This window comes from Emydura macquarii, unplaced genomic scaffold (genome assembly GCF_026122565.2).
Source record: "Emydura macquarii macquarii isolate MOO-44397 ecotype Brisbane River unplaced genomic scaffold, CSIRO-AGI_Emac_v2 contig_2448, whole genome shotgun sequence".
In the NCBI taxonomy this organism is placed as follows: domain Eukaryota; kingdom Metazoa; phylum Chordata; order Testudines; family Chelidae; genus Emydura; species Emydura macquarii.
The window spans coordinates 3,515,063-3,659,241 of record NW_027132585.1 but is presented as its reverse complement, the minus strand read 5'-3'; the positions used below and the strand labels follow the sequence as shown (position 1 = coordinate 3,659,241).

The window sequence follows — 144,179 nt, the reverse complement described above, 5'->3', positions numbered from 1 at the left end:
CATTAGACACTTGCTACAACCTCACTTGCATGTTTCTTTATTTCTAATGTAAAAACTTTTCAACAATAAAAGTGAGAGGGCACCAAATTTGTGTGGCATATAGGCAACTTTTGGAATAAAACAAGTGGCATCTCTTGAAATATAGTTGAGAGATACGGCCACAGTGGGAGAGTCCACGTATGATTCCATACTCTAAAGCTATCTTGTTTTCTTACACAGCTGTACAAGAAAGGAAGCTACTTTCCATGGCCATATGTGAAACATCTCTCCCTGCCATTTGTGGGGCTACATTTTTACTTTTAACAATGTCCAAAGGACAGACGACTACTAAGTACCTATTAAACTGCAGAGAAGAGCTGAAAGGCAAAGAAAAGTATATATGCACGTGCTTGAAACCAAAAAGTAAATAAAGCCCTGATCATAACAGTCTTAGTTTGGGGATAGCTGCAGCTCTGACCTCCTGTAGCCTCAAGGGCCACTCCTGGATGCTGTGACTCAAAACACTCCTGTATTTCACACCCTACACACTATTGTAATAATCTTTGTTCCAAATATGTCTCATAAGGTATCTTTTGAAAACTAATGACCAATAATGGTCAATAATATCATGGTGATATTTGTAGCAACATTATATGTAAAGTTATTAATTCCCCCTGTATGATGTTATTAGCACATGTTCAAAACCAGACAGCCCTGCTTAGGCAAAAGTTGTTAAACAGGTCTATCCAAAACCAAGGAATGTGTGTTTACCTCAATTTACTTATAAGTAATAAACAGGGTTCTCAAGACAGCAGGGGGAGGAGATGACAGGGAACAGAACAATTTGCATTTCAGTAAACACACGTGTAGGGAGGAAGAGCTTGGAGCCTCCTTCACCAGACTCCCTGTCCTCTTCCTTGCTGATTGAATAAACTTTACTTTGAAAGCTAACCTTCAGAAGAATCCATTTCAAAGGTTCATTAGACTATAAAAGAACAGGAAAGAAAACCCCAAGTTCTTTCACCTCAGAAGAAAAGGCACCGGCACCTTTGGGCCTCTGGAAGAGATCCTGACCCAGGAGAGTGTCAGTCACCATCTTGCTGGAAAAGTGTGGGTGAGAAAGGCCATCTTGAACAAAGATTAAGTTTTAAACTTTTAGCTGCATGTTTTCACTTTTATTTGCTTGTAACTCTTTCTAACTTTCTCTCTTATACTTGAAATCACTTAAAATCTTATCTTCTTTGGTTAATAAACTTATTTTACCATTAATTTAAATCAACTGTGCTGCATTTGTACTAAAGTGAAAGTCAGCTCTAGTTCATGGGGCAAACTGGTGTGTTTTGTTTCCTTAAAGGAGCAAACAAACCACACTTTTTCTCTGAACTGTCCAGGAGAGGGCTGGACATTGCAGAGCAAATGGTTTGGGGAAAATTCAGGAGTGAGTGTGCATTGGGGGTCATCCTGCAAGTGGTAACCATGGCGGGTGGAAGACAGAATGGGACTGTAGACAGGCTGCTGAGGTCAGAGCTGCTGAACCAGGGCTCTCCTGCACACAGACACTCAGGGTTCAACCTGCATGCTGGTACACTGGTTGTGAGTGGCCCAGATTGGAAGACACAACAGAAAAGCATTGTAACGCACCCAAGGTTACAGGGCAGGCAGTGACACAACCCCACATTGATCACTAGGATGTGACAGATGCCCCTTTAAGTCTCAGGCCTCTAGCAGAGATTTATCTCTGGACAGGGAGCTGCATCCCTCTCCAACCTGACCAGGAATTTAGACTGCAGCCCTCATCTATCCACTGTATTATTCCACCAGGTCTGAAAAGAGTCCAGCACCTGCTTTTTGCTTTCTCCCCAGTGGCTGTGAACAGTGTAAGCTAGTGGTTACAATAACCAAACAGCAGTTACAAAGCAGAGTACGTTTATTTTAGGATAAATGCAATATAGAGAAAACATATAAAACAATAAAAGGGCTAAATGCATGTTACACTTACAAAAAGGGTTCCGTCTTCCATATGGAAGTCTCTGATCGGTTCCAAAGTCTTGCAAACCCTTCTCTAAGGGTTTGCCTTCTTGTTTAACAAGTCATCAGTTTTCAGCCCAAGACCAGCTTCTCTGATCAGTTTAAATCTCCCTTTTATATTCCAAATCTTTTTCCTCTTGCTTCTGGGACCTGATCTGAATCCTTTTATGCAGTTTTCCCTAGAGGTGATACTTCTCTGGACTGGTTTACCTGTCCCAGAAGTAATTACTCCCTCCCCTGCCCCACCCCCAATTTTAGTTCCTGGAGTGGATTCAGTTACTGTCCCCCCTGGGGTAGAATATAGGCCCAGAAAGATACATCTGTTCAGAAAGTTAAGACAATAGTCCTCAGAGATACTGCATGTGGTTGCAGTATTTGTCACCAAAGAACTCATAGCCCTTGGAATGAATTTAGACTTAATCCACCAGGTAAACAGTTTATTCAAGTATTTCTTTGAACCTACTCTTTAAAAGTAATGTATATTATGGACCTGACTTTCAAAGCAAGTCTCTATTTTTGCAGGCACAATCTTCCCAGAACAAGAAGTGGCAACAGCTCTCATAGTAAATTAACTGGCAAGTGAAGCAAGGTCTTACACCCAACTGGATGGTATTTTCTCTGTCTGATGTGATAACTTTTGAACAAGGCATCTGATCAATACCAAAAATTCAGGAAGTGCTCTAGGCATCGAAAGGTAGAATACTATTGATTTTGAAACCTAGAAACAGGAGGAGGGTGATATGGCAAACACAGGAATCTCATAATATCTGGTTAACAGAGCCAGCAGCTTCACTCAACTCTGTAATTGTGTCTATAGATCAAAGACCCAGTTCGTTTTAGCCATCAGCACATAACCCTGATCTCAGCTCTGTCTGTCCTCCCAACCCAGTCTGAAACGGTTGACACACTGAATGACTTATCTCCCAGATGGAAATAAAACAACAATGGGGGAAGGAATAGGGAGCAGGGAAACACACACAGGGCTCCTGGCATGGAGGGAGGAGAATAGGGGACAATAGTATGGGCGAGAAGAATGTGGGGAGCACACGGAGTTCCTGGCATGTGGCAGAGGGGAGAAAGGGAGACAAAGAGACCTTTGAATTACTAGGAAGGTGGAATTGGGGGAGACACACATGGTAGGAACTGGGGAGGGGTGGCACACCAGGCCCTTTGCAAGGAGGAGAGAGTGGAGGAAAGGCAGGCACACAGAACCCGTGGTGGAGTAGAGACTAGGAGGCACCTATAGAACCTCTGGCATAGGAGGGGAATGGGGGACAATGGTATAGGGAGAGGGGGGCATGTCATGTCTCAGTGGGAGGGACACAGAGTCCCTGGCATGAGGGAAGTGGAGGTAGGGTGGGGCAGGGAATCCCTGAAATAGAGAGGTATGAAAAGATGGCATAAAAGGAATTCGTGGGAGAGAACAGATGGGTACATGGAGCCTGTGCTAATGAGCTTGGCTTACAGACGCTACGAAGCACACAACCCTCTCGTCACAGAAAAATGGTCAGTTCTTGGATGGGAGGCTTCCCATCCCAGCCTGCCTTCTGCAGCAACTGGAGTTAGGTGACTCAGTATGTGGCATTCTGCCCCCGGGGTCTGTGTTTAACCAGCTTCAGGTTGGTATCAGGAGGCACCGTGCTACGGCAAATGCAATCTTTCCGATGAGATACAAAGCTGAGGTCCTGGCCGCTAGAATTAATTAGCAATGAATCATGTGAGACTAAGTCAGTTCCATGCTCCATTTAGTATATGGCAGCACTCCAAAATCACTAAGCACCTCCCAGTACTCATAAGACGACATCTCCTTGCCCTGAAAAGCTCCCAGTCTAATTTCACTTAACAAAACAAAGGGGTAACCAAACAGTAGAGTGGATCTAGGGAAGGAAGAGCAGAGAGCCCAGCAATAGACTTATCTGGTTACTCGGCAAAGGCTAGTACAGAGCAATGTGGATTGATTTAGCCACATCAGCAGCTTCAGACAAGTAGTAGTTTTGTCCTAGTGTCTAGCAGGGACTGTGAGGCCTTATAATGCCTAGAAACAAACAGGAATAGGACTTTTTAGAGCTGTGGCCTATCATCTCCCAGGCAGGCTCAGCACCACAGCAGAGTTCCAAGCTCACAAACAGTGCTAAAGGGAAGGAGGAGGAGGAGGAGTGGACAGACCATGGTATTTTGTTGGAAATCTTCTCACGAAATTAGAATTTCCCTGAGATCCTTGGACGCAACAGCAGCAGTGACACACCTTAGCCTGAACGCTGGATGCCGGAGGTGAAAGCATCAAACAGCCTGCAAAATGAACAAAACGAGCAAAAACATAACTTCCACGCCAGTAAGAACCACAGTGCAAAATAAAACCAGATAAAAAAAAAAAAACCCCGACTGCCTGGAAAGGTAGGCAGACTTATTCAAGAACAGGCTCACTCCAGAGTAACCTAGGTCATAAAGAATCCTCACACCTTGCTGCCCAGCCGAACTCATGATCACAGCAACTACCACCTAACATTTATCTTGACATTTAAGAGCAATCTTTTATGTACAGAAAAAAGTTACTATAGACCCATAGCATTTAGCAAGCTGCAATGACCACTTATGTCATTCACTGATGTACTCTATGGGGAAGATTATTTTCCTCTCTCTTGCTCACCTATAACACTTAAGGACTGAAGAGAAGTACAGCAGAAATTAACAGAGGCAATAAGCCAATCCCACTATTAAATTGTGTGCCATTTTAAACAATTTTTATGTTGTTTTCTGGGGCCAGGAAACTGCAGCCAGCTGGAAGTGAGTGGTGTGAGTGGAATGAACAGTTAATGAGGAAAGTTAGTAGATGTGTTTGTGCAAGAGATATTACCGATCTTCTAAAATTCCCTGTTGTTTCAACTGAATACCATTGCAGTGACCTTTACACCCGAGATATTGGGCTCTAGGGGCTAAGCTGCAGTCTCAGGGTTCTATTTTGAATTAGCACCTGGTGCTGCCACCTGGAAATAAATGGACACCTAAGTCAATTGAAACAAAGGCAATTTTGGTACCACTCTGGGTAGACTGGGATTCTCAGATAAGCAAGTGGTGACCCACGAGATGGCACATTTGGAATTGGAGGCTAAACCTTACATACAGTAAGTGACAAACCAACTTCAGCAGCACCCTCCCCACAATACAACATCAGAGCCCACAGCACAACCCAGTGAGGCCTAACAGCAAAGGAGTTTGCCTTTTACTTGTCTCTGGTTTGGCTACAGCCCATGCAAGATCTTACTCCAGGCAACTGTTTTTGTGCCGCATTGTCAGCAGCCAAGTCAGGATTGAATAAGGTGTGGGGCACTGGAGACGGCAAGGCACAGCTTGTCTTTCTAGCAGCCTCTCTGTCTCCACCAAGCCTGAGTCTCCAAGATGGACACTAGGTCCACCATAGAAACTAGGTAATGACATCATCCCTTTTCCTGCCCCACCATTTCCTGCCAGGGTTGCTCTACCAACAAGCAGCAGGTCATACAAGGGAAGATCCCTAGAAGTCTTTGCTTCCTGAAACACACAGGAGCTGCCAAGGTGCTAAGAGGCAGTGACATTCAGAGGAAACCTAGTTTAAAATCAACAAAAGGACCTTTTTGTTACAGATATTTTATCCAAAGCTAATTATCAATAGGGTAGTAATAAATGTGTTACTTTTGTACAATGCATCCACGTCTTGTTGAAATCTGAATGCCACATTTATGAAAATAAAATAATTTGTGGATGGAAATATTTCATTGCATATTAAATATGGTTTGTTCTGTTCAAAGTAAAAAATGGAATAAAATATTAAGAATCATTAGTGTTACATGATAATTAAAGTCTGTGCATAAATGAGGATTTCTTATCTGCAAGTTTACTGTAGAGAGCTTGCTGGATATCTAAAACAAATTATCAGAGACTGGACAAATAATACTTACACTCCTTTAATTATCCAGCAAGATTAGCATTTGTGGGTTGCCTAAGTAGGTCACAAACATAGCAATGAAAATTAATTGTGCTACAGAACAGCACTGATTCATGTTTTCTAGACATAATTTAGACAGTATTTTAAAGATGTCTCTTTAAAGCTATGCATTGTTTTCTGAAGATCCATTAACAATATAAAAAGATTTTATATTTTAATAAAGTGTTTTTTGTTTTGTTTTGTTTTTTTAAAAACCACACACATTGGAAGTCACTTCATTTTGCCTTTATCAGCTGTTACTTTACTGCACAATTACTCCCACTGTGGAAGATATGCACAGTCAGCATTCCATCACAGTCATCTGTCTGTCAAAAACATCACTTCAATCTGTTTCTGAAAAGTATATTGAAGGGGGGGGGGAGGGGAGGAAGGAGAGGAGAACAGATTCCCTGTAAAGCATTGTTAATTATATAAATCACATCTTCTGTTAATTTCAATATAATATTTTGTGTATAGCTATATCTAGTCATACACACATCTTTATACGCACACACATATGTAATCCTTTTTTCACAGTGCTCCAGAGTTCATTACTTTGCAATGTTCTCTCTCAGACACTTACAACAATGCTGGCACAACATAATACTCTGCAAATGTCAGCAAAGACTTTTCCACCACATGCTGTAGATTCCTACATCTTTCTTTTTCTCCCCATACACAGTAGGCTCAAAAACACACTGTTTAAAGAAACACAAACCTCAGTATTTTTTTTGGCTGTATTCATTTATTTTAGATATTATATCAGTGGCATTTCCACAGCCATAGTTAGGCTATTGTGTCAGCATTTTCTGTTTCAACTCCTTTTTTCAGGGGATTAAAACTTGACTGTCAACATTTGTTCCATGATCAAATTTGGCATAGCATGCTTAACAAGTCAAGCACACATATTTTCTTTCACAGATTAAAAGCAAAATCTGTTTGATCACATTCAAGTTGTTACACAAGTCAAAAAACATTTAAGATGATAAGATTTAACATTTTGAAGACATTGGGCCAAATTCTGTTCTCAGTCATACCAGAACTAATTCAGAGTAATGCCACTGAAGTCAACAGAATTAGTCTGGATTTATACCTGTATAACAGAGGGAAGAATTTGGCCCTTTTTAATTAAGATAGAAAAAGCTTTGTTTAGAAAGGGGTACTTTTATGTGTTGAATTTAAAATGTATTTGAATTATTACTGGACAGTGAGGGGAAATTGGTTTCTCAAGGGTAAGAGCTGGCCTTCCAGAAGAGGCTTTCACCTCTTCCAGCTCTTTGGGTAGGGAAACATTTATTAACATACAAAAAAGTTTCTGGACTGAATCCAAATACAAACTATGTTGCTTATCAGAAAAATCTTTAAGAAGGTTATAAATTGCAGAAAGTGGGGATGTAGAGTCAAATCTTGTGAAATACTGAGCATCCTGAACTACTGTTATCTTCAGTGGGAGTTGAACGCACTCAACATCTTGCAAGATTAAGACTTGTCATGGAAGTATTAGCAGAGCTCTCTCTCTGATGGTGACAACACTATACTATATAGTGTATAATTTTTAGAAAGGCCTAATTATAATTTGTGCATCCTGAAATCTAAGGCTTCTAAGTGGTTGAGATCAAGTTTGTCTCCCAACTTGGCTCATCCCTTAGAGTAGCTGTTCAGAAAGTTTTTAACGTTGCACATATTGAAAAGCACTTCCCAGGGAGGTCCCAGTCAATTCCACATTATTCAAAGTATCTGTAGGATTCCATAGCTATATAAATTCTTTAATTAAAATCACTTCCATCACTACTTCCATGCACATTTCACGTGGACCTAATGTACAAGAGCCTCATTGACCTGGGGGTGTTGATTAGTTGGCTGTTAAGCAAAGGCAGCCCCGCCCTTCATGCTCAGGGCAGCTGGTGGTGAGGTGTCTCACAACCCTGGGTACCCCTGGGGAGCATCACACTTACACATGTCCAGACAGGTAGTGACTTTGTTGACATCTGTTAGATTACAAGTCTCAGTAAAATGCTCTAGATTTTATGTTGATTGTCATGGGTGGCAGGAGCCTGTGAGACAAACCTAATTTTCATTAAATGAAAAAGATTGCACCTGGCCTCATCCTAATACAGGAGTATGACCTCAAGAGATGACAGGTCTTATTATCCAATGCTCCATCTTCATCTAAGTGGTCACCATGGAATTCTAAAATACAGCCTGCACTTGGATAAAGATAGCACCTCAGATGCTAGGGTCAGCAGTCCCTCTGTGGGCAGCCTTAATAATAAAGAAGAGTCTATTTCCAGGATGCTTTAAAGTACACACACATCTCATGTACGTATTTACCAATTTTGCTTTTAAGCAGCAAATCAATTGCACCTAACTAAGCCCTAGTCATTCTACAGGGCCAGCTCTTCTTTATAGTTAACTCAGTTAGCTGGTATAGAGCATACTGATTAATACATTTAGATTTCAACTCCTGGATTTCCAGGTTTTCTGTTGACAAATTGTGGTGACATTAGGATATTAGTGATCTTCTGAGAGAAGTCTTTAAAGGCCTCACGTATTATGCTATGCAAAATGCCACACCCTATATCTCATTTAAAAAAACTATTAACACTGCAGTAAGTACCCACAGCTATGATTACTGTCACAGCGCACACCACTCACTGCCAGATTAGCAACTCCTGCTGGCCGTCTTGGGGATTAGCACATCCTCTGTCTGTGGCTCGCACACTATCACTGCATCTCCACTGTCTGCCTGCAACTCGCCTCTCAACCTCAGGAACTGCAGCATCCTCTTTACGGCTTGGCCATGTCACTGTTTGTGTCCCCACCCTTGCAGGGGAGTTGAGCTCCTAGTCCAGCCACTTCCCCAGTGGTGACTGTAGTCAATTGTCCTGCTACTTCCCCAGTGGTGACTGGGAGGGGACTTAGGCCCATCCCCTACTTTGTGTGCCAGCCCAGGACCCTGTGGATTGCAGCCTCCTACAGCACTCCTCTACCTCTACTATCACTGCATCTTACCTGGGCCACTTCGCCACAGCCACAGCACCCTCCTCAGTCTCAGCAGCCAGTCCAGAGCACCTCCTCTTTTCCCCAGGTTCCTGCAAGCAGTGCTCTCTACAAAGGTGCTATAGGATTTCAGCCTACTCCAGGCACAGTTCTTCCTCCTCAAGCTCCAGGCAGCTATTGATGTTGCTCTGCCCTGTGGCTCTTATATGGACCTGCCGGCCCTGACTGGCAGCTCCTCACAGCCCCTCGCCTATTGGCTGCTTTCTGCACAGCTGCCCTAGGGCTCTATTAACCCCCTTTCTGCCAGTGTGGGGTGGATGCCCTATCACAATCACCCAGCAGGGCGAACAGAATCTGCACAGATGATTGTGCCTGTATCAGAATTACAGGGCATGAGCAGAGTTGAATGACCTAATAAGCCTTGAGCCAGGAACTCTAGTGTATTCTATTTGGATTCTAATACCATAGCTAGCAGCATGGAATAGAACACTTAAGACTAAACAAGGAGATTAGTGTCTGTTGTGTGAGGGTCCCTCTCCCTTCCTCCCACACAGGAAAATGCTACATGCCTGTTTTTTCTTGCTTTCTTTCTTTTCTTTACATAAGCTAACACAGTATCTGCTGCTTAGTGGAAAAGCAAGGCTGAAGAAGAGAATTTTACATTTGGCCCAGACAGTGAGGAGGGTTGTTGTTGTTCTATCTTCCTGTCTCTTGCTCAGTTACATTTCACCCTGGTATCAACAGCACTGTTGCTCCTGACAGGAGGAAGGTGGTTAAAGGAGGTTGAGATGGTCACGTCAGTATCTGGGGCCCAGACAATGTAGACTCTTGGAAATGCAGATTAAAGCCTTTTCTGCTAGCATTTATAGCCAGCTGGTGTAGCTACATCAATGTAGCTACATGAATGCAAGCCCTAGACCTGATCTACAAAAGTTAGGACCATCAGGGGTGTGAAAAAATACACTCCTTAACACCATAGCTATGCTGACCTAACCCCCAGCATAACTGCAACTGTCACCAGAAGAATGTTTCCATCAACATAGCTGTCATCTCTCAGGGAGGTGGTGTTCCTACAGCAATGGAAAAACTCCTTCTGTCAGTGTAGACTCTATGTACAATATGGGGTTATCCTGGCATAGCTACAGCGATCTTGCTATGCTGATGTAGTCTCCATAATGAAGACACATTCAGTGTAGACTATGCTGCACCAGGTGTAAGCTGCAGCAATGCAATTCACTTTTTACAGCAATGCAGCACATCTTTACCAAGGCGTTTTCATTGTGCAGCTAAGTTCAGTGTAGCTACACAGTATAGAAATCCTAGTATAGACATGGGCTAAGACTTTAAGCCTATTCTACAGGGAGCCAGTGAATGCTTCTGGTGTATTATGCAGCAGAATGGAAAGTGCCTTTTTTTAAACCTGTGAAGTCTGCCGCCTCCAAATATCTACAATGCTGAACTCTTCGAGCTTGTTTGCCAAAGATTTGGTATCCCTGCCTGGTTAAAGGATGGTAAAAAAGCAGCATGACCCTGTGGTTCATAGAATCAGAGTTAGGAGGGGCCACAAGGGTCATCTAGTCTAACCCTCAAGAATTCCGTTTCATTCCCAGCTCTTTTAAAATTTTTAGATCAAGATTGGGTGTTTTTCTAAAAGATATTCTCTAGTTCAAACAGAAATTACTTGGGGAAGTCCCCTGGCCTGCGTTATACAGGATTTCAGAGCCAATGATCACAGTGGTCCCTTCTAGCCTTAGACCAGAGGCCCTCAAACTGTAGGGTGTGACCCTTCAGGAAACATTCGGGAGGGGTGGAGGGGCAGGGTCCCGGTCAGCCTCCAGGTGGGGGCAGGGATGGAGTACCACCACGCCCCACTCCGCCCCAAGCTCTGCTCTGGCCTGGCCCCCTTAACTGTGGTTCCTGCGACGGCTTCTGGCCCTACCCTCCTGGCCTTGGCTGCCAGCCATGGTTCCTGGCTTGACCACCAGGCCCGCTCCCAGCTTTGGCTGCTGGGGCCCACTCCAGGCCTCAGCCTTGTCCACTTGCATCCGATCCCCAGCAGCTGTTCCCCACTCAGCCCCAATCACTGTGGCACTGCTCCCAGTCCCAGCCACTGCAGCCTGGCTGGAGCCACGACCTCAGCCCCCAGCCCCTGTTCCCAACCCAGCTCTCAGCCTCCGCAGCCCCGACCCCAGCCCCAGCCGGGGAGGGGGCAGTGGACATGCAAAGGAGTAAGAGGAGGTGCAACTTAAAAAGTCTGAAGACCACTGCCTGAGAATCTATGAAGCTGTATTGCAGATTTGATCTGTGACTTCACGCAAATCATGTAAACTTTTTGGTTCCTCATGGTACAGCCAGGATAACAATCACTCCTACTTCAAAGGAACGTTATGAGATTTAGGCCTGGTCAACACTTAAAGATTAGGTATGTCACTCAGAGCTGTGAAAAATTTCATGCTCTGAGTGGTAAGGTCAATTAACTGCAGAGATGAAAAAACCCCTTCTGTCCATGCAGGGAGCATTTACACTATTGCGTTACGGTGGCGTAAGTTGCAGCTGTGCCCCTGTAGTGGTTGTAGTGTAGACATAGCCGTAAGTAATTCTTGCAGATTAATTTTTGCAATGCTTGGATGAAAGGTCACAGGAATAAAGTGTTCTTGTCAATATTATTATTTAAAGAGGTCAATCGATAACATGCCATAGCCTTTATTATTCTTATGCTCAGATGTTTTAATTATTAATAATTTATTATGCCTGTGCCCAGGGACCACCAAGAATGGGTCTCCATTGTACTAGGCGTTGATCAAATGCAGGGTAAAGATGCATTCAATCATCCATTTAGCAAAGAAACAAAGTTGGTTACAAAAAGACCACACTATATATTCAATTTTAAGGAAGCAAACAACTGTTTGGAATAAGACCTTAAATTAGTTTGGTTTGAAGCAGTTAAGGCAAAAGTAACTTATTTCTATTCTTTGTCTGATATGGAAAAGTTTGGGGCAGGAGAGTGATACACAGGAGAGCACTATGATAAATTATCTTTAGGTTTGTGCTCTCTCTTTGCACGCTGCACAGCCCTCAGGAGCATAAGTTAATGTTCTAGTAAGATGAAAAAGAGATAGAGTTTGGGAGCTGGTGCAACCTATCTACACACTGGATATCAATGTCATTTATTTCACCTGACATGCGTACACAAATATGTTAAATTTGAGGAAAATTAGCTTTTCATCTTGCTCCAGAAAGCTGAATTCCAGCTTTGGAAAGAAATCACAGAGCAATTCTTCATTTGTTAAAAAGCAGTTAGCAAAATAAAGTGCTTCTGAGAACAGATCCATCGATCAAAGCTGTTTTGATTCTGAGGCTGAGGTTTTATTTGTTTTGGTTTGTTTCTTGCTTGCTTCCCCCCGCCCCCCTACACCCTCTCCCTCTTTTTTTTTTTTTTTAAAAAGGGCTGATGAAATGTCCCAGCTGGCTAATCCTGCAGAGCCCTGATGTCCTCTCTTTATCCACCAAATAGAGACAAAGCAATTCTCCTAATACTGACCCAGAATTGGAAAAACCACCAGGAGCTGAGTTTTTAAAGTCTGTTCAGTCCTTGGCTTGTTTGCTGAGACAACCAAGTTGCCAATTCCAGTGATGGACTTCGTGACGTGGTTACATTAGCTCTGATATTTAATTATTCACTGCAATGGGAGGAGGATCAGACCCTTATTTTTTTGGGGGACTGTGTGATCATTCATTTTGTGTTACATATCCCACAAACCTGTCCAAAGATAAAAAATTCACATCATTAGCAACTTAACTGGTGACCTATAGGGAAGTGCAGTAGCCCCACCATCAGCCCCCTGGGGCAGTAGTTCTCATCCAGAGAATCACTCAATTCATCTAAATATTTGCCTGGTTTTACAACAGGCTACATAAAAAGTGCTAGGGAAGTCAGTACAAACTAAAATTTAATACAATGACTTGTTTATACTGCTCTATATACTATACACTGAAATGTAAGTACAATATTTATATTCCAATTGATTTATTTTATAATTATATGATAAAATTGAGAAAGCAAGCAATTTTTCAGGGATAGTGTGCTGTGACACTTTTGTATTTTTATGTCTGATGTTGTAAGCAAGTAATTTTTAAGTTAGGTGAAACTGGGGGGTACACAAGACAAATCAGCCTCCCAAAAGGAATACTATGGTCTGGAAAGGTTGAGAGCCACTGTCCCCTTCTGGTTGTTGTTTTTAAACTTAAGCAATTCTGATCTCAGAAGCAGATGAGATACAAGATTAAATAATTATTTTATAACCACCTTACAAATAACTGCCAGAGATTCCTTCAATTAACTTAATCCTCCTCTCCCCGTCATGCACAAATACTTTGTATGAAAGTAAATTCCATAATTAGTTGCCTAAACCCTCTAATCCCACCTGTCGTGCTTTGATTCCTGGCTGATGTGCGATACGTACTGTATGTGGCCATATCTCCATCATCTCATGTCCTTCCAATTGATGCTGGTTCTGGATAGAATTCTGAAACAGGCCTTCTGGACTTTAGGAACCAGGTTGAATCCCATTGCTTGGCTGCTGCTACAGTACAGTTCACAGCGAGGGTAGATTTCTATAAAGGCACAGAATGTACTGAATGGCTGCCAGCTGGCTTTGCAAATACTGGTAAGGTTCTTTCCCACCGCCAGCTTCCACACAGAAGTTGTGCTTTTGAGAAAAATGAAGTTTGTTCCCTAGATTTAAATTCTGTCCAAAGAGGACTTCTTTGGTGACAGAAATAGAATGAAATGGCATCACTTGCAAAAGTTATTCATTTGAGACAGTTGGGCACGGTCCACGCGTCAGCTGGGACATGAAATGTCATGCAGAAAATCAAAATGGGCTTGCCATGGACATGCCGCAAGCATGTTGGCTGGATGTCTCTATTCAGCCACGAAGCAGTTAACACATAAGTGTTCATAATTAGACTTGATATGAACTCCCAATTAAGGTGAATGGGGAATGTTCACACCTCATCCAGACAGCAATGCATCCTTGTCATAGGTGCCAGCTGTCCCTGTTTAGGTGGAACAGTCCCTTTTTTGTCATTCTGTCCCATTAAAATAATCCATCAAATCCCACACACTTTAGTAGAGGCTAATGGTGTGACCCTGTTTTCCCTTCAGATGTCCCTATTAATTTCTTCTATATGTTGTCATCTGTGTTACATTGTGAAGTATTTGTGCAACTTTATTGATTTTTTTTTCTTTTCTTTTTAAGCCTTACAAATGGCCTTAGAATTACTCAGCTGAAAAAATAAACATCCCTGGATTCCAGAAGATAAGAACTTGCTACAAGTCAAAGAGCAGGAGAATATTGTCATGGCCTAAAAACCAACCCAGAGTTCCTTTAAAATGACTTCTCTTCTGTAAATTGCTGTAACAAATTGTTCTGCCCTCTACTGGATAGAATCTGAGCTGTTCAGCTCAGTATCTACTAACTACACAAAGTAGTTAGTATACTAACTAGTTATATATCACAGGGCCCTGAAGTAGCAGGCCCCTATGTTTTGGAGCAGGAATAGCCAAGTTCTGCATCCTTTTTTTTTTTTTTTCCTTCTGTACTATGTGATGTCAGAAACAACTGTGAATATTTAGGTGACCACAGATTTGTGAAATGTTTTCATTGGAATCAAAAAGCCTTATAAACATTTTTAAAATATCCCAATCCACTGCTGAAGATACTAAAATGATCTGAGAAAGGCTATATTACTACAATAATCCACATCATATGAAAGATGTTCATGAGTTGCAGGTCACTCATCTGACATTTATAAAGCCTTTAAGAGGACAGTAGCAAACTAAAAAATCATGGGATTCTTCACTCTGTCCAAGGGCATATCCACACAGCAAGTGAAGGTGTGATTGTACAGCAGGTAGGCCAACTGGTGGAAGTTTTAATTTAGCAAGCACAGATAATAATAGTGAAGATGCCACCCCAACGCTGGGTATGTGCCCTGGTTGCTAGCTTGTGCTGAAATGGGTGTAGCAGGTATGCCTGGAGTGCTACAATCACACCTTCATTTATTGTGAAGACATACATGAGAGGTTCCCTGCACAGTGGGTGTTCTTGTCTGGCTGTCTTACAGGGTTCAGCCCTGCCCCTTCTTTAAGGTACAAAACAAAAATTCTCTCTCTAGTGGAGAAGATGTAGAAGAAAATGGACAAGGCGGAGTTTCCAGCTGACTTCTTTTCATTTTGTGTGTTTCTCTGTTGGAGGGAATAATTGGGCCCCTTATTTGAAAACTGAATGATGCCCAGATTCAGTTAGGCCCCAGGTTGCTTCTTGTACCAAGGTGGCTCAACTCTGGCACGATTCTTCCGCTGGGCACCGTCACATACATGTTAAAGGATTATTTTCTCTCTTTTTGTTATTTTAAAGCAACTTCAGTCTAATAGCAACAAGAGAATAGACTTACAACTGCAAGAGGATTCAAAAGTTTACATTTCACACAACCTGTTGTGCCACAGTATTGCAGGGTCTTGGATCAGTGTCTCAAGCTAAATAATCTTGGTGCTATAATATCGATGCAACATAGGCAGTGATAGCCTTGCTCTGAACTGAAGAGTAGTTTCTGCTTGTTAAATTAAGTACACTTGGGTTTTAAATCAAAATGAAGATTGTAATGGGAATCTCACTCTTATTGCTGAAATCTCTTACATGACACTGAATTGATTGTCAGAGTCACACTACAGAAATTAAACTTAGGTAAGTAGGTGTTTAGTCCTTTTTGTTAAACAAATCAAACCTCTTTATACTGTACATTCTTCCCTTCATATTAAAAACATATTTTCCATTTGTCTCTGAACTCCTCTGTTTTCAGCACTTGTTGCAAATACATATAGATTTGTTAGAGATGTTCTGCTCCCCCATGTTGTCTTTGTCATTTCTGAAAAGAACTGAATAAAACTTTTTTGCATGCGCACCCACACGTGAAATAGTGACCGAGCCCTGCATGAAAAAGTAAGTTTACAACCCTGATTTTCAAATTGCTGAGCACTCACTCAACTACAGATGAAATCAATGGGAACTGCTGGTGTTTCTCGGAAAATAAGGATCCACCTAGTTTATGCAGTGCAACCAGTCTACATAACTGGTGTGCACAGCATGCAGATCGCATGCAGATCAATACTGAGTGCCTAATTGTATGCAATCTGATTGTGCAATCCTCACTTACAAAAGTAGTCAATGGGACTACTTGCACATATGAAGGTTGTACAAATGGGCTTTTACCCTGTAAAACCAAGAGTCAGTTTACATTGCATAAAATTTAACCATCTGAATGTAAATTAATATGAGAAATCCTAGTTTACACCACACTTTTCTGATAAAGTGATTTTTCTCTGCTTTGAAAAATGTTTGTAAAAAAACCGGAATATCTGTATGTAAACCAGAGTACTGCATGATATCCCCATTAATTTACATACATTTAAATTCCATTTTTCAATCAATGATGAGCCCTCATAACATAAAGCAACGTCTACATATAGTATAGTTTGACAGGAAACCGAGAATTGAATGGAACTACATTGTACACTGTACCTATTACATTCCTGGGATCCCAAAGCACTTTCCAAGCTAGAAACTTGTACTATAAGGCCCTATCACATTCCCACTGAAGTCAGCAGGCGTTTTGCCATTGATTTCAATGGTAGCTGGACTAGGCCCATCATCCTTTTGTATAGGCCTAGCAGGTATTTAGCACTTACCAAATGGTATTTAGTCCAGGCACAGCTTTGAGCATTCCAGTCTGTTTTATCAAGAAAGGAAACACTGCCAGGACAGTGGAGTTTTTCCATACTCTGTAAAATACCATGGACTCATTAACTTCTACTTGGACAGCCACCAGAGACAAACAGAAAGGACCTTGGCTTCAATGTCTCAGCTGAAGGATATTATAATGTGCTGGTCTCATTATTCACAGCAGAAAAGGCCTTTGTCATGGTCAGATGCCTTTAATGTGTTTTGTATGCTACATAAATTCAAACTTGATGGCTCATTTATTTGTTGGATTGCAGCTTTATTCAATCTAAATGAAGCCTTAGTATTTACTAATAACTTATACTGTACCTTGTTTAAGAAAGCCACAAGTCAGGGATGCCCACCATGTCCTCTGTTGTCTGTATTAACACTGGGCTCTGATATTTCAAGGACTGTTATCAAGGGGACAAGAAGAGAGCAATGTTTAGTTTATGGATTTTTATTTATTTTTATTCCAAGCTATGAAAGTTCAATCTTGCAATATCACAAATATTCTCTGCATTCAACAACTTCCATCTCCAGGTCACAAAGAACTTCACAAACATTAAATAAGCATCATAACATTCCTAAGAAGAAGTTTGATGTTATCACCATCCTACAGGAGGAGGAAACTGGAGGTACAGGGAGTTTGTATGACTTGCTCAAGGTCACACAGAGATTGACTAAGCTGTGATCAAAACGCAGATCTCCAGTCTTGTATTTAACCACAAGATCATCCTTCCTCCTATTATATGCTAATATTCTTTACTGAAATCTCAAAAGGCAGTTACTAACTACAGCAACAGCATACCAAACAATGAACATTCAAAACAGACATGTTTTGATTGTCTGAAAAATAATATACTCCTATAAAAAGTGTAATAACTTGTCTAAAGTATAGAATAACTGTCTAAAGTATATTACATATGGTTAGTTATTCCAACTGGCACATTTTCTATAATGATTTCTTTTAAAAAATATGCCCATATTTCACACCAATTCCAGATACACTCCCCACAAGAGAAAGAAAATCGTGGAACAAATAACAGACCTGAAAGCTCCTGTCAAATTGCCCCCAAAGCACTTTGAAAATTGCTTAAGATAGAGCAATCCTCCAATCCAAAAATTATCTGCTGAGTCAAAACAAAGCTAAGAAGCATACTGCCTCAGTTGCTATCAAACTGGAAGCATGAATAACCAGCCATAACCAAAGCAGACTGTGATGGGGTATCCACCCCATAGACAGAGAGGGGCAGCTGCTGGGAAAGGGCAGTCACTCTCTGGGAAGAGAGAGGAGTGTTTGGAGGCTGCAGAGACATGTAGGTGGCAGTCACTCCCTAGAAAGAGAGAAAAGGGGTTGGAGCTGGTACACCCAGAGAAAGAAGGGGAACCAGAAATTGTAGGAAGCAGTCCAGGGAAGAAGTAGTGAAAGGAAAATCCAGAACTACTGAGTTGAGGGTCCCTGGACCGGAACCCAGAGCACAGTGTGGGCCCAGGTTCCCCTACCAACCATTGAAGGAGTGGTACCTGAGGCAGTGAAGGGGAAGACTGCCTAGGAATGCTGAAGGAAAGATTTTGATATATCCTGGAAAGGGGGAATGAGAGTGACATAGCCAGAGGACTAAGTTACAAGGAGAACACTAGGATTCTTGGGACGAGAAAGGAGCTGCAGACATGAGAGAGAGAGAGAGAGCGTGACGGTGTGCAAATCGCAGAAGGGGGCATTGTCCTTGAGAGCTAATCCCCAGACCAACCAGGAGGCGCCAGACAAGTGGTGAGTGGAGCACTCCATGACACAGACCTACCTATAGTTCAGGTAGAATCACACAGCCCACTTTAAATACACACAAAAGAACTATCCCTGTCACATAATGCAAGAACTAGGAGTCACTCAATGAAATTAATAGGCAGCAGATTTAAAACAAACATAAGGAAGTACGTCTTCACACAACACACAGTCATCACATGGAACTCAATGCCAGAGGATGTTGTGAAAGCCAAAAGTGTAGCTGGGTTAAAAAAAGAATTAGATAAGTTCATGGAGGATAGGTCCATCAATGGCTATTAGCCAAGATGATCAGGGACGCAAACCCATGTTCTTGCCATCCCTAAATCTCTGGCTGCCAGAAGCTTGAACTGGATGACAGGGCATGGATCACTCAATAATTGCCTTGTTCTGTTCATTTCCTCTGAAGCATCTGGCCACTGGCAGAGGACAGGACACTGGGCTAGATGGACCATTGATCTGACCCAGCATGGCCGTTCTTATGTTCTGAATAAGATGGCTAGCCCTGCGAGTTAAAAGTTGCTCTAGTTGATTGAAATTGGCTCTCGCTGACTGCTTCATAGCTAAGAAATGGTCTTGCTCAACATAAGTATTAGCTTGTAGGGTAAATGAACGTGTTCATTGCTTGAGAGTATGTATATGGTTTTCCTATTCTTGATAAAAATAGTGAGAAGAGCTGAAAAGTAGAAAATCATGATCCTGACACTGAGAATTGGAATCACACAGTCAGTGCTCCCAATCTACTAATGTAGTTTCTTTTATGAAACATGGTAGGGATTCTGAAGTGAACAGGAAGAATACGAAGGATCTTCAGTCTGTTTGTGGTGGGTGACCATTTCTTCCTGCCATGACCAATGAGCTTTTAAAGCAAAGGAAACTACAGGGTATGGCAGAGATCCAAATTTACACATCACGAATATGTCCTTTCAATAGCGCAGTGAGAGAACTGTACCTTTGTAAGACACAGTTTTATATCCTCAAGATCAAACATTTCATAACTTCTACAGTAAAGCTTCCAGTGGAATTAATTCAGACTCGCTTCTGTTGACAAAAATTTGGTAATCCTCTAATAAAACATCCAATCTATATCTGGTTTTTACAAAGCACTTTATAACCTTATAATCCTCAGTTTTAATAAAATCTGCAGGCTTTGGGAATAAGTCTTGCAAGTGACAAATAGATGACAACTCATGGGAGGGAATCCTAGAAGTTGAAGATGGAATGCCAATTTGTAACAAAGTAAAGGAAGGATAATTTCAAAGATGACAGATTTTTCATTATTTTTTTCCCATAACTATTTTACTAGTTTGGCACATTCTAATGCGAAGCTTTCCTTTCTGCAAAACCACTGTTACATTCTTGTCGTAGAGCAGTTTTTCAACTAAGGGCTGGGGGAAAACCGACAAGTGTGAAGGGGCATGTGGTTCACAGACAGAGACATCCCTTAGGAAAGGCTCTATTAATGGAGATTCTCTACTTCCTAGTAAGGAGAGAATGGAAGATGATAAAATACAGGTAGGCTCTGATGACAAACAGTCAAATGAAAGAGTCCCATTCAATTACATCACATAATGGCAGACAGCTAAAAAGTGACAATTTTCAAGTGCTTCTTTACATATGCTAGAAGTATAAATACTAAGATGGATAAACTTGAGCGCCTCAAATTTAATGAGGATATTGATATAATAGGCATCACGGAAACTTAGTGGAAAGAGGATAATCAATGGGTACAAAGTATATTGCAAGGACCCAATAGGTCATATAGTGGGGGAGTGGCACTATATATGAAAGAAAGCATAAAATCAAATGAAGTAAAAATCTTAAATGAACCAGACTGTACCGTAGAATCTCTATGGATAGTAATTCCATGCTTGAATAACAAGAATATACCGGTAGGGTTATACTACCCTGTGTACTACTACTACTACAAGATATACACCTGACCAGGATGGTGATGGTGACTGTGAAATGCTCAGGGAGATTAGAGAGGCTATAAAAATAAAAAACTGAATAATAATGGGGGATTTCAACTATTCCCATATTGACTGGATACGTCACCTCAGGACGAGATGCAGAGATAAAGTTTCTTGACACCTTAAATGACTGCTTCTTGGAGCAGCTAATCCTGGAACACACAAGAGGAGAGGCAATTCTTGATTTAGTCCTAAGTGGAACACAGGATCTGGTTCAAGAGGTGAATACAGCTGAATCACCTGGTAATAGTGACCATAATATAATAGCAAGAGTTCTGTGGCACCTTAAAGACTATATATACCTACCAAACTGAAGTTTCCACTTCATGCATCCGACGAAGTGGGTTTCTGCCCACAAAGGCTTATGCCCAAATAAATTTGTTAGTCTTTAAGATGCCACAAAACTCTCGCTATTTTGCTAAAAACAGACTAACATGGCTACCCCTCTGGAACTCATAATATAATACAATTTAACATCCCTGTTGGGAGGGATGGGTCACCACGGTAACATTTAATTTCAGGAAGTGGAATTGCACAAAAATGAGTAAGTTAGTTAAACAGAAATTAAAAGGTGCTTTGCCAAAAGTGAAATCCCTGCAAGCTGTATGGAAACTTTTTTAAGACACCATAATAGAGGCTCAATTTAAATGTATATCCCAAATTAAAAAACACAGTAAGAGGACAAAAAAAAAAAAAAAAGCCACCACGGCTAAACAACAAAGTAAATGCAGTTAAAGGCAAAAAGGCATCCTTTAAAAAGGGGAAGTTAAATCATATTGAAGAAAATAGAAAGGAGAATATACTCTGGCAAGTGAAGTGCAAAAATATAATTAGGAGGACCAAAAAAAAAAAGAATTAAAGAACAACTAGCCAAAGATTCAAATAATAACAGCAAAAACATTTGTAAGTACATCAGAAGCAGGAGCCTGCTAAACAACTAGTGGGGCTACTGGACAATCGAGATGCTAAAAGATCATTCAAGGAACATAAGGCTATTGCGGTGAAACTAAATGAATTCTTTGCATAGGTCTTCACGGCTGAGGATGTGAGGGAGATTCCCAAACCTGAGCCATTCTTTTTAGGTGACAAATCTGAGGAATTGTCTCAGATTGATATGTCATTAGAGGAAGTTTTGGAAATTAAACAGCAATATGTCACCAGGACCACATGACATTCACCCAAGACTTCTGAAGGAACTCAAATGTGAAATTGCTCAACTACTAACTGTGGTATGTAACCTATCATTTAAATCAGCTTTGGTACCAGATGATGTGACGCCAATTTTTTAAAAATGGCTCCAGAGGCAACTATAATAAAGAACAGAATTATCAGACAAATAGATGAACATGATTTGTTGGGGAAGAGTCAACATGGCTTTTTAAAGGGAAATCATCCTTCACCATTCTACTAGAATTCTTTATGGGGATCAACAAGCATGTGGACAAGGGTGATCCAGTGGATACAGTGTACTTAGATTTTCAGAAAGTCTTTGACAAGGTCTCTCACCAAAGGCTCTTAAACAAAGTAAGCTGTCATGGAATAAGAGGGAAGGCCCTCTCCTGGATCAGTAACTGGTTAAAAGATAGGAAACAAAGGGTAGAAATAAATAGTCAATTTTCAGAACGGAAAGAGGTAAATAGTGCGGTCCCCCAGGGGCCTGTACTGGGACCAGTACTGTTCAACATATTCATAAATGATCTGGAAAATGGGGTAAATAGTGAGGTGGCAAAATTTGCAGATGATACAAAACTACTCAAGATAGTTAAATCCAAAGCAGACTGTGAAGAGTTACAAAGGGATCTCACAAAGCTGGGTGACTGGGCAAGAAAATGGCAGATGAAATTAAATGTTGATAAATGCAAAATAATGCACATTGGAAAACATAATCCCAACTATATATATAAAATGATGGGGTCTAAATTAGTTGTTACCATCTTGTAGACATTGTGGATAGTTCTCTGAAAACATTCACTCAATGTGCAGTGGTGGTCAAAAAAGCTAACAGAATGTTGGGAATCACTTGGAAAGGAATAGATAATAACATAGAAAACATCATATTGATTAGGGTATGGAACAGCTGCCATATGAGGAGAGATTAATAAAACTGGGATTTTTCAGTTTGGGAAAGACACAACTAAGGGAAGGAGGATGTGATAGAAGTCTATAAAATCATAACTGGTGTGGAGAAAGTAAATAAGGAGGTGTTATTTACTCCTTCTCATAACATAAGAACTAAGAGTCACCACAGGGAATTAATAGACAGAAGGTTTAAAACAAACAAAAGGAAATATTTCTTCACACAACACACAGTCAACCTGTGGAACTCTTTGCCAGAGTATGTTGTGAAAGCCAAGACTATAGAAGGCTTCAAAAAAGAACTAGATAAGTTCATGGAGGATAGGTCCGTCAATGGCTATTGGCAACCATGCTCTGAAGTGTCCCTAGGCTCTGTTTGTCAGAAGCTGGGAATGGCTGACAGGGGATGGATCACTTGAAGATCATCTGTTTTGTTCATTCCCTCTGAAGCACTTGGTTTTGGCCACTGTTGGAAGATAGAATATTGGATTAGATGGACTATTGGTTTGACCCAGTATGGCCATTTTTATGTTCTTATGTTTGTGTTTTTACTCCTCCATCCTCCCCCGGCCATTAGAGACATTCACATTGCAGGTATCCAAATACCAAGGTTTGAGCACCAGGTGGTCAAGGCTTTCCCCACTTCCCTGTAAGAACAGCTGCTTTTATCGTATTTAATTGGAATGCAAAATCTGGACTTCATAGAACACCCAATAGGAACCTAATTCACCTTCACAGAGAAATTTTGATCCTGGAAATTTCACTATATTTAATGGGATACTAATCAAATCTTTATGTACTGAGAGTTTAAAACTTTTCTGTAAGCAGGTGGCATTCCCACTCCTGCTCTTAATTGTATAAACTGATCAGATCCAAATTAACCCCCTTTTTGGAGTTGCCTTTTGTTGTTAACAAACAAAACAAACCTCAGAGGAAGTTTTCTCAGCTTGATGGTTCCTAACAGCCTTTCTTTCCCAGCAAGAGCTCTTCTCTTTCTGTCCCTAATTCCTCCTTCCTCAGACACACACTCAAATCCTTGATACTCCAAGATTAGAGCCGATGGGACTCACCTGATCAAACATCAGAGTGAGAGTCAGCAAAAAGGCTCTGTATCTCTACAATGTCCTAAAACCAGACATTCTATTAGGCACCTTCAGACATCCAAAATGAACCTTTTTCAGAAAAAAATCAAAATATATGCAATGCAGAAAAATTCTTCAGATCGCAGTTTGCCTATTCCATTTATGGTGATCTAATTGTAATGTTTCCACCTAAGGAAATAATATCCATGAAATGGTTTTATAGGAAATTACATCCCTCTAGGAGATTATTGTTGTTCACAGGGGCTTAAGAGTTTGCATATAACATTTAAAAGTTAAAATCCTTTAAGGATTCACTTAGAGATGGAGACCTTTTTATTTATGGATTTCTACAGTGCCGTATGGAATCCTTGTCTCCTTTGACAATATAAGGGAAAAAAGGTCTTATCTTCAATGTCAAAACTAGTTAAAGTGGGGTGAGAAAATTCTCCTATTTATAACCCCTGTTCATCTGATCTTACAAAAACATTGTCCATAGGGAAATTTAAATAAGTGTGTATGCTTATGAAAGCTGCATGTAACCATGTTCAGGTCAAATGAGAAGCCTGGAACCTCTGGAATTTCAGATAATAAATAGGATCTTGTATTTTAACTGAGACAACAACGATGATAACTAACACACACTGTTAAAGTTCATTAGTCTCACAGGGTTTAAATTATGCTTACAAAATCAACACATTAGACTGAATACTGTTAAAAGCCACTTTGCAATGAAAACTGTTTTTCTTCCACTGAGAAATACATCTTTTTTTGCATATTTCTGCAGAATACAGTGGGTAAGTAACATACCATTTCTTAAGCTCTGCAAAGCTTCTACAGACAAAATGAGATGTAAACTGAGGGCCTGCTCCACTATGCCACCTGTGTGCATGTGTGCGGCTATTTACTACTCTACGCAAGAAAAGGGATCAGAATCTGGCCCCGGGAAATAGGCTTAATTTACTTGACATTAATTATTCTGGCCTTTGTTTCCATAACTGTCCAAATAGTAAAATAGCAACAACCCCAAAAACCAAAAAATAAAAAAATAAAACCTGTGGGTCAGATCATCAGCTGTAGCAGAGGAGTGTTCAGAGTATCTGGGGGAACGTGTGTTCGTAACACTGTTTTAAGCCTTTTTTACATTCCCCTGATGTGTGCACAGGGTCTGGCTCTCCAGTGCAAGTTAGAGTAGCCTCTTCTCTAGCGCTGGATGCCTATGGTACCAGGGTCCATTACAGCAGCTGTGGATCACCAGGAGAACGGTGGTGTTCTATCAGGGCTCTATATACTCGAGGCTCTCTTAACATGGGGAGAGTCTGTCAGTGCCTGGGTAAGCTGAGTAGTAACAGTATAAAGCTATCATAACACAACCCAGGACCTAGCCCGTCATGCTGATCGATGGTTTCATTGTTCTCTTGTACTCCCCCATCAGTCCATCTGTTGTCTCTTGCCTTATACTTGATTTGTCACTCTCTGTTCTGTTTGTACAGCACCTAGTACAATGGGGGTGCTAGGGTACAAAAAGTAAGAAAGCTGTGGTTACTAGATGTACCTGTACCCTGAGAGATTCTACATGATTGAAACTGATCCACAGAGCATCCTCAGTTGAATTGCCACGTGGCAGTGGTACTTATGCCACAGCCTTCATGAGCAGAGAGAATCCTGCTGAGAATCATCCCAGCTGAACAGAAGTTTACAGGAGAGTTTTGCAACCCACTGGCATCCAAGTACAAGTGTTGGGTTTGGGTCAGGTCAGGTCTGAAAACAACCTGACCCCTACAGGCTCAGGTCATCTCTCATCACCTCCTCCTGCCTGTCCATCTCGCTGCACTGGGCACACTGCGGAGTCAATGTGCCAACGAGTCACGGCGCCACTCACTACACCGCGCAGCGAGGCAGTGGTGGCTGGCAGGAGTGGGGCACGCAGCCAACCGACAGGTGGGAGGTGGCATGTGGGGAGTGGGAAGCCCCACCCCCAACTGAGCCCCAAGGACAAGGCAGTGGGGCGGAGGGGGCGGCAGTGCTGGCGCAGGCTCTTGAGAACGTCTCAGGTCTGAAGACAACTCAGCACTCTCAGACTGGGCTTTAAAATTAGGGCTGAGCAGGCCTCTAGTCTACTACAGCTTTGGGATTTGAAATCCAAAGTGAATTAACTAAATAAACTCAGGCTTCACCCAAGAGAAAACAATGCACATGAGAGGAAAAGGGCTAACTAGACTTCAGTTCTGTCCTAAACAGTCAGCTCTTCTCTGAAGAAAGCTGGCAATATTTGACATTAAGTGTGGGGGAACAAATCTCTTACAAGAATAGGAAAGATCCAACAGGTCATCTGTGCTCCACACTTCCTTTCCGAGCCCTATCACAAGCACAGAACAAGCTGCCATAGGTGGATAGACAATAAAATTAGTGTCTTTCCTTGAGACAATGTGCACTTCTCTGGGACAGGTGGTTCTTTGCTAGTATTCTACTGAACCGAAGAACAGTGGCAGTCCTTAACCTTTATAAATAAGCTTTTAAAAAAATGGTCAGGTTAGAGAATGTTTTGTTAAACACAAACGTATCTACCTTAAAAAGAGAGGCATTTTGGTCTCTGGAGCTCTCCCTTGTAATCCATCTTTGAAGCAACAACAAGCAACTGAAAGACTGACGACAGGGAAGGGAGCCTGGCTGAAGGAGTCAACCAGCCTGTGGTAAGAGAACATCAAAGACAGTAAGGCTACTGAAGTGTTAAGTTTAGTTTAAAATCCAATTTACCTTTCTATTTCTTTCTGATCAAATCTGACTTATGTTATCCTGGCTTATAATCATTTAAAATCTTTCTGTACTTAATAAACTTGTTTGTTTGTTTTATCTAAACCAGTGCATGTGGTTTGGGTGTGTGTAGAGACTTCATTTAGAGTGACAGAGCTGGTGCATATCAATTTCTTTGATAAATTGACTAACCAATGAGCTTGCAGAGTCCAGTGGGCAGCACTGAACTCTGTAAGACGGCAGTTTCTAGTGTTGCATCTGGGACTGGGGATAGTGGCTGGGGGTCATTCTACTGCAGAATCCCATAAGTGGCTGGCCAAAAGCACTCTCTCTTAGGTAAGAGCCGCTTGCTTGCAGGAGGCCGAGTGAACTGACCCAGGAGTGGGTGGTTCACAAAGCATTGTAAATGCAAGACAGTCTCCAGGAGTGAGGGATTGGGATGATACAGTGATATACCAGTCCAGATTGCATAGGGTAACGTCCCAGCCTGTATAAAATACTTAAACTAAAATGGAAAGAATTCCAAAATCTTCACTATGAATACTCTTTACTATGGACATTTCATTCAGTTTGGACAAGAAAACAGCCCCCAAATGAAAATGGCTACTCTTTCATATTATAATGTTCTACCTCTTGTCATTAGGATTACCATGGATACCACTAGTATACCAATGCTATTCACTATAGAGTGATCATAAATCTCAGTTTGAAGGCAGTAGAACGTACAACCCACTTCACATTACCAAATATTTAAAAAGCAAAATGATAAATCTTAGCTGATGGAGTGCAAGGGGAAAGAAGGGTGGAGAGAAAAGAAAACCTAAGTATATTTCTGTATACAAAAGTTTGTATGATCTTAAATTTTGTAGGAAGGATTCAGAGAAGAGCCACGAGAACGAGTAAAGGATTAGAAAACATGTCAGGTAGTAATAGACTCAAGGAGCTCAGTCTGTTTAGTCTGTCAGACTTCAACCTTCTCTTTGATTATCAGTCTATAATTTTCTACATGGGGAACAGAAATTTGCAATAGGGGCTTTTCAAACTAGCAAACAAAGGTATAATGTGATCGAAGGGCTGCAAGCTGGAGCTAGACACATTAACATTAGAAATAAGGCACAACTTTTTGTGAGGTTAATTAATCATTTGAACAGATTTCTAAGGATTATAGTGAATTCTCCATCGTTGGCCATTTTTAAATCAGAACTGGATGCTTTTCTAAAAGATGCTCTTGTTTGACCACACCTATTGGCCTTGAAGTAGAAATGAATACAGGGAAGTTCTATGGCCTGAGTTACAGAGCAGATGAGATGATCACAATGGTCCCTTCTGTCATGCTGGGTAGGTGCGGGGGGGGGAGAGCATTTGTTATATTGTTTGACATCAATACGTCAAAATCATAATAATTCATTGAGATATACCATGTCAGGTACTGTTAGAAAGGTTATAATATACTAAGTCATGATGATATGATGATACTTATGTTCATGTGTAAAATGTGAAATGGAAGTTATAGATATATTTGAGATATCTGTATTTCAAATTGTGCTGCCTGGGCAACACCCCAGATAGGATGGCGACAGAACAATAGCCTGCTTAATGGCCCATTAAGACACTCACGGATGCAAGGAGCCCAGGAAGAAATTAAAGGCATACCTGAAGAGTTACCAGGCTTGGCCCATGTGACTCTAGACTCCATTTTAGTTCTTGTAATATTCCACAAGACTGCATGGCCAGGGCCAGAGGGTATATAAGGCCAAGCCACGGAAACCATTTTGTCTTTGTTCCTGTTCAGCTACAGACACCGACCTCTGGATCAATTCATTTTGCAACTGAACCAAAGGACTTAGACCCATCCAGGTACTGGATGTGTACCAGTGGAACTGTACAAGCCTGCAACTCCACAGTTCTTCTAGAAACCTGATGTGTATGGACTTTCGATCATTTGTATGTATCTGATTGCTCTAATATTTTAATATTTCTCTTATGGTTTGTTTCTTTCTTTTTACAATAAACCTTTAGTTTTAGTTACTAGAGGATTGGCTGGCAGCATGGTATTTTGGGTAAGATCCAAACATATTGTACTGGTACTGTGGCTGATCCTTTGGGGTCAGAGAGAACCTTTTTAGTAAAGAGCAGAGAGTTTAAATAACTGGTTTCTTTACTGGACCTAGAGGCTGACTGGGAGCCAGAGGCTGAAATGCAGTAAATGGGGTGTGTGCATTTGTGTACTGGCTTCTGTGGGGATTCAGAAATGCAGTTTGTGTCTGGTTGGGAAGTCTGGCTTCAGTGCCACCCACCAGTGCTGGGAGAATCTGCTCTCCGTTTGCAGCCTGCCCTGACCTTGGCGTTTTCAGGGGGCTACCCTGGGCATGGATGGGTCACACCTTCTGGGGAAAAAAAATCTATGAATATTAAGCTTAAATCAAGAGGACTATATACACATGCTATAAATTTGCATAAATCTTTCTAGACAAAGACATGATCAAGACTTAAATGATCATGAACACTTTTAAGATGAGCTCTTTGGGGTGGGATTGTTGTTGTTTTATGTCAGATCTGATTGGGACCTTTGAGCACTATTGATACACTGGTGTAAATGGTAATAAAACCCCAACTATCTGACTAGGGAGAGAAACAAGGGAAAAGGGAAGATGAGGCGAACAGCAATAAGATCATGCTTTTGAATTGCTACTGCATGCCTCAGGGAGTTGGTTTCTGTATTAATTTTTGTGCATAGAATCGGAGAGCCTTTAATCAACACACTGGGTATTGAGGAACTGTAGCAAACTTCAAAAGAAGCAGAATGACTAGGAATGTGATGAGGGTAACATAACAGTGTGAATTAGAGAGACACTCAGGAGCTTCACAATCTGTCTGCAGGCACCAATGAATCAACATGCTTCTGTAGTGATTGTGTGTAAAGTTAGACCCACACACAAGTGCTGGGGCTGCTCCTAGAAGAAAGTAGGTATGCCCAAGACCATAGGTGCTGGAACTAGGGGGTGGGGGATGGGGGTGCTGCTGCACCCCCTAGCTTGAAGTGGTTTCCATTATATCCAGAGTTTATAGTTTGGCTCTCAACATCCCCACTATAAAAATTGTTCCAGCACTTCTGCCGGAGACCTGGCTGTTCCATAGCCTGGCAATTCCTTCGGAATACACCTGGTTCCAACACCATCAACAACCAGACTTGAAGCCAAAACCGCAGCTGACAAGAAAGATGGAAGGATCCCACAGCCCAGCTGGATTCCTCAGTGACTGGTAACCACAACCACCAAGTGACCAGATCTTGAGACAGTGCATATCCGTACCCACACTCAACCCATTTCAGCAGGGTAAAGAGATGGGTAAATAAACTTAATCCCATATAAGAACAGAAAGGATCATGCAATTCGCTGATAGAAGCTGACACTAAGATCCTATCTACTCTCTAAACTATTACAGGGTGAGAGAAATAACTAGATCAAACATGAAGTACATACCAGATTGTTTAGGTGAAAGTGATGTTGAAGTCCAAGTATCTTTGTCTAACTGTGCCTGTTTGAATGGCTAAAAACCTGTAACAGAGGTCAAAATTGCTGTTCTCTTAGCTGTCTGACATAACCCATGGTAAAAGGTTTTTGCAATGCACTGAATGTTCATTGAGATATTGAATCAATTCTGACTGATTTATCTTTTAGTTATTTTTTGCCTGGTTACCACTCATATTACTGAACTACTGGCTTAAACTTCCAGTGGCTCTTCCATTTGAACCCATGGACAATTATGCTGAGGTCCTTCCACTACCACTACAGCTGTCTGCTACTAGACGAACTTCAAGGCTGATATATTTTTTTGCTTTCCCTCCCCATTAGAAAAAAATCAATATCTACCATCCTCCAGTTTAATTCCATGCATACATGATTTACCAGAGACCATAAATACATCATCTAATAGTGAATTGATTCAAACAGTAATAATTATATATACATTTTCCTAGTAATTGAATTCCTTCCCTATTTTACACACACACACACACACACACACACACACACACACACACACACACGGTTCTAATTTTTAGATGGATTGTTTTTTGCAGGCAAGCTTACTGAAGGCCTGTTTCTTTCTCTTCCCACTCACAAAGTGATTTTAAAATGGAGGAATTTCAAGAATTTTTTTGAAGTGGCTGGCTGGCCGGCCAGCCAAGTCAGATGCTGATCAGTAAGACCAGCTTGCAAGTCACGTGATCCTCTCCCCCATTTTAGTAGAAATCAGTTTCCTTGCAGAGCAGCATTTTTTCCTGTAGTTATTTAATTTCAGTTCTCACTGTGCAGCATTCCTTGGGGAGCTGGAAATGTTCACAGCTTTTTCCCAGTTGTATATATTTATTATTTTTTTAAAAGTTTAAGAAGATGGCTATCCCAGGCTCTCAGTGTTCTTGATATTTCTTTTATAAGTACAAATTGTAACAAAGACAAAACCAACAGCAAACTCCACCATACACCAGCAACAGACAACTAACTTCCTTGTTGCAAAAAGATAGCAGAATACCCCACTGTGACTCTGGGGATGACCCAGACCAGGAAGGGATTCTATCACTGCCTGCCTTGGAACTTTTGAGTACCTTAATGCTACACTGTTACTGCTCAGAGTTCTGACACTGGTACTCCACCCAGAAGCATAAAAGTCTCACCCTGGCTTTCACCCACCTACTTACTCCTTGCAGTGTGACCCCAACAACCTTTCTGGTCCCAAGTCTCCCCAAATCCATACATCAAGTTCTTAACTACGAGACACTTGGACTTTTCCCTTCTGGTTCATCACTCCTGAAGGAGTGAAACCTGCCCCAGTTATCAGTCCCTTAGGGGCCACATACCATCCAGATTGCACAAGAGAAGCCTGCTTAGGTTAAGAATAAACAAAGTTAATTTAATAGAAAAATTACAGATTCAAAGATGAAATAGTAAAAAAAACAAAAAACAAAAAAAAAACCCATACACGTTACACAGAAAATAACCATAAAGAGACAACCCCAGACTTACACTTCTATATTAGCTGACTTCCCTCCTCCAGTACATTACCTATTGCCTCTGAACAGGTTTCCAGCATGCCCTGTCTTCGAGGGGATCCAGTGTTTCATGCACACCACACCACTTAGATGCTGGTCTCTATGCCTAGAAAGCCTTCATCACTTCAAACCTGTCCCCTTCCCTTCTAACCAGGTGTGTGGTTTGTTTCTCTCTTTTAGCCTGTGTAAATTCATGGTTACACAGAGCAGAGGAAACTCCCTTCTTCCTTAGTTTTCCAAAACTGAAGTTTCCTTTTCGGTTTAAATGTCTTTCCATTAACTTTAATGAGCTGCCATATTTTCCCTGAGTTGTACAATACAAGCAACTTAACTCCAAGCACCAAGCTAACAGCTAGCCTGGGAGGTCCTGCTCCCTGATTGCTTCCCTGAACTGCTGTGAGGTGATGCTGTAGTTGCACACTAGTTACAGTGACAATGTCCTATACATAGATGCATGCTTCCATTCATAACCATAGCCGGATACAGATCTCCTAAGGACCATCAGGTTTAGAACATGGTATGCTTTCATAAAAGACCTTACTTGTTATTACAGTGGAACCTCAAAGATCCGAACACCTCAGGAATGGAGGTTGTTCGTAACTCTGAACAAAACATTACGGGACAGTACTCTGCAGTCAGTGTCTTCCAGCTGCGGCTGAGAGAGATCGCTGCAAAGGGTAGCACCTGGCAGCACTGCCTGGTTTGAAAGCAGCTCCCTGCCCTATTTCTGTTTCTTGCCTTTGGACTGAACTGGGGGGGCCTGTCCCGCACCCTTAGTACTACAAGCCCCAGCCCTCAGCTGCCTCTCCCCAGGGCTTGCCCTGCTCAGTGCACTGCTTGCCGAGCTCCAGAGGCAGCATGTGGCAGGGGGTTGGTGCCAGCCGGCTGCCAGCGCCCCTCCCTTCCCTGCCCCTTGCACTCCCAGAGGTGCTGGCAGGATCTAGGAGTGCAGCCACAGGCAAAGCTTGAGCCGCATCGGTGCATAGGCTGGAGCCCTTTAGAACTCCTCCAGAGCACAGCTGACTCCCACTCCAGCTCCAGGCCAGGCTTAGGCTGCAACCTTCAGTTCCTTGTAGCTCGCAGCAACATCAAGAAGGAACTTTCTTTCCCAGGCTCCAGAAGGGGTGGGGATGCGTGCACATGTGTGTGTGCGCACGCAAACAGCTTCCCCCTCCCAGTGGGGTGGGATGGGAGGGGGTGAAACAGTGGCCTTGGCTTACAGAAACAGTGCAGACGCCAGGCTGTTTCTGCTCTGCGTGCCGACCTTGCAATACAGGCACCATGTTTGCTTTCTTTCCCCCTTCCCTGCTGCTGCCTGATTGCTTACTTCCAATTTCACAGGGTGTTCGGTTGACTGGTCAGTTCGTAATTCTGGTATTCATATCTTTGAGGTTCTACTCTATACAGAAATACGTGTCATTGTACACAACCAGTTGATTCAATGTTACTATCCAACAGTAACTTTGAATCTAAGCAGATGCCCAAATTGGGAACATAACAACCAAAGTCAGGTACATGCCCTCAGAGGGAAGGTCCGGATTAAGGCCTTGGCTATACCACAGAGTTTTGTTGACAAAAGTTAGCTTTTGTTGCCAAAACAAAAGAGGTGTATATACCACAATGCTCCTTCTACTGAGAAAATTCTGATTTGCTGACAAAATAACACCACCTCAATGAGAGGCAGAGCTTTTTGTGGAAAGTTATATTGACGAAGTGTCAATATAGACACTGCGCATGGTTATGTTGCCGTAAATGGCCTACAGGAGATGTCAAATAATGCCCATCCTGACCACTCTGGTCAGCAGTTCGAACCCCGCTGCCCTGCACCCAGGTACACAGGCACCCACCCCTCCCCTTTAAAGGCCTGGGAGTTTTTGAAATCCCACTTCCTGTTTGCTCAACGTGGAGAGCTAACATCATATCTTCCCATCTGAACATGGCAGCTCCACGCAGCAAATGATCTCCCATTTGGAACACACTGGAGCTATTGGATCTGCTGAGTATATGGAGAGAGAAGGTTGTACAGTCCCAGCTCCACTCCAGCCATAGGAACTTTGATACCTCTGGTCAGATTTCTCATGGCATGTTGGAGAAGGGCTACAGATGGAACACACATCAGTGCCGTACACAGATAAAGGAGCCGAGGCAGGTGTACCAGAAGGCTAGGTAGTCAGACAGTCACTGTGGTGCTGTGCTGAAGACCTGCCACTTCATAATGAGCTGGATGCCACCCTTGGCAGCAGCGCCACCTCCACTGCCAAGAGCCCCGTGGATACTTTGCGGGGAAGGGCTGGAGACAGCGGACTCAATCCAGAGAATGAAGTCATGGACTAGGAGGCTGAGTTGGAGGATGAGATGGGACAGGCAACAGGGTCATCCGATACGGTCGCAAGTCAGGACCTCTTCTTGACCCAGGAGGATTCGAGCCAGTCACAACACTCCATCTCTGGCACGCATGATGAAGGAGGGGGAGCTCTGGTAAGTGATCTTTTTGAGTTGATGCTGTTCATTTACATGAGGAAGAACTGTCCTTTGCTTTGTTATATTCTAGAAATGGGGGAAGGGATAGAAATGTGCAAGACTAGCTGTGTTTCTGTGCGCTTCACATTCCCCTGTGGAGCTAGGCAGTGCAGTGGAAAAGTGTGTTAATGCCGTTAACACTGAGATTTCACAGGAATCCTTCAGGCAGAGATCTCTAGGAAGCTCTCCCAGAGGTACTCGCCAATCCTCTGCAGAAGATTCCTTGGCAGAGATCCTTCCCGCATTGTAGGAAACTTTCCCACACCAATTGACAATCATTTGTGCGGGGACCAAAGTGGCACACAGGCGAGTGGCATAGGGACGCAATCTGAAGCTGCACGCCTGCAGGAGCTGCATCCTTGCTTACTTTCAAGAGTGAGATATCGGCTTCAATGATCCCTGCCTGTGGAAAACGGTGGCAGAATTTACATTTTGGTGCCTTCTCACCTGCAGTAATCCCCTTAAAAAACAGCCAAGACCCTGTGCCCCATCTTGAGCATTTCCCTCCCCTGGACCACACTTACTATATTCAGGGCATTCACTGAGCTGTGTGCTTGCCAAGGGACAGTGAGAAACTGATTCATATTTTAAAAGTGCATTTTACTGTAATTATTCGATGCAGTGAGTGCACTAATGATCATTCTTCTGTATATTGTTTTTTGTGCTTCTGCAGATATGGCCTTCAGGGAACCCCTTACGCACTGGCGTAAAGCTATATGGCAAATGAAGCAGCTGCAAAATTGGAGATCACTTAGCTACAAGCCCAAGAGAAAGAGAGAGAACGTGAGTTCCAAAAGTGGCAAGCAGAAATTAAGCTTAAAGAAGCAGCTGAGGCCAGGGAAACTGAGGAAGCGGCACACTGGCGCCTCCAGGAAACTGAGGAAGTTGCCCACCAGCATGCCTTGGAGTTAAAGCAGCAAGAATTGTCTTTTGCTGCAGCGGAGAAAGCCAAAGAAGCTGAAGAAAGAGCCCACCAGAGAATCATGGAGAACAAAGAAAAAGAGAGAGAAAATACCAGCTGGAGATGTTGGAGAAACATGGGAACATCCCAGGTATTCCTACATCCCCCGCGTCTCCTTCCACGCCTAAAGCGCCCAGCTTTAATAAACTGTGTCCTGCTTATAGAGAGAGACTGCATCAAGAACTTCACTACTTTTGAAAAGCTCTGTGCAGTGCACAAGATTCCTGAGGAGCAGAAAGTTCCCACTCTCATAGCAAAGCTGTTGGGCAAAGCTGTGTCTGTGTTTAATGAGATGCGAATTGAGGAGGCTTTAAGGTATGATGCATTTAAGAGAGCTGTCTTGCAAAGGTTTCAGATTACACCTGAAGTGTATAGAATGAAATTTAGGAGTCTTGAGCGGGATACAGGCATGACTCCGAGCAAATGTGCTTGTAAATTATGTGATTTATTGAAGAAGTGGATCAAGGGAAAGGGTGTCAACAAGTATGACCAGATCTTTGACCTCATAGCACGAGAGCGATTTCTGAGCATATGTATGGCTGATGTGAGGAATGGCCTGTGGGATAAGAATCTGAAATCTGTGAGAGACATGGCTGCAATGGCAAACGCCTTTGAGCAAGCACAGATGTCTATGGGCCATAAGCCTCAGAAGGAGGGACAGAAACCCAGTTCCAAAGGGGGATCCCATTTTACCCCTGTGAAAAAGGTGGGGGGCTGGGAAGGAAGATGTCCCAGAAGCCCTGTCTCATCTAGAAAGATCCAATATAACTCATATATGAAAGATGAGTGTCCGGGGAAGTGTTACAATTGCAACTCCATGGAGCATTTGAAAAATCAGTGCCTGGGGCTGAAAGGGGTTAATTCCTCCCCCAGCCCACCTGAATGCAGTGATCCTAGCACCTGAAACTCCAGAAGTACCCACTGTTTACATGACAGGCTTTGTGGGGGCTGGTGATGAAGGGGGGGACAAGGAGTTTATCAAAGATATCAAGATAAATGGCAAGGAGGCTGTAGGCTGGTTGGGGGCACAACTCTCTCTGGTCAGGCCAGGCTGGGTCCTAGAGAGCAACACGCTACCTGGCCAGGAAGCATGGATCCAAGTAGTGGGAGGGGGTAGGTTTTGTGTACCCGTGGCTAGGGTGAAAATACAGTGTGAAGGCTTAGAGGGCAGTTTACAGGTGGGGGCACTGGATGAGATCCCCACTGAAATGCTGATTGGGAACGACTTCCCTCAGATGGCTAAGGCTGTCAGTATGGTGACCTGCAGCGACTGGGAATACCATGCTGGGGGCCCAGGGGAGGGAGGTGAGGCCCCCAGCATGGTATTCCACGGAACTACCGTTGAGGAGGCTGGCACATCTCCTGCTGGGGGAAGGGCTGGTGCTGGCCCCTGCCCGCCAGAGGGGAGGGAAGTGACCCCTGTCACTGAGGGAGCAGACCCTGACGCCAGCTGCTGACGCTTTGCAGATGAGCAGAGAGCAAATGCCACTTTGGAGAACATTAGGAAATGTGTCTCAGGGGTAACCCTGGAGAGGGAGAACAGGGAAAGGTTCTTTGAAGAGGATGGGCGATTGTATAGGGAAGCCCCTGTGGGAAAGAACAGAAGCCCCAGGCAACCCTATAAACAATTAATTGTGCCCACCCAGCACCGTAGTGAATTAATGCTATTGGCACATGATTGCCCTTTTGCTGGACACTTGGGGGCCCAAAGATCCTATGACAGATTGAAGAAAAACTTATACTGGCCAGGGATACAGAATGATGTGAGGAGCTATTGCAGGTCTTGTGAGCTCTGCCAAAAAAGGAAAAGGCCTGTAAGGCCTTAGAAAATCGCCCTGTGTCCTTTGACCATAACACAGGAGGCGTTTGCAAGGGTAGCAATGGACATTGTGGGCCCTATGCCATGTCCCACACGTAGGGGGTATATTTTGGTGGTGGTGGATTTTGTCACCAGGTACCCTAAGGCGGTGGCTGTCTGGGTTTCCCCAAAGAGATTCTGCCTGACCATGGGTCAAACTTTGTGTCGCGGCTGTTCACCAAGCTGTGGAGGGTGCGTGGGGGTAAAGCAATTGAAGACTGACCCATATCACCCAGAAACCAACAGATTGGTAGAGAGATTTAATGGGACCCTAAAATCCATGCTAGGGATGTATGCAGGCAAGAGGGGACAAAACTGGGGTGAATTATTGCCATTCCTGTTGTTTGCATACAAAGAGGTGCCTCAGGAGTCAACAGGATTTTCCCCATTTGATCTTCTATATGGGAGGAAGGTGAGGGGCCCCCTAGACCTCATTAGAGACTCCTGGGAGGGAGGCACAGAGTTAAGGGAAGGGCTGGTGACTGAATAGGTGCAGAAGTTCAGGAGGGAGTTGAAAGATATGATGGATATGGTCCAGGTGAACCTTGAAAACAGTCAGGCAAAACAAAAGGCGTAGTATGATAAAAATACTTGTAAATGCTCTTTTGTAATGGGGGTCCTGGCGCTGAACCCTATGAGGACATGTAAGATGCAAAATATATGGGAAGGGCCTTATGAGGCAACAGGGGTGATGTCTGAGGACACATACTCCATTAAGGAACCCCAGGACAACGCTGTTCCCCAGTTGGTACATGTTAATAGGCTTAAGGCTTATCACAGCAGGGAGGCCATGGTAAACATGATCTGCTGTGCAGAAGAGAAAGCTGAAGCATCAGGCTTCATTAATCTGTCGGCAGAATGCCACAGTGACTCAACCCTTCAGGATATTGGCATCTGCAGTGATTTGACCCCAAGCGAGAGGGAGGAAGTGATGTTGGCGCTGCAGGAACACAAAGAAGTCTTTTCCAATAAGCCAGGGAAAACACCCCTGCTGAGCCATAAGATCATCACATACAGGCCACCACCCCCTCCCAGAAGACCCTACCGGGCCACTGGCCAGGTACAGGAGCAAATTAAGGCAGAGGTACAAAATATGCTAGAACTGGGGGTAATCAGAGAGTCTGACAGCTCTTGGGCATCACCTGTGGTCCTGGTCCCAAAAAAGGACAACACTAAGGTTTTGTGTTGATTACAGGAAACTTAATGCTGTTACAGTGCCTGATGAGTTCCCCATGCCCTTCGATTTAATCAGTGCGGGCACTAGTTTTCAAAGGATAGTTAATCGGGTACTGAACGGGTTGCAAAGCTTTGTAGGGGCATATGTGGATAACTTTGCTGTACTCAGCAATACTTGGGCTGACCACAAGGAACACCTGGGGAACCATGCTGTCAAAGCTCAAGGAGACAGGCCTGACCATAAAAGCCTCTCAGTGTAAAGTTGGGGCAGAACAAAGTGCCCTATTTTGGATACTGGGTCGGGGGAGGCCAAATCTCCTCTGACCCTTTAAAGGTAAATGGCCTGTACCCCAAACTAAAAAGCAGGTTCAGTCTTTCAAATTATTGCAGAAGGTTTGTGTGTGGGTTCAGTGATATTGTGTCCCAGATCACAAATTTGCGTAGAAAGAATAAGCCAAACAGGGTTGACTGGACTGAGACCTGCCGGGGGCATTTGATAAGGGGAAGAAAATCTGATCAGTGGGGCCTATCCTAGCTAGCCCAGACTTTGACAAGATGTTTGAGCTGTGCACGGACGCCTCCGATACTGGATTAGATGCTGTGTTGATGCAGTCAGGGGGAAAATGGCAAGAAACATTCAATTGCTTTTCTAAGCAAGAAGCTGACTCCAACTGAGCAGAACTATTGGGTTGTAGAAAAGGACTATTATGCCATAGTATGGACAGTTAAGCAATTAAGGCCATATCTGTTCAATAGGAAATTTAGGCTCCTGCCGGATCATTCCCCCTAATCTGGCTAAGTAAAACCAAGGACTCCAACTCCAAACTCCTGCGCTACAGCATGATATTGCAGGAATTTGACATGGAAATGGTGCATGTTAAGTGGAAGAAGAATGTTGTAGCCGATGCCCTATCCAGGAGAAAGGAGCCCCATTTACTGCCTCCGGATTAGCCACCGGCTAACCCTCCTGCAGTTCTGTAAATGAGTTTAGGATGCGAGTTATCTTTTAGTTAATTGTGACCAACTCCCTGATGCATTATTAATCTCTTGATTTATATTAATCTGATTTATATTCACTTAAAATCTTGCTGTAGTCAAACTTATTCGTTTGTTTTATCTAAAACAGTGTATATGGAGTGAGTGTGTTCAGAGACCTCATTCAGAGTGACAGAGCTGGTACATATCAATCTCTTTGATAAATTGATGGACAAAGGTAAACGAGCTTGCAGGGTGCAGTGTACAGCACCAACAGTTCCCGGGGTTGCAGCTAGGAAAGGGGTTGTTTGCTGGGGGTCTATCCCATGAGTGGCTGGCCAGAAGCTCTCCTTCACTAGGCCAGGACCGATTACTCACAGGAGGCTGGGCGTGGGCTGACCCAGGAGTGGCCTAAGCTTCAAAAGATCTTCTGTTTGCTTTCCTCACACAACTATCATCATCTACTGTAGCTGGATCAAACCTCAACCAGCTTGCTCTCAGAATTGCTCCATTCTCAGCCAGAAACAGAGTAAAGCAGGCAGCCGCACCATCTGGGCCCAAAAAGACAGAAGCAGACCTAAGTCCCACCTTCATGCAAGAGTTAATTCTAGCGCAAGAGCACCATGGCCACATCTGATCCCTGTTCTTCTTCTTCCACTTAACACGCACCATTTCCATATCAAATTCCTGCAATATCATGCTGTAGCGCAGGAGTTTGGAGTTGGAGTCCTTGGTTTTACTTACATTTTAAAAAAAGCAAAAATCAATCAATTATCCAACCCGTTTACATATTGTATCACAACCAGGGGATTTTACTTTCAGGGCACCACTCAGCCTCTCGTACTCAGGCTAAATCCTCCACTGACTTCAGTGGTCTCTTCACTGAAACAGACTTTGCCCAAGTAAGGATTCGGGCCCTGTTTAAACAAAAAAAAAAAAAGGCAAGCACCATGGGAACTGCTACACCAGAAGAGTGCAGTGTTAAGTCTGTCTGCTCTCCCCTCCCATGCCTTGTTGACTAACCTAAAGAGAGGTCATTAGCAAATTACACTACCTCAGCCCCCCTATTTAATAAAGAAAAGCATACCATGGGCCACCAGGAAAGCAGCAGTCTTTAATGATACATATTGTTAGTACTTAGCTATTTAGATTTTTCAGAATGCCAGCTCATCTTAGTAACTTATGGCAATTTAATTTCTTGAGTTCTTCAGTCCTTTTAAAACAAAAAGACTGATAGTAGCCCAGGGTTAGGTATTTCCACTCGATTCTCTGAAGTGAAGAACATTGGGAAAACATCATTTAGAGTGCAGCGAAACAAAGTCTCTTTGATTGCCCTCTTTATGCCCTGCTGGCCTCCAGCATTCTTCCCATTTGTAAGGTACATCAAGAAAACTTTTCTCCTCGTGCTATTAGCTCTTTCAGTTTCCTTTTAGGGGCAGCTCCTTAGCTGGTATAAGCCCATGTACAGCAGTGAAATCAATGGAGCCATGCTGATTTACAGCAACTGAGAATCTGACCCTAATTTCTTTACTTGGGATGAGTTAGTTATAAACCATTTTAAGGTGAAAGTTAAGTGTCAGAGCACTAAGTCTTGGGATATGAATCCCTCTGCAAGGATGTCCAACTTAATTACCACCGCCATTACTTAGCAGCTCAGCTAACTCATGTGCATTCCTGCATACGCATGCCAAAGAACCTCAACCTCCTGTGTATTCTAGAACAAGCTGTACCCAAAGTAAATTCCTTCTGCTGCTGAGAAATAGTTTCTTCAAACCATATCTTGATGGGATGCCTACCCCACACAGGACTAGAAAGGGTTAAGGTGGTCAGGTAGCCCTATTAACTCCACAGGCTGCAGCTTGAGGAAGAGCCAGGGAGCAAGGAATTGACTGCAAGCAAGTTCAGCTGTGCAGGAAAAGGGGAAACTTATAAAGCCAGGAAGCTGTCAACAGACAGGGGCAGCAGCTGCTAGGATAGGGCAGTCACACCCTGGGAAGAGCCTTTAGGCTGGCACACCCTGATAGAGGAGGGGAACCAGGAGAGGTAGGAAGCAGCCTAAGGAAGGAGCAGTGAGGAAAGCTCACAACTGCTGGGTGTAGGGTCCCTGAACTGGAACCTGGAGTAGTGGGTGGGCCTGGGATCCCTTACCAGCTACTGAGGGTGTGGCTTAAACCGGTGGAGCAGTAAATGGGAAGACTGCCTGGGTCACAGTAGGAATGACAGAGGATTTGGACCCCAGAAGAAGGGAACGCTGAGGGACCTGGCCAAAGGGCTGAGTCACAAAAATACTGCAGTTCCTGGGACAAGAGAGGAGCTGCAGACCTGAGAGAGAATGATGGCAGGACGGCATACAACCATGGGAAGGGGGTGTTGACCTCGAGAGCTAATCCCCAGAGTGACCAGGAGGAGACGCCAGACAAGCGGTGAGGTGGTGCACTCTGTCACAATGAGATGTTCAGTAACTATATCTTTACGTTGAAATTGCCCATTTTTACAACTTCAGTAGCTGTGAAATGCATTCCTGACCTCCCTCAACCTTTTGACTTTTCTGGTCTTAAACAACTTGACTTTGCAACAGAGCACTTCACCTCTTCAAAATGTCTTAGAAACTACCTTCAATTAGTTTCACTCCACCACTGTGTTGTAATTACATATTAATTCCATGTTACAGATAGGAAACTGTTGATTAATTGACTTGGACAAGGCTACTGAAGGAGGCAGTGTCAGAACTAGGATCACAACCCAGATGTTCCTGTCTCACAATCCTGTGCTCAGACTGTACCCACCTAAGACTATAAATCTATCATCGCTTCTACCTAAGGCCATTGGGTAGCTCCCATTCCCATAGTACCCAAATACCTCATAACCCAGGTCTCTCAAATCCTAGGCTAGTGTCCTAATTGCTAGAGTCTAGACCATCCTTCCTCTGAGCTTCTTCCCCAGATAAAAATCAGCTCTCCAGTAAGGTGGGTCTGACTGTAAGCTGCATCTAGAGCAGTGGTTCCCAACCTTTTTAAGTGAAAGCCCCACTAGTTAACACTAGGCAAAACACGTGCACCCAGTACCTCACCCCCAGCCCACCCCTTCACCGGCTATAAATACATATAACCCCTATAAACACATATAACAACACTAAATTACATAAATAATAAATTACTCTTACCTGAGTAAGAAGCTAAGCCTTTCCCGGCGCAGCCGCCACCGCACGCTCCGTGTGGCCTTGCCTTTTCCCATCCTTCATGGACTGAAGGTAGTGGAGGTGGCAGGTGCTGACAAGCTGGCCAGGGCTGCTCCAGACCCTCACCGGTGTGGGGCTGCTCCACTCTGGCCAGGTACCTGGCAGGGGCAGCTCAGAGGGCTAAATGACCTCAATCTTACTGACACTCCATGGACCCCTGTAATCTTTGGTGCTCTCCCAAGGGAGTTGCACACCCAAGGTTTGGAACCATTAATCTAGAGTATGTTCCATAAGAATTATCTAAGCGTTAATTCCAGAAGATGCCAATATCTTCCACCCCCAACCCCCTCACCCACTCTTCATTACCACTACTGGTGCAACTGAACTGGTAGGAACTTTTTTCCTCAACAATTTTATAGTATAGAGAAGGCTGAAAAGTTTTCCTTGTGTAATGAGAGCCACTCCATCTCTGCAGCAATTCCAGCTCTGTTAGGCTCAAAGATTAGGATTCCTAATCGAAGTCAGCTCTCCTGCATGGCACTGAAAAAAATGCTACCATTAATGCAACAGTCCTGCCAAGAGCAGGCATTTCTTAATTCAAAGGCCCACAGTAAACGTGTGCATTATAGATTGATCTATGCTCTTCAGTCAGCTTCTGGACAACAATCTCATTACGTGCCTAAGTCTGACACTACATTGCTGTAGAAATACTCACCCAAAACACACACTGTGAAAAGAATTAATCACTTCCACAATAACCCACTGCAACAAAGCGAACAGCCTGGCAAGAATGGGATTGCAGGGAGGCAACCCTCTCGCAATTTTTATAGGGGCATAAAGTTGTTCTTTAAAGTTCTTTGCAAAGCTTTTTGTGCCTTTCAGATTTTGTAATCACAGCAGCTCGGTATGTGTCCATGTAAATCATAACAGAATATCAAGGCAGTTGCTAAAATTATTTCTAATGAAATAAAATGCAACATCTAGCAAAATCTCCATGATAACTGAGATTTAAGTGGGAGAACTGTCTAAACAAAGATGACTGTACCCTGATAAAATTCTCTTCCTCCCCTTTCCCCCCACCTCACTGCAAGATGGTCATTTGCTTTAGACAAACACATGAAGGGAAGATTAATTTAAAAGCTTGCTAACAATGTGGGTTTTTTCGGAAAGTGAGTGAGGACTCAGAGCCAGTTTGCTGTACCGACTCAGGAAAAGGGGACAAAATGTTATCCTTTCTAAAAAGTTACCAGTTAAACACTTTTTCCTCCTCTCTCCCCAGAGTTCTATTGGCCACTCCCACAAGCTGGTTACCCAACTTTTACATAAACAAGCAGCTCTCATAAGCCTCAACTGCAGAGAGGTCTGGAATTTGGGCTGATCATTACGCATTGCTTGCAAGCAGAGACTGGAAAATCTTTGAAAAGGTAGGCAACATCTGGATTGTTTTTAATAATCAGCTGGCTGTAAAAGTATAGCCCAAAATAAAGTCTTCTGGCAGATTTTCCAAGGGGGGTTTTATTTAGGAAAAAAATTCTCAATACTAATTCAAAGCTTGATTGAATAAAGTTTCAGATGATTTGATTTCTGCAAGGAGCAGGAAGATATTATAGACCTGATTGCTGATATTTTTACAGTGATAGTTGGTGTATGTTTAAAAATCGCATAGAACGAGAGCATTCTAGGTTAGTCAGATCACTGTACAGAGATTAAGAAATCAGCCGAGTGCGTGTTGTGACCACACCACACTGTTCAGCTGTTTTGCTTGGTAATATTAAAAGCTAATGGTGTGTCCCTCCCTTTTGCCATATTGGGTTACTCCTTCCTTCCAGCTAAAATAAAAAAAAATGGCACTTTTTTCCCTCTCCTCTTTGCAGCCCTTTGTATTTTGCAGGTTGGGAATTGCAAACATGTTTCTGTTCCTTTACCTGGCCATCAGCCTGGGCCTCTCTGCATCTGGTGGTGTGAGGGGAGTAGAGGAGGCTGATTCCAGAGAAGACAGTTCACTGAAAGACATACAGAAAAAAGTGAATGATCTGTGGCAGAATTTACTCTACCCGCAGTTCAGTGAGAAGACCAACTGGACAGGTTATGCTACTTGTGAAGTGAAGCCCTCCTCCAAACTAGATGCTGACAAGCCCCAGGTGACAGGTCAAGTCTTGTTCAGACAGTCCTACCCAAATGGAAAACTAGAGGCTACTTTTGAGTTGGATGGGTTTCCATCAGGTAGCAATCCGTCTGGCAGAGCTATTCACATCCATAAGCTTGGAGACCTTAGCAACGGCTGCGACTCTGCTGGAGGGCACTATAACCCTTTTAATGTGAACCATCCTCGTCATCCTGGGGATTTTGGCAACTTCTACTCTAAGGAAGGCAAAATTAGGAAACACAAGCCAAATCTGCTCGCCACTCTGTTTGGTCCATACTCCATCATAGGGAGATCCGTTGTGATTCATGAGCAAGAAGATGACATGGGCAAGGGCAACAATACAGCCAGTTTGGAGAATGGGAATGCTGGCAGACGTCTAGCTTGCTGTGTCATTGGGGTATGCGACAAGAACTTGTGGGAGAAAAAACTTCCTGCTGTTACGGAAAGGATGAAGAAGAGACTCACAAACGAGCACAAATCAACCAGACCTAACTAAAGATCAACACGCCATCTATTGCCTCGGTAGAACAGAATAGATATAGTCCATGCAGTTGGTCACTGAGAAACACAGAAAAGTTTTCCTGTTTCCATTAGATCTGTGTCTTGTTGCTCTCTAAGAAATGCATATTGCTTTATAGAGATTTTGCCTTCTGTAAGCAGATTAATAAAAACAGCATCAACTCAACATTGCAATGTACTTTTTAAAAAAATGTAAGACTCCCATTTATTCAGCTCAAAAGTTTAGTGCAACATAGTAAGACTAGCAAAACATTTAGTTAATGAAATCTGGAAAAAGCTGGTCCACTCTAATGGATCTCTTGAGCCATCACAAGCTGAGGTACAAAGAAGAAAAGACAAGTTAATGAGAAACTGCTTTTTGGCTAAGATGCTATGGAGTGTTTTTCTACATATCTGAAAGGTGTAAAGATTTCTATACCTTCAACTGCTTTGTGTGGTAGCCTGGTAGACCTAGATAATAGCCTTCCCCTGAGATTCAAGGAGAATATAGAAATTATTTCTATTTTTAACTTCAGATCCATTATACTACTCTACTTATAGTTGCAGGTTTTATTCTCCAACATGTATAAGCCTCTTAACTGGTTTGAGTTATCCATATGCCTGTAGATGAGTCACATTGTTTACATTTGAAAGTAGACTTACAAAACTGTTCTGGCTTTTTCTTTTAAAATAGTAAATAGCCTAGAAATGTTTGGAGAACTTACTACTAGATCCCACATCTGGTAAAACTGTGTAATGCTGTTCACACAATGTCAATACATTAATTTGAAAATGTACATGTATTTTCAAGACAAAAGAGTATTTAGTGTGATCTTCCATACATATAGCAAGTTAGTCTGCTCAGAATGCAAGGAATAAGTGACAGTAGAAAAGACTTTCAATTTTGATTGTTTTATACAAACTGAAAAAAGTTATTGAATAAAATCTTTATACAACTTGTTTTATAAAAAGAAAGTATGACCAGAATTTAATACATGATCCACTGATGCAACACTAAGGCATAATTAACATTCTTCGCATATTAATAAGGGAGAAAAGAAAGCAAAATAAATATCAGGAAATTTGTCTTTATTTCAGGTGACAATATATATTTATATATAGTTGAGTCATATTGCATGGTGACTGTAGATTGCAACAAAGGAAAGGCTTGCAAATAAATAAAAGCTATATCTTTCTTTAAATAAAACTATGAAACAGTGGGTGGCAAAAGAATCCTAATCTTTTTAAAATTAATCTCATTTAAGATTCTAAAATACATTTCTGAGCTCATATGGATTAAAGAAATTCTCATTTCTTTATCATACAGACTGCCCCCTGCATAAAATTAGTCGTACTTAGAAAGGAAGCAGTGCTCTAAAAGATTATTCTTAATCTGTCATTTTCACACACTCATGTTTTAAAGATTTAGTGAACACCTTTTTGAAATAGATTTAATTTTAAGGGTCCTGTGTTGTGGCTTTTTTCATTTCTCCATGTTAAGACATTGATTTGCTACTGGTCTCCCATACAAGGGTATAGAATAAGTGAAGTCATCAGGTCTAATAATGAAACAGCATTCTTAAAAATCAGTTTTTGAAACCTTTGGATTTAAAAAGTATACTCTTTCTCCGGCCCCCTTGCCCCCATCCCCTCTAGTGATAAGGTTTATGGTTGTGTGTGCCTGACGGAGCATGGTTTAAAGTCCTACAGAGAGAGCACGTAGGTCTCAACGTGGAAGGCCTGATGCTTCTCAAGCCTTGTGTAAATCAGGAGTAATTCCAGTAAAGACAACAGTTATACCAGTGTAACAGCAGCACCAGTAAAAGGAAAATAAAACCCCCAACAGTCAGAGTCAATTGTGTTTTATTGCAACAAACAAATCTTACTGTAAGAGTGGTCTGGAACTGTACTGAAGCCTCATGTCTCAGTCTGTAAAGGCTCAAGGCCCAAGGATGATGGCTGAAAGCACAGCTGGGAGGATACACAGTCCCGTGTGGAAAAGGGCACAAACTGCATTGCATTGGAGTCCCTGTAGAGAGGCCAATGATGTGGTACTGAAATGAGGTCTGCAGGGAGCCTCCTAGCCAGAGACTGTATCAGCAAGTGGTTGCCAGGGTACAGAAGAGGAATTTAGGTGGGGAGGGATGGGGAGATTAATCAAAAGAAGGATCTAATTTATAGGAGGCTTTCCAAAGAGCAACCTGCCAGCCATCTCAGAACAGAAACAAGACAGTTTTATGTGCTAAAGATAACTGTCAGCCTGAGTCTTATCCGACTTGCCCCAGTTTTACACCATTACCATAATGATTTCAGTGGTGTTACTCCTGATTTAATGACTGATCCAAAGCCTACTGTAGTCAAGGGAAAGACTCCCATCGACTTCAGGGAGTTTTGCCTCAGGCCCTTACACCAATATACAGGAGAGGCGACTCAAGCACATACATACCTCCAACACTTCAGAGTTCAGATGTACATACAAACACTGACATTTAGGGATTTTTTTAAAAATCCAAGTAAACCTCAATTTTGGCTGCATTTTTATTCAGAATTTCTCTAGTGTTTAGCTTTGATGAAAGATGGAAAGAAATACACACGTTGGAACAAACATATGGAGGGTAACATTTTAAATATTAAAAATCCCTGTAATATCTCCAATTATTTCAGTGCATGTTTCTTTTTCTTCATGCTGGCCAATGCGGTCATATAAATAACCGAGTCAATGTAATCAGTTATTTTACCATAAACAGCAACAGCTCCTCTTGGTCTTTGGGTTTTGAGGAACATAAATATGACTGGGGCAAGGGAAGAAAGCTTAAACTTTGCAGTGTAGCATGCCACCAAAGCATCTGAATGCAGAACTGGTTTTAAAGGGGCTGCTGTTGATAGGTGTGTGCCACCAACCCTTTAAATAGAAAAGAGGCATTTTAGAGAAGTGATTCAAGTATTGCTTTATTGCCTGCACACAGCAAGGGACAGAGCAGACAGACAATAGAGAAAGGGTAACATGCTTCCTTGTGTTAGGGGGAATGCATGAAAACAAGAGGCAAGGTCACATTTTTCAGCCTCCCATCATTCATCACATTCAGATGTAACCATTACATATATTCTTTCTCCTGCCAAGCACGAACTGTTCATGGAATCAAACACCTTTAATTATGGCAGCACCTGCTAGTTCAGCTTCCATATAGAGACGAGTTTGTCAGTGCTGCTCATACAAACCCTGTTTCTCAGTTGCTGACAAGTGGGCTGTAAAAATCTGCAGCTGGCAGATATTTGACAAACAAAGGCTCAATCTGGGAGGGATTTTCCTTTTTATTAGTAGTAGTTTATTAAATCTGGTTTAGTTCTCTCTGATTGGTTTCAAGTTCTAGGAGTGAGAAATGAACGTTTACAGACAATTAGGTCCCACGCCAGCAGAAAAATTGCCTCCACGGCTGCTGGCCCATAGAAGCTCCGCAGCTGCAGAGACTGTTCCCTGTTCTAAAAAGAGGAGAGGAAGTGCCTCCCCAACTCTAACAGCTGTGAACTCCAGCATTTAGTATTCCCTTGCCACTGCCTTCACAGGAGCAAAGTGGCACAGCTCCATCACTGGAGAGCTGGGGGTTTGCTCTGCAAGCCCCCCCACTGTAACACCAGAAGGATTTTTTGCTGACTACATATCCGCTTGGGAAGAATTGTAAAGGGGTGACTGTGGCCCAGAGAATACCACCACCTCTATCCAAAAGACGGGTGAATTGGGGGAGGAAAAGAAGAGTTCTCCCTACTCCAGATCCACATTTTTGTTTTATATCTAATCAAAACAGATGAGCCTAGATCCACTATGTCTCCCACACAGATTACTCCAGCCTAAGATGTAGAAACAGTCCAATGAATTGGCACTAGCGGAGCATGATAGGAAGGGAGTAATATACACGTTCTCCTCCCCCTGGGTAGCTTTGCTATGCCCCCTACTATGATTTCTGGGTTCCATGGGAGCTTTCCCTCTAATAGAGCAGCTTCAAGAGCTTCAGCTGAAACGGGCCCTTAGTACTTTGTGACATATGTCACCTTTGTTTTCTTGGGCGAATTTGGGGTAGGAAAACTTCAGAGGAATGTAGAAAAGATATGGAGGTTCAAGATGTGGAAACTGTGCATGTGCAAAGGCTGCTTTTCAAAACCATTTTGCTTCTTGTAGGGATCAAATGCTGCTTTTCTAAATATGCACTTACAGCAAGTATGTACAGAGGGAATGCAAGTTTAGAAAAATAAACAAAAGAATAAATACACCTTTAGATCCTTTTCAGTTTATCATCATTTCAAATTTTCATCTGCTGAAAAAAAACTATTTGAAACCCTTAAAATACATTCCAGTAGGCACTGTGCACCGGACAAGAACATACATGATTTGGAGACCCAGCCAGGACTTGACATGATAAAGCATAATGGTGGGTCTCCAGGCCCCGTTTTTCTCAATTATATCAGTCTATCTAGAAACTTCCATCACTGTAAATACCAGAGACATCATTAAAACCCACATCGTTTTCAAGTTCTTCCTATTTTATATATTTACATTTTTTTTGGTAGACTACATTCTATGTTAATAGAAAAACATCTTTTTAATAGACAAATGCTGACAGACTGATGTAAGAAACAATTCTATGGCAGATTAATTCAGTGACTACCCATATTCACAGCAGCACAACTTCCACTGTAAGATGACAGGGAGAAGCTTGAGATCTTGGATTTCATACCACAAGCCATGCTGTTATCCAAACACTCAGAGTTTTCAGCAGGATCAGACTGTTTGACACACTCCGGTTCAGGGGGGTTTATAGAGATATTGCTTATGTCTGAGGTTGAAACCATTAGTTCTCCACATCCTTCAGTGTCCAGTGTGTTTCCATTTTTACCCTCTCTCTCATTTACATTTTCACAGCCATTCTTTGAGATTTCATCACTGTCTTTCAGGAGCCAATTTTCAGATGCATGCTCATTCTTGGGGTCTGATGGCTCTGTAGGGTCAAATGGGTCAGGGCTGGATAAGGGGGACTCTCCCTTAGATGAACTGCTAAATTCTGATTGGTCCATTGTACTCTGGCCCTCCGGTAGACTTTCTGTTCTTCTCCCTTCCAGTTCTGCAGCTGCCTGTTCTTCTGTCAATTTAATTATTTCACTTCTAAGCTTGTTTATTTCTTCCTCCTCAGAAGGAAACTGGGGTAATGAAGAATGAAAAGGCTTATTTTGGTTAGTGTTATTTATGTTTGCTTGGGAATTGTCGTAGACTGTAGCAGCTTCCTCTGGAACTGTCAACTTTGTTGTAACAGCATAAGTTTCATCTTGTTTTCCCTTCTGTTTTGCTAAGAGAGAAATGGGACAGTGTCATACTAGTACAAGTTATATGAATTTATATGCATGGGGCATGACCAAGAAGGCCATGCAGAAGATGATCTAGTTAGCAAAATACCACCATCATGGTAAAAAAAATTGATCAGAGCACAATTTAACTGTTGAATTCTACCCAGGCTCTTTTAACCCATTCTGGACCCACTTCAAAGAACAGAACCAATCAGAACATTGGAAGTTCTCACTGGATAGGGCCTAGTTATAATAGCTGATTGAACCTAGGACAAAACTTTCAGGGGAAGATATTTCTCCATGTAAGGCCTTGGGTTATGAAATTTCCTGCCACAAGAGATCAGTAATGACCCAAGAAAATGACACTTTTAGGCATTAAATTAAGATTAATTTCTCTTTCCATAAGCCTTTCTCCAATAATGAAGTTATATAATTAACCCTGCGACATTTCTCCTGGATGACATCAAGGAAAATCATACTTTTGACATCAGCATGGAAGGGGCAGAGAAAACTATTTCCTTCTCTAAAATTTTTTAAAAGCATGTTCAGTGTACCATTACAACAAAATCCACATATTGAATAACTATACAAAAACAATTCAGAAGGAACTGATTATGCAATTAAAGAGAGCATCAGAGAGTCCATGCACAAGGGGGCCAAACTCGGTTGTACCACACAGACCTCTGCCACTTGAGCTAACAGAGTAGCTGACAGCAATACTAGATTGTCATCTTCTGTGTGGACTATTAGAGGGGGATGAGTTTTGCAGGGGTTTGCTCACAGCAGAGGAGGGGTGGAGCCTTGTGCTCAGAAACATCCAAACTGTTGTGGCTGAAATTAAAAAAAAACCCAAAACCACACACAATTCAGGCTGAGGCAGACACCCAGCGTGAAAAATTTCAACCCAAATGGCTGGAGTTCAGCAAATTACAAGCAAGCAAATAGAAGGTTTTATAATGGAAAGTGTCAGGCAACCTTAGTACAGTGCTACCAGCCCTGCAAACAATGATAAATAACAAGGGGAAGACAACATAATGGTATCAACTAAATACTTTCAGTGACTGAGGATTTAATTGAATCCAATGATTAAGTGCTCAAAATAAAAATTAATATTTGTGATTTACATATTCGGTGAAGGAATGGTTAAACATGGTTTAATTTCCTATTTTTAGCACAGAAAAAAAATCAGCTGATCAAGACTAAAAGTGATCAATCATGCTATCAATCATCTGATAACATGGATAATGAAGCCATGATCTATTTAATTTGAGGAATTAATATAATAAAGCATTTACAATGCTTCATGGCTGGCTGAATAAGATCTGGGCATGCCAAAAATCTTAGAGCCATTACATAGCTTATCCAAATGTTGATAGCCAAATCTCAAAATCTATTTCCTGTCCACCACAAAAAAATAAGAAAAGTAGTGTTTTCACTGAAATATTAGCCTGCTGCTTAGCATCCAAACAGCTGAGCTGGACTTTTAAGAGACTATCTTAGAGTTTGTGATTGGGAAAGGATTTTAACAAAATGCATACATGAATATAAAAGAAAAATCAACTGCTCTACTGCAGGGGTTTATTTCAATTTGCCAGGCACAATCAGGAGCCTTTCATGTGTAGATCAGGTCTAAATGTAGGAGAGCGCTAAGACTAGTTCCATAGTCAGCTTTCATACCATGCACTGTAAAGGAGAGGGGGAACAGCAGGAGGGAGCCAGCTTTCACACGGGTACCATGTGTTGCTTTCCTATGGCATCCAACTATGTTGCATCAAAATTCCTTTGAGCTGCTAAAACCGGACCTCTAGCACTGTGCAAGCCACTGTACAGTCATTTATCAGTCCCTCCAAGCCGGTTTGAACTGGGATGATCCACCACCTTTTGTTGTGATTGATTTACTTAATTTTATGATCACTGAATCTTTACCATCTGCTATACTAGGATGAAATCTTGGCTTTTACTGTATTTGATAAGAGGTGTAGTGTCAACCTACACTATTGTTCCTCTGTATCCTAAATGCTCACCTTCATGCCTCTGTCCTTGATTTTGTTGTGGCTTGTCAGCAAATGTTAGCAATGGCGATCTTGACCTCTGTAGAACAGGTAGGGTTGGGTCACTGAATGTTATGGTATCTTTTGCACCTGAAACGAAGAAAGCATTGGAAAGATTAATTCACTGATGGTAATGAGGGATCACCAGAGTGTTTGGTTTTGTTTAAAAATATCTTGCAGTTTACCTAAGTTTTTTCTGCCATTACAAAAAAAATGTAGAGTTATATGAAAAGTAGCTCTTATATACCGATACTGTCCGCAGAACAGAAAGTGAAACCACCAATATACTGCCGCTCAAGTGCACCAGCCAAATATAAAAAGCACATATTTCCATTAGCACTATCAGTTAAAGAGCAGTTTTCCAATTTGCTGAAAGACGACCAGCTGCTGTATTCAGCTGTAATCAGATCATATTAGAAGTGATGCAGAAAGTATTATTTTTAGATTAAAGCGTTACACTTATACGGAGGAGATCATTTACATCTAGACTCTAGGAGTATACCATACCAACAAGTATTTCACTGTCCTTTTACCCTCTACATTCTGCTTTCATTTCTGTACCCTCCCAATATTGCAAATGCAATTTTATACCCTTTTTTAATATAAATTGTATCCCCAAAGGCTTAAAATATTAGTAGAAATTATTAGATAGGCCAGTAGAGGAGCAGCAAACACAAACAGTAATAGTGCAAGAAAAAGGAGGGCTTGGGGATTTTAACCCATAGACCCATTTTAAGGAGTCTGGTTCCATTTCAGATCGGAAGGGGGTAGTTTCCCAGTTCCACTGTGGATATAATCTTGCAAGTTCTGTGAGGCCTACAGAATACTGCCAGCTGATAAATAATGTCTGAACAGGTGTTGTGCTCAGACCATTGCTACTGCTCTGCGCGTCTTCACTGAACAAACAAGGCAACATATTTGTATTACCATTGCTGCGTCCCTCCAAATTTGTTTGTGTATACTCAGCATTTTGCCTTACATCAGCGTCATCAACTATGATTTTCAAGAGGGATTAGTGATTTTGGCGTCCTCAATTTTTTGGTGTCCAGTCTGAAAACATTGCTGTTCAGGAAGTTCTGAGCACCCTCCCTTTAAGGCCAAGCCCCTTACTTGAGACAGCAAGTTGGGCTCCCAAAATTTCTAGTCACTTTTGAAAAACTTGGCTGTAAGCGTGCTTCCCTGTGTCTGTTCAGTATGTAACAAAGGGGCTCTGACCTGGGGGGGGGGGGGGGGGGGGGGGGAAGGAGTGGGGGGAGGAAGGGTGTCCTGTGTGTTTCAGCAATAAAATAACAACGCTTGAGGAGTTTGGCCAGGTCAAGATCAGAATCCCATCTTACACATCATTTGCATTTGAACTCTAACTCTTCTATAACAAATAAAATTATGGAGTTAATTAAAAGATAGCAGAGTGAGAGAAACTATAATGCAAGGGAAAATGGAGAAGTTTTCAGCTGAAAATTGGACGTGGGCAGCTGATGAGGCAGAACAAACCTGAGGGCTGTTTCAAATGGCACAAGCTGAAGGGGAAAAGGTTTTTCTCCATAACAGTGATAAAATTGTATGGAGAGATGGGCAGGGCTAGATGAACTGAGATGGCTGGAAGGGGAGTGGTGACACGAAAGATCCATGAGACAGGATGGAGCAAGGCCATGGAGATTTTTAAAAACAGAACTGGCTCCTCCTGAACAGAATGGGAACCAGTGGAGTTGTTTATTTATACACAGCATGTCAGATTCAGGAAAGTAAAACCTGAGTTGGGATGCTTGTGGCTTTCAGTACAAACACTGAAACAGAAATTATTTGACTCCCAACCAGCTATTATGTAGTAAACACGATCACTTTCATAGCCTCTCCTTTTGCCACCTGGGTCCACAAAACAGTAGTCAGAACATCATCCGGCTACATAAGCAATACTGTCTGATTAGCCCAAAAAGCCTTATTCATACATCATAACAGTGATTCATGTCCTTGTACACTGGAGGTTTGACCACTGCTGTACCATATTCTGTGAAGCCTGGTGCGAGTGGGGCTACCAAATGTAATTTTGATTGAGTGTTTGAGCTAGCTCACTTCTGTAAGTTATACGTCTCCACATATAGCTGCTGGAAGGCACATACTCCATATTATGAAGCTTTCAGGGGGGATTTCTGATTAACAATTTACAGGGCTGAAAATAAGCAGATAAACAAGAGAGTTATATGATGGCAAGGCAAGTTTGTTTCCTCCTTTCTCCAAAGGAATATGATGTTCCCAAATGGAGTCTCATAATCCCCTCAAGTTTTCACTTCTATTTACATATCCCATCCTAGGAGGTCAAATGTAACCACCTGGAAATATATACAACACTCCCCTGCAGATAAAACATACAGATCCTCAATTGGCCTAAAGTGGATGGCGGCTGAGTAACAAAAGGCACCTACAGCATTTCCTGTGATTATAAGAAGACTGAGTCCAAGTGACCCCACTGAGTGTCTCTAAGCTAGATCACACTTGGAAACAAAAGTGCATTTTTTATTTACTGCTTCTCTGGTTAAACAAAGAAATAAATGTCACTGTTTGATATAACTCGCAATTTAGTGTAAAATTCAGTTACAACTATTTAGTATCATCCTGCATTATCATTTCCCCCAATTTAAAAGAATTGTTTTGTGCAGCAGTCTCTATTTCCCTTGTGGCTATCTAACTCAAATGAACATCTTAATCTGACAGATACAAAAAAAGTTCAGATAACATTTCCATTTATTTACATGCTGTGACAATATTTAACATACTGCTAAAATTAGTTACTAAAAATATACATGTCAAGCAGAACCTACTCCCAAATCCCACTGAGACATTGTAGCTCAGGCCTTCAGGCAGCAAAAGAAAGGAAGAAAAGAGACAGTTATTGTATTAATATTAATTTGATGTCTTACCTAAATAGAATACAACGGAGCAAGAAGCTCTCAGCATTCCATTTATTCTATTTTATTTGTATGTGTTTTTGCAAAGACCAAACATTGCATTTATGAGACTATGAATTTCACTGAACATTTCTTAAACAAAGTAGAATGCCAATATGTTAAATACCCAGACAACTTTACATTAAATTTCTATTAGAATGTAAACCTATATTAGTGACTCAAGAGGATTATTATATCTGTATCTCCCATCATGAGGATTTGAGGAAAACCTAACATCAGGAGTGGAACTGGAGAGGTGTATCACTAGGACTCTTCAAATACATTTCTGAATATTTGTGGTTTTTGAGAAGTTTAGACCTAAATGAGATATGTTAGAACACATGGAACCCTATCTACAATAGTGTAGATACTACTAAACATAGCAGCAGTGGGAAATTGATAGCAAAAAACAACCTAGTGGGATGAACGCCAAGGAAGGTGGTTAAAGCAGAAACAATTAGGTGTAACGTGAGGAAAATAACCAAAAATGAATAATGCACATTTAATTAAAAGTGAGGTCTGTTAGGAAATGGATTAATCTCCTGTTACATGAGTAACTTAAAACAAAATAAAGCACTAAAGAATATGTTATAGGAAACTATCCTGTTCTGGCAGAAAGATGGATTTGATAATAGATCTTTACATTTCTAATTTCTCAGATTTTATAATTCTATGGACATTATAATAAATACAGCATATAGTACAAACCTACTATAGTTACTAAAAAAACAAGCACAAAATTAATAAATAAAATTTGTTGAAAAAACTGGCTCTAGTATCTTAAGTGTATGATTTTATACTAATGTTTAAATCAGATAGTTGAATATTTTTCAGCTACAACCCATGGTGATATTTGACTGTTTCTTGCATTCTCCAAAGTGTATTGTTTCTGCTATATATTATATCCCGATTTAAAATGTGCGTAAAGCCAGCACTTTCACAAGGGACTAGTAATTTCCAACTTGACACATCTTAAGCCTGATTTTCAAAAAGTGTTGAACACCCATCCTTTCAAAACCACTTGTCACTGAAACTTAGCTGTATTTTTAACCAGTTTCTCGCAAGGTGTACAATCAAATCCTCAAGTGCAAACAGACACCCAAAAACTAAACGCAAGGGATCTCATGAAACAGGGCGACAAAACGACAGATAAAATTCAGTGCTGATAAATACAAAGTAATGCACATTGGAAAACATAATCCCCATTAGACTAACAAAATGATAGGGTCTAAAGGAAAAGTTACCTACTGTAACTGATGGTTCTTCAAGAGGTGTAGTCCTTATCTGGATTCCACAGTGGGTATGCATGCGCGGCATGTACCAGAGCTGGAACCATTGAAAGCAGTGTCCGTAGACCTCGCATTGTGTATGCCTCGCATTGCCCACATGGTGCGTCCAAGGTCTCATATGTCTGTGCGGGTCGATGCCCCCTCAGTTTCCTCTTACTCCTAGGCATTGAGCCTTAAGCATAGGGGACAGGGGGCGGGACTGGAATCCAGAAAGGGACCACACATCTCAAAGAACCATCAGTTACAGTAAGTAACTTCCCCTTCTTCTTCGAGTGATGGTCCCTCTGTGGATTCCATCATGGGAGCGTAGCTAGCAGTAACCAGTATGGAGATGGGGTTAGGGATCCATAGATGCCCGAGTTTATAGAACTGTAGTGCCCACTGGCGCATCAGCAGAGGTGGCATTAGTCAAAGCATAGCGAGCCGTGCATCTGTGTATAGACGTTCAAGTTGCTGCCTTGCAAATGTCTTGCCATGGGACATCGGTGAGGACCATCGTGGTCACCTGTGCTCTTGTGGAATGTGCTCTGATCCGAGGTGGAAGCTGAACTCGAGAGAACAAGTAGCTTTCCTCTATGCAACGAACAATCCAATGGCAGATACACTGGGATGAGAGTGCACACCTCTTGCAGTGGTCCGCTATCGCCACAAAGAGTTTTGGGGAGGTTCTGAAGGGGCGAGTGCGTTGTAAATAAAAGGCTAGCACCCGTCTGATGTTAAGGAAATATAGGGTTCTCTCCCTGGTAGAGGAATGCAGCTTATGGTAAAAAACAGGGAGGTGAATTGTGACCCATCCATGCCTAGGGTAGCCACCTGAAAATGCCAAGATCAGGGCAGGCTGTAAAAGGAGAGCAGGTTCTCCCAACACTGGTGGGTGACACTGAAGTCAGACTTCCCAACCAGCCACAAACCGTGCTTCTGATTCCCCACACTGGTTATCAAGCAGCCAAAATAAAACATACACAGCCCCCTTTACTGCATTTCAGTCTCTGGCTCCCAGTTGGCCACTAGGTCCAGTAAAGAGATCAGTTATTTAAAGCTCTATGCTCTTTACCAAAAAGGTTTCTTCTGACCCCAAAGGGTCAGTCACAGTACCAGATCAATATAAGTTTGGATCTTACCCAAAATACCACACAGCCAGCCAATCCTTTAGTAAATAAAACTAAAGGTTTATTATAAAAAGAAAGGAATAAACTATAAGAGGAATGTTAAAGGACTAAAGCAATCAAATACATACAAATGATTTGAAAGTCCATATATAGATATATAAATAAAGTAGAATTGTGGAGTTTGCAGGCTTGTATAGTCCCTCTGGTATACATCCAGTACTTGGATGGGTCTCAGTCCTTTGTTTCACAGCTTCAGTTCAGTTCAGTTGTAGATGAGTTGATCCAGAGGTAGGCTGGAGACCAAAGATAGGCTAAAGACAAAATGGATGTCGTGCAGCTGCCTTTTATGTCCTTTGGCCTAGGCCATGCTGCTTGTGGAATTTTACAGGAATAAAATGGAGTTCATAGTCACATGAGTAAGTCCTGCTGACTCATCAGGTATATCACTGGCTTCTCCTCCTAGGACCCTTGTACCTGTGAATTTCTTAACGGGCCATTAAACAGGCTATTGCTACAGCCATCCTGTCTGGGGTGTCGCCCAGACACAGCACAATTTGAAATACAGATATATCAACCATATCCATATCTTCCATTACATATACAACACATGAACATAAACATTATCATCTTACTTAGCACATTATAGCCTTTCTAACAGTACCTGACATGGCATATCTCACATGAATTATTATGATTTTGACACACTGATGTTAAATAATATAATAAATGCCCCCCTCTCTCCCAATCCAGCCAGCGTGACATGAATAACTTGGCTGAGGTGAAAGTGGGAGGCTACTTTAGGGAGAAATTTGGGGTGAAGTCTCAGTGATACTTTGTCTTTATGAAAGATGGTAAAAGAAGGGTCTGCCATCATGGCTGCTAGTTCACTAACACGTTGAGCTGAGGTAATAGCTACAAGAACGATTGTCTTCATAGAGAGAAACAGAAGGGCACAGGAGGATAAGGGTTCAAAGGGCAACTTAGTAAGAGTGGAAAGGACAAGGTTCACTCCAAGCTGGAGTGGGGTTCCTGACTGTTGGGAACACATTAAGTAAACCCTTTATAAACCTAACAACAGATTGATGACTAAAAACAGTTGAACCCTCCACAGGTGGGAGGAAAGCGCTAATGGCCACTAGGTGAACTCTTACAGAGGAATGCGAGAGCCCTAGCTGCTGTAGGGAGAGGAGGTAGTCTAGGACGGTTGGAATACTCATAGTTGACAAGAGGTGATGGTTGTTTGAAGCCCACTGAGTAAAACATCTCCAATTGGCCTGATAAGATCTGGTCGTGGGATGGCAGCTGCATGTGAGTACCCATTGTACTGGGGAGAAGCAGGCATTGTCTGCCTGCAAGCCCCATCCAAATACCACACTGTGAGGTGGAGTGGTGCTGGGTTGAGGTGCTGAACGCGGCCGCTCTGTTGGGTAAGTAGGTTCGGTCTGAGGGGGAGAGGTATTGGAGGGTGGGTCGACAGGTGCAGTAGGTCTGAGTACCAATGCTATCTGGGGCAAGACGGGGCTATGAGTACAATCTGCGCCTGATCATGTTTCAGTTTGTTCAGTACTCGAGGAATAGTGGAAAGGGAGGAAAGGTGTACCAGAGATCCAGCGCACATGCAATGAGAAAGGCATCACTCTGTGACCCCTGTCCCAACGCGCCCCTGGAACAGACGAGAGGAAGCTGGTTCTTGCTGAGGCAAAAAAGGTCCCATGTGGGGGTTCCCCACCATCAAAAAAATGTTCCGGAGAGTGGGGTTGTGAAGTTCCCATTTGTCAGCGCGATGGAATGAATGACTGAGCTCATCCACAAGGACATTGTCTGTTCTTTGTAAATGTGTCGCTTGCAATGTTATATTGTGCTTCATGCACCAGTTCCATAGGTGGATTGCTTCCTGGCACAGGCAAAGGGATTTGTTGCCCTGCAGCACAGTGTATGCACAGTGAACTGCTCTCATTTCTAGGATGTTGATGTGCATCCTCGCCTCTCTGGGGGACCAGAGTCCCTGAGCTGTGTTGCCCTGTACGTGAGCTCCTCATCCCACTAGAGACGCATTTGTCATTAGGATCGTGTCTGGTTTGGGTTGGCAGAAGTATATGCCCACAAAACTTTGGAGGAGTCCCGCCACCGTGTCAGGGAGGCTAGCACTTTTGGTGGGAGGGAGACCCATTCGTTCTGGTGGTCCTTGTCCAGGTTGTAAACCAACTGTAACCAATGATGTAGACAGATGGAGTCAGGCATACGGTGTGACTGAAATAGATGCTGCCATGTGTCCCAGAAGGGATATACATCATTGAATGCGTGTGCGTGGGTGACATTGCACCCATGCAATAATGTTTGTGAGAGCGGTCTTTGGGAAGGAATATCCGCACTACCCATGAGTCCAGTGAGTCTCCAATGAATGTGAGGCTTCTGGTAGGGACAAGTGTGGACTTGTCCCAGTTGATACAAAAGCTGAGGTCTGTGAACAGATTTTGTAGGGTTTGGATAGTTACTAGTAGGTGTTCGCATGATGATGCCATGAGTAACCAGTCATCCATGTAGGGAAACAGTGAATGACCTCATTTTCTCATGTAAGCTGCCACGAAGGCGAAGACTTCTGTCAACACTTGCGGTGCTGTAGCTATCCCAAAGGAGAGAATGCAGAACAGATAATGAGATAGCCCAACTTGGAAGCGGAGGAATTTATGGTGGGCTGGGTGGATGTCTATATGGAAATGTGTCTTTCATATCGAGAGCCGCGAACCAGGATCCTTAATCAAGGGAAGGGGTAATTTGTGGTATCGTTATTATCCGAAATCAGAATTTGCAGATGAATTTGTTGAGCACCAGTAGGTCCAGAATGGATCTGAGATCTTCCCCTTTCTTTGGAATGAGGAAGTAGGGGGAGTAGAATCAACAGTTTCTGTATCAGGAGGGAACTCGTTCTATTGCTTCCTTTTTCAGTAGTGTTAGAGTCACCTGGTGAAGGAGGTAGATTTGTTTGGCATCCACCTTGGTTGCTCATGGTAGGCAGTGGGGCAGGAAGGAGTGGAATTCTATGGAGAAGCCTTGATGTACCACGTCTAACACTCGTTGTTCAGTGGTGATTTTGCTTCATTCATCATAAAAACGAGCAAAATGGCCTCTGAACTGAATGGGTAGCGATGAGTTTGGTTCAGAAAGTGGTTCACGGTTCTCTTCTTGAAAGTCAAAAGTGTTGTCTCAGGTGTTGGTGTGGAGTAGAGGTCACGGGCATGGTAGTTGAGGAGTAGTGAGGGCACTGTGGTCCTTGCCATGGGTGTTTTGGCTCCCAGGGTTGTGGAGGGTATGGCTGATAGGTCTGGTAATTGGGCCTTGGTTGAAATCAAGACCAATAAGCTTGTCAGTGTTGGAATCTGGTGGGACCAGTGGTATACAGGCCCAGTGATCGAAGTGTGGCTCTGGAGTCCTTGAGGGAATGGAGACTCATTTGTCTTGTCACTAAACAATTTCTGATTATCAAATTGTAAATCTTCCAGTGTCGTTTCAACTTTCTTTGGACTCCCCGAGATTTATAGCCAAGAGTTATGCCACTGAATAAGTCCTGATGCAAAGGATTGTGCTGCTGTATGGAGGGCAACTTTGGCGACCAATTTTCCTTCCTCTACTAAGGCCTTAAATTCTCCACATTTTTCTGCTGGTAGCGAGGTCTGGAACTCCGCCAGTCTAGAGTAAGACTGGAAGTCATATTTTGCTAGTATGGCTTGGTAGCTGGCCATAGGAAATTGAAGGCCCGTTGAAGAGCATACCTTGTGACCAATAAGATCTAACTTTTTTGCAGCTCGGTCTGGAGGGGTGGCTCTAGGGTGCTGTTGCTTGGCTCACTGTACCAAGGCTTGAACCACCAGTGAGTTAGGCGGTGGGTGCATAAAGAAGTAGTCTGCATTCTTGGCAGGTACCAGATACCTACATTTGGCCCATTGGTGTTGGTGTACAGGAGGCTGGGATGTGACAGATCACCCGCGCTGGCTGTAAGATAGCCTTATAGATTGTTAGTGCTATCCTAGCTGGACCTGCTGGCTGAAGGATGTCGATGAACTCATCCTGCAACTCTGTGACATCCTCCGCTGTTAATTTTAGTGTTGTTGCCATGCACCTTAGCAGTTCCTGATATTGGCCCAGATCATCGGGTGGTGATGCAGATGGCAAAATGATAGGGTCGGGTGGTGACAACGAGGCTCCCATAGGGGATGGTGGATCCATTGATCCTGACAGAGCAAATGGTACTGGTGGTGCCAAGGCTTCTGTGTATTCCCCCGATGTGGTATATACTGATGGGGGAGAAGAGGCTGTTGCCCAGTCATAATAAGGGTCCACCCTTACAAGTGGGGTCTATCCGAGCTTGCATAAAAGTCCTGAAGATATTTAAACCATTGCTGTTGTGGTGGCATTTGGGAGGACACATAATGCCATCTTGGGCTGCGTTGTGGGGGAGAAATGGTGCTTTGGTTCAGACGATCCATCAGATTCCGACGGTTCTGGTAGTGGCGGTGCCGTTGGTACATGCGGAAACGGTGGAGATTATGGAGCTTGTAATGGCTGTATTGTCGGCTGAGATTGCGGGCCTGGCGGTACCGGTGGAACCATAGAGCATGTTCACACCGGACGGTGGTGCAACAGAAGCAGTTCATCGTCCGGAGATGGTGGCCATATGTTATCTTGGGGGTCCTTGCGAGCTGAGTCCTTCACAGGTTTACAGAGTTCCGCTTTGGGGGTTCAAAGGAGATAGCTGTCCCGGAGTTTGCGGTACCAGGTCCGGTGGACTCATGGATGGTCCATATTCCATAAGGGCTTCAGATATAGACGGGCTGACAACATGTTCTGTTTTCTTGTCAGCTTTAGCTCTTTTGGGCGCCGGAGCCACCAAATCCATCCATGACGTCTCTCCGGGCTGGTCATTGCTTGGGGAGGGAACACGGCATTTAGAGGTGGTCCCTCTTGAGGATCCACTCGTGCCCATGACTATATTTCTTTTTATGTGGTTTTGACGGTGTTGAAAGCTCCACCGGTACCAATATGTTTGGAGACGTTGGTGCCATTGGTGTGGGTGGATGCTCCATGGGTCCATTGGTGCCACCTCTTGGTGCACACATGGATGCATAGCTTCCTCCGTAAGGAATTTTCTAAGTCTGAATTGCCTCGCGTCTCGTGTTCTGAATGGGAAAGATCAGATTCCCCCAAACAATATATGCATCGCGAATGTTTGTCGCTTACTGAGAAAGATCAAGGGCATGAGGTGCAGCTCTTGAAGCCCTCCTGTTTTTGGCATAGTCCCCCAAACGAACAGGGAGAAAAACTAACCTAAATCTTTAACTAATTTTTAACTTTTTTTTAATGACTTACTAACAATCCGCTAATTATTAACTAACAATTTACTAACTATTCTACTGCTAACAATGAAAAACATTTACTTGCTATTCAGGTCTGAAGAGAAGAAGGTGTTTCTTCTTACTAGCCATGCGGTGGTAAGAAGAAACTGAGGGGGCGTTGACCCGCACTTACATATAAGACCTCGGACGCACCATGTGGGCAACACGAGGTGTGCATGGGTCGACAGACACTGCTCTCAACAGTTCCAGCTCCGGCGCATGGCACGCATGTGTACTCATGGTGGAATCCACATGGGGACCATCATTCAAAGAAAAATTAGCTATTGCCAGTCAAGAAAGATCTTGGAATCATCGTGCACAATTCTCTGAAAACATCTGCTCAATGCATGTCGGTAGTCAAAAAAAGCTAGCCAAATGTTAGGAACCATTAGGAAAGGGATAAATGATAAAACAGAAAAGATCTATGCCACTATATAAATCCTTAGTATGCCCACACCTTGAATACTGCATGCATTTCTGGTTGCCCCATCTCAAAGTATATAGCAGAACCTGAAAAAGTATAGACAAGGACTACAAATATGATTGGGGGAAGGAACAGCTTCCATATGAAAGATTGAAAAGACTGGGACTATTTAGCTTAGGAAAGAGACTACTATGGGGGTATGACAGTCTATAAAATGACAAATGGAGTGGAGATAGAGAATAAGGGGTTATGTACCTCCCCCCCCTTCAGAGAACACAAAAACCAAAGGTAACACGATGAAATTAACAGGCAAAAGGTTTAAAATAAGCAAAAGAAAATACTTGTTCACACAGTCAACTTGTGGAACTTGTTGCCAGGGGATGTTCTGAAGGCCAAAAGCATAAACGGGTTAAAAAAAGCAATAGATAAGTTCATGGAGGACAGGTCCATCAAGGCTATTAGCCAAGATGGTCAGGGATGCAAGCCCTTGCTCTGGTTGACCCTATGCCTCTGACCGCCAGATACTGGAACTGAGTGACAGGGAATGGATCATTCAATTGCCCTGTTCTGTTCATTCCCTCTGAAGGATCTGGCATTGGCCACTATTGAAAGACAGGACACTGGGCTAGATGAACATTCTGGACATTGTCACGGACAAAGACACTGGCCATTCTTATGTTATGTTTTCCTGAATTTTTACTAACCTGGAAGACTCCACAAACCAGAAATTTCCAAAGTTCTCAACTTCTTCTCCAATTCTGCTACCCGATTACCTAGAATTCTGAAGGAAGAAAAAAAAAAAAAAAACCATGATATATCAGCTGAGAAAGAAAGGACTTATTTTCACAAGGATTTATTCCACACATAGATATGTGCATATGTGTGCATAAATTCTCCACAGTCAAAGCACATACATATTAACTTGTTAACTGTTATCTTTTGTTTCACTAACAATGATGGGCAACTCCCCCCAAAAGTTCAGATAAAATAATGTTTGGATGCTTACCTAAGCCACTCCGAAGACAGAAGTCCCAAATACATTTCCTGTATATTTTAGATTTACTATGAAAGAAATACTGTGAGACTAGCCCCTACGCTATTTCTACTCCTTTTCTGGAATGAAACAAGAAAACAGAGCAGTATGCAAATAATATCTTTGACCCTCAGAACAAGATTTGAATTGTTGCAAGGTATTAGCCTTAGCTTTGGGCCAGTTATTTTATCCAATCTGGTTTGCCCATCACACTCTCTTTAATATTCCTTTGCAACACTGCAACTGTTTGGTTCCACTGAGCAGGGTTTCACGTTAGTACTGAGCTCTTTGGTTTTCTTCCCTTGATAAACAGTCTCAAATTTTTTTTATAGCCCTTATCAGCTGCTCTCAGTTTTGACTGCGTTTCCTGGGTCTCCAAGACTTTTGTTTCTGATCCCTATGTAAATACTATCCACAGTTCTCCATCAAGATTTACCTTTTAGTCTTAAATTTTTATTTTTTTTCCAAAATCAGATATTTTGTATCTAACAAGAAAAGTTCCATTTTGTTATAAGTTTTGGAAGTGTTTCACCTCTAGAACAAGTCTCTAAAAATCAGAAGTCCTTAAATAAATCCAAAACAATATTCAATGGAAGGGAGAAATCTAGGGAATATCTACCCTCCTAGTTAGGGGGAGGAATTCCCAGCTCAAGGAGACACTCTTACAGAGCTCTAATCAAGCTAGCAGGCTCAAGATAGAGTTGACTATGGCGGTGGGGGGCCAGCTGCCCCGAATACATGCCTATCAGATACCGTATGCATGTTGTTGGGGAGGCTAGCCCCTCCCACAGCTCACACCACACTGTACTTTTAGCATGCTAGTTTAATTAGAGCTAGCACATGTATAACTCCTCACACTGGAAATCATACCCCTAGCTCCCAGTTAGACACACCCCAGAAGACACATCAATGCTAAAAGTGACCTGGTAGTGGTAGTGCACAGCAAATTATATGCAACTTTACATGAAGATATAGCAACAGGAAAAGACAATGAAGTTTTGGGCTGAATGTTCAGAGGCAGCACATCACAAACCCCGGAAGCAATAATCCCTCAACACTGCTCTGGTGGGGATGGAATACTGCACTCAATTCCACCTAGCCAGGTTTTTATGCTACTCCTATCTGAGTGCACTAGGCACCTGGGTACCAGAAAGAAACTGAAAACTGGAAAAAATTTGAAGTGCAGCAAAAAAATTAAGGGGCTATAGACATGATAAAAGATTAAAAAGAAAAGATTGAAAGGGGCTAAATATCTGTAGCCTACAAAGCATCTACTATGAGGGGCCTGCAAGGCACAGGATAAGGGTTTACAAGTATTTCGGTGGCATAAATACTCAGGTGGGAGAGGAAAAATGTAGGTAATCAAATAGAAAGGGGATGAAATGAAAAAAAAGGGAAAGTTTATGATAAATATCAGGGAAAGGAGTGAAGTGTATAGGGACATGAAAAGGTTTGTGGGTGGTAACAGAAGCCCATCAGCTGGGATACTTGGAACCAAAGGGTATGTGTACACTAGAATAAAACTCCTGCGGCTGGCCTAGTCTGCTGACTTGGGCTGTGAGGCTATAGAGCTGCACTGTAAACATCTGGGCTTGGACACCAGCACGAGCCCTGGGACTCTGTCTAGACTGCAACTGTATAGCCCTGCAGCCAGAGTTGGCTGACCCGGGCCAGCCACAGGTATTTTATTGTGGTATAGACATACCAACAACGGACAAAACATTGCTTCCAATGGCACATGACCAAATCATGCTCTGGCACAGGCACAGACTCTGACCAAACAGCTGTTTTCTTGTCTCTAATTTCAGTGAAATCTGACCCAATCTGCATTTTTATTTTATACATTTCCTTCCTAGTTAACTTTGAGACTCACTCTTAAACGATCTTGGCCTTACTTCTCTGTGGGTGCCTAGTGATGACATCTGCAAGGTAGACAGCAGCTTCCAATAAACTCTCAGCTTCCACACACAAAGACTACTATAGAAGGATTCCTGCCTCACTGCTCAAAGAACCCAATGGGAAAAGGTGGGAAGGACTGTTCAGGAGGGAGGGAAAAGAGCCTTCATTTACAGTGTGTGCATGTTCTGCAAAGGAGCAAGTGCTGTAGAGGTGGTATGCTACATGGGGCTTATTGCTAAAGACAATTGGTCATAGTTTGATATCTCTGTGCCACTGTTAATAGCAAAAGAGACTCCTTGGCATGAACGTCAACTCCCCTCCTCTCCTGGCAGTTTTGGCAGGAAAAGGGAGGAAGCTGCTGCTAGAGATACCACCAACATATCAAAAAAGCCACATGACCAAGGTTTACTGTCACTGTCCTTGTTGGTGTAGCAGTAGCTAAACAGCTTCCTCTAACCCCCTCTTGAATTTTGTAGCTCACGTACTGCACTCTCACAAGCTATTGGGACATGGTGTCTACCCCATTCCTATCAGTTGATCCTGTAATCAGGGGCTGGGGAATTCTCTGTCCTCTATGACAGGTTCCCAAGCTCTCAGAGGATCATTCTGTGCCTGCTCCCAGGAGACAAAGGATAACGCTTAACTGTGCTCCTTACCCCATGTGGCAGAGCCAAATGTCCAGCGGATGGGCTGAATGCTATTTTAGTTTGTTCTCAACAATACTCGTTTTTCCATACCCGTCTTCAAACTAAGTTAAGAAAACTGAATAATATATAAAGCCAGTGAATACTTGTCAGAATAATTTACTTGACTAATTATGGAGTCAGTTCTGAACACCTAGTTTGATTTTTGTTTTTTAAATAAAATGTGTTGTCTCGGCAGGTGCTGTAGAAGTGCAGAGCTACACTTTTATCAGTCCAATGTCCCTGCCCCCAGAACAATGAGTATTTTTAAAGAGTCTGTGGAGATGGGAGCATCAAATTCCCCTTTGTATGCACAGCTATCATCTCTTAACTGAGGATCTGGCCTGTCTCGATCTAGATGACGTAAACTGGCATACCTCCATTGACAAAAGTGCTCCTAGCAGCAGGGAGAAGTGCAATCTCCACTCCCTGTTACGGATGTGGCTGGCACGTCAAGAGCTAACCTGATCCTCTTGTCTAGGATCAGGTTTTACTGCCCATCTACTGCCCTTGTTGTTCATACACTGTGACAATTCCAGCTCCCACCTCACCCCCCCTCCTGAATTTAGTAGCTCACATGCTGGCTGGCCCACGCTCCCCAGTGATGCATGGACATAACCTCAGAGTTACACCAATTTACAGCAGCTGAGGATCTGTCCTATTCATTACATTTAGGAGTTTTGTTTTGTTCTCCTATTAGGGAAGGTACATAGCCTTTTCTCCACTGATAAACTCTCCCTGCTGTCTGGACAAGACTTATTTATACTGTCACCTCCCCAGTTCTGTGTATGACCTAGAAATGTCTGTTCATTCTCAGACTGACATTTCCTCTCATAGTCCTTCCTATACTGGAGTTAAAAGCCTGGACCTGAACTGGCTTTTAAGTGTTTATTTTAAAAACCAGCGCAAGCTAATGACATGGGCTACAGCAGTTCCTAACTTCTGTTGGGCCCAATCCAGAATGGTCATCTAATTCATGAGTAAATGAGTTAACATGAACCAGATACAAGCTATTTATAGCTGTTCAAGCCAAGATTTTAAGATCCTCTCTAGACAGGGCCTTAGATTCTCTAATTTGCATAATAATTCCATCTCACGGTGGATTTCAAAATCACACACAGAAGTTTACAGTCAGCTTTATAAATGTTAAGATGACATGCTTGGGAGAAGTATAGGTAAACTGCCTACAAAACCCACTAAATTACCATTCTCTAAATGTAGGCCAAAACACACACACCTCCACCTCTCCAAATTCCCTCGCAAAACTCCATTTAGCCGCTCCTGTTCACTAGCTCCTCTGGTCTCTTTGGAGCTGGCTTTTTAAAACCATTACCCCTGAGTAGCCCTGCCTCCTGGTTAAGGATTAATGGATGCTAAAGGGATTAGGGATCAATGCCTCATTAAGAAGGTCTCAGCCTTGCATTCCAACAGCAAGTGGCAAAGGAACCTAGGCCATTGTACAACAGTACTAGAGCAGAAAACTAACCTAGACATCTGTCTAATGTCTTATCTAACTGAAAGCTGTTACCACATTTTTGCTGCTGCTGTTAAACAAAAGCACTAGGTCTCTGGTAAATTAAAAAATAATTGTGTCCCAGCCTTCAAGCAGCGAAGGTGGGTTTAGACTTTGGGAATGGGTTAATTCGTTGGTGGGAGACAAATGAATTAACACTGATTCCGGATAGTCTTTCCTAGTCTTTTTTTATTTATAATATGCACATAGGAGTTCATCTTATTGCCTTTGGCAAAAAATGGATTAACAGCAAAAAAAAGCAGCAAAACTCACAGGCCTATTCCAAGTGCAATAAAAGACAACTCTGTGTTCTAAATCTCCAGCCAAAGTGCTTTTGTCTGCTGCTTCCAACTGTTGTGTGTATATCCCACTGCAAACACATGAAATCCCTACTGTACCAATGTGTGTTTGGCCAGTCACTCAAAGAACACTGACTCCACCTGGCCTGAGTGTGGGGAAGTGGGTCTGTTATCACTTTCACTAATCTGTGCTAATCCATCTCATTTTATCCTTCCTAACAAAGACGAGCCATTTTAACTTAGAATATTTGAAAAGAACTTCTTCCAGTGAGACAGGTTAGCAACTGATGTCTACAAGTCCTCACTCATGAGCACCAAGCACAGAAGACAAGACTGAATAGGGAGGGAAACATTAAATAGCCCATTTTCATTTTTTCCCCACTAGGTAATAATTATAAGATCCACCATTTTTACAGGTTCAAATTGTTCTCCCTGTGTTGCAGCAGACCAGCAGAGGGAGCACAAGTTAACTAAACACATTCTGGGAGCCATGCTCCAGGAACGTTGTTCATGCAGATGGAGCACAAAGTAGTAAATAAATTCAGTGGTTACAGGTGCCATCTGTCAAAAAGTTTGGGGAAGAAGAAAGGAAGAAATTGATAGAAGTTCAGAGATGTAATTTATTTTCCTAACGGCTCTGAAAACAACTGGCCGCTAAAAACACCTAATGCAACTTCACAGATTCCTCTGTGCAGCAAGGTCTCTGCTTAGGGGAGGCCAGGGGAAGAAAGAAAGGAACAGAAGGATGAAGAAAGACGATCCTTCTATCTTTTTGAGTTAGGTCATCTTTCCTCCCATTCCATTCCCTTCGCTTTCCAGCTTCCCCTCCCAGCCTGATCTCTAATTCACCCTTCCTGCATCTCCAACCTTGAGCAGGGAGGAATGCCTTTTTTCATGAGACCCGTCAGCTTCACCTCTGCTATGCTCCTGTCCCAGGTTTAAATTCTTTCCTCCCCTGTGCATCCTTTATCATCCTAAAAACACCCCATGCTGAGTCCACCTCTCGTCACCAGTTTGGTTTGCCTTCCTTTTTTCAGATATCGTCTGCGTTTACTGCTATTAGTTCACTCCTCCAACACTTTATATGGGTTTTTCAAGTTTTGTTTTAGACATCTGAAGCAACAAGGCTTCCTTCCCTTCCCTTGGGAGACTAGTCCATAGCCTAATACATCTCACTGTCAAGATGATTTTCTGCTAAACCGTCCTTTTCAGTTTCATCCTGTTGCTTCATGCTGTATCCAAAATAATCCCTGCCCCTCCTTGCCATTTGCAGCTTCCAAATATCCGTAGATTGCTTTGACTAATCATGGTTACCCGTAGCTATGTTAAATATTTAAATCTTAATGTTTGCTTGTAAAAGTTACTTCCCCCCTTCCAACTATCTTTACTGCTCTGAACTCACTCCAGTTTATCATTCTCTCTTTCATAGAAGCATCTAGAACTGAATGCAGTATTCTAATTCAGGTGTAGTCACAACAGAGCTGAAGGGAGGGATATGCCTTAGTGTGCATATATGTAGCCCAAAGGTGCAATGGACTTTTTCGTGCCACACTGCAGAGTAACATGTAATCAATCCACTGTCCAATACCATCATTAAATCTCTTGCAACTTTACTGCTTTTCAGGTTTGTGTCTCCTTCAATATCTGTGCACTCAGATTATTTTCCACCAAAAGCGTTCTTACGTTTCCACATGTTATTTTTCAGGCCAAGCTTCTAATTTCTATTGGTCCCTTCTCAGGCCCTATTAATATTTGCAACACTTTCCATTTACCAAAATGGGAGGATTATTTAAACTATGATTTGGGGAAAACAGACCAGTAGCAAGGGGCAATCAGGTCAAACTAAGAGTTAAACAAAGGCAACTATCTGGTGCTGCAACATCCATGCTGCTATTTTTAGTGCATTAGTTTGAGCAGATAGCAGGAGTATGTCTACCCAGGCTGAGAGGCATGCTCCGAGCTGTAGTGTAGACACACTCTTAACACCTACATAGCAATTTGTAAAGTTTACAGACAAGAACAGGTCAACTACAATGCAGGGCAATAGCAAAGAACCATGAAATAATAGGCCTAGACTGAAACATGGTGGAATGACAGAAGTCAATGAGACAGCCAGGTTGGAAGGTCCCTGGATTTCTCCTCAGATCCCCTGGTACTAATGTGACATTAGCCTTCCTTCAGCTCAACAGATCCTTGCTCTATCCAAAGCATGTAAGTATGCCTACGAACAGTTCCTCTGTTTTCGTTGCCACTTCTAAGAATTATGCTATGGATTCTACCTAGTATTAGAGTTATCAATTTTCAAAATGGATCACCTTTTCTAGTGCAATACAGTGTCCTTTAGTATTTCATCTTCCGTCCATGAAAGATATCTGCCAGTTTGTGGCAGCTGGTCCTGATGTGCTTTGATTGGCCTAAATTACCTCTAATTACCACTAGTGAGTCAGTGCTGCTAAAAAGCTAAACACAATCAAGAAATGCTTCCTTTCTAGTTCCCACTTTCTCATGCTGCATAAGGACACAGTCCAATGTCTTAATCTGTTTCAAAAGACAGTTATATATTCTCATGTTGGCTGCTACAGAAAATCCTACAGTATATGAGATAGCTCAATTTGATTAGACTAGGTAAAATAGTTAAGAGTACCGTCCAACATAAATAACATATTCAATCACAAAACAGACTAGGAATCATACAGTAGTGCTACAATCCAACAGCTTATGCCTCATAAAACCAATGTTCTAGCTATTCCAAAGTTATGACAATGAAGTTTCACTGAAGAGGAGTACAATATATCTGACTTTTCTTCCCTTCCGTATAGTTCTCATTTTCTATTCAAGAGCTCAAACATCAAATGCTAGTCTAAAAAGTGTTCTGAATACCTGTGTTGGTTTCCCCCAAATTCCAAGTCATACTACCTACTTGTTGGTTTGCCTTTGGTGTTGTATGACCATGTTTTTCTCATGGATTGTCTCCAGCAAGGCAGTAGCCAAAGATTTGAGATCTGAAATGGACTGGGGTGTGGCTGGTAGGCTACAACCATGATCCTCCGATAACAACTCTTGGACTAAAATGTTAAAACAAAAATTAGTCTTAGCTGTATGTGGACAGAAAGGTGATGCAAGCAGTTAGTCAGACTTAAAAAGCAAATCCACCCTTGTTTAATTACTTAGTTGAATGTAGATTTATTCCAACCAACCAGCAAAACAAACCCAGACATATAATACTCAAGCAGTCATAAAAAACAGTGGCTATTTGAACTGATCATTGTTCCACAGCAATTGCCAGCACAAATATAGGTAGACCCATTTTCTGCTTAGCTAATATTTCGTTTGGAAAACATATTTCCATTCAGTTGGAAAGAGCCTCATTTTCTATCTCATGACCTCCTGCCACAAGCAGAACAGGAATATTTTTCTTCAGTCCAGCTGAAAAGCTATGCCCACAAGGAAGGTTTCATTTCATGTTTAGAACTATTGCTTCCTTAAGGTTGTGAGAACCTTCCTCTGCAGTAAGAAAACCTGTGGACTCATTAACCATGCTCAGCAAGTGCACTGGCATCATCTCATTTGGTCATCTGCCGTGGCTAGAAACTATACCAATGTATGGAGAAGAGGACATAAAAAGGAGTCAGTGCTGGAGAACGTCTTGAATTTCAATCTGTCATCACAAGTACTGCTGATTTGGTATGTGCCTGTGTGTATGCAGAGAGGGCAAAAATCACAGTGCAGGAAACAAGATTTGCCAGAAAAGGGAGAAAAAAAAAAAGTTATTTTTTCTTATACTATCTTAATCTTTTCTGATCCTTAGGCTTTGTTTGGGGTGGGGGAACACATGGGAAGAGGGGATTGTTCTGTTTGTCTCTTCCTGAAAGTAGTTTCAGAACTCCTCCCGCCAGGGAGAAGAAAGCCACAGTAGCTCCCAAGTGCAGGGGTAGAACTTGGACTTAACATCCCACCACCTTCCTTAACCTGTCTTCTCTGTACTACTGCTGAAATAGAGCATCAAGGCTGGCACTGTTAGCAGAGAAATGAGGTGACACAAGAACAGACTCATCTGGGTCAGAGCTATCCTGGGCCTTGAAGGCAAGGATAAGAATTTTAAGCTTGACGTAATGAACAGGGGGAACCGAAGGACAAGAGAAAGGGGTCAGACTGACAGGAAAAGGAAGATCGGTTTAGCAGCTTTATTCTAGATGGGCTGGAGAGGAAGAGTTTACAGTAATCTGGTTGAAAGATGATTAGGAAAAAAAGCGACGTGAGAAATAAATGTCATAGTTCAAACTAAATTAAGAATGAAGTACTGTACTATTACGTTCTATCTGTGCAGTACCTTGCTTCGCAGAAAGGACTCCAGTCAGGGCACTGCTGCTGGACCTACTGTGAATCTTTGAATTTTTCCGTCTCTCTAGAGCATTCTAAGAAAACAAAAACATTTATTTTTCAGACACATTAGCCTAAACATTTTCATTAGAGTAAGGGATCTGAAGGTGGGGATATTAATCTTGGAGTTTCTCTTCTGGGGCCTGAACCTATACTTACACCACTGACTGGATGAGTGGGGCTCCCTCTGGAGTATTGGATATACTAGCCAAAAGAGCCTTTGGGACTCTAAAGAATCTATGTATCTCATAATGATCCCCCTTCACTGTTCTTTCTATCCCCCTTCGGTTTTTAAAACTTTCCTATTTCTGGAACAGTTGCATACATTTGTAAAAGCAGTAATACTCCTTGGGGAATAGCAATCTGACCTTCCAGAAAATTTTTTCCTGAACATGCTTAAAGAGGGAAAAGAAAAGAGCATTAAAACTCTTTAAGGTCCTTTCAACCAAAAATGCTGGTTTTCAGGAAGGGTTTAAAGCAAAAATCATGATTCTCACTGAAGTTGAATCCTAGTTATTTCCAAAGAACTGTTCTTCAGCAATCAGATATACACACACAAGCTGCTGCTTTGTGGCCTCAGTTTGTCATGCCTGTGCTTGGAACCGTGTTGGCAGTGCTTTGGAGGAATTTTGCTCTTCACTAGAAGGGCAGCAAATGCTGTGACTGCTTAACAGTGATTAACAAATTAAAAAGCATCACCAACAGGCTTAACGTCTCATACAGAAAGATGGAGGATGTGGTGTTTGTTTGAAATTGAAGCAGAGGGTAAAAGGAAGCATACTCAGGTGTCTACATTTAGTCCAGAAGATTTACTGTGCAAGAGTGTGCATACAGCCTATCCCAAAAGTGGAGGTATAATGAAGATACATCCATCAATCATTAAAATTTACCAAACAGCAGCACTAGTATTGGAAAACAGGGGACATAAAAGAACAACTGCATGATAATAAATGTCCTAACACTTTGTAGAAACACAAGGGCATGAATTCTCTACCACCACCAGTCTTCCATTTAGCAACAGACTGGAACATTATCACATTCTACCCTAACGAGGAGAAACAATTTGTCCTAAATCTTGAGAGAACACATTCACTGTCTAGGTATTTCTAGCAGGTATCATTTTATGCTATAGAATGATTGAGAAGTCTACAGAGAAGACTGAGGATATAAACAAAATACACAGATACTCAAGTTATCTAGCTGTCTTAAACTACAGTTAAGAGGAAGTTGTAATTGCACCTGGAATTTTAACTTCTATGATGCTACAGACCCAAACAATTTTATGCTCTTTAAATATGTATAATATAAACAAGTGAAAAAAAATTACACTCTATAAATAGAGGAGTGCAGCAGAACAATATGCTAGAACTCTACCTTGTACTTAGCAATATTAGATTTAAGAAGGTTGACCTCCTCATGAAGTTGCTTTAATCTCTCTTGAAGGTATCTGGAAAATACACAGATTATACAATTAGATTCCTGTATAAAGTATTTCTTTGTTATTTATTAAACACTAGCAATTTGTTAGTCATTATGCAGCAACAAGGCACAAACAGAGCCTATGGCAGGACATTTCACATGAGAGAGCTTCTACAGGCATGTCTTCACTGGAGAATTCCCCACTGTGAAGCCCTGCCCATGCCAGACATATGCTTTCATATAAGATGATGCTGTACTAGCTCATGTGCTGGTATGGATTGCTGGTGGGATATCCCATGGTTCTTTGTGGTACATTAAACTGGACTGCTTTACACATTCATTCACAGGATGCTCACACACTCTGGCTTAGCATGAAGCTGCCATCTTTTATGTTATGAACTTCCAAGTGGAGGCATCTGGTCAAATGCTGTGCAAGTGCAGCAAGAATGGACCAGGCAAATATGGGGTTAAAAGGCTGAGCCAGTGTAGGTGACTTCCAATGCAGAAGAGAGGATCAGACAAAGTAGACAGACATTGTGGCATAGCACTGGAGGACTAGCAGCAGCCAGACTGGATTACCCTGCATTCTCACTGTGAAGTAGATAGGTTGCCAGCCCTTTCCGCGGTCAAAGCTAGATCCAGAACCATTTATTGAGTGTGCTCAAGCCCCTCATTTGCAACTCAAGACTCTGCTCGACCTCAGCATTCACTGCAGGATGTCTGAAGGGTACAAATATGGATACTTCGAAGCTGCCTTTGATTCTGCACCATAAACTGACTGAAAGAGTATGAACCATATACCCTCCTTCCTCTTTGCTCATCCCCACACAATGAAAAGCATCACCCCCACCACCGCAGCCGAGCGAAACCCAAATAAGCTGCCTGCCATTATGACTTTTGACTACTAGTTGAGGATTTAGATGACACGAAAACAAATGTGAAACAAAACAACAAATACAAAGCTCAACTCTTAAGAGTCCGAATCTGTCAGTTTACATTCTTTCAAAATATTTTCTTTACAGTTGCATTGTGGCTGAGCTCCTGATGCAATCACCAATTTTCTGCCTGTGACACAGAGGCCAATTGGTGCTAATGGGCAAAGGGTTCACTGTTCTTTACAAAAAAAACTCTTGTCCCTGACCTGACAAACTCACTACAACTAACACACCACTTCCATGGTATTTATTTGTGAAGCACAGCATGTGATATAAAGATTCCGTATATCACAGGGTGGAGAAAGACACAGCATCCATTCACCGAGCAGACATCCCGTGGAGCGGGGGTGTTTCATGAAAGATTGGATCCTGGCTCCTGGTAAGCCAGCCAGCTCTGCAGCAGAACTTTGGGGGGAAAGCCTATTCTATTAGATAGGAAAGGTAACTATTAATAAGCACAGGCTCTAGCTCAAGTTTTATTATTTTGTTTTGTAACGTAACTATTTGCTTCCATCACTCTCGTTTCTAATAAAATCTCTGTTCTTTCTTAAATAAATCTTCTTTTGTATTATTATAAGTGCTCACAAGTGCTGTGCATTACACAGGAGCAGTGATTTAAGGTAAAACCAAAACTGGGTACACTGCTCCTTAGAAAGCAGATGATCTGGGAATTCTGTAGCCAGTGTCAGGGCTGGATATCACAGGGGAATGCTCAAGGAGACTGAGGTGACCCTCTTGTTAAACTTGCAAGACAAAGTCATGGCTGGCACAGACAGAGGAGAGTGCTTGACTGGCTGACAGGCTGGGGTTGTTAAGGAGCTCCCTCTCACTGGAGGCATGGAGTAACAAAGTGACTCTCCGTCTGTGGTACCCTGGGAACCATCACACTTTACATGCAGGAGAAGCACTGCAGACTTCCTATACACTCACCTGTTCTCCATACACAGGGCATCTACGTCAATGATGCGATTTTCATGTCCTCCTAAGATGTGATTAAGCTCTTGGTTGAGTCGGTCTGCTTTATCTTGATAAGAAGACCGTTCTTCCTTGACATCCTGTAGCTCATCCAACGCGGCTTGAAGATCATGTTCCAGAGTCTCAATCTGAGAAGAAAGCAAAACTCTATTGTTACTTTGCAGAATTTACTGCAGAGTACATTACAGCCAGACACAAAACAGTAGCAAATACTTCACTTCTGAAGAGGCTCAGATTTAGAAGGTCAGTTAGTACATTTATGATAACTCATAAAAGTAAAGCAAAAATTAGCCATGAGCATACTAAAAGGCAACATATGAAGACTGAACCAAACCCCCAGATTCAAACACCCTTAAAACTTGGAGAAGTTTCGATCCAATCTTTGAGGATCACTACATCTCTACTCAAGCTAACTGAATATACTGAGAAAGAAGAAACTAGAATGCACCCTGGACAAGCAACATTTTAATCCATGATGCTCCCTATAATTGTTGTCCGTAATATCACAGAATACACCCTGGTAAGAAAAGCTGAGATGCATAACCTTTCTGCAAAATTTCTTTAGCTATTGACCTTGAAATTCACATAATTACACTTTCCTGCACTACAATTTCCTCCCTCTTAAAATGAGAGCAAGAATGAAATAAAGATTGCATTTGTTGCTCTCCTCTTCTGACCATGCATGCAACAATTTTGTTTTAAAAGCATTGTTTACTCTATTCTTCTGTTCTACTTCATTAAATCTAAAGTTAAAACAAAGTTCAGCAATTAAAACTGAACGAGCTTTCAAAATATTTAGAAACTGTTTGGAATTCAACAGCAAAGGAATATCTTGTTCACATTGTAGTTGGAACTAGTTCAGCAACAAGCGTTCAGTGTGCCAAGTAGTTCCTAGCATGGTTATAACTTGGTATCGAGGGGGCGAGAAGTTAGCATTTGGGTGTAGAGTAGGTTTGAGCTAGCGTTGGGTGTGAGGCAAAAGCTAGGCTAAGGCTCTTTTGTGAGATCAGTTGTTAAGAAATTACAGCTTCATCTGAAGGGGGGGGGGGGGGGAAAGGAGGAAAGAAAGGCCTAGGGGTTTTTGGATTGGACACAGATCCAAAATTGTAATGACAGGTTTAGCTCTGGGGATTAGCATTTAAAACCCAGCAAGCCCTCACAGTTCAAAAGGTTTCATATTTAAGGTTCAGGAGTTGACCCATTTCTAATTATAAGAAAAAAACTCATCTACACAGGGCAGAAAAACTGTTCTAACACCTGCCCTTAAAACTCAGTTGTTTCAGCTGAAGTACACGCAGAGCTTTGAAGTTCTACCTTCAGTACCTTCAGTAGACTAACCAGGAGTCAACCAGAGGAGTACTGGGATGAGGGCTACCAATTGCCAGTGGACATCTAGGTGCATCATGAAGTCTTGATGATTCAGTACACAGCGAGTATTAAGTAAGAGCAGAGTTAAGGAGCACTTCTCTGATAAAAGACGTAAGACATCAATCAGATGTCCTAACCAATTGTGGAAATGAAAGAACCCACCTTTAACACGTTTATCTCGAGTCCCTGGCTAAATTTCAGTTTGGACATATCGTAACGGGCTGATTTACGTGCCTCTGACATTTCTGATTAAATATGGTATTCTTCGCTGACAATCCTAAATGGTTGCTCTGTGCTATTAAACAGCTGGCACCTTCCAGCCTAGAAGCGGGATAAGTTTCTGAAGTGAAACAATTCTACCTTACAGGTGCATAACTTGTAAATGTATAAAGTGCTCTATATGCATATATTGAATAAATACTACCAGAGTATATATACTCCCTTGCGGTCAACATCACTATCTGCATTGCAAACCAGGTAACAGCAATTACAGCACAGCAGAGGTATCTCAATTTGTTCTTTTTGCCAGCAGTGAAAACAATCTCAGCTGAATGCCATTAGTTATTACTTGTTCTCGTGCTTTCTCCAGCTGCTGAACAAGGTCTTCACGCTCATGTGCTGCAAAGTGGCGTGCCCCAACTTCTTCATCTCCAAGTCTTTGTTTTGCTATTGTCATTCTAAGGAGCTGCAAGAAATACCAAGACTTCATAAGCAAAAGAACACAGATTGAACACTTGAGAGAATATTAGCAGAGTATGTTGTATCACTAGAAATGGAATCTGTTGTCAGAGAGCCTTTCCAGACACTCAGATTCCAACCAGGCATATTTTACAAGAGATCACTTTACTGCCTATAAACCCAATCCCATTCTCATTCAAATTGATGGGTTTTTGGCCAGTGACTCAAAGAGCCGGATTATGCCCTATTGCGGTAAATATAGGATTTTACATATGAGCAGATGTTTAAAATGAACATGGACATATGATCCATTCACATTCTCCAGAAGTGCTTTTATACCAAGTTTTTCACCTCTATATCTGAAAGCTGTTTGAAAAGGAAGCTAATTACTGCATTATCCTCATTTTACAATTACTTTCCCATGCCACATTTTCTAAAGTGACTTGCCCAGCACAACACAAGCACCTCCTAAACAAAATCCAGTTGCAACTTTTGTGCAGAATTAGCATGAAGATTAAATAAATGGGCTGTGTTCACATGAACATGAAAACAAATGTTTTTGAAATATCTATTAATATATAAAAAGAATGGAAGACATTAAAAATATTTAACTAAATTGCAAAACAAAATCTTTAAGAACTTCAGCATCTTTCATGGCTAGTGAATTATTTTTTTTTTTTTAAAAAACAAAGCCTGACCTGAATTAACATCCGCCCGTTTTCAATACTACTGTTAAACAGGGGCTACTCTGAGGATTAAGTTTCAAAGATTAAAAAGGGGTAAAATAAGCAGCCTACAGAGTACATGGGCTGTAGAAGATGCAGCATTTGCAATTGTTTATACTTTGTGCAGTTCAGAAAAAGTGCTACATCCCAGTAGCCCAATTTGTGGGATTTCCACAGAGGCTTGAGAAATCTGCAGTGAGAATTCCCATGACTTTCCTCTCATTTTTCAGCTGCACAAGTGAATTAATGTGCACCATTATATTTCAGAGTTAGCATATCTATCTTCTGAAACCTTCCATCTATTTTGGGTATTTAGAGGATGCCAGTCACTACAGTACCCATGTGCTAGTTAAAATCCTGCTGACGCAAAGCAGGCCATCAAAAACAGGCACTTCGTCTCTACTTCAGCCCCAGTTTAGTCCACATAAGTGCTGCTACTACAGCTTCTCCTGATAAGCTCCAAAGGGTGCCTTGCAGCTCCTGTGTGAAGTAACGGTCCACAGGCTGCTTTATTTTTGACAAACTGCATTTTTCCCTCCCCAGAAAAAGAGAGGATGGATTATGTTGTAAGGGGTAGACTGTGAATTGCTCCTGAAATACCATTGCTAATTTTAAAAATATATATTTTTAAAACCAGTAGGTTTAGAAATGGGGTCACAGCTTTCAACTGATCATACAAATGTGAAAGGGAAAAGGGGAGAAAAACCATGATGCTGACAGCTAAATTGTATTATAGCATCTCACTGTGCGACTGGTTAGAAAAGTAACTAGTAATAAAATAAAAATAATATTTTAAGGGCTCAGTCCTGCTGAGCACAGAGGAAAATGGAAGCAGGGAACCTCCCCCTGCCTCAACGCAAGCAGCAGCGTAGGACCCCTGCAAAGAGCACACACAGCACTAGGTGGGGAGTTTAGTTAATGCCATTACACTGGGCTCATCCCACACCCCAGAAAGGGAATAGGGTGTAATGTGTAATTACCACCATGAGTAAATGTAACTTGCAGGAATAAAGGTTGCGGGACCCAAAGTTTGTTCTAGACAAATCACAGTTCATTATTTACTATGAAAGTGGGTGGAGGAAAAAATCCTAAACACAAAGTGCCCCTAAAATCCAGTATCTTATTCCTAAATGATAAGACTTTACTGCAGGCATTCAGCAACTCAGAGCAGCAGGTGTGGTTGAGCAGGCCTAGCCCTCCAGTTGTGCACTCTCAGTGCCTGCTCATGTTGCACCACCTGCTGAAAAGTATTCTCCCTTTGTAACTCTTGGAATTTCAACATTTTAATATTATGCTGGGTGGGGGAGGGGAGAAGGGCTGGAGAAGGGTTTATTCTATTTTAGTGTTTCATTATAAAGCTTATACTCCAGGCCTCTGGGCACAGTATTTTCATTAAACTGTCATTCAGGATAGAAACACACAGCTTCACTTCGTTGCCCTATACCTCAGAATAGGTTAGCATAAATAGAGGAACCCTCAGGACTCCAGAAACATTTTCAGCACAGTCGATTTTAAAGCAAAGTGCACTTTAACAGAGCCAGTGGTTCCAGACGGGCTCAGTACACACTAAACAAACCAGCTTTCACCAAACAAATCGGGGTGCAGCATGCCATTACGTAGCAACACTTGCTCTACAGTGCTAGAATCAGGTAAAAACGATAAAATCTAATCTGGTTAAGACAGACGCCCCACTCAGACCCCACTGTGATAGGTGCTATACAGACTTGAAGTGCAAAGATAGTCCCGGCCCCAATTAGTTTAAAATCCTGATTTATGACAAGATACAACTGGCGGATTAAAAAACAAGCGGCAGGAAAGAGGAGGTAACCAGCAAAAGCAGCGAGTTCTGCATTGCAGGCTGCAGTCACAGTTAACACTGGCATGGTCACCCGGCAGGGCCTTGTAGGCATCATGGCACAAGTGAGTGTTTAGTGGGGGATTCAGACCTACTGCACAAGACATACGCATATGCTTAACTTTATGTACGGTGAGTAATCCCATCAACCTGGCTGACACATGGAGTAGACTCAGTCTAAGTTACCGACGGGACAAATCAAAAGGGCGCAATATTCAACACATTATGTGAATTGTTGCAGGGTCAGGGTCATAGCAATGCCATTGTCACCTCTAAACAAGTTTCAACTTTGAATCTGTTACCTCTGTAGTATTTTATTTATTACACGTTTTATACCCCACACTGCACCGTGGCTAACACTACTGCCTTCACCCCCACAGATTCATAGCTCTTGCTAGGAGCACAATCTGCACAGGGGCAATTGCCAAGGAGAATAGAGAGTACAATGACACTGCTTTCGCTGCATGTGTGTATATATCTTGGGAGCATTACTTTGGATCTTCTTTTGGTTCATTAGGGATGGGAGACAATAGTGACATATTAGGTTTTGTTAATTTAAACTCTCTTTTAGGTTCCAAAGATAGGTTGAATTTATGAACTGAATACAGGGGTAACTACATTGCATTGTAATTTTATCTGGTCATACACAATTTATCTCAAAATACTAACCAGAAGGTTAAATACATAACTAAATTACTCGTGGCTTCACACACAATATGAAGGTACATTAATTCTTTTAAACTCATTTTCTCCATGAAGAGCACCATCCTTAGCCCACAGCAGTGAAATGCTGTCCCCAGCCCATTATATTAATACAATGTTACATCGGTACTTTCTTCTGGTACATCCCAGTGAACTTTTGTGCTCTTTGTGTAACCATAAACAACTTGAGATAGAGACCATAAGTGCCTATGTTTCTTGTAGTGGGCCAACAACACTGTTAGTGCCAATAGCTACACAATTTTGTGTGTGGAATAGTTACACTAATCACATAGCCAGTTTCTACAGCAATTTGATTCTTGCATTTGATACATGCTACACGTGTCCACACCCACCTAGCAGGCTTTAGCTGTCATGCTTCCGGTTCAGCTAGTTAGGCAAGACTGCCAGACCAACTGACTCATCACTATACTCCACAGCAGTAATTGAATAGCTCATAGTTCACAGTCACAACCGAAGGTATATCAAGCCACCAAGTCTAAACAGTCAATGGCTGATTGCAAGTTGAAGGACTCAACCCTGAAAAGGGCATTGAAACAACATCTATGCTGCTTTATGAACAGACCCTTCATCCCCCTAATTGTCTGCGATGCGTCTTGGTTTTTTCTATTCAAACTTCCCACAACTGCCAACACTTGTGAAGCTCCACCAGGAAGAGCTGGACTGATGCAGCCAGGCTGCTGCTGGCATTTTTCTGCAGCACCACCTAACCCTGATGGAAACAAATCTAGCTAACAATGCAGGCAGCTGCCAGAACTCTACACCAGAGCTCATAATGCTGCTGCTAGATAGCCTAAGACTTAGGCTGAGAACGAGGCCCAATTCTGCACAGGCTTGAATTGTGGTAAAAGTTCTCACACCAGGCAAGTAATTGGGTCAGAGAATCCTAGGAAGTGGTAAAATCATGTATAGGACTTCCAAGCAACAGTAGGCTGCGTGGCCCACAGATAGGCCCTCTGACATGGGGGTTTTCCACATAAAGTCATTGTCAAACTGTCCGCTATCTCGTGTAGTATCAGTAATACTGTAGCTATTATTCTGGACACAAGACAACGTATGGTCCTCTCACTAAGCTATGCCCTTAGCAGTTCAGCAAATCATTTCTGTGCCAGTGACTCGTATGAGTGGAAATTAAAGTGGAGATGACACTCACGTCATCTTCCAGGAGCCTCCAGGCCCCTCTTTGTCAACTTCGAGCTCTCCATTTAAGGCAGGAACATAATCTCTTCAGTCCGTCTACTAAATGTAAGGGTCTATTCTCCAAGTACCACTGTCCCAACACTGGGTAGAAAAAGGGTTTAAAAATCAAGTATCCTGTAAACCTAGAGTAGTTTTCATGTGTCAGAGTCGATAAGATTGTGATCATAAAAATAGTCTTAGAACTCTGTTGCTGGAATGCTACCGTGTAAATGTAGCTTTCTCTCTTTAGCGGCAGCAACAAATATTTCAAGAGGCTTTTTGGAAATGTTTTACTGTTTGTGCCATTCAAGTTCTAGCTGAATAAATGGAAAAATTAGTCCATTTAAAAAAAAATGGAAATACAAGTAATTTGCTATTGCCTAGCTGATTATGTACTTAACATCTAGAATCCATGATTCCCATAACAAGTACAAGGTCATCAGTTAAAATTCCCACTAACCCAATTAACTCTTGTATCTTACTACTGATGAACGTCAATGCAATTTGAAAAAAATCAGGCCATCAACATACTTCCCTCAATAGAGTCATTGCAGGATATTTAAAGAGTTGGGTTTTTTTAATTCTACAAAGCTCTTGCCACTGAGGGACAGGCTATATGAGTCATGCATATATGAGTCACGCATGTTCAGGTACAGGCAGAACCGTTCTTCCAGAAGCAGCTTAACTGGCTGCAAAAGCAACTGTTTGCTCATCTCTTGCCAAAAATAAAGGTGATGTTGACCTGCTGAGCACCCTACCCTCCTTCACTTTGGAAAATATGGAGAGAGAAAAATGGCAGTATAAAAATGTAAGAACAAGAAATTATTGTAATTCTGTGTTTTTCTCTTTCTTTGTAATTTTCTTTGTAATTCTTTATCAATATTGCAATGTTGTGTTAACTCCGCTGCCAGCTCAGAAGAACTGATGAGGGAACAATCCCAGAACTTCTGCTACCAAAGCTAGGAGACAGTAAAATATGGCATAGACTCCCAGCTTTCAGTCTCTTGGGGGAGACCACAACTCCTGTTAGGCAATTCAAAGACAGCAACCTGGCCCCATAATAAACTGCATGTTTCACTTATTAGGCAAGTGAAGACTAGGTGTGTTCCAGAGATGAAAATTTCAAGACAAATTAATCCCTGATTAAACTTTTTTTTTTTTTTTAAATTGTTGATTATGACACCATTTTGGATGCTCTTCTTGCTGCATAATTCAGTTTACTGAATGACACAAGGGTCACCACAATGAGTCCAGCCCATCATGTGAGAGAACAGATATCACAAAGGGGGCTACTCAATGGCAAATTGACCTACAGAGACTGCAAAGGCAGCTCAGACCGCAGAAACTGGATTTACCGCTACCAAAGCCATTGCATTAAGAAAAATAATTTGACGAAATAGGTACAATTGCGGTATTTAATTCCATTGATATCTGTGGTTAAAAGGACTACCAAAAAAAACATTTACTACAAAACATATCGCCCAGAGATTGGCTCCCAATGAAAAAACCTGGAGGCGAGGGGAGGCAATTGGAGCTGGATGAGATCGCTAGGTTTCAGATCGCTAAACAACTGAACGTGTATTACACACGTCCATTCTCAGTGACTAGAATACACCATTCTTTTCTACAAGCAGGGCCATATTTAGCACACCCACGCATGGGTGCATAAGAAAAGGAAAGGACACAAGCACATCCAGCACACAGGCCAGACACAATGGCCTTGCTCTCTCAGCACTAGAACTCTCCAGGGACAGTGCCATTACTGGGACTTATCTATGAAAGTGGACCTAGGAGGAGGTATAGTCATAAGTCCCAGCAATGCTGGTCAAGCAGAAATGTTGCAGCACAGTTCCTGCACATGACCACCCCTCGCCCCCCCCACCCATTAGGTGCTAACAGTCAACCCACGACCTGACCTTATTAGGGTAAGCCTATGTACTGGGCTGTGCCTAAGGCTCCCACGCCATATATGGGAAATGAAACTGACCAAGGGAAACGAAACTTACCAGCAATCAGGAAACTGAACTTATTGCAAGTGTCCCCCGGCCAATCCGGTGCTGGCACGAAGCCCATAGCCCATAAAAAGGGGTCTTTCCCAAGCCCTTGCTGAGAGCCTCATCGCACCCAGTCTGATCAACTGGTCCCGACTCTCCCGCTCCCATGTCTTCCCCCCGAGCACGAACTGTGTTTTTGCCAGCCGAAATCGAGTAATGCTGTGGATTCTAGCCTGTATGGTGAGGAGTTAACTATCAATCTGTATTCTACAGCTACGTTGTCTGTTTAACATTCCTTCCTATCGGTCTGTGTCTTGCAGTCAACTGCCCATTTGTGTCTTGTAGTTAACTGCCTGTGTGAAATCTTTCTGTGCCTTGCAGTTAACCGTCTGTGTAACACCTTTCTGTCTCCTGCAATTAACTAACTGTCTGTGTAGTATAGGGGTGAGTGTCCCAGCCCGCCACGTGGGAGACTGGGGTTTGATTCCCGGACAGGGAGCCACTGTGTTTAAAATTAGTTTCAGTTTTTATAGTTAGTTGTCTGTTTAATACTTTCTTATATCAATTTATGTTTTGTGGTTAATTGTTTTTTATATCCTATTATATTAGTCTATACTTTATAGTTGATTGTTTGTTTAGATGGGTATAACTAGTTAAAAGTCTATACTACTCCTGTTTTCATAATAAAATTCATTTATTCCCTAACTAACTCATTATTGACTCTGGGGGATCACCAACCTGTCGGAACAAGAAAGAAAGGTAGGCCTCGCCTCTCTATAGGTGGCCAAATGGCTGAGCTCCCCAGGGCTTCCAGGAGGCTGAGGCATAAGGCCTCTCGGAGCCTCTCCTGGCATTGTAAGATTCTGCATTGCCCCAAACATCAGGATGTGGCTTAAAAAGAACAGCAGAGAAAAAAAAGGGGATGGGAGGGGTTTTGTTTTTACTACTTATTATATTAGAAGTTCAGCTCTCGCCTATTTTTTTCCTGAAGATATCATCACCAAATGGAGAAGAAACAGCATCATCATATAAATACTCAAAAAAGGAAACCAGAGAAATTGAGAGGAAAGGTTTTTAGTCAGATTGCTGTGCACTTGAGTTACAAATTTAAACAAAAAAAGAAACAGCCGGGAGGAAAATTGTCTTTGTGACAGTCAGACCCTCAATTATTTCACACTGAAGTCTATGAAAGTCCCTTTCTACACTCCAGTTTGCTAGTCCTCCAAGGAGATCCTGCAGCAAAAAGGGAAGCCAAGACTTCATGTTCCTCTAATTTATAAAATTAGGGTTTTCAAAAACAAAACATTAACTCAATTTATTTTTCTGAGGAAGGATGGTTGAGTGTAGAGGGCACTAGTTTAATAGGTGGGAGACCTCTGCTCTGGTGGGGACTTCGGTTGTGATCTTGGGCCTCTCTGTACCACAAATCCCCATCTGTGAAATGGGGAGGCTCTCTCTACATCACTGGGGTGTCATGAGGATAAGCACATTAAAAGATTGTGAAGTGCTTTGAGGTCTGATGAAAAGCGCTATAAAAGAAACAGGCATTCTTCATAATTATTCTCTTCCTCTACAGATCACCTTGCATGCCATAATCCAGCACTCAGTGGGGCAGCTAGATCATCAGCCACTTCTGGCAAGAAGTCTGATTTTTTATTTTCTGTGTCTTCATTATGAACACAAGGATTGGAATAAAGTGGAGAGACTGTGTTAATCTTTTTTCCTGTGGCACAGTCTTTGATATCTGCCTGAGCAACCTCTTATTTTGTGTGTGTTTATGAGGCAACATGATCCTAAGCCTCTTCTTTGGTGGCCTTTTCCAATATATTTATTTTTAGTTGACATCTTATCGTTCTTTGACAGGACTTAGAATTTGCATTAGTACACACTGGAGGCATTTTCTGAGCAGCATCTTTGACAAAGATGGTAAAGGGGTGCAGAGGAACATAAAAAAGAGAGGGAGGAGAGAGAGAAACAGATAGAAGGCAAATTGACTATCTAAGGTATTTATATGGTCATGGTCACCATAGTATCTGAATATTTCTTTCTATAAATCAACAGCAATGTGAGGTAGGGCAGTGATATCTCCATTTTACAGAAAGGGAACTGAGGCGCAGAGAAGCTAAGTGATTTGCCTGAAGTCACAAAGGAAATCTACATTGGAGGAAGGAATTGAACCTCTGTTTCCCGAAGTCCTAAGATGATGCCCTAACCATTCGACCATCCTTCCTCTGAAAAGGAGAGAGCGGAAGCCAGGATGCTCTTACAAAATAAAAGTTAGTTTCCAATGAGATATGGGGAGAAATCATGAAAGAAAACAGAACACAAAAGGAAGCTAAGAAAATGAAGACAGGGACGGAAAACAAGAATGAGAGGAAACAAAGCAAAAGCATTTACAAATTTAGTGGAATAAGTTATACCAGTGGGATAAGCACCTTTATATCAATATAACTGCATCCAAACAAGAGTTTTATCACTTTAACAGTGTCTGCAACAATGTAGTTTCTATGGTATAAAAACGGTGTTTAGGCCAGCTCTTAGGCCACAGTTCTGCAAGCTACAGCAATCCAGTGCAACTCTGCATGAGCACAAGGGTACACCAATACCAGATTTAGACCTTTTTGTAACTTTTATCCTGCTCCCCATAAATCCCACTAGTTTTTGGTCCTTATCTCTCTCCCCCACCATGTGTTTCAAGTCCTACCTTTCACTAGTTTGATTTGTGTGTTGTACTTTTGTGCACAGATCCAGCTGCGACTAGTACACACATTTATCCTGAGTTTATATATTTCAATTAACAGACAACAGGAGTTTGATTAATACTGAGCAGCAGATTTTGAGCAACATTCCATATACATTGCTAAACCTGGCAATAAAATAAATTGGTTATGTAAAGATAATTAGCAGGAGGATTACTTAAAATGAAATATATATTTCAAGACCACCTGGTCTATGTTTTTCAGAGAGAAAAATATAAAATAATGGCTTCTTGCATTAGAGCCTTAAAAATATCCCATGAAGAATGAAAGATTAAATGCTTATCCAAATATATTTACAAATGGAAATGCCAGTAACAGCATAAAAATAGCAGAATTTAGTGGTGATTAACCCAAAGCAGGATCCACACTAAATACTCAGACAATAGAACAGATGTAGCACACACAAAAAATATAGTGTACAAGAAACCTAGGCTACTAGTATCCTGTGCAGGTTTTTTTGTTCCATTGTTTTCAGTATTTATTGTAAACTCAATATTCTGGAAGCCTATGAATAATAGAGCAAAATATTTCTTCATTCTATTTTTCTGAGTTAAATATCAGTCTCAACTAGTTTAAAAGGAAGACTACATGTAATGTGTAAAGAAAAAAGTTTACAATACCTTGTTGTCTCCTTGTACTTCTCCCAGTCTTTGTTGAAGTTCTTTAATTTCTTCTCCCAGATTCTTATTTCGATCCCGAGAATCACTCAGTAATTGGGTAAGATTAGCCTAGGAAAGTTACAATGTTATATTAGACAAAAGTGTGCTTTTGTGGATAAGGAGTGTAGGTGGTGGTTGAGAAGGAACAACGGGTTTATTCACTATCTTTCAACAGTGTTTAGTTTTATCAATGTTATCTAGCCCACATGCTTCATTAGAGGCTATGGCTACACTGACAGCGGCAAAGTCGTCGCCGTTAGATCGATTTCTCTGGATCGACTGAGCGGTCAGTGAAGACCTGCTCAGTCGATCCAGAAATCAACATACTAAGACCACCTTCGCAACGGTTCCCGTCGGCGCAGTACAGTGAAGACGGCGTGCAGAAGAGAAGCACAGAAGTCAATGGGAGTTACGCAAGTTTTTTGCGTAGCTTGCGTAACTCCTGTCAACTGCCGCCGAATCTTGGATGTAAGTGTAGACAGGGTCAGATATAGCAGCATCAGAATTCTAGCATCTAAATTACTGTAAAATAATTAATTTTAAAAAGTATGTGTACATTCAAAGCTTCAAAACCATACCAAAAAATAAATAAAGCCAGATGGGAATACCCACACTATCTCTGAAACCTCTGAAAATAAAAAAAGCTTGACAGACAAAATCTGACATGAGGTAACTCGACTAATAGTTTTAAACATGAGTCTGATTAGGCAACAGGCATATCTGAGATACAGTTTATATAATGGGAGGGGTATGCCCTCTGCTTAAATTCTTTATGCTATTACTCAAATTAACTTCAGAAAATTCCCCATCCCACTCCCCACAAGCCTCTACCCTCATACATAACTACTCTGGAAAATCTGATATGTCAAAGTGATGCAACATTTAGAAGATGTTAAGCATGACCTGATATTGTTGGTTAGCTATTGCACGTTTACTGAAAAAAATCAGATTCACTAAAAAACAATATTCTTCCACTGAAGTCCCAAAGAGGTACACTACTGAAAACAAAATGGTCTGTTTCAAACGTTATCACTCATAGCCTACAAATTTTGTAGGGTTAGCTACCCTATTTCTCATTTTCTACTAAATTTACCTAGCCTGATCATTAACCAAAGTCCAGTGTAAATCACTTTCATTTCTTATCCACCCCAAAAAGTTAGATAACTGAAAAATGAAGTTAGATTTTATGCATAGTTTTTCTGAATGTATTTCACAAAATGTATCAATGGACACAGTGTAAACAAGGTCACGTGTTTTTCCATCAAACCGTCTCCATATGCATTATAACTGTGGTGCTCAATGTGCCACCTGCCAAGGTATTGCTAATAGACCACTGGTAGTCCCACCAATTGTTAGAAAATTTAAGTTATAAAAAAATGTCTAGCTCATATGGCTCAGAAGACAATTTGAGTATGACCAAATGAAGCACTGTCTGAATCTGGGTGGAAAGAACTTAGAAAGTAATGCCTAGAGTTTAAGGCCTATCCACTGATTGGTATTTGCTCCAACCTCCTCCCACACCTCTTTCACTCATTGCTCTCCAGGGTGTTCCCCTTTCCTTCCTCCTCAACATTTCTCAACCTTCCTTTCTCTTTCCCTTAATCCTCCCCTCACCTTACCTCAGCCCCTTAATACATTTTTTTTTTAAATGAATACACAAAAACCAACCCATACTCACCATGGAACTAACACAATGTTTGACAACCATCACTGGACTACTCTGCTTGTATGTTGCATCCCTTTCCCACACCCTTCATCTTCTCTATTTCAACAGATCTACTCACCAGAAAGAAGTTACTTCAGTGTTTGCAGGATTAGGCTATTATATTACAAGCAATTCTGAGAGGCACGGAGTAAAGTTTTCAAAAGCACCTATGTGACTTAGGAATCTAAGTCCAATTTTCAATTAGGCACTTTTGACCATTTTACCCATAGTCTCATGCTATACAGCCCCAATCCTGCAAACAATCCATACAGGCATAAGGGTTTGCCTCCATAAATCTGATCACAAGATCAGGGCCTACATATATGCAGCATCCAGTGCAATGGACCTGATCTGATTAGTGTCCAAAAATCCCAATGTAATGGAAATAGAACAAAAGAAAATCTCATTTGTGATTGTTGTTACCAGAGTCAGCTTTGCTGAATCAGGCAGCCGATATCACTGTCAACTTCAATCTTTCATGGAGAAACAAGTTGCCAAATACATTGGTCCTCTGTACTAGACAGACCATTTGGTCCTCTGTGGGAATTCATACGTTTTAACTATACTGAGGTTAAAGGCTTAGAAGATTCCCAAAAAGGCAAGGAAATTTATGGTTAAGATCAAAGCATTTTTAACTGCTGATATGGTTGAAGACAAAATGGTTCAGAGCTGTCTGTTTTAGCAGTTACATATTACCTAAACAATGTATCTATCCAACTTTAGGACATGAATTAATTACTTTCTGATTTTAGTTTTGAGACAGCAACCTTTCAACCAACACACACTCTTTTTCAAGGTCTGCTTCAGTAGAATGATCTTTTCTACATGCTAACAAATGAGTATGACAATCATCAATATACCGAAAGGATCAAACAGCATCAAGATGTATTCTGTCAATGGCTCAGAGACTTACTGCCTAAAGTGCATTAAAAAATATTCCAAGTCACTTGCAGGACTTTTTCATCTGAACCAAAGCAGCTGAGGCTGAAGTTTTTCTAGAATCAGCTGACTTACAATGCTCTGATATAAATTTTGTGAAAAGAAACTGAATTTCAATAAAGGCCAGATAAGTGAGCAATTGAGTTACTTAAGAGCAATGCTATTTGTATAAGCCTCTTTGAAATACTTTGTATTTGTGAAATCCATTTCTATTATGAAGTTGAACACATCTGAATACTCCAATACCATAGGTAATTTGAACCTCTGAGAAGAACTCAATGTCACTAATCAGTGTTTACAACTATGACACTGGAATTTTACTAGCTTTGAGCCAAATCCAGCTCCACTGACTATAATGGGTGCATGATCACACCCATGTTAGATTGTCCCTCACTGATTTATTTCCTACAAAAATATTTTTTCTGGGATTGCAATTCTCTGCTGCATTTTACTTCTTAGTCATATGAATGACTTAAGACAATGTAACAAAAATCTTTATATTCACAACTGAGATTTTGGGAGAAACTTTAAACAAGTATTTCGACAACAAAATAAAACAGCCTTTTTAACATGCTTAGTGCATCTCAATAAGCTAAGTACAGACTTGCTCCATAACACATAGCTTCTATTCTACTCCTTTTAAACAGAAACAAATAAGCCAGGCCACCAATGAGTAATTTCTGGAGAATTCATTCCTCCATCTTAGAGGTTCCATACTACATATATTTTGAATTGTCTCAAATTACAAAGGTTTTGGCAAGACATCATCAAGGCTCTCAGTTAAACATGGAAGGGGAGAGAGTTTTGGAGCTTTAGATGCTCTATAAGGCTTATTAAGAGCCAGTAAGATACTGTCTTTCAAATTACACATGGTCTTAGTACAGTTTCTTTGGTATGTGCAAGAAAATGTATTAAATAGCTGAAAGATGATAAACCTGTAACAATGGAGAACTCATTACATGAAATCAAAAGGTTTATACTTTTGAAGAAAGAGAGAAGAAATGTATAAGAGAAAAATATATAGTATGACAGGGTTCATTTTTCCATCTGGCAATCATTCTCCTTATTTAGGAAACAGGCACTATATGTAAATACAAGTCAGTTGCATTAAGGAACAACTAAGCTCATTCCATTTACCTGAATATCACTGGATAAATCTTTGAAAAATTAGTCAAAAGCAACTATTCTTTACTCATTTCTCTGAAGCATCTTAACGCCAAAGAAGTATTTGGGATGGGTATTGTAAATGCCGTAAGTTCTTTCTGCTACTGTTTGAACCTGTAACCATATTATTTAACTCTGAAGTGCCTTGGGATATAGTTTTTTGGGGAAAACAAAATAAAGTTACAGAAGGCTATATCTTTTAACTACCAAATGAACACCTGTCCACTAGGGAATAGTAAAAAAATAGCTATTCCAAACCACAAAAATTTTAAGTATAAAAAGAAAGATCAGTAATATTCCTCTCCAACAACTGTCTAACTTCCTGAAGTCTTTCTGGAGTTCTGTCATCTTTAAATCTCACATATTCCTGGGTTTCCACAGAAAGAAAACCAGTGTATTTTGGGAACCTCTGTCTATGGAATGGCTGCAAGAGGCATTGCAGTCGGCCTGTGTGGTAAATTAACATCGGACTGAAAAGCTATGGAAATATTAATCTTAATTTAGGATGCGAATTATCTGTTAATTGTGACCAACTCCTTGATGTATTATTAATCTCTTGATTTATATTAATCTGACTTATATTCACTTAAAATTTTGCTTAAGTCAATAAACTTATTCATTTGTTTTATCTAAAACAGTGCATGTGGATTGAGCGTGTTCAGCAACCTCACTTAGAGTGACAGAGCTCGTGCATATCAATTTCTTTGATAAATTGATGGACAAATGTAAATGAGTTTGCAGGGTGCAGTGTACAGCACTGAACCCTGCAAGATGGCAGTTCCTGGGGTTGCATCTGGGACTGGGAGTGTTTGTTGGGAGTCTATTCCATGAGTGGCTGGCTAGAAGTACTCCACTGGGTCAGGGACCGATTATTCGCAAGAGGCTGGGCATGGGCTGACCCAGGAGTGGTGGTTCATACAGCAAAGCGGGGTAAGTTGGGGCCCAAGAGTGAAGAATTGGGGTGACACAGCTACACACTAGTCCAGATTGCAGAGGGGAACATTACAGGGGGTGTTCAGTAAGGGCATTCTCATCCCCACCTCCCAACCATATGCCACTAATGTGTCAAATAATTTGTCAGATCTCGCCAGAGAGGAATAATTCCTGCTTAAATAAAGGCTGCCACATTGCCCCAGAAGAAAATCCTCTCATTTGATTGTTTTATGGGAGTTATTTCAGTTGCTTTCAGAATCTGAAATGAACAACTTTGCCTCAGGCAGAAGGTAAAACAGAAAAACAAGTTCTCTGTAGCCTTTTGAGTGTTATGATTAATTAACATTGGTGTGTTTTTCAAGGACATTAAAGTTTATCCACGGGAAGGGTTCTCTCTCTACTGCAGCAAAGTAAGACACTGAGAAAGGAGAGGAGGACAGTGAGTGTGTGCAGCTGAGCCTGAAAAGAGCCCAACATTTAAAAAATGTGTACCATCGTGACCGAAAGACTCAACTTTTAAGTGCACCTTTTCTTTTAAGTCACATTCTGAGGAAACAAAACACAGTGTCACTCACCCTACAGAACAAAACTTGCAACATTGCTAAAAATCCCAGTTTTCAATCTACATGCTCACAACACAGAATGCCCTGTTTCTGTAAGGCTAAAAATATGCAGCAACCAGCGTCGCTCCACTCTGCAGGCTGGATTCTTCTGAGCAGGTGCAGTTTGAAATATACAATACTGTTCTCTGAAGCATTACAAGGACAAAAACAATCTTGCAGTTTTCCATCTGCCATCTCACAGTAAGGGAGTCACTCACACACAAACAAGAAGAAAGCTCGTAGGTCTCACTTTATTACCAGTACTTGGCACATGACTAATACTTATCTTCAGACCCCCGTAACAAAGGGGAAATCACATTAATCAATCTTCACAACTCACCTATGTGGTAGATAAGGGAAGATGGTTACCTCCAAACACTGCTTCTCAGAAAATGCTGCTTCTCTTAGTTCCTTAGCATAAGGCCAGCAGAACTTCCTGCAGGAATTTGATGACAATGGGCTGGAGGCACACTGCTCGGCTTTTTGACTAATTCTCAATAGTCAGAAATAGCCACCAAGAGTAACTGGGTGGAGTTAATCTTTAAACTGGACTGACAGGTGAAGGGGACAGGCAAGCAGTTTGTGTGGGGGCAAGTAAAGATGTCAGTGTAGATCTGTTTGTAAAACAACATACCCCATTTCGGCTCAGAAATGTAGATCTTTCTGATGTTGTGGTTGAACATGGACCACCTGCTCAGACACCAGGCCTATAAATCAACATACTATCAGGGGCCAAGTTGTCAGGGCCGTAGCTCTCAGTACAGAGAAAGATACCCTGGTTCTAAATGGGAATCTGAGGCCAGAGTTTCAGCCTGATGGGACTGGTTTTGGACTTTTGCAACAGAGTTGAAGACCATGCCTGCCTGGAGGCCAATATGAAGCTACTGGGAACAAATGTTTTGTCTCTCCTGAATTTTGCCATGATCTTTGCTACATGAAAGACTGGTCGAGAGTCTCTTTCCCTAGCTGACAGAGGAGTTCCTTGCTAAAGCAGAAAGGCTTTCACTTGAGCAGTGTCTACCAGTTGAGGTTTTGGGTAATTCATCATGAACCTTTGTGACATGGATTGATATTCTGCACCATCCACAGCAGCATCCTTCCTCAGCTAATGAGAAAAGAGACATGCATGCATGCCCACAGCCTGTACAAATACACCACAATCCCCACCAAGCATTTTGTGAAAACAGAGTAAACACCAGCTCAAAAGGCAAAGCACAGAATTAGGTCGGTTGTCCTCAACGTATTAAGTAGTACAGAGTTTAGGAGCTACGGGAGTTCCACCAGTCTCTCACAATGGAGAAGGAGAATCCTACACAAGTAGTATCTTTATGGAAGGGACTTTATTGGGGAAACAGACGCAGAGATCAGAGGAAACCACACTCTGGTTTTGGGTTTTACTGGCTCCAGCTCTTACTGAGCTTAATATTATGTTTGTGCATAAAGCACACAACAAAAAGACAGGGCAGTATAGTCACTGATATGCCATACTGTGTCTGTGCAAGTGTACATAGAAGCTAAGTAAAACAAACATAGAGCAGTTACACTAAAATATCACAACTTCATTCTACACTCACTGATGTACTTTGTTTTCGTTGCCTCGTTCATTTAGGAAAACCTTTTGTTTAAGAAGTCAGTGAACAAAACAAGACCACATTATGTTGGACATGATTTTTTTTGGCTGCCAAAAACGGTATCTGAGAAACTAGATAATCTTGTTTTAGACCATCTTCTGTTGGCAAGCCTGCTGACAGCAATGTCAGGCCCCTGCCTGCCCCAGAAAGGGATGGCTGAGGTTTACGACCTGGGGTGGCGGGTGAAGCTTCCCTTTGGGGAGGCTAGCTCCCCATCCCACCTCTTCCACCCAGGGTCCAGCCCGCTCCACCCAAGGGCCTTCTCCCATTCAGTCCCCTTCGTCTCTTGCACCCACCCCTTCCCCTAGGTGGCGAGCAACAGTGGGGGGGGAGAGGGCCGTGCACGGAGGAGGAGGGATGCGGCAAGCAGCGGCGGGGAAGGAGAGGTGGAACACACACGGTGAGCAACAGCGGGGGGCTGAGCATGGGGAGGAGGGACATGGCAGTGGCTGGGGGAAGAGAGGAGGGACGCACGTGGTGAGTGACAACGGGGGGGGGGGGGGGGCCTGAGCAGGGCGGAGAGTGGTGGCAGTGGGAAAGCCAAGCAGGGAAGGATGAAGAGAGGCAGGGGGAGTGGAGCGGGTAGCGATACAGTAGTGACAGCAAGTGGGGGGGGGGGGGGGTGCAGGGCCAGGTCCTGGGGTGGAGTGGAGCCTGAGGCCAAGTGGGAGTGGACTGTGGATGGGGCCACAGGTGGAAGAGGCGGGACGGGGAGCTAGCATCCCCAAGTGGACCTCCCATCCCCCCCACATGGCCCGGGTCCTTGTAAAATCACAAGACCCCTGGGCAATTGCCTCCTTTCCTTCCGCTGGACTGTCTGTTGGTGAGACACAAACTTTCGAGCTTACACAGAGCTTTTCTTCAGGTACACAGCTACAACACCACTGCGTACAAAAAAATGATCTGTCTAATATTGCACCTTGCACTGCCCATAATATTTAGGTACCAATTTAATTTCAGCTAATCAGAAAAGGGAGAGGTTACAGAAAGCTACAGATACAATCCTATGCCCTGATGCTGCAGACACTTGGGCACATAGCTTTATTCTTGGGGCGTTGTCCCATGGGCAGTCCCTATTGACTTAAATGAGATTACTCATATGGAGTTAAGCAAATGAGTAAAAGTTTACAGGACTGTAGCTCTTACCATAGTAATTTCTCCCTCCACATATTTTATTTCAAGGAAGAGATTACACTAGATTTGTTCACAAACTTTACTTGGTATTAAAAACTTCTCAGTGCACATACAAGGTCAGAGAATTGACAAATCTGTAACTTCAACCATAGAAGCCCTCCCCCCACCATCCTCAATTTAAGTCAGAGAGGAAAACTAAGATGCCAAGAAGGAGATCCTACTCCCCCTTCAATGCAGCTCCACAGTATGACAATACCTAACAGAACATCTCTAAATTTATTAATGTGACAAGCATGCTGTAACATAGCACATGCAGATCAGTGCCTATCAATGTATAATTGGAGCTCTGTTCTGACGTTTATCATTTAAACAAGGTGTATTATGGAGGTGCCCGGTTAACCATTCTATAGTTAGAGCTGCATTCAAAAAATGGGGCAACCTCTGCAATAGGGGGCATTTCAATGTGAAATTTCACACAGCTTTAGCTCATAGAATCATAGAGTTGGAAGGAACCTCAGGAGGTCATCTAGTCCAACCCCCTGCTCAAAGCAGGACTAACCAGGACTAACCTCAGCTTAATCCCAGCCAGGGCTTTGTCAAGCCACAGCTTAAAAACCTCCAAAGATGGAGATTCCACCACCTCCCTAGGTAACCCATTCAAGTACTTCACCATCTCCTAGTGAAAAACTTTTTCCTAATGTCCAACCTAGAACCCCCCTCCACTGCAACTTGAGACCGTTGCTCCTTGTTCTGTCATCTGCCACCGCTCAGAACAGCCTAGCTCCATCCTCCCTGGAACTCCCTTTCAGGTAGTTAAAGGCTGCTATCAAATCCCCCCTCATTCTTCTCTTCTGCAGACTAAGTCCCTAGGGATGCCAGCCTTCCATCCCCTACCCAACACCACACCAGAGGTTCACAATTAATCACGGTATGTGAGGGTAGTTTGGCAAAGGGATGTTTGGAGAGGGAAAGATGGAGGCGACTGAGTGAAGGTTGCAGTGAGTGGTCCGTGTATGGTCACTGTGGTAGCGGTAGAGCATGTGAAGGTGGAGCAATAGAGAATATACTGTTAGGTAGCTTACATTTTCATTTCCTTGCTTTTATGGGTTTGAGCCAAGATTACTACACACAATGTACCTAATGCTTCACAACAAAGTTTTTAATATATTAATATGCACTATAAAGGCAGGAAGGGGAAATACTGCAACCTACCACATATTAGAACATGGCTGGGAACACGTTCTCCAAAACCACATTCTGACTGGCTGTTCACTGATTATGGTGCCAACTCCCCAGAGTGCACTGCTGGGACCTCAACACAAATGCACTCCCTAAAGCCTGGTGAAATAGAGAGATGGGACACTGAGGGTGGAAGGATCGAGATAGTGAGGCACCGTAGGGAGCTGGTGGACTGGGGGCTAATGAGGCAGAGCTCACAGGGAGAACAGGGAACAAAAAAAAAAAAAAGTGAGTCGTTATTTCAGTGTCATTTTGTAGCCCTGACACTTCTGACTCACTTTCTGTTACAAAAGTTGAACTGAGCTCAAATTGCTCAGCATTTCAAGTTTTGCCTGATTATGAGGGATTTGCACATGTATAGCTGTCCCACACAGCGCTCATTGCAGGATTGGGGCCTTTGTTTTTATAGATTAAAAAACTGAACTGAAATTGGCTGCCGGGCCACAAACTGCTACTCAGAAGGCAGCCAAGTTTCTAGGCAGAGGAGTGTTGGGAAGCGTCCAGGAAACCTCTTTTCCTTTTTCTTCATACTACAGAAAAAAACTAAACAAATATCTTCACAAAGGCAGTACAAAGATATTTATAATGTCTTCCCTGTTTTTTTCATCCTTTCAGTAGGAATTACGTTTCTTAGCACAAAACTGTTCTTTAAAAAGGTATTCTTGGATATTCATACCCTTAACCATAACCTACATCAGGGTGCATCTTGATCGACTACTGGCACACTTTTTGGGTGCTTGGTAGCACACCAAGTACACTAACAGCCTACCAACACACAACCTGGAGTGTCATAGTGCCCTTATGGGCGACTGTAAGGATCCCTTTAAAAAACTGGGTAAAAAGGTGCTTTACTTTCTTTCACTGCTGGGTAGTATAAGTCAATAGTTTTCTCAAAAAAGCCCCCAAGTGAATTGTTATTATATGGATTTCTAAGCACTCACCATTTTAAAACATGACAAGTCTTATAGTTGTGGCTTCCAAACTTAAGAATCAAATCCTCTGGTATTTTAGAGACTTGGATTCAGGGCAAAATTATTTTTGGGAGAAAAAAATCTGGCTGTAGGGATATCACCTCCTTTTCCACCTAATCCCACAATTGCCCTGTGCAGAGGAACTACTTTTCACATTAAATTATTCAGCTCTGATTATAGCAGCCACAAGTCTATATTGGGTCATTGATTTTTAGCAGAACTCCATATTCAGGTAAATGAAGAGTTGCACTAAAAGTCAATGGCTCAATACAGCCCCTGGTGAGAGTCAATACTATATTTTAATAATTCACTGATATTAAATTCCATTAAGCAGCATCATTTCAGTGCTCTGAAGGAGCAATTTTGAAGTACTGTGCCATTGTCTATTTTTATTAGAAGGCCTTGAAACTAAAATTTTAGCAATATGGGAAGAAGCAGGTACTAACTTGCAGGAAAAGGATAATGGGGAAATAGCTCTGATACACTGAGAACATAGAGGGGGTACCCCAGTGCATTTAGGCCACATGCCTGAGGATGGATAGCCCCACTTGTTATTTAATAGGCCTAAACCTCTTGATTCCAGTGCATGATCTTAGGGAGACAGGAATTAACCCCCCAATTATTGCTGAACTCAGATAGACTACTGATGATTTTATCTGGGCAGGGACAAAATCTTGCAAGAGGAATCATTCAGGGGCCCCTATTAAGAGTCATACAATCCCCACAATGATCCAATCCACAAAGTCCCCAAGCTTATATACATACACATATACAGCGAGTACTAATATCTAGCCAAACTAAGAGTCCAAACTGCCCCCAACCAGAGTCCCTGAGTCCCAAAAGAGGGCACCTCGTGTCCCCTGCACTGATCACTGATGTTTGAGTGTGCTGTGATCTCCAAGTTGTGAATCTTGGACACTGTTGTATTGTAGTGTCCATCCCAGTGGTCTCCATACGAGTCAGGGCTTCACCTCCTCCTCCAGCCTGGCTGTGGGAGCTCTTTAGCTGACTTACTCCTTGCAGCAGCTTGCAGGTGCTTGCTGCCCAAACCTAGCCTTATCCCAGCAACATCTCTGTGCCACCCAAGTAGCCTGTAGTCAAACCAACCCATCTCCACTGAGGCAGAGCTACGCTCCATCTGCAGAGTGGCATTTTCTTCCTCCAATGGAAAGCAGCCTGGCAGTGGGAAGTCAGGAGTGGGATTCTGACCCAGTCCTCTAGCCAACTAGATCTGAGACAAAGGAGCCAGCTCCCCTCTCTGCCTGCCCTCTGACCTAAAGTTAAAGGAGAAGGTAAACATGGAAGGCCGGCCCTTCCACACTACTGACATACATACATGGAATAGAAGCTTCACAGGTTTCACAAACACAATAGAGCCAGTACACTCAGAATAAAGGTTGACAGATGGTTTTAATTCACTCCAGTGCACGTAGGCAGTATTTACAGTACATTTAATGTACTTCTTTCCAAGAGCAATTTTCTAACCTTTCTGCATACATTATTTTCAGCACTCTTACTTTTCTGTAAAGCATTTTGCAGGGAAGTGCTGGGCACTGTTGCCAAAATTTATGAGTTCATCGCAAGTCTCACCATATTTGGTATTTTTTCTTGAAACCCCAGCTCTTGGTGTCAACTGGATATATGAAAATTTCAGTTACCATTTTAAAAATTTAAATTTTAAAAAGGAAGTTTTTAGCTCTCAAGGTTGCAGAAAAAGCTAGAAAATTGACCTGAGTGAAGCCTAGAGCCCCAAAGAAAAAAGAACCCATAATTTGTTATTTTTAAAAGTCAAGATTTCTAAGCCATCTCATGATCATTTGAGGCCTGAATTGATTTTTGAAGATTTGGGGATATGGACTGGAATTTTACTCTCTGGAGTTTAAAAGGGATATGAATTTAAATTTTTAAATGCCAAGTTAGATCCTGAGAGGGGAAAAGCTGTTAATATGAATGTTATACACAGAGAGGGACCTATGACCAACTAAAACAGGAATTCTCAAATTTTCCATACTGTGGGTTACACTTTAGAGAGATTGTTACATGGACACCCTTCTTTTAGGCTCACCCAGACCAGCTTCCCTCCTGTTTGTGCTCATATGATATCCCAGTGGCAAAAGAAAAAAGTAAAATGTAAGTGCTTTCACTGAAAGACAGCAATAGGAAAATATTCATGTATTTTGCCTGGCTTTAATGCAATAAATGTTTTGCCCTTTTTGAAAAGTTATAACAGTTATTTCAGTTCTTCATTTCATTGCAGCTTCCCATTTCTTGTATTTCTCAGTAGAAACCAAGATCCATCATCATGCAAAAGCCAAGTCTCTGCAGACCAAAAAGTACTTCGTTGAGCTCACTATGTGTACCTCTGGCCTAAAATAAGTACAACCAATTAATCCAGTTCTCCCTATAAAATTCCTAAAAAAACAGAAGAGCATGCAATTAGAAAGAGTACAAGCCTTTTTTGACACCATAGTTCCCCTATTGTGCATGTATTTTAGGACCCAAATACAAGAAACAAAGAATAAAGAGAGTAATCTCAACTCTCAATACCTTTGCTGATTTCAGTTTAGATAAATTGATCGTCATAAACCATTTGCTTTGTTTAATAATCGTCGCTCAGATATTTCAGGAGTTAACATGTTTAAAAGAAAGCAGAAGTCACTGAAGACCTCAGGGTCTTCCAGTGTGAATTGCAATGTCCACTTCAATATCAGATTTCTTACTGACATCAATATAATTTTAAGAATTTGACTTTTCGCAAAGTATTATGTATGATATCAACTAAAGCAGAAAAAACCTACCTGTTTCCTTTTTTCAGGAGGAAGAGATGGATCCCCATCCTACAAATAAAGAGATGCATTTTATCGGCAGCTTATTTCTGAAATCAGTAACCATAAACTTTGTGACTCTGAAACTTTAAAAAAAAGAATATATCTGAACCAATTGTTTTTGAAAATAAAGTTTAAAAAAGTTGCAGTTTGATTAAGACACGTCATGTTAGCTTGCCAGTTCCAAGAATCTTCTGAAATTAAGATATATTTACATTACTAACAGCAGCAGTTCATCATACATTTGTGTTGCATTGTTCTCCATAACAGTACATTATGTTACTGCGGCATAACACTGCAGTCCATTTTTAAATGGTAGCCTGACATTTCAACTAACCCCCTTGGGACTGGAACGGTCTTTGTGCCTTACACATAGGCTTGGCAGAACTCAACTTATTTTTCTTTCATTTTTAATGATTAGTATCTTCCCCCTCCCCAATTAACTATTTTATTTTTACAGTTGCAGGAAATTAAGGGGGTGGGTTTGGGGTGAGGGCAAGGCTGCAGGGGGTTCCCTGTGCTGACTACAGGGGACTTCCTGTCCTGTCGAGGGACCAAGGACACTGGGTGTAAGGTGCAGGGAACGCTGCTGTCCTGGCTTGGCAGAGCACAGATCCCTGGTCCTGGCTGCAAGGACAACTACCCATTCACTGGGACCGTGGAGCGAGGGTAGGGGGAAACCCCGCTGCTGAATGGCTCCATCCCTGGGAAAGAGCCATTCAATAGCAAGATGGTCTTCCCCATGGCCAGAGGCGTGTCCTCCTCTTCACAGCTAGGGCAAGGGGTGTCTGCTCTGCCCCACCAGGACAACAGTCTTCCTCACACCTGCAGATATCCAGTGTCACTGGCCTATAGCCATGTTAGAAGCCCTCTGCTACTTCATTGTCATGGCCCCACCCACTCCCTCCCTCCTTCGACAACAGGGCTGCCCCTGATCCCTGCAAGCACAAAGTGTAAAAGGGAGGCTGAATTTGCAGTGACTGTTAGATATTTTCATCGATTTCAAAGCAGCAGATGAAACTGACATTTACCAACATCTATGGATTTAAATTCAATCCTGCCAAGCCTACTTTTACAGTGCTAACTACGTTAGTGCTTAACAAATGAATAATGAAGGAATCAGGATCATATCATCTGGAAGTAGTATAGCAAACAATTTTTACAGCACTTATTGCATTCACAAAAGGAAATCACTTCTTAAATTCAGATTCATTCTTGCCCAAATCAGTAGAATGTTCATTAGGTAACATACAATCAGTTCCCGGTATTTCTTTTTCAGTGACTGATGTCGTTCCCGCAACTGATTGGCCATAAGCTTGTACTGGTCTCTTTCCTGTTGACATGTATCCAGCTCCTTAGAAAGAATCAGCAATGCTTCTTTTTTACTTTCTAGCTTTCTTTTACATACCAGATACTGCAAGAGAGAAAAGTCAAAGTAACTGGACAAGGCACTAATTCACAAGACCATGCTGAACTAAGCAGATTAAGTTTGCATTCTTTAAGAAAACACTTTAAGAGCAATTTGTTCAGAAGTTACAATGTGTGTCTTTATAGGTTAAAATTGAAAACTTTAACCTGCTAGCAGCACTGGAAGAGTATTTGCAGGACCAGAGAATCCTAAAAACAACACTTAGGGCCAAATTATTCTAGCAGTTTCAAGTCATTGAGTTTCTTGTCATTCCTCCTTCCACCCTGCCCCCATCCATAGAAGCCACGGAATTACACATCTTAATCATGCAATGTGGAGGATTAACAGGAGGCAAGATGCTTCTGCAGAGGTCCCTTGACTCTACGAACCGCACATTGCCATTGCCCATGGACAGAAAACCTCTGAAGTGACCAAGCCACCAAGGATTCCTGCAACTACAGCTACCCCCGAATCCACCCTCTTTCCTAAGGGAGAAAAAGGTCCAAATAACAGAAGGGCAGGCAGCATAAACTCCTACAGACTGTAAATGAGATTCCTATTTCCAATTAATGCAGTGTATGTTGCTATAACCCCATTGTAAACAGGAGTAAATCCTTGTGTCATTGGGTAAACAGATTCAAAATCTGTCCCATTGTAAACAAGTTTATACTAGTTTCCCTAGAGAATCAGAAGGATGTGGGAGAATCCAAGGATGTTTGGCAAGGCCTCTCCACCCCGCCCCAAGTCTGAGCAAAAAACTGTAGCAGGGATTCTAAAAGGACTTTAAGAGAATGGGTGAGAAGTGTGCCAGAGGGGCCATTCCTGTGCACCTGTCAAACCAAAACCACATGCATAGGCTCCACTTCCTTGCATGGAGGGCAGAGGAGCAAGGGGGTCTAATTCATAGACTCCAAGGCCAGAAAGGACCATTGCAATAATCCAGCCTGACCTCCTTGTATAGCACAAAACATAGAACTTCCCCAAAATAATTCCTAGAACAAATCTTGTAGAAAAACATCCAATCTTGATTTTAAAATGGTCTGTGATGGAGAATCCATCACAAACCCATGTTGATTTGTAATAATTCTAACTATTGATCTCCTTCAATTTTTTAGTTTGCATCCCATATCAGCCATTCCATTATCGATGTCCAACTGACAGGCCTATAATTAAAAAAGTTAAACTGGATGACCTGGGCAAATATTGGCACATTAACTTTCTTTCAGTCATCTTGAACTTCCCCAGTGTTCCATGACTTATTGAAAACCAACATTCAATGGTCCAGCAAGCTCCTTAGCCAGCTCTCATAAAACTCTTCAATGCAAATTGTTTGGACCTGCTGATTTAAAATCTAATTTTAGTTGCTGCTGTTTAATATTCTCTCAAGATATTAATGGAATAGAATGAGTTATGATATGACTATATTGTCTTTTTCCCCCCCAGTACAAAAAGAAATATTTATTGAACACTTCTGCTTTTTCTAGAACATAAGAACAGCCATAATGGGTCAGACCAATGGTCCATTTTGCCGAGTATCCTGTCTTCCGACAGTGGCCAATACCAGGTGCTTCAGAGGGAATGAACAGAACCGGTAGTCATGAAGTGATCCATTCCCTGTTGCCCATTCCCAGCTTTTGGCAAACAGAGACTACGGGCACTACAGAGCATGGTTTTGCATCCCTGCTTATCCTGGCTAATAGCCATTGATGGTCCTATCCTCCATGAACTTATCTAGTTCTTTTTTGAACCTCATTATAGTCTTGGCCTTCACAATATCCTCTGGCAGGGAGTTCCACAGGTTCACTATATGTTGTATGAAGAAATACATGAAATTCATTTTAACCTGCTGCCTATTAATTGCATTTGGTAACCCCTACTTCTTGTATTATGAGAAGGAGTAAATAACATTTCATTTATTTACTTTCTCCACACCAATCACGATTTTATAGTCCTCTATCACAGTGGATCCCAACCTATCGTCCGTGAGACTAGTACAGGTGGTCCGCGGAAAGAAAATAACATCCTCACCAAGGAAATGTACAATTTCAAATAAAAAATAATTTCATATAGTTTCTAAGAACCTACTAATGTAATTTATTTTACAACTAGTAGTATGTGATGGCCTGCAAAATATTTGGCGATTAAAAAGGGGTTGTTCTGTGAAATTTTTGGAGGTTGAAAAGGGGTCTGCACACTCAAAAAGGTTGGGAACCGCTGCTCTATCATATCCCCCCTTAGTCATCTCTTTTCCAAGCAGAAAAGTCCCTGTCTTATTAATCTCTCCTCATATGGAAGCTGTTTCATACCCCAATCATTTTTATTGCCCTTTTTCTATGTCTTTTCCTATTCCAATATACCTTTCTTGAGATGGGGCAACCAGATCCACACATGGTATTCAAAAAATGGGCGTACCATAGATTTATAAATAGGCAATATGATATTTTGTCTTATAGACTCCAAAATTTCTTTCTTGAGTGATAACAGCTAATTTAGACCCCATCATTTTATATGTATAGTTGGGAATCTCCATCTTTAGAGGTTTTTAAGCTGCGGCTTGACAAAGCCCTGGCTGGGATGATTTAGCTGAGGTTAGTCCTGCTTTAAGCAGGGGGTTGGACTAGATGACCTCCTGAAATCCCTTCCAACTCTAATCTTCTATGATTATGTTTTCCCATGTGCATTACTTGGCATTTAACATTGAATTTCATCTGCCATTTTCTTGCCCAGTCACCCAGTTTTGTTACTTTTCACAGTCTGCTTTGGACTTACCTGTCTTGAGTAGTTCTGTATCTGCAAATTTTGCCACCTCACTGTTTACCCCTTTTTTCCAGATCATTTATGAATATGTTGAACAGTATTCCGAGTAAAGACCCTTGGGGGACACCACTATTTACCTCTCTCCATTCTGAAAACTGGCCATTTACTCCTACCCTTTGTTTTCTATCTTTTAACCAGTAACTGATCCAAGAGAGAACCTTCCCTCTTATCCCATGACAGCTTACTTCGCTTAAGAGCCTTTGGTGAGGGACCTTGTCAAAGGCTTTCTGAAATTCTAAGTATATTATATTCACTGGATCCTTGACAATGTGCTTGTTGACCCCCCCCCCCCCCCAAAAAAAAAAAAAAGAATTCTAGTAGATTAGTGAGGCATGATTTCCCTTTAAAAAGCCATGTTGACTCTTTCCCAACAAATTGTATTCATCTGTGTGTCTGATAATTCTGTTCTTTACTATAGTTCCAACCAATTTGCCTGGTACTAAAGTTAGGCTTACCGGCCTGTAATTGCTGGGATTGTCTCTGGAGCCTTTTTTAAAAATTGGCATCACATTAGCTATCCTCCAGTCATCTGGTACAGGAGTTGATTTAAATAATAGGTTACATACCACAGTTAGTAGTTCTGCAATTTCATATTTGAATTCCTTCAGAACCCTTGGATGGATACCATCTGGTCCTGGTAACCTATTACAGTTTAATTTATCAATGTATTCCAAAATCTCCTCTAATGAGACCTCAATCTGAGATAGTTCCTCAGATTTGTCACCTAAAAAGAATGGCTTAGGTTTGGGAATCTACCTCACATCCTCAGCTGTGAAGACCGATGAAAAGAATTAATTTAATTTCTCCCTAATAGCCTTATCTTCCTTGAATGCTCCTTTAGCATCTCAATCATCCAGTAGTCCCACTGGTTGTTTAGCTGGCTTCCGGCTTCTGATGTACTTAATGTTTTTTGCTGTTACTTCTTGAATCTTTGGCTATTTCTTGAAATTCTTTTTTAGCCTTCCTAAATTATATTTTTACACGTCACTTGCCAGAATTTTTGTTCCTATTTTCCTCAATAGGATTTAGCTTCCACTTTTTAAAGGACACCTTTTTGCCTCTACCTGCTTTTTTTACTTTGTTGTTTAGCCACAGTGACACTTTTTTGTTCCTTTTACTACATTTTTAAATTTGTGGTTATATTTAAATTGAGCTTCTATTATGGTTAAGGATATGATTTGGTCATGGATTTGGTCACAGATTTCATGACTTTCCGGGATCTCTGTGACTTCTGGGCCAGCCCTGAGGCTGCCGCCCAGCAGCTGACTAGTGGCCAGCCCACCAAAGCAGCAGGCTAGAGCAGCTGCAAGCTCCAGCAGCTCCGTTTCCGACTCTCCCCTAGGATATTTTTAGTAAAAGTCAAGGACAGGTTGTGGGCTTCAGTGAATTTTTGTTTATTACCATGACATGTCTCTGACTTTCACTAAAAATACCTGTGACAGAATCTTAACCTTAATGATGGTGTCTTTAAAAAAGTTTCCATGCAGCTTGCAGGAATTTCACTTTTGACACTGTACCTTTTAATTTCTGTTTAACTAATTTTCTTATTTTTGTGTAGTTCCCCTTTCTGAAAAGAAATGTTACTGTGGTGGGCTGCTTTGATGTCACGCCTCCCCCAGAGATGTTAAATTTTATTAGGTTATTGTCACTATTACCAAGCAGTTCAGCTATATTCACTTTGTGGATCACATGCTGTGCTCCACTTAGAACTAAACCAAGAATTGCCTTTTCTCTTTTGGGTTCCAGGACTAGCTGCTCCAAGAAGCAGTCAATTAAGGTGTTAAGAAACTTTATTTCTGCATCCCGTTCTGAGGTGACATGTACTCAGTCAATATGGGGATAGTTGAAATTCCCTGTTGTTGAGTTTTTTATTTTTCATATCCTCTCTAATCTCCCCCAGCATTTCACAGTCACTATCACGACCTTGCTTAGGTGGTCGGTAATATAACCTTACTGCTATATTCTTATTGTGATACTTGGCCTTCCCAATGTAAAAGCCCCTGGAAAAGACTGCATACCATCAGAGGTCATAAAATGTAGAAAACCTATCCTACTGCAACACCTTTATGAAAGTTGCTCTGTCTGTGCTGGAAAGAAGGCAATTTATAGCAAGGTTAAGCTCCTCAACAGTTGGTTCATTGTCGAGTTGGTTCATAACAGGCAAGCTTTCAATGGCGTTGATGGCTGCGTCCGTAACAATATCTTCACAAGAGTAAAGCTCAGAATAGTATTCTACCCAACAATCCATCTGCTTGGTGTGGTCATTAATTGTTTCCCCTGTTGTTGATTTCAATGGGGCTGTTTTCTTTGAAGTTGGACTCAAGCTTTCTTGATCCCATCAAAATGAAATCCCATGTTTCTGATGTTGCCTGTATCGGCTGCTACTTGGATGCTTTCACACAGATGCAGCCAATAGTGATTGACATAACATCGAGCAGTTTGTTGTACCTTAGTTCTTGGCACTCTCAACACTTGTAAGGTATTTTCATTTGGGTCACTCTTATAATTGATTTGGCTACACGTTTGGCCTTGATGACTGGTATCATCTCACTGAACTAGGTATCAAACCAGTCGTTAGTCTTGTTTCTCTTCTTTTCAAAGACTTTCAGAGCTGCATCATAGATTGTTGTTCAGTTGCTCCCACTTCAACTGGGCACTTGTGGCACAATCGCTGGAGTCACAGGTTTGTTGTAATATGTTCTTGTATTGCTGTGACTTTTCTTGGTCCACGATGGTACTGATGTTAATACGAGGATGGCCTTCTGCTTTTTGCTCTCTGTATTTTCTTTGGTTTAAGTCTGACCTTGCTGCATATCAAAGTATGGTCTGTGTTGCAATCAGCACTTTGATGACTGTGCGTAATAATGACACTGTTAAGGTTGATAAGCTTTGCGATGATAAGATTCAGTTGGTGCCAGTGGCCAGATTTGGGATGTTTCCAAGACGCTTTGTGTTGCAGCTTTGTCTGGAAGAATTGAGTGTGTTACATAGAAGTTGTGGTAGGAACAAAATTGTGTACTTGCCCCAACTCTGTTCGGGATCTTCTCCCCCTTGCTACTGAAACAAGCTTTCGTTCCTCAATTGAGGGAATCTACTTGTACACAAATTCTAATGGAAAGCTGTTCAATCTTGCAAGACTTAGATCTAAAATCAAGACTTTTGCTGATGACGCAGCAGTTACAAACCACAGAGAAGCTCATCTCCAAAATCTTATGGAAAGTCTTTCCAAAGCCTGCCAACACTTCGGGCTTACTATAAGCCTAAAAAAGAATAACAATGTGCTAAGGAGTTGAAGATGCACCCTCCATCAATATCAGTAATTATGAATTTGAAGTGGTGAACAAGTTCACAGACTTGGGATCTATTATCACAGTCAACCTTTCACTTGAAAAGGAACGCCAATATCCACATTGGCAAAGCTGCCAGAGCAATATCTAGGCTGAGCAAGAGGGTATGGCAAAACAACAAACTGACAAGAACACACAAAGATCTGTGTGTACCGTGCATGTGTTATCAATACTCTTTTGTAGGGGAGCAAAACATGGACCTTACATTCTCATCAGGAAAAACGGCTCAACAGCTTTCATATGCGTTGTCTTTGTTGAATTTTTGAAATCTCCTGAAGGACAAAGTCACCAACACAGAGGTGCTCAAGTGGTCCAGTATAACCAGCATGCAAACACTCCTTAAACAGAGATGCCTCTGCTGGCTTCGACGTGTGCTGAGTGAATGATGGGCACATCCAAAGGACATCCTTTATGGCAAATCGGCATCTGGGAAAAGATCTAAAGAGCATCCAAAATTGTGTTTCAAGGATGTGTGTAAGCGAGACCTCAAAGAAATGGATACTGGTAACTGGGAAAATCACTCTCAGGACCGCAGCCTTTGGAAACAAGAGCTCAATAAAGGTCTCCAAAGCTACGAAAGGAAGCAGTCCAAACTAACAGAGGAGAAAAGAGCTTGCATAAGGCAAAGCCCAAAGGGTTGAACCACCACCTTTAAATGTGACAAGGTTTGAGATTGTCTCTCTCGAGTGGGTAGAGATTGTCTCTCTCGAGTGGGTCTTTTCAGCTACAGCCATGTCTGCCATAAAACCAACTGAGTAAATTTTCTACCTCTCAGGGGCACATACTTACGGTCTCTCAAGAATGAAAGATACCAGGGAAGAAATATTTGTATTATTCAAGCGTGGAATTACTATCCATAGAAACTGTACGACAGTTTGGTTCATTTTAGATTTTTACTTTATTTGACTCTACACTGTCTTTCACATAAAGTGCCATTCTTCCACCAGTATGACCTATTCTGTACCCTCGTATTACTGTGTTCCATTGATTATCCTCATTCAAAGTTCTGTGATGCCGGTTATAGCAATACCCTCATTAAATATGAGGCACTCAAGTGCACCCATCTTAGTATTTAGACTTCTAGTATTTGTATATAAGCACTTCAAAAATGGTCACTTTTTAGCTATCTGCTATTATATGATGTAATTGAATGGAACTCTTTCATTTGACTAGTTTTTCATCACATCCTACCTATTTTATCATCTTCATCCTCTCCTCCTTATTAGGATCTAGAGAATCTCCATTAATAGAGCCTCCCCTTAGGGACGTCCCTGTCCGAACCACGTGTTCCTCTGCATCTGTCAGCTTTCTCCCAGACCTTAGTTTAAAAACTGCTCTATGAACCTTTTTAATTTTACAAGCCAGCAATCTGGTTCCATTTTGGTTTAGGTGGAGCCCAGCCTTCCTGTATAGGCTCCCCTTTCCCAAAAGGTTCCCCAGTTCCTAATAAATCTAAACCCCTCCTCCCTACACCATTGTCTCATCTGCACATTGAGACTCTGAAGTTCCACCTGTCTAACTGGCCCTGCAAATGAAACTGGAAGCATTTCAGAGAATGCTAACATGGAGATACTGAACCTCAATCTCTTACCTAGCAGCCTAAATTTGGCCTCCAGGATCTCTCCCCTACCCTTCCCTATGTCACTGGCACCTACATGTACCACGACGACCAGCTCCTCCCCAGCACTACACGTGTCCATCTAGATGTCTTGAGAGAGCCGCAACCTTCACACCCAGCAGACAAGTCACCAGGCAGTGCAAACCCAGCTATCTATGTTTCTAATGATCGAATCCCCCACTACCATTACCTGTCTCTTCCTAATAACTGGAGTTTCCTCCCCCAGAGAGGTATCCTCAGTGCAAGAGGATACCATGACATCACCTGGAAGGAGGGCCCCAACTATGGGATCATTTCCCTCTGCTCCTATTTGATGTTCTCCTTTCCTGAGACTTTCACCCACCTCAACAGTACAGAGGCTGTCAGACTGGGGGGTGAGATCCTTCTGCTGTGTCCTGGAAAGTCTGATCTATGTACCTCTGTCTCCTTCAGTTCAGCCACTGTGTTCTTCAAAGCCTGTACATGGTTTCTGAGTGCCAGGAGTTCCTTGCACCATTAAGAAGCTCTCAGCCTTCCCTAGCAAGCCACTGGGCTCAGCCACTGTACATTTCAGCAAGCAGCAATCACACCACAAACACAAACATAAAAGAAACCCACCCCAAGGGTCACATAGTTGCTCGTTGGGATTCTTTTTGCTCCTAATTCTTAAGGAGTAGCATTTTTATTGTCCTTAACTCTGCTGACCATAGATTTCTCCTTGTATCCCTTTGCTTTCCTTATTAATTTTCTGCAGTTCCTACCTTTGATTTTTATTCTTTACTATCAATTTCCCTCGCCTCTTCCCCACCCCCCCTTTTTTTAAAAAAAAATTTTTTTTATAGCTGCCTTCACTCCACTCTAAATCAGGTCAGTTTTTTAAACCAATAGCTCCTTCTTCCTTGATTGTGACTTTTGGGAAATTTAGTAAAGAGATCTTGAACAATTCCCAATTATCATTCACATTTTTCTGATTAAATTCTTCCTCACAGCTGATTTGTCTCAATTGTTCTCAGCTTCGTGAAACTGGCTCTTTTAAAGCACCAAGTATATAAATTACTAGTCTGAACTTTATTCTGTCTGCACATTATAAACGTGATCAATCATGATCATTTGTACACATTAATTTTTAGTTCTGTAATCAGTTCCTCCGTCTGTCAAGGCTAGGTCTAATGTAGAATTCCTCAGTATTGGTTGCAACATTTTGAGTTAAGAAATTGTCATCTATAATATTTAGAAATTCCAAGCATGCTTTAGTACTGCCAGCACAAGACATCCAGCATGTGTCACAAACTGAAGTCCTCCATAATTACACAGCTTTTCCTCTCTACACACGGTAGATAGGTGCATAAGGAGCAGGTCATTCTGTTCCCTAATGTGATTTGGTCACCTGTAGCAGACACCAATACCCTATTTTATGCCTTATCTGTTGAGACACTGACCCCTAAGCATGCAGGATCATTTTATTTTGAGTTATCAGGGAGCTGGAAACAGGTAATGCCATTTTTGATAAAGTGCCACTCCCCCTCCACATTTTTCCCTACTCGATCCTTCCTAAATAGACTAACTGTCTTATCATGTGAATCATCCTATCAAATTTCAGTAATACCAGCTAGATCAAATTTATGCTCATAAATGAGCAATTCCAATTCCTCATTTGTTACCCAGACTCCTAGCACTGGTGTACATGCCATTAAAGTTATGTGCCAGTCTACCCCAAACCGCTGCCTTCCCTTGAGCCCCTGATTTTGAGAGAGAAAGTGAAGGAGAGTGTATGTATATATTATATATGCATAATCATGCCTTTCTACCATAGCTTAATTTTAATTCTCAAAAAATGTTTAGGCAATTTGCTTCAGTTCTTACATTGCGCAGTCAATAGAGTCTCTCACCCATTACATGAGAGGTTGTCTGTGAAGTGCTATATTTCTATTGCACATACTGTACAATTTGATGTTATTCTCATATATGAGATGCAGCACTAAACACATTTTGAATTTGCCTTTCAAGAGACCAAATATCGTAGCATTCATAAAAACAATTTATAGTTTCATTATATACTCCAACAAGAATACTTTGTCATTATGGGCTCTTGTACAAAGCAACAGCATCAGCACTTCCATATTGTTCAAGTCAATGTGGTTTTTCAGGACAAAAATCATTACTCATGTACACCACTACTTGCTTGGAATTGACTCACTTAACTTCAATTTAAAATAAATGAGAAAGGAAAGGGATGGGAGGGCGGTGTCTCTGACACATTAGTACAGCTAATATTTTCCAAAAATGGCAAATGCTTAGTCGCAAAAATAAAAGGGGAATTAAAAGCTATTCCAAGAAGGATTTGAATTTCTGGAGAGGACACTTCCACCTTGGATTAATTTTATTCCTGGCAGCAAAGAAGCTGAAATACTGCCATAAACATCCTGGATTATAATGCATTGGCATGAGCTTCATGAAGGCAACTGTATCTCTGTACTTGTGTCCTTACTGATACCTTGAAAGTGGCAAATCCCTGGTAAAAAACACAGAAAGGCATCCAGAATCTAAAATGTAATGCTGTCAGAGCGCCACTAACTAAGGATAGTGTAAACAATTCCAAACTTTAACAAACAATTCTGCTCATCCATTTTCAGTTTCTCTCCCACCCCACTTTAAAAGCCAACAAAAAGTAAGGGATAGCTGTACAAGATCAATTGCTACTCGAAAGTAACATCACAGGCAGAGAGTTAGGACTTCAGGTGAATAAAGCGGTAGGAACAGAAAACCACCACAGTAGCAGAAATCATCTTTTCATACATATGGTATAACATATCCCTAATAAAGGAAAGAGGAAAGTGGAAGGGATTAAAATACTAAATATGAGACCTGAGAACTGTCTATCTATAAAAGCCTGCCTCCAACAGTCTTGCTGATAACCATAAAGGAAAAGGATTGAAATTCAAGCGAAAGATTTTTCTTTGAAGAGCTCCCTTCTCTTTCTTTTCCTCACATGTACTCGTATAGGCAAGCCCCATAAATTCCTTCACCAAACAATTACTAGCTACCAGAAATGGCAATTGGACAGGGTATTTGATATAAAAGTGAAAGCAAACATCAAATTCCCTTGTAAAAAACAAAACAAAAACCAGGAACAACGGGAATGGCACATGCAGTGAGCCTGATGTGGACTGTGAAACAGCATATGCAATGTGTTTGAGAGGGGAGCAGCAATTGAGCATCTCAGATCAGAAGATGTTCACAATGAGCAACTATCTCCAAGCACCACTATTACCAGCTGGATAGAGCCAGCATTACCATTCATGCCTTCAAACCATAAAATGGCACTAGAAGAAAGATTTGCTAGTTACAAGAGCTACATGGTAGCCTGTAACCATATTGCAGTACAAATGCATGATTTCAACCAGTAAATTCAACTCAAATGCTAAACAAAAATTGATCCTGCCATCCATGTCAGGCCTCCATTAGGAGTGCATTCAGAGCATGAAAGAACATCACGGTTTATGTGGAGGAGGTAGTTTTCCCTTACCAATTAGGCTGACTGTGACTGAACCATAAACAGATGATGACAACTGCGTTCAGGATCCAAACAAAAAGGGATCACAATCTCCTCCTCACAGAGTGAATTGTGCTCTGACCTGGTGAATTATATTGATGAAGAGCCATATGTAAGAAGATGGCCTGCTATTTATGACTCTCCAAAACTATGTTCCCAATTCTAATTTACTAGTTATTAGGTGGAAAAACATTACATCAAGACAGAATCCAAAGTAGGCATGACAGATTGTGCAAAGCATATGCTTTTCGTCAATGAAAAATAGGAATTAATAATGGTCATAAAGTGAATGAGACCAACTTAATACCAAAACAGGAGGGTATTTAAGGAAATAATGGAGCCCCGTTGAAAACTGCGTGTCTGAACGAGACCAGCAGAACCAATATGTTTCAATTAAAACAGAAAATTAAAATTAAAACAGACTTGGGATACTCTGGTTTGAACAAAACAAGAAATGGGTGATTTTTAAGCATGGTCTGTAGGAAAAACATCCAGTAGCTGCTTCTGTTTACCTGAATGCCAGACATTTCCTCTTCTGAAGTGGAAGAAAAAAAGGTTACATACAGTATACCACACAATCAGTGAAATATGAACAAAACGAACCCTGTAATGTATTATAGGTACAATGTGATTTTTTTTTTGAAAGCATGGTATAAAAATATTTCATCTCCTCTGAATCGTTACATTAAATTGATTTTTAAAACCCAAGAAAGCTTCCTTTTCAATGTCAACTTAAAAACAAGACAAAAAGTTAACCATGAACCAGCTAATGTACCTTCAGTCTAAAAAGCTAAAGTGTACAGCTTTTCTTATTTGCTTGGTGACTTTTATCTACTAATTAGCTGTTATCTGCAATAAAGCAAATGATAATTGCCACAAGGAAATCATAATAATTAAAGGACTATGTATGACATGCTTACATTATTGCCTGAACTGCTTTACCACCATATAACTTACTCAGTTTCACTAAAGAAGAGACAGATATTACAGGAGAGTGGAATTGTGCCAAGGTGACCCCCTCTACATCAAACACTTACTATTAGTCCATAGCTATTTTTAGAGACAAATCTGGTTAGATCTCATCAGCTACTGTACAGACACGGTCTAATAATCCGATGAAGCTGGGACACTGTCAAGGTTTTCGATTTTTACAATACATGCATGACAAATTTATCACAAAATAATTTAGAAACTTGTCTATATTGCATTTGTATAAATGACTGGCTTATACATTGAGATTTCATTTCTTGCCACTACTTCACATCAAATACCCAACTCACTGCATCTTATGTATTCTGACTCTGGAATCAGTGAAATTCCTAAATACTGGTAGGAACTCAATGATACTATACAAAGATCTTGAAATTTGTCATCCTCATCCACTATTTTCTATTCCACTCCCTCCAATATTAATTCATTTATCTTCACAACCCCCCCCTTGCCCCCAATGAGGTATTATTCCTATTTTACAAATGGGAAACTGAGGAACTGAAAGATTAGTGCCAAAATTTTCAAATACAGACTGACTTTGGGAGTTCTAATGATTGAGCGCTCTTCGAATTGCCATGGGGCTGACTTTTCGAAGGTGCTGAGCACTGGCTGCTGCCACTGACTTCAGTTGCAATTTTGAGTGCTCAGCACATCTGAAAATTAGGCTTTAGGTGTCTAGTAAGGATCAAGGAAATGAGGAACACAATTAGTGGACACACGTGACAATTCTGGTTTAAGTGACTTGCCCAACATTACATACAAAGTCTGTGACGAAGCCAAAGACAGAAAACAGTTATGCTGGGCTTTTGTCAATTGCTTTACCCATCAGACCATCCCTTTTCTTCCTGCAGTCCCTGCTTCCTTCACTACACGCTTTCCAGCTGATGAAATACATGAGGCAGAGGTCCTATAGAACAGGCTCATTGATGGATCAAGATTTAGTCACAGTTACTGGACTCGCTGAACACTATTTGTCCTGATCTACATTGAGGTCAGCATCATGTCATTTGATTTCATTGTTCCAAGTCACTTTCAAAAACTTATTCTGTAATATAGAGAAGACCTGAAAGGATTTGCACTCTTTGCATCAGATGTTATTACCCATGCTCAGCCTTCAAGCACTCCTTCTGGTACCTATTGGATATGTTTGCCCACTACGTTCCAGAACAGAAAAGAGATAAAGCATTCACCTCTTTCACCTCCTCTCCGCTTCCCCAGCATCCAGCTATCTGTACTGCCTAAGAATTGTGGCAGCAGTATGTCACATTTGGAGGTTTTTGCCATTTCCAGCATCCTTTCCAAATGACAACTGCACTATTGGCACTCACCCAATCATTCAGGGCCTGTAGCATCTATTCTAGATCTCACCCACAGGCATTTCCCCAGTTTCAGAAGCACCAGATCTAAGAGCACTAAAGGTGCTGGTTGATACCTGCACTAATCTCATGCAGTTTTGGCACCTACATTTCATTTTCTGCTTGAACAAACAGTATGGCACGAAGTAATTAAGCGATGCTACCAAAAGGAAAATCCACTGGTTTCCTTTGCTTTCTCTCAAGTTTAAAAGGGAAATATCACAATGAAAGAAAACATCTTCTGCCAACCGTATGCAGATAAAAGAGAATAGAAATCAAAACCTTATCAAGATTTCAACTCTGGAGCATTTGAATGTTTTATTACTAGCTACAATAACTACAAATCAGATTCACGTTTCCCCAAATCTCTTCAATAGTTTAAACTTACGTATTAACATAATAATGAAATCAGGAATATGTATGTACCACTGGCCCTCTACTGCACAGAATCAGAACTGTGAACTGTGTGAAAGGCCCTATACAGTTAAAAGCTAAGGAGCAGACTCTTTTAGTGGTGGAGAGCCTTCGTTTTCCCCAGTTTATCCCAGAGTGACAGACAATTGGAGGCAAAAATCCTTCAAGCTAAGGAAGTATAGTCATATATGAGCAACTGTAAATAAAACACACACTGAATGCTATAGCCTGGGGGAGATGACTTGGAAGTGGAGTATATCAAGATTTAATCCAATGTCAATGTCCACTGACCCTCTGAAGTTGGACTCTGACTTTGGGGAAAGACCAGCTGAAAGAAGAGACAGCAGCCATTCTAGTCCATGGGTTCCACTGGAAAACCTTCGTAACTTCCACACAAAAAAAAAAAAAACCACTGCAAGAGTAAATGCTTCTCAAAGCAACATTTATTTAGGACTAGTGACCAATCCCATTGACATCAATGGAAGTTGAACTGAGCCCTTAAAATGTCAGCTCTTTAGGGCAAAGGAATAGCTGATCCTATATGTTTTATTAAGGTTTCCACTTCCCTAGTACACAAGATCCCTGCCCGTCAGCCCCCCATGGCCAACTACCACCCATTTTGCTCTCCCAACTACTAAATCCTCTCTCTCACATAAATAATACTTAGCTCATATAGTGCTTTCATCCATGGACATCAGAGTGGTTTAAAAAAATAATTACCCACCCTATAAAGATGGGTAAACTGAAGCACCAAGGAATTAACTAATTTGTCAAAGTGCACAAAGCAGTTCAGCAGGCTTAGGACAGCCATTATATACAGCAATTAAACCACAGTCTTCAGCTAACATTTTTTAGAAAAAGTATAAACAATATTTTTAAGTGAACAAAGCCATTTCCTCAGAGAAAGATGAATGTTATTACATCTCCCAAGAGGGTACAATTTACACATTGCCAAGTTATTCACTCTTGTGTAAAACAGCTACCTAGATATTTATTTTAAAAATAAAAAACATAGAAACAAGCAACTCATGATTGCAGATCTGTCACTTTACAAAAACTTAGGTCACTGAGACAATACAGAAGTTCAGAAACCAGTGGGCACATCAAACAGATTCCAAATTAACTTTGCAAGCTTTTTCAGGTTTGCATATTAGGAAAACAGAAAAAAAAAACCAAGGTGACAGGCTGCCATCTTTTAGGAATCTCTTCTGAAAGAGCTAATTTAACCCTCACACAACCCAGATCCTGTCTAATTCAACTTTTCTGCAGGGAATGGGAGATAGAAATCACACAGACCTCCCCAACCTGCACTGCAACATTGCCTTCCATGGTCATTTTGCCGGGAGAATAACCAGAATAATGGCTGCTGCCTCTCCAGTGATATTTTGGGTGACTGGATCTGTCCCAGTATCCCCTTCTATGCCAGGCTTCTGGAGTCAGACCCTCTCTGTGGAATTGGGGAGGTGCAGGAGTCCCATGCAGATAACTCTGCCCATCTCTCAATCCAACCTCATCACAGATTGTAAGTGGTATGCAGGGCTGTGAGGTGAAGCAACAAGCAAAAGGAGAATGCATCACTGTGGTGCAGAGAGTGAAAAAGTGTGATGTGTGGAGGCAGAGAAGCAAGAGATGAAGACTGGTGGAAACAGACTGGTAAAAGAGGTAGAGAATGACAAAGAATATGAAAAGAAAATGTCCACTAACCCTCTGTTATGTTTTGGATGTTGAAATACTCTTGCTTTAAGGAATGCAATGAAGGAAACAAAATAGTGTGTACTGTTGGTACCTTCGTAAGTATACATCATAGTTACTGAAGCCAAAATAACTGTATGGGGCACACTGAAAAGTACAAGAAATTGGAACAATTTACTACAGATTTGCTTTAAAAAGCTACAGACCCAGACACATGAACACGTAAGTACATAACTTTACTCATGTGAGTAGCCCCATTAAATTCAAAGGTGCTACTCATGCAATTGTCCCTTGGTGTCTGTGCCTTGTGGTGGTGGGACAGCTAGCGTGCCCTAAAGATCCCCAGAGTCTGTGTCAGCAGGGCGCTTTTTTATTCTTGGTAGGTTCAACCACACCAGATTGGTCTCGGGGGAGGGGCACAGACACCTTGGTTCTTGAGGTTGGGGCTACGCACAGGGCTAACAACCCCGGCCTGTAACAAACAAAATATGTTATGGAAACAGAGGCAAAGAAATAAACCATTACCGTGTGTGATGGCCCTCAGAAATCAATGACATGTGACTGCCAGTGGTGAAAGCCAAAAGGAAGCACTAGCATGAAGACTGAACGCTCAACACCAAGACAATAACCCAACTTGGTGTTTGGAATGTACGGACGATGCACAAAACAGGGGAACTAGCTCAGGTCACAGCAGAGATAAGACGCAATAGATTTGTTAGTGAGAATAGATGGACAGGATCAGGAAGATTTAAAATGAGGCCGTCTGAAAATAACATGGCGAAGAGCTGTGGAAGCTGAGCTGAAAAACCTGGGGCACAGTTGAGGGAACCATTGAGACTTGAAAGAAACAGACAGGAGTGCAAGAGCTTCATCGCTGCCCTAAACACCAGTAATGGGGGACAAACTAACTCATGCAAGTACAATTATACACATGCTTAAATATTTGCAAGATCATGGCCTTAAACCATAGCCAAAATTTGGTATGATCAATGAGGCACGTGGGCACAAGGGCTCACCCACATGGGTTTAATTCTAGGATCAAGGCCCAAACTTTGGAGTTTGTGGTCTAAAACACTTCGGAGGTCTGATTAGCCAAAGAAAGTCATGAATGTTTTTAAACAAGTCCAGTAGAGGGACATTTCCTTCCACCATAATGTTAAGTCCCCCTTTCTGTCCCATCACTGATGTTGCACCAAGATTGGCCAGAAAAATTCTATCCCGGGATGAAATGTCAAATGTGACATTTCATGAAAATGTATTTTTCACTTTTTTCCAGCTTATTTTATGTATTTGACACAGCATTGTGTGGGTTGACAGTTAGGCCCCAATCCTGAAAGTAGCTGAATTAGCATAGACCCCTATGCCCACACAAAATTCCCACTGATGTCACTGGAAGTTGTCATGGCTTCATGGCTCTATGTTAGAGTACTGCTTGCAAGATTAGGGCTTTAGGCCACAATCTTGCAATTTGATGCATACAGAGCTCCAGTGAAATCAGAGCGGTTCACCCACATGAATCAGATTGTAAGATCAGGGCCTTAGGTTGAGAGACACTTTCACACAGCAGCAGGGGAGAGAAGAGATTTTTGTTTTTTTTTTAAAACAGGAAAATGATTGTAAAACAAAGGCTGTGAGCATGATAGAACGGCAGTGTACTTACCTGATACTACTTTTAACTCATTTGCTAGAAACTAGAAATTTCAAGTTGATGATGTATCTTTACATGGTTGCCTATTAGTTTGGGGATTGTACATGCGTTGCCAGTTGCTAACAGCCTGTTACTACCTTTTTTTTAAAAAAAAAAGTGTAGATATGATTTGTACAAACTCTGAGCTATGTAACAGAAACAGTATTATTAATTTAATATTAGAATTGTTACTTCTACTTATGAGGGTTCAGGCCCAAATCTGTCTATTCTAAAGATTGTTTTGCATAACTGAAGTGCCCAATTCTCCTAAAGTAGATCTCTAAAGCCTTACATTTGTGATAAGATTAAAATAAAAACTAAAGAGTCTATTGTGTCTCAGACATGAACAAATTTGTGTACGCGTACTATTGTTGTTATTTTAACAGCAGCTTATGTTCAAGTACGCTCTGCTCTCAGTCTTTGCTTTCTGTTGGCTCTCTCTCTCCTTAAGCTGACAGATATTTAAGCCTAGGGCCCCAACCCTCCAGCTCCATTTGTGCAGATAAACCCCTGTGCCTCCTGCATTGGCACCTGCAGGATCAGTGCCTGAGTTTTAAGCAAGAACTGCCTTCTGGCAGTAATCAGGAAGTTAGTTCATGCAAGGAAAAACAATTTAAAGTTAGAGCCAAAAGCAACTTGTGACTATGTCTTTGCAACTGTGCTATCCAATGCCAATATTGAACTTCTACAGCAGGAGAGGCAACGCAAGCTGGATGGAAGGCACTGCCCCGTAAAGTTTCATACTGTGTAAAACTTCGGAAGGATACAGAGGGTGTAGCGGTTAGACATGAAGAGTCAGAGGGCAGGGCAATGAACATCCACAAGCCAGCCAAATGACAAACATTATGGAGCTCTCCTTCCCACACCTGTAGAGCACCCACCTGAGCAGTCATCACCAACCAGGTCACCACAAACTTTTAAAGAGGAATCACTGAAAGGTACACGTTCCTTATTCTACAGCGGCTGCTCCAAGCCCCACCGCTCACACCGAGGGTCACTACAGCGTCCGGGTCCCTCCCCGGGCTGTGTTTATAAGCTGTGAAGTGCTTGGGAAGGAAGGGGCAGATCATACGCAAAGGATCGGCCGTTCCCGGGGGCCGGCTGTGGCGTGGCACACCCCAGATCAGGAACGCACGCAACACGCTCAGCTCCGCTCCACCAGCTGTTACTGCAGCACCTGCGGCGCGGCGCGGCGCGGCGCGGCCCTGCCCTGCCCTGCCCGCTCCACACCAGGCTATGAACAGGCTCGGGTCGGTGCAGAAAACGCCCAGAAGAAGAGACAGCGGGAATCTCTCCCCTCGCCGCGCACCGGGGACGGGAGCCAGCAGCATCGCCTGCCCATGGCTAGGCCTACCAGCCCCCTGCAGCGCTCCCGGGAGGGCTCCCTGGCCTGGCCTCACCCGCACGGCTACTGGTCAGGGCTCCCCCCCGGCTGCCCGCCCCCTAGCCTCGGAGCACGACGCTGAGGCCATGTCACCGGCACTTGCTCCCTGGGGGGCCCGGGGCCGCGTCGCCCCGCTGGAGCATCGGCCGCTCACCGGGCCCGGCCTCCCGCCGCCGCCGCCGCCTCACCTCGCCCACCAGCCCCTGCCAGTCGCTCTCCGTGCGACTGAAGCTCATGGCTGCGGCGGGAAGTGAAGCCCCGCACCGCCTCCCGCTGCGGCCGGCTCCCGAGGCAGGCAGCGCCAGCGCTACGTGGGCTCAGCGCCGCCGAGCCGAGCCGCCTGCGCGGGGGGCGGAGCTTCACCCGCAACCTGCCGAGCTAGAGCCACCCCCTGCATCCCGCTACGAGGCCGTACGGCCTGCCCAGCCCCGCCCCCTGCATCCCGGTACGGCCTGCCCAGCCCTGCCCAGCCCCGCCCCCTCCGGCCTGCCCCGCCCCCTGCATCCCGGTACGGCCTGCCCAGCCCTGCCCAGCCCCGCCCCCTCCGGCCTGCCCCGCCCCCTGCATCCCGGTACGCCCTGCCCAGCCCTGCCCAGCCCCGCCCCCTCGGGCCTGCCCCGCCCCCTGCATCCCGGTACGCCCTGCCCAGCCCCGCCCCCTCCGGCCTGCCCCGCCCCCTGCATCCCGGTACGCCCTGCCCTGCCCTGCCCAGCCCAGCCCCGCCCCCTCCGGCCTGCCCCGCCCCGCCCTCTGCATCCCGGTACAGTCCTGCCCAGCTCCGCCCCCTGCATCCTGGTGCGAGCCTGCCCCGCCCCCTATATCCCGGATTCCCGGCACGGCAGGGGTCGGGGTGGTGCTGCACCCTGCGCAATCCGGAGCGAGCCTTGGACCCCAGTGCAATAAGGGACGTGTCCCTGGATCCGGCCCCTGCTCTCTGCCCCCCCAGCAGCAGGACCAGAAACCCCTCCCTTACCTTCCGGGCGACAGGGACCAGAGGGGCTCGGAGGCCCGAGCGCGCTCGCCAAGAAGCGGTGGATTGTTAGAGGAGTCGCTACCCGCTGGAGCTATACCCGTCCGTCCCCACACCTGGACGCTCTTACCTTACCCTACCCCAAGAAGGGGTTTGGGTTTTTCCAGTTTAACTTAAACCCCTTCCAAAAAGCGAGGTAAGCTTGCAGCAAACAACTCTTCTCAGCAGTAGCTCTCAAAGTGCTCTGCAATCTTCAATGTATTAGCCTCACACTGCCCCTCGCTAAGGAAATATTGTCCCCATTTTACAGACAGAGAGCTGAGGCACACAGAGGCTAAGTGACTTGCCCAAGGGCATTCAGGAAGTTTGTGGCAGAGCAGGGAATTAAATGCCAGTCTCTCGAGTCCCAGTCCACTGCTTTAAACACAAAGCCAGCCTTCCTGTTCTCAAACACCTAAGCTCTACCTCAATTACTGTGCCTTCATCGTCGCCTCACCAATAGCCTGAAAGCATACACTTGTAACTCAACTTGGAAAAAAATTCATAGCTCTATCTCCCTCCCCTTCTGCCTTCTGTGTCTCTATCTTCCCCTCTCTGTTGATGTTCTTCAAGATTCTTGTCTTCAGCCTCTTTCTAAACAATCTCATTGCTTTCATTTCCCCTGTCTGCAGAGCTGTCTGTGTAACCCCAAACTCTGCCCCTCTGTTCAGTTTCACATTTCTGACTCTCTCTCACCCAGGTATCTTGCTTTTATCTGGCCTCTTTATCCATTTATCCTCCATTTATATGTTAATCACCAATGAAATACCATTACCAATCCCTGAGCCACTTAGTTCCCTAGGTAATCCTTTTTACTGGACTAACTAAAAACACAGAGCCAGATCCAGAGCTAGGTGTTCATCTACTTCAATGGATCTACAGCAGTTTACACCAACTGATGATTTAGTCCACAGTTTTAAAACCTAGCTTTCAGGAATCATAGGTCTCCTATCAGTCAGACAGTGTCATTCTAGAAAGCTTGCCCTTTTGTTTTAATTTATATCTAGGTCAATACATGGGATCATCTACATCTTTGTTATTTATTCTTGTTATTTTCATAGTGCAGGAGATAAACAAACATGATAATCATTTCCATGCTTTGCTTTGAAGAAACATATGGGAAAAAACCAAACAGTATACATTCTGGCAGGCTAAGTTGTTGAAACTTTGTCCCCAGAAGAATGATTTTATCTGACTCTCTACAGATGCTCCAGCTATTTAACCAGAGTTTAAGTATCTCTGAATGAAGATATCACCTATTACAGATAGCACGGGCATTTTCAGACCTATGGTAATTTATATCAGCATTATTCTCATTTTATTTTTCTGTTAGTCTTCTAATAGATAAATATATCCTGAAGCCTTGTGCACCCATTCTGTTGGAGGCACTCCACAGTTGTGGCAATATCATTAATTTTAACATTTGACCTCTCTGTGTATACACTCTACTTCCGTTGTGCCTTCTAGTCTCTGGCATCTAGTCTGAGGCTGTTTTTTGTTAATTTATATTCCTGCTGTGCTGCTTCAATTTTCTCAGGTTCATTGCTGGTTCCACTATCCTCTGTCAACTCCTCTAGTTCCCATGCATGGTCTGTCAGCAGGACAATATGAGCTAAGGTCAGAAGCAGCGTAGCTGCTATTCATTTATTTTGAAACCTTTCATGCCCAGTCAAGTTCATGAAAGACACTTTTTAGACAAACACTGGAGAGTTTTGAAGTGATGGCGTTTGATTACATTTTTCTGCATAAACTGGATCCTTTTTAGAATCTAGTGACAAAAATTTAGATTTTTTTTTCCAAAGAACAAAGTGAATCAGAGCCTTCTTTCTCTTTTACAGAATTTACTTTAAAGTGGGTTTTAATGTTCGAGAAAGGTGCCAGATTAACAGGTTGGTAAAGGAAAGTCTCTCTTTGAACTATAGAAAAGGTACAGTATGACACGCAGCAGCAATACCAGCGACCTGGAGGATAGTTCATCTATGAGAAAGTCAGTTTCTTGGCTTTTCCATTGAGATTGCTAGCAAGGATGGCAGTGCCAGATGTGAATGTGATATTTTTCACTAGAACCTGGAGTGAGATAATCAGTCCACTTCACATGGACCATTAAACAGCTTTCATTCACTACCGAACAGGGCTGATTTGAACCATTGGCCACATTATGAATGCTGTGAGCCAGCCATTCCCTTCCTGCTGGCACCACCCGTAACTGTAGAGCTGACAGCTTTAGCTGCACTGCTGGTTTTCAAACAGAAAGGAAGTGACACTATAATGGTTGCTAGGTCTTAGGCTGTGGATGAGTATAGTTATCCTCAATACACTGCACGGAGGTACGGGAGACGTATACTCATCCTGGCATTTCAGATAACTCTGAGCTTCCCACAAATACATCCCTCCTCTCTCATATAGTTTCCTCCCTCTTCTTCCTCATTAAGAGTCCTGACCTAAGCCATCTACTCTGGTCTTTTGAAGTACCTACCCATTACAGCCAAGTGGCCACCTTCACTCTCCCCACCCACCTGGTCAGCAGCTGTTTCTTCAGCATATAGCTACACTGGGCTCCGTATCCGCAAATGCCCTGGGCTTCTCTGGGCAGAGGGAAGTAGCTCTCACTGAAAAGACTGGTTAAGGGAGAGAATGTGATTCCCCATGGTGGAGGATGAACAGCTGAATACTCACTGCAGTGAAGTCCTGGCACCCCATCTGCCCCACAGCAGCAATTTGCTAGTCCTATGGGTATATCCACCTGGGAAGTGGCTAACTCCCTAAAAATTAAGATTGAGCTATTGTATGTGCAGCTGACCACACTGATTCTTTCTCCTGTGACTCTACAAATAAGGAAGACTCAATAAGAATCGAAACATAGACGTTCAGAACAGAGCACAGATCTCAATAGTTTGCCTTTGGCTGTTTTAGGAAAATGTCATTATAATTTAATTTAGACGTCTTATAAATGAATGCTGTTTTCCCAAGAGCTCCCAAATTTCTTTTGTCAAGACAGTTTGCTAGTTTATCACTGTCTTCCTGCTGCATTATTTCCTCCCCAAAATATTTTACTGATGCAGTTAAAAATGCAGTTAATTATTAGAGAAAGTATTTTGTTCAGAGGCACAGACAGGCGCAATTGAAAGAGGTACTAAGGAAAGGTGTATTGCATTTTAGTATAGTAATCAGTACTATATAAATCTCTAAACACAGGAAACAGTTTCAAGTAAGGAGAAAAATTGGGGAATTCAGACTACTTTATGTTACAGTGCAATTTGTCAAGGGTAACTAGGTATTGTCAGCAGAGATGATGTATGGATATCTTCTGAGGCTACATTCATTTTTCACTGATGGAGTTCTCCAGATTCTGAAAGCTGTTTGATCATCCCAGACATATTGGGTTTTCCATTTCGCTGCTATAACTATACTACGTTGTAAGCTCTTCGGGGCAGGGACTGAGACTTCTTGTATGTGGACACAATGCCTAGCACAAGAATACAAAGAGGAACAGGAGAAGACCAAGCTCGAGAACGCAATGGATAATAGTCTAGGAGTCAGTCCCACCTAGAATAAGCTAATTTAGAGGGGTTGAGAGAAACAGCTCTCTCAAACAGCAGACATTCAGCAGCTGAGAACATGGAACTTACTATGTAACCTGTATATTTGAGGCCCACACAGTCAGTGGGGGCTGGGATAGAGAAGAGGAGTTACTGGCCATGAGTTTGACATGGTTGGACCCCCAACCACAGCCAGGATAGCCTGCACATGGTTAGGATGGACCAATACATGCATCTGGCCCAAACACACACATTGCTTGGGAAGAAGTAAGGGAGTGGCTTTCTAGCAGCTGATGGATATGCAGACCCTCAGTTGCTCTCTGTAAAGTGGGAGAAATAACTTTATTTTGCTTCTCAACAAGAGAAACCCAGCAGACCAGAAACACCCAGTTTCACAGGGTCTGTCATCCCACAGCTAACTCTCCTAAAACTACATGGGAAAGGAGAGAAGCTAATCCCCTCACCAACCACAAGCTGGGGCCACCAGAGAGAGAGGAAATCCAGCCTGGTGATCTTATTCCTCTCCCTAGGCTTCAGAGCACAAGCTCCAGCCTGAACCACAAAATCCACACAACTATTTTTAGCACCGTAGTGCAAGCCCAAGTCAGTGGACCGAAGCGTTGAGTCTCATAGCCACTCGCTGTGTAGATGTACCCATTGTGTAATACAAACAGAAGTTATTAATCTGCGTGTAAGTTTTGTTCCAAGCCTTTTCAGTACCAGTTAAGTTAAAGTAACATTGCTTTACGGAGCGATACAAATTCATGGTTGGAGAGAGCTAGATAGCATTAAAAGTAAATCATATTCAATGGAGCTATTTTGGTTTACACCATTAAAGGATCTAGCCCTTAAGGTCAAACATTTAAACGTCTTTATGTGCCTGAAGACTCAGATAGGTTCCCAGTGGAATTTTCAAAAGCACCTAGGTCCCTAGCTGCCATTGAAATGTCTAATAACCTTTAATAATCTAACACTTAGTGTTTATCCTTTGACCTACAGCAAACTTAATACACATCCTGATTCAGCTAGTGGTCTTAATAATGCTCATAACTAGGCCCATAATGTTAGTAGGTTAGCCCATGGTATGTAGAATACTCAAAGCCTGTGACTTTGGATGAAGAAGGTCCACCTCCAGGAATCCTCCCATTAGCCTGTTGCTCTCAACTGCCAAATAAAATGAAAAGAAACATGGTGTGGAGAAAAGCCAAACCATCTGGTTGAGGCGCCTCCTCATGTAACTGTGGGATGGCTTTCCTACTCTCTCAGACACCCAGATTCCTCATAGCTGATGGATGCCATTAACAATAAAATAAAATTTTTTCTAACTTCAGTGGATGGGATGATTCCGACACACAACTAAAATGTATTTATTTCAATTTGTTATTTAACAAGATGCACAGATGGTGTTTAAAGGCAGATAGAAGTGGTTAATCACCTGTGAATTTTAGGCATTTTCCTATGCCATGAAGGAATTTAATCACACTTTTACTGCATGGATTTCTCTACAACGATTTGCATTTCAATGGTAGTTTTCAATCAGTCACCCCAAAGAGCTTTGCAAATCATTTAATTCCAAAGTTATGAAGATCTGCCCATTTCCACGTTCTTCATGAAACAAATGCTTTGGGACCTGAATCATGTGATATTCAGTATCTGTATTCATGCCTATTCCAACTTCTCTGCACCTTGAATTGTTTCATTTTAGTGGGCACCATCTGTTTCTTGTGCCTAAACTAATTTGTATTCCATTTCAAACATTGTCCCCTGTCCTATGCCTCCTGACTTTGCAAATTGATCTCCTGTGCAGTCAGTAACAAATACTTTCCTGAAATCTGGATGAATTATGTCAACAATTTCATCTTTTATCAATTCAGAAATGCACTGAAATAACCCTAGTACATTTGGTAATATCTGATTTTTCTTTAACAGACCCATGCAGGCTGCCCCTTACTAAATCACATCTCTAACTAAATTGTACTCTCGTCCCTTATAAATGTTTCCATTATCTTTCTGACTATTAAAGTCAGACTTACAAGTCTGTATTTCCTTGGATCCTCCCAATGTCTCTTTCTGACAGCTGTAGTAGCCACTCACCAGGCAAGTGTGATGCATTTAATATTATTGACGTGCTACCTAAAAAAAAAAAATAATTTAAAACCTAGGAAAGTATTCCAGATGTTCAATAATAGTTAAAAAAAATTAATTGTGATGAGTGGGAAGAAGGATTTCTTTATTGCTAGCAGTTAGTGGCATTGATGGATCAGGGCATAGCCATCCTCAGTATGGCCAAATAATTTCACTGTATAGGATTTTATATAGCTGCAGCTAAAATTCAATGAACTGATTCAGAGGACTCAGTATAAACTACAGCCATAATTTAAGATACCAAATCAATGTGAGGGCCTAAAAGCATAGGGAGAAGCAAGTGCTTGCTCATGTCATCTTCCTTCAGAGATGTGACTTTAACTGGGACTATAAATCTAAAGCTGAGTGCTGGAGGATAAGGCTTTATAATGTGTGATTTAAGACTATTCTGAAAAGCAGGGAGGATTTGAGTATGCCAACTCTAAAACATAATTGGAGTGTGATAAGAGTCTCTCCAAAAAGTTGGGAGGATACTTGTGAGAAGAATAAAAATAAATTTGATTACTTAAAAGGCTGTTTTTGGAGACTGGTAGGAGGAAAAGCAACTGTAAAAAGAAGCAGACCAAGAGATGTGGAGAGAGTAGGAGAGTTTGTGTTTGTCTGTGACTTGAGGATGATCTTCAACTATTTCTGAATATAGCTGTATTCATCTTCCATTATGTTATCAATTTAATTAGGTTGTAAGATATTCAGAGCAGAGATTTGGTTTGTCTTTGTACTTGTCTGTGAAGTGCTGAACACACCAAGGGAGGAGGCGGAGACCATGCTGTAACTGGAGGAGAGAACCTCCAGACTGGAAATCTTGTTTGAAGATTCCTGTTTTGTGGTAATCTCTGTGAAACCTGCATTCCTCTGCTTACTACAAAACACTGCTTCTTCACAGAATGAAACAGGGCATATGTTTTATATTCACACAAATCATGGCCAATCTTCCCAGTAATTCTGGGGCAGTCACTCCCACACCTACTTACATTAGTATATGTGGAAGATAGATCTAAAAAGTTAGGAGTCAGTTTGATTCGTGGTTTTCAATTGATAAAGTTGTGGATACTGAATAAGTTCCATATTTAAGTTCTTGTACACACACTCAAGGTGAAATCCTGGCTCTATTGAAGTTCATGGGAGCTTTGCTATTGATTTCAATGGAGCCAGGATTTCACCCTCTATTTTTATACAGCTTTCATGAGGGGTACTGTCATGTGGTGTACGCAGGAACACCAGTGGTTACTACAGAGGTCAGAGCTATTTAGTGATAGCCTAGAGGAGACATGAAACATTACCCCTTGGGGTAGTGAGACTACAGTAACCACTCCATAAGTGCCTTTCAGCGTATCGCTCTGACACGGAGCCAGAAAGAGTTAAGCAACTAGTAGACTAAATGACCCAAATTCAACCTTTAGAGACATATTAGAGGAATATATAAATGGTAATTGGAGCCTTTCTTATCAATAGCTAACAAAGCCATGTCAGATAGACTAGAGCTTTGAAATTTTGACTTGTATTAGAGAATTGGAGGAAGATAATGACTATTTGTCTGTGTTTACCTATATATTGATAGAGTTTAACAATGTAACAAGACAGATCCTGTCTTTCACTAAATTCTGTTGATTCAAAGATCAAAAAGGGGATATTAACACTTTGATATTACTAAATCCAAATTTCATCTATGTCTTTATTTCTCTTTGGAGTTTGTAGTACACTATCTGTGAATGACTGGAGATGGGCAGTTACCTTATGCTAATCAATGCAGCTAATCACTGATGTGTGCATAGGAAATAGGAGGTTTTACTTCAAAGCTACTGTGATTACCTATTATTTACCCAAGGAATGCAAGGTTTTGAGATTTTATAGTACACTCCATTCACATTTTCAGGCTTTTTTCCAAACACAGAGATAGAAACTTTTTTTTTTTTTTTTTGGGGGGGGGGGGGAGAGGCAGGGGGAAGCTCAGATTCTCTCCTAATCACTTGCCTATAGCAGCTGGATCTTTAAGAAAAACACCAAATATCACAAGATTCACAATAGTACCATGAGAGTTGGCAACAAATGTGCCACATACACCATGATTCAGAGGCAAGTGTTTAAGGCACTTCATCTAATAGGTCCTATAGCCAACACCCCAGAATATTAGCCTTTTTTGCAACTACATGTAGAAAGGAAAAACCAAATGCACAAACAAAATAGGGGATACATGGCTAGGCAGTAGTAGTGCAGAAAAAGATCTGGGGGTTATAGTGGATCACAAATTGAATATGAGCCAACAATGTGATGCAGTTGCAAAAAATGCTAATATTCTGGGGTGTAGTAACAGGAATGTATGTATGACCCGCGAGGTAGTTATACTATTCAGCAGAGGGTTTCACCTGTGCTGTGTAGAGTTGTGTGTCCAGTTCCAGGAGCCACACTTTAATAAAGATGTGGACAACTAGGAGAGAATTCAGAAGAGCACTATTAAATGATACAAGGTTTAAAAAACTTGCCTGTTGAGAAAAGGTTAAAAAAACTGGACATGTTTAGTTTTGAGAAACGACAAGTGAGTGGGGACCTGATCAGACTTAAAATATGCTAAGGGATATTATAAAGAGGTTGGTTATCAATTGTTCTCCATGTCCACTGACAGTAGGACAAGTAGTAATTGGCTTAATCTTCAGCAAAAGAGATTTAGATTAGATATTTGGTATTTCTAACTATAAGGATAATTAAGTACTAAAATAAGCTTCCAAGAGAAGCTGTGGAATCCCCCTCACTGGATGTTTTGAATAACAGGTTAGACAAATACCTGACAGGGATGATCTACATTTACTTTGTGCTGTCTCAGCACAGGGGGCCGTATTTGATTTCTCAAGGTCCCTTCCAGCCCTATATTTTATTGATTCTATATCAGCAAGTGATGTGGGACAAGTGTTCGATAATACATATAAGAAAAATCAGAAGTTACAGTAAACCATAGGAAAGCATTTGACCAAAGGTAAACAATTCACTCTCAGAGACAATAACCTAGTTACATTCCCATTACAACCAAAGTGCTATCTCCTATCAGAACAAGCTTTTCGTTAAGGAGTTAAATTCATCTCTGGTGTAACTTCTTTGAAGACAGGCTACTAGTGGTAAGTTTTGACTACTAGTGGTAAGTATGTCCAATGGCCTGTGATGGGATGTTAGATGGAGTGGGTTTGAGTTACTACAGAGAATTCTTTCTGGGTGTCTGGCTGGTGAGTCTTGCCCACATGCTCAGGGTTTAGCTGATCACCATATTTGGTGTTGGAAAGGCATTTTCCCCCAGGGCAGATTGGCATAGGCCCTGGCGTGTTTTTGCCTTCCTCTGCAGCATGGGCATGGGTCACTTGCTGATGGATTCTCTGTACCTTGAAGTCTTTAAATCATTATTTGAGGACTTCAATAATTCAGTCTTAGGTTAGGAGTCTATTACAGAAGTTCTGTGGCCTGCGTTGTGCAGGAGGTAGACTAGATCATTGGTCCCTTCTGACCTTATAGTCTATCAGTTTCACCAAGGATGAATTCGACTCAGGGAGAAGCAGGCACTAAACAGAAACTAACCATAAATACAAAATAAAGTGGTTCCACCTCTATAATAAACCATAGATTTCAGCTCTCAGGGTTTACTCATATAGATGAATCCAGTACATACTGTGTCAAATAATAGCAAATAAATAGGAATAAGAACAGATTAACTTAAAATCAGAAATAGGCTCAAGCAACAAAATGTGGACTGAGATGTAGATTTCATATTCAAAGAAAGGTGGGGCGTTCAGGCCAGGGTTTTGATTTAGACCATTTTAAAGTGAGAGTCCATTTGCAAAATGGGGATCTGGATCTGGGTACAAATTTCAAACAATCCCCGCCCTCAAAGTCTGGAGATATTTGGATCAAGGTTTTTGGTTCAGGTGCACATCCATTTAAAATACAAGTTTCCACAAATACAATTCTTACAGTGAAGAAATTAGCAAGTGATTCTAGGCCATTCATTGGTACATCATCCTGCCAATTGGCCCCTTCTATAAAAAGACAGAAGTCCAGTGAATAGCACTTACAAAAAAAATGCAAGAATCATTCCCAGGTAAATTTAATTATGAATCTGAAAAACATTTCTAAATGAACTGGTAGAGAAAATGCACAAAAATAAATTATAATACCGTACAGGAAAAATACTCCAACATGGAACACAAAAAATAATGTGCAGCGATGTGCCAAAAATAAGTAAAAGACAGGAATATCAAAAATTATAATGAAACCACTCTCTATAAAAGCAATATTGCTAACCCCAAACATTCAAAAATCATTAGTCGGGCCTCAAAAATCATGAGATTTTAAAGACTATCTTGGTTTCTTTTGATTTGCCTTCTGGTTTCTGAGAATTTAGATTTCACTCATGGTAAAGGTTTCTCTGTAGCCATAAAGGCTAGAAAGTATTATTTTTCTTTCTTTTAAGGAAGTGATTCTAATGTAATTCCTGACTCCAGGACCTGAGGCTTTAAGAAAAATACCACCTATTATAAGACTCATGCTAAAAATAATGAGAGTTAGTACTACTGTAAGTTCTAGTTCAGGACAAGTTTATAATGGGTATTGTTGGTGACATGGGTTCCATACAGACACAATCCAGTCCCATCCAGATCTGAGTTACCCAGACACCTCATTCTGCTTGCTGTCTACAAAGCCATCTGTTTGCATGTGAGAATAAAGGGCATTTTATTTGTTTGTGGATTACTACATTGTTTGCAAACCTCCCCAGACTGTCACTGAAAATATTTTTTTTTCTAAGTAGATGCACAACAAGCTGTTATACTTTACAGCAAAATAACTTGTGCTAAGAGATAGCATGCATGCACTGGTTTGTTTACTCTGTTTCTTTCACAGCAAGTTGAACATGTGCTATTTTTATATATTTTAATGTCAAAATGGATCATTTGGCAAAAAATGCAAAACAAATGTATGGAAAGAATCCTGAAGGGAAGAACTTCAATATGGGACCCACTGTCAAATTAAATCAGTTTTTATGCACCATAACTTAAACAGTGCCTCCTTAAAGTAACTTAATTCATTTTACAAAGTATATTTGGAATTACCGGACTCTCCCTAGAATGCCCAAACAACAAGGTTGAGAAGGGCATTCAGCACACAACTGATTTTAAATTTATCAAGTTACTCACCCCACTCAAAATATGTACAATAGTTTGAGGCCACACCCTTATTAACATTGAGTAGTGTCTTAGTCCACAAGTAGTCCCAGGGAAGAAGTAATTGGGATGACTTTTAGAGCAATGTACTACCAAATGAGAGTAAAGGTGGTAGAATCTGACCACTTATTTTTTTATCATCAAAAATGGGCTTAAAAAAAAAAAAAAAAAAAAAAAATAATGACCGCAGACAGGCATGAAATAAAGAGCTACCGAAATTTCAAAAGAGCATTGGAGAATGGTTCCATATATATTACATGATTTCTCAAATTGTGATGGATATGCCCAAATGCAGTATTTAATTACTCACAGAGTGTATTACATCCACTCAGTACCCAATAATGCATGGCCAGAATTATCAAAATTCCCTAGTTGTCTCTCACCCAGGCTCACCTTTTACCACTGTCTGTGGGACTACCCTCCCACAAACAATTCACAAAATTGATTGTGGTACTGATTTTGATTCACAGTCCTGGGGATCAAATTGATTCACAATATCTGGTACCAGATGCAGAAATTTCATTTGGGTATGACCAAAAACTCCATTTCTGAAAATGTGGATGACATTGACAATAGCAAAGATTTAGAAACAATTACTGTTTGTTCATTAATTGCCAAGATGCAATATTGAATTTCTGAATACTAAGTAAAACTGATGCTGTAAAATTGGAAGCAAAGGTTTACTAGCTACTTGAAAATGGATAATAGAACAATAAATGTAGAGAAACAACTAAGTAAGTGTTATGATACTTGGCTTCTGTGTATGGAATGCTGGGCTTTGGAATAAAATGTAATTTTTATTGGAGAAACTGTTTACAGTAAGAAACCCCAGATTTGCACAGCATATTTGTTAACTATATGGACACCTTCTCCTACTGTGGTTAAATTAGAAATTTGCCATTGGTTTTCATGGGCACAGGATAAGACTCCAAATGAAATGTTCTGTGGTTAATAACTAGACATCTTTCAATAGCATGGCACCACTGGATTTCACATGGATAAGGACTGTCCTATAATCTCAGTGATCCTCTTGTGCAAACTGCAAGGATCTTCATTAAGTCAGAAAATCTCAAATGCACTATTGACCCATGTGCTCCACTCAGGTCCACATTGTGCATATTATCAATCTGCGTCAGTCCCATTCTGAGTCCCTCCACCATTTCCTTTACAGGTCTTCTAACCTCACTTTCAAGAATAAGGTCTGAGGCCTTGTTCTTTGGCTAAGCAGCCATAAGCTAAGAAGCATATAGTCACATCTTCACATTCCGCCTTAATTACAAACAATGTAATATCGGGCCAATCAGAAGGCATTCCTGTCCTTACTAGTAACTACCACGACCAGATAAAGAAACAGATCTTAAGATGTTTAAAGAAAACTTTGTCTGATAGTATGCTGTCTAGCAAGGAATCACTTAACAGTTGTGGTTTCAAAATCTACATGTCTTATTGTTTTGCCTTATGGTTCCCACTTCTCTATTGTTTATATGAATGATTTCTGTCTGGTTCTTTGATTGTTTCTGTCTGTTACATAATTAATTATGCAATATTTAAATCAACTAAGGTGGTGGGGTATGATTGGTTAAAAACCTGTTTCATAATGGGCTAGGGGTGGTGTTTTGTAGTACTTTAGTTTTAAATGATTGGTTAAGCTATAGCTAAACAGAACTCAAGTTTTAACTATATAAACTCAGGTCCAAAAGGAAGTTCTGGGGAACCTAACTCCAGGACATAGCCCAAGAAACAGACCTCAACACCCTGTCAACCATATTGTGCAGAAGCCGGAGTCTCCAGATGATCTAATCCTGATTGATCACCAAAAGACGTTTGTCTGCCTTATTGGAAATGGAGAGCATTGTACGCTTAGCATATGTATTCTATTTTGGTACTTGTTAATTAATAGAGGTTAAGGATATTACTGTGTAAGTCTCTTTCACTCATAAAAGGCCCTGCAAGCCCACAGAAAAATACATCCAGAGCCTTATGAATTGGGAAAGGGTGGGTACTTATATTAACCAGGTCCTCAGAGGTATTTAAGGTTCTGAGCCTAATTTCTTGGGTGCAGGAACTGTCTTCATTCTGCAACTTGGGCAGCACCCAACATATTGTCAGCACTTAAATTATTAGTGAGTATTATACTGTTTCCCCAGTCTGATTAACAGTGATGAAGGTGCTCTAGGAAAACATATTTCAGAACATGCACTTCTTTCTTCATACAATTAGCGCTGCTAACATTCTTTAGTTCACTATAAAAAACAAATGTAGGGTGTGTCTGCACTTGGAGCTGGGGTGTTAGTCTGGTGCACTAATAATAAAGTGTAGCTGTGGCGGCATGGGCTAGCCACCCTGAGAGAACTTACCCATTCAATAACCACAGGCCCATATCTGGGGCAGCTAGCCCATCTCACCATACACAGCTAAAAATCTATTTTTAGCATGCTAGCTCAATTAGAGCTAGTGCAAGGAGGTCTCCTTGAGCCAATCACAACTCCAGCTCCAAATGTAGACAGTAGACACACACTCAGCTTTCTTGTTTTGCTCCTCATGACATGCAGAACTCCATGTTTTTTCACTGATATTGTGCACTGGCTTTCAGATCGGCAAGGGGCCACGATTCTGATTTGCTTTGTACACTTCATGTAAACAGATGTGAAAAGGCATCATAAATATTTTTCTGTGCTGTGGATACCCTGGGTTTCTCATTCTGTTTGGCTTGATGCTTGCCCAGAAGCAAAACCTTAGGCACCTAGGGAAATTTTACTTAAAAAAAAAACAAAAAAAAAAAAAAAACTTCAACTCCGTTGGCACTGAGGTGCCTACAGTGTTTGGTGGGAGCTTTGTGGATCTTAGAAACTTAAAGATGGGTTTAGGCACCTAAGAAGCTTTGTGCACCTCCACTATCCCCAAGTGACTTGCCCAAGGTCACACAAGAAGTCTGAGGCAGATTAGGGAATTAATCAGGTCTCCTGCATCCCCATCTAGTGCCTTAACTATTGGAGTCTGTGAGCACTTTTACTGAGCTCACATCCACACCACCGTTGAAATCCACAGCTTTCTATACAACATTAACTAGCTACCAGACCCAGCTTTCACAGGGTTAGGCCAGAAGAACAGTCAATTATTCATGTATCCACCAGAGGGAGCTCACATGGTCCTATGAATGTAAGAGCCCCTGAAACTGTGGAAAGAACCTGATTTAAAGACAGTGATAAAGAGTTTCACACTTTTTGCAAGTTGTCTCAGGTCACCACTAATCTTGGTCCCGATTGCTTATTTCCATTCCTTTCTAGGTTTGGGATTCTATAGTTTTTGCAGTTAGTGTGATTTTTGTGGCTGTTTATCTTAGGAATGTCTTACATATCACAAATTCAAGACTGAAGAGAAACTGAGTGTATGAAGTGGTTTGTTATGGAGCCCTTGAGCCTGATCAATGTATGTTGGCATTTTCATTCCATTTGGCCCAAAACAATAACCACCTAATGCACTGATCCTCATTAAACAAACCTTTCCCAGGGCCAGACCAAGCAAAACAGGACCTTCAGGCAAAGATACAAGATTGAGCCACTGCCTGATTTAAGAGTCAGGACCTGATTCTCATTTATATTCAGGCCCCTTTTTACCACTCTGTCAGACTGGTGTAAAGGGGCCTCAGTGTAAATGAGACTCAGTCCTTCAAATGCATCACCTCTTCCACCCTGCCTGCCCTAGATCATGCCAGCGAGGGGTGAAAGGTTCACTCCCATGGGTCTCAGGGAGAGCAGGGAATGTGTCCAGAACCACTGCAAGTGTTTCTGGAAGGGAGTTGGGCAACTGCAGAGTGAGGTTTCCTGTTAAACAGAAGGACGTATGGAACTTGCAGTGTGCTCCAGCCAGGGCCACAATCAAGAGAAGATGTCTCGATTCCCTGCGGACTGGTGATAAGCCTCACTGAACTCTCAGAAGCAGCTTGTACTCTACACCCCACCACAAGAGAGCGTGAGCAATAACCATCAACCTGTCGCTAATGGGCAGGATGTCCATGGGCACAGTGCCCCCTGTGATTGCAGATTGGGCAGCATGGGCTGAACCAGCCCTGATGTTTTCTAAGGGGTGCACTGAGCACTGCATTTCACTGGGCACTTGCTACTCATGTTTGAATCAGCTTGTTTAATTTTGCTGGCAACTTTGTGTTAAGATAAGGCCCTGTGTGTAACAGACTAAAATTAAGCTTCCAACAAATTATCTTTTAGGATTTAGAAGAATCTTATCTAGTTAGGATTAAGCCACACTGCTTGTTTTAGGGCTTTAGCAGGCCATGGGGGATTTGCAAAAGGAAACATTTTTCAGGATAGGTCACAGCTACAAAGTGCAATAAGTGGGGCTGTGTACATAATTCCCTGGCTGCTAAAAAAGACACCTAAACATTGAAATTATAGCTTGAACTGATTAGAGACCCAGTACAGCTGCTGCACCTCATCAGCTGTTACTGTCATAGCTGCAATCTCATTGTGACTAATGTATTTCTTCTCCGCTTGTTTCATCCTTGCTGATCAGTACAATGCTTAAACTACTTGGTAAGCCTAGTGCGCCCCTCTATGCTTGTGAGAAACTAGCCACTGCACCCACGTGGAGGCTGGGGATGATGCTTTCTTAAACTTTACTCCACTTCAAAGAGGACTCTTATAGATATTCCTCTTAAGCAAGGCTGTGAGAGAGAAGCAATAGCAGCGTTCCTGTGGGTGTCCCCTTGCTAAATAATGGGTACCTAGCTCCGAGGTGTTAGAAATGGGAAGAAACCTATGAAAGAGTGTATTGACCTAAAAGGGGCTGGCAGCTAAAAGGCTAAAGTGTGGCTAGTCTGAAGCGCTGACTAAATCCTACAGGCCTGCTTCACTTCCTCCTTTGAGTGGTACTTACTCAGGTAAGGCTTCTCACTGCAGTTAATGGGACTACTTGTGTAAGTATTACTCAGTGCCAGGAATGGTAGCAGAATGGTGCTCCAAAGCAATACTTTGCATTGGCCAACAGCTAATGCCTATATCTGAACACAAGGACAAGCAAGGAATAAGGAGGGTTCCCCCAAACTGTCTTGTTCCCATTCACTTGTACTTTTAGCAGTGGTACTTGTGAGTTTATTTAAAGTAAGACTGCACTGCAAACAGAGATGTTATTGCAGCACGTTGGTATTATCACACTAGATTTGATCTTTCTAGCATGGCTAAAAAAGCAGTGAAGCTGTGGCAGCATGGACTTCATTCAGTGTATGCTGTCCTTGCACTCTGAGGACCGTGGGTACATCTGGGTAGTGCTAGTCTGTGCTGAAGGTGGTGCTGCTATAGCTTCACTGCTATTTTTAGCATAGCAGTTAGATTAAATCTAGGGCACATATGCCTACCCAGGCTGCAGTCACACCTCCGACTGCAGTGTAGACACAGCCTGAAAGAGTTTACAGATGGACGGGAGGGAGAGAGAAAGAGGAGCTCCATTTCCCTACTCCCCTAAGTGATTGTTCTGGCTAGAGGATGAAAGGAGTGGGAAGAAAGAACAAGCAGAAAGAGCCAGGGAAGCTATAATTCCTAGCAAAGGATAAATGTGAGTGCCCTCCAGTGGTATAAATTAGACTGGCAGCTCAAAGCCAAAGAGTCACAGGGAAGCACCTCCCAGATTCACTTGATTTTTATGGCTTTTTAAAAAAAGTCTTTCCTTACAATTCTTGTTGTGCAGCAAATGCCGGGATCTGTGCAAAAATCTTCTTCGCAGTCCTCACCAGAACTATGGAACAAATGAAGCACAGAAAGCCCTTAAATAGTCCATCTTAGATTTTCCATAAACCCCAGTGCATGGTGGGATAGGACAGTTGTCTTAGTAGGTTATTGAATACCTCTGCCAGGACCAGGTATTTATTAATAAGCCTGCGCATTGTGTACTTCATTACTGTCTTGGGAACATATAATCACATAACCCTTCTGTCAGGTGGTTAGCAACAACAAATAGGGCCTGGGAAAACTAAATATACCCTCCCTAAGCAGCTGGCACAGGCAGAACCTCCCTACTCTCAAGCACTCCAAGACTGTGTACAACAAGGCAATCTGTATTAGAAGAAAGGGAAGTGTCACTGGGCACTCTACTCACCACTTGTCTGGCACCTCCTTCTGGTCACTCAGGGGATTAACTCAAGATCAACACCCCTTTCAGTGGTCACATACTGTCACACCATCTCTCTCTCTCTCAAGTCTGCAGCTCCTCTCTCATCCCAGGAACCACAACATCCTCTTTATGACTCAGCCTTCCAGCAAGGACAATCCATGTTTTCCCCCTTTCTGGGGTACAATCCTTCAATTCTCTGTCACTTCTACAGTGACCTAGGCAATCTTCCCATTCACTGCCCCGCTGGTCTATGCCACGCCATTGCTGGCTGGTAGGGGAACCTTGCCCTACCTACTACTCCCAGTCCAGAGACCCTACACCCAGCAGCTCTAGGCTTTCCTCTTCCAGCCCTCACTGCTCCTTTGATAGACTGCTTCCTAGCACTCCTGGTTCCCCTTCTTGCCCTGGCTGTACCAGCTCCAAACCCTCCTTCCTCTTCCCGGGAAGTAACTGCCCTTTCCCAACAGCAGCCACTGTTTGTGGCCAGCTTCCTGGCTTTATAGGCCCTGCCTATTCCCACACACCTGAATCTGCTTGCAATCAATCCCTGCTTCCTGGCTCTTCCTTCAGGTGCAGCCTGTGGAGTTGATAGGCTTACCTGGCCACCTTAACCCTTTCCAGTCCTCTGTGGGGTGGACATCCCATCACAGGAATATAGTCATAAACTTGGGAAATACAGCAACAGAATATAGAAGCAAATAAAGAGTAAAATACCCACCCCACCTCCTTTCAGTAACTTTGGCAGTAGTCCATCCAACTCCCTTTCCATTGACTAGTGAGAATGTCCTACAAGTAATGGCTCCTTGGTTAAACCACCTCACCCATTCACCAAATCCTACACATGGATTGGATCAGCAAGTAGCAATAGTCCAAGTCTCATTGCAGGTCTGTCTTTATTTCCAAGCGAGCTACATGCCTGTTCCCTAGGAGGTGTTACTGCCTTTTAGTGATTCAGCTTTATTAAGGTTGCAAGTAGGCAAAGACTTACGAAAGTCCACTTTGCTCTGCTGATGTCCTCTGCATCATCTCTTTCACTGCAAAGGATCCTTGAGCAGAGCTCTAGCTGCTTGAAAATGAGCGCTTTGCTCTCTTTGAGAGACCAATACCACCCCAAATCCAAATGTTTGTATAGCTAGGTGACTCTCAAAGTGCTACTAGAGGAACTGTCAGTAGGTAAACCGTGCAAATGAATCTCTTAGGGCAACACTTTTCCCTTTTCACCAATAGAAGGAGTAAAGAGCTCTTTTCCCTCTGGAGCTTCTGGCCAGGGGGCTAGCAATCATGTAAATTAGAACGGGAAAAGTGACTCTAGATCCATCTATCTGCAAGTGGAGGATATAGTCTGTGGTAGATTAAAGGCTCCCAATAATTTGGAACACAAATATCTGATAATGCTGATAAAGTCAGTGTTGCAGGCTGCTATAGATGCAAGAAAATTGAGAGTGCTTCTTGACCCTAGATAGCTGATGTTTTCTACATTGAATCTAGATTAAGCTCAGAAGATATCTGAAAGTCTAGGGAAGATTGATCATTACTCCCCCAAAAAAGATTAGAAAATCCCCCAGCCTCAATTTAGGGGTCTTTATATTGTGGTATCCCCTAATGGCCTCAACCAAGTTGGACCACATTGTATTAGGCATTCTACAGCCACATAAACAGCAGTCCCTGCCCTCCAAAACATACATATCACTTATAGTAGTGGTTGTGGAAGCTTTTTCTTTACCTTTAACACTTCTCTCTTCAGGTTGATGGCTCTTTATCTTCAAATATTAACTTGTCGTGTCTCATATTTTGTATTAACGCCTTCCATGCGAGCTGGTATACAGCCTACTGTATACTAGATGTTTTTGTATGACAGACTCTCCAAAAACTATTCTTCAAACTAAGACCAACAGAGGGAGTGAATAACTCTGGTGAATTGCAGTGAGATACAGAACCTTTCATCAATAATAATAATTCTTTGCACTTCTCTAGCACCTTCTATCTAATAGGATCTAAACCACTTGACAAAGGTTAATGACTCAGGTTGGTAATGACTGAATCATACAAACAAGAATGGAGTCTGATCTACCTTCTCAGTTCTACAGCTGATCTCTTCAGCTCAGGTCAGGTCAGGTCTGAAGCACAGTGCTGGGAAATGTGTTACACTGTTGCTGCTCAAAATGGACCTATTCTGTGGATAATCTGACGGCTTCTTTAGATCCATGATTCTAAGGCACTGAATTCACACAAAAAAACCTAAGAATACATCTTGCTTTAACTCAATAAATTAGCCAAAAATCAGGCCTAAAGCCTTGTACTGACCCCAGAGGCAGACCGTGACCCAGTGGAAGGAACAGAGGATGGGGAAATATAATCACAGAGGCCTGGCCCTTTGAGGAGTTAGGTGGCTGCATGCTGCACAGGCTGGAGTCTCTGGACTGTTTTTACGTTGAACCTCAAATGCAGTGATGACCAAATGGACTGCCAAACCTCCTGCTAAAGGGAAGAAAAGGTCACTTTGAGAATGTCAACTCTGCATAGTCACACACATGTGATCAAGGCATCTGCACCCAGAACTTCTAGAATTTTCTAGAGATCAGTGTCCAAAGAGGCAGCTCCCTCACTCCTACCCACCATCCCCTCCCTCACGCAGGGTTCTGAGGGCATTAATGAGGGAGTGGCCCCAACTTTGTATCAGTTCCTTCTAGCCATCAAAGATGCAGCGAGCTGGGACTGGGCCCTTGATGCATCCCCTGTCATTTTCTCTTTTCTTCCGCCATTTTTGGGGGCTATTATTGTTTGCAGTGAGATTGTCAGTGTCAAGTAGTTTTGATGGGTGTTTGTGTGGCCAGGGCATCGTCGGGACCCCGGGAATGGAAGGCCACCTCAGACCCTGACTGACAAGAGAGGCTGTTCGGGTCCAGTCACATAAGTCTGGCAATGTGCATGGGCAGCATTGACTCTGGAGACTGACCTGTATCTAGGTAGCCATCTACAGTGAGCACAGAACAGCAAGACAGAACATCTTGCACCAGTCGAAGCAGTCCCTTCACATATTTTCCTGTGACGGCATGTCACTGATTCATTGGTAACCACCGCCCCATTGTCTCTTTCAGTATTCAACCAAGCAGCAGGATCAGAAAGGACTCCTCTGGAGACAGTCAATGTCCTCTTTAGGCAGAGAGATCACTACTGAGCAACATAAAACATATTCTATGCCTACCCAGTCCCACCTGAATACATTATTTCAGCAACACTCCAAACATCTGCTGACTTGAAGAGTGAAAGACCTGGGACAAGATCGGAACAGCTGTTTAGTGTGCAGAGCACATATCTGGTGTGAATTCTTCTTTTTACCTCTCTTGAATTTCCATCTGCTTTTCCTGCACTGTTTTGAAAATAACTTCTTATGTTTGATCGTAATGAATATTACTGGAGAAAATCCAAATGTGTTTACACAGGGATTTGAATTCATTGTCATGGGAGGAAATGCAAATATTTTGGTGGTAAATGTCAAAAAAAAAATTAATCTCTCTTGTAAAAGATGTAAATACAGTAAGATCCTTTGTAGTCAGTTTATGGAATTGAGTGTTATTCTGCTATTTCTGAAGGTTGTAAATACCAGAATGTTCCCCATAACCTTGCATGTTATTGAAAAGAGCTTAAGTTTGTTTTGCTTCTGTCTTTTTTCATGACCCCAATATTGCATTTCACTGCACCTGCAGAAACGGATCTGATTTTATGTGCATGCTCGATAAAACATCAGCGCCTTTATGTGCGAATGTGTGAAAGAGTGTGTGGGTGCTAGGAGAGAGAAGGAGAAGCAGTAACAACAGTAGAGAGGGAAAAACCTTTACGAAACCTTTTATCTCCCTGATTTTTACAGTGTTGTAGTAGGATGCAGTATACATTAAACGTTTCTAAACAGTTTAAACAAAACTATTTAGGTTTTGGTTTTATTTGTTTGATGAGCATCGCAGCCCACAACCAAACGCTGCACTAAATTCGAGGAGTGGGTAATGCACTGACTGGGCAGCAATGGGAGAGTAGGTAGCCTTTTGTGTAGGCTAGTGTATGAAAGTATGTGCAATCAAGGGAAGACCCTTGACTGTGGGCGGTATCAGTAAAGACAAAGGCACAGAAGGCACATTAGACCACTTGCCTCCTTCCTAGTACCCAAAGTCAGGTTATAGAGAGAAGTAAATGCCTTTAGAAGACTCTGGTTGCCAGGTCTGCTCCCTATTTGGCCTTTATGCATAAAGCTGTTTTCAATTTTGTGCTTATTAAACAGTGTTCCTTGGAATGCATGTTGCAGTTTACTTGATATTTCACTCCTCATGCTGTGAGTGGTTAATCTAAGGACATTAACTATCTAAAGGATGATGAGTCTAGATCTGGTAGGCCA

General features: G+C 42.0%; 2 protein-coding genes across 3 annotated transcripts; one reads left to right on the top strand and one right to left on the bottom strand.

Annotated features, from left to right (window-relative positions):
• Positions 1–43,445: 43,445 nt before the first annotated feature.
• On the top strand, positions 43,446–46,614 carry SOD3 (superoxide dismutase 3). 2 transcript variants are annotated; one of them, XM_067562566.1, is made up of 2 exons: positions 43,446–43,559; positions 44,027–46,614. In XM_067562566.1, the coding sequence occupies exon 2, from the start codon at positions 44,043–44,045 to the stop codon at positions 44,775–44,777; it is 735 nt and encodes a 244-aa protein (XP_067418667.1). In that variant the 5' UTR covers positions 43,446–43,559; positions 44,027–44,042; the 3' UTR covers positions 44,778–46,614. The 2 variants fall into 2 exon arrangements, with proteins under 2 accessions (XP_067418667.1, XP_067418666.1); XM_067562565.1 differs by having other exon boundaries at positions 43,448–43,559; positions 44,010–46,614.
• Positions 46,615–47,715: 1,101 nt separating this feature from the next.
• CCDC149 (coiled-coil domain containing 149) lies at positions 47,716–122,124 on the bottom strand. Its single transcript, XM_067562564.1, has 12 exons — positions 121,967–122,124; positions 102,787–102,948; positions 101,508–101,546; positions 88,353–88,460; positions 78,391–78,507; positions 76,410–76,582; positions 74,500–74,572; positions 73,076–73,160; positions 71,666–71,810; positions 64,023–64,099; positions 52,138–52,254; positions 47,716–50,115 (listed from the first exon to the last, which is right to left on the bottom strand). The coding sequence occupies exons 1-12, from the start codon at positions 122,012–122,014 to the stop codon at positions 49,430–49,432; spliced, it is 1,830 nt and encodes a 609-aa protein (XP_067418665.1). The 5' UTR covers positions 122,015–122,124; the 3' UTR covers positions 47,716–49,429.
• Between the last annotated feature and the right edge of the window lie 22,055 nt (positions 122,125–144,179).

Bases quoted from the DNA above. Each gene is read 5' to 3' on its own strand.
- SOD3 (XM_067562566.1), top strand. From the start codon at position 44,043: ATGTTTCTGTTCCTTTACCTGGCCATCAGCCTGGGCCTCTCTGCATCT.
- CCDC149 (XM_067562564.1), bottom strand. From the start codon at position 122,014: ATGAGCTTCAGTCGCACGGAGAGCGACTGGCAGGGGCTGGTGGGCGAG. The intron at 102,949-121,966 runs GTGAGGCGGCGG...TCTCTCTTGCAG, and splicing joins GGCAGGGGCTGGTGGGCGAG to TATCTGGTATGTAAAAGAAA. The intron at 76,583-78,390 runs GTAATAACTAAT...CTTTCTTCTCAG, and splicing joins TGGAGAAAGCACGAGAACAA to ATTGAGACTCTGGAACATGA.